The sequence below is a fragment of the Molothrus ater genome, chromosome 4, assembly GCF_012460135.2.
Source record: "Molothrus ater isolate BHLD 08-10-18 breed brown headed cowbird chromosome 4, BPBGC_Mater_1.1, whole genome shotgun sequence".
Taxonomy (NCBI): domain Eukaryota; kingdom Metazoa; phylum Chordata; class Aves; order Passeriformes; family Icteridae; genus Molothrus; species Molothrus ater.
Genome location: NC_050481.2, coordinates 43087055 through 43207763, shown reverse-complemented (window position 1 = coordinate 43207763; position 120709 = coordinate 43087055). Strand labels below are relative to the sequence as shown.

Below are 120709 nucleotides of genomic sequence, written 5' to 3'. Positions count from 1 at the left end.
TGGTCCCAATGGTTTGAGTGCAGGAGTTGGAAGATGTGCCATGAGCCATCTCCCCTCTCTCCCCCTCTGCAAGCTCACAGTTTAACTGATTGGCATAACTGGAACAGACCCAGCACTTCCTGACAGTCATCACTTTATGAAGTCACTTTTCCTTTTTTTTTAATCTGAAAATAGAATAATTCTTAGTTCACTTAAGAAAGAGCTCCTGTTATAAAGGCAAAAATAGACAACACACACACTGTTACAGCCTGAACAACAGGAACTGACTTCCAGTTACTTTCTCCATCACATCAAGAGATTTAACTGGCCAGTATTTCAAATAGATACAATAGTAAAAATCAGGAGCTTCATCATAGATACTACAGCTACTCCCCAGAGCATGCAGAGGGACAAGAATGAAGGAAACAGGGAGCTTGCCAAGGTCAGTTATATGATGAGAAGAAAGGGTATTGCCAATGCCACCCCAGCTCTGCTTCACTGTCCTACAAAAAATGAAGCACATTTTCTGTAACGCAGCTTAGAAAGTTCATCTGCTCCCAACTTCTACCTGGTACACAGAGAAGGGAAAAGGCTTCCCTTCCCTTTTCTCCAGTTCTCCCTCACATTATCCAACACAGTTAACTGAGGCAAGTGTCTTAGGAGCATGGGACAGAGCACTCTTGGGCAAGACAACTGTCCAACAGAGGCAGGAACTAGTACCTCATCTCTGCTGGCAGCAGAAGGACAACACCAGCCCCTGCAGAAATCAGATCTTCACAGCTGGCATGAATGTGCAGATTTATTCCCAATCCAAGACTAATAAAATAATTCAGGAGAATCATCTCATTTCACTACCTGTGTGAGGTGGTGCAAGAGGGAAATAGACATCAAATAAGCAGCCTCATGGATGAGGGAAATAAAATAATCTCCCATGAACCAATCAAGGTGCAGTAAACCAGGTGCACTAAATAAGATATACCAGGAAAATAACTTCATGGTATAAATAGAAAAGTACACAGAGAGAGATAACTGATTTTACTCTATGTAAAAATTGGGATTTATTCTTTGTGAGATTTTTTCAAACTTAACAATTAAAAGTAGTTAGACAAATACCCACAATTCTACTGGAAGCTTTTGGCTTTTTTTGCCATCACTGACGTGGTGGTGTAAAATTAAAATTTTGGGAAGTCTGTTTTATTTAAAATTGCACTTAATTATTTTACAGGTTACTAAACTGCAATGAACCCACACCACCCTAAATCCATTAACATGTGATTATTAAACTTCCAGTGAAGGCCTAAAAACTGCTTCAGTATAATAGGAGTGTTTTCTTTCAGTGCATGTTGGTTTAAGTGAGTTATTAATTAATTCAAGGTTGAAAAACCAATTGGGAGTTTAAAACAGAACTTCTTTGTGTCCAGTTTGTTCTTACATTCCTAATCTCATCTTCCTCCACCAAGGATAAATCTTCCTTATTCCAGACAATGTCACATGTCCTGCTTCCACCTTTCTGTGTTTTGAGCTGAAGCAGAAGCACCTTGTTCATGAATGAAGGCTTCCTGCTACTTTTCCTGGATTTTCAGAGTTAGGGAATGAAGCATTTTTGAGCATGGAGTAACCAGTCAGATAAGGTAGAGAAATTTCTTGGATGTCAAGAGTTTATAGGTCATCAGCAAATTCATGTGGGAAAAAGCCTTAAATACTGTGTCCCAGACCTATTTTCCTCCACTTCAAGGATGGTTCTTGCTTAGTTTCAATGAGCAAAGGAACTAAATGCTTAAAATAAAAATTATATATATTTAAAAAAAATTAGTGGCAGAGAACATAAGGTTCCAGGAACACTCATCTGACTCCAGAAGCCAAAAATACAAGTGGATTAAAAATAGAAAGATCAAATATAACAGGTTTTGATACTGCATTTCTTCTGACAAACCTACTCAACAACAGCGTATTTCAAATGGATTGGGAAAAGCAGAGGCCTATAAAGAGAATTCTTGTCTCTGAACAAAAAGGTGCATGTCTAGACAGCTGGAACTGTGCCTGCACATTAATTTTTGCAAAAGCAATTAAGGCTGGCCACTTTGGAAATAGAGTTCATGCTCTGAAGTTTACATGTAATGGTGCTACACATAAGAAATTACTTTTTTCATAATCTCTACAACTCACAATTTAAATCACTCCTTAATGGAAACTAAATCTAATTTTGCCAAGGAAATGAATGATGCACAGATGTCTCCCTGGCTGCAATCAACTCTCAACAGACAAAGCGATCAGACCAAGCGTTCTCTCACAGAATAAAGCATAATCTGTTTCATGCTGACCAGTGGCTTTTGAGAAATACTTTTGTTACTGAAAAAAAAGTCAGGAGTAGAATTCAGTGAAGTCACACACTGGTCTAGTGGAAGGTGTCTCTCTCCATGGCAGGGGGGTTAGAACTAGATTGTCTTTAAGATTCCTTTCAACCCAAACCATTCCCTGATTCTACAACAGGAAGCAAAGAAAAGCACAGCACAGCTTATGGGATGCTCAGCAGTTACTTCAAAAGCAAATCCCCATCGGCACTAGAACTGTTACTGTAGGCACACATTCAGAAGGCTCTAAAAACTTCCTTTGATCCTCGATTAAAAACCAACTTCAAAACAAAAACCCATTAAAGTCCTTCGAAGAGTCATTCTGCTGAAGTTAACCAGATAGCTGTATCCATATGCTTTAGGCAAAGCTACTACTTTAAAGCACAGGCATCAAACTTCAGGGGCTCTTCATTCCATGTCTATGCAAACCCTGGAGGCCACAGTAAGAATTCATCCTGCTTTCACGATCACAACCTTAACGCCAAAGACAAGTGAAGTTAAAACAAGCCACCATCATCTAATGCACAATGGTAAAAGCACTAATGGGATTAGGATGCCTCAGAAATAAACTGCAATCACCCCTCTTCCAACTCAGGACAGTAGGAATTAAATGACTGGAAACCCATGAACGCAATTCTGCTCTGAATGTGAAATCAGTCAGGGAGCAGTGAGTTAGATTTCTCTATGTCAGCATGTAGAAAAGAACTATCATGCCTAACAAAACAGAGCTGAACTGACCAAATAATCACATTGCAGGAAAAATTTTGCAACAAAACCACCAGTCTGTTGTTATGTAAGAAAACATTTCTTAGGCCTTTATTTACAAAAGCTTTAAAAACAAATACCCTCTGTTATGCAAATTACTTGTTTAAAAAGGACCGCCCAGTTACATCATCATAATTCAATGAGAAAAAGGTGTTTGATTTTTTGCTTTTAAGTACAAGATAAAACAGAGTAATTGGCGAACATGTGGAGATTTTTCTGCCATTGATTTCCGTGTCAAGCACACGTACGCGCGCACACGCACAGACACACAATGTCACGCATTCCGTCATTCCAGGCTAGTAGTTAGCTATTCAATACCAAAAATCCTTCCTGCACAACTGCTCTGTATACATGCTATGCAGAGTTAAGAACATACTTTAGGGTCCTTGAAAACAATATATCTAAAATATATTGTAAGATATACTCAAAAATAAACTAGCATTACACTCCTCAGGTAACTTTATTAGCTGGAAGTTATTTATATTTTGTTGTCTTACAACAAATATCTTTAACATCTGTCTTTGTAACAACTACAAAAAGGCATGATTTAATTGTCCTTCTAATTCAATAATTCAATTAAATAGAATTTTTCAGATCTTTGGGGTTCATCTTCAACTAAACTGACTTACAAAAATCATGAAATCAAGTACATAATAAATATGACTTCATAAAAAATATCTGAGGTGTACATTACTAGGATAAAAGCCACAAGGTTAATCAAGGGAAATGTGCCATTACAAGACTCCTACTTTTCCATTATCCTTCAATTCTCAGCTTAATGGCAAAAAGGCTAAAGTCATAGCTGTTCTTCTCCTGAAGGGTGTAAAGCTGTTTTTTCAAGCCTCTTTCCCCCATCACAGAGCAGTTTTAAAGCAGCAGGCCAACCAGCAGTCGACATGTGCAGTATGTGTTGAGAGATGACCAAACACTAGTAAAGTAAGAGCAATTACTATGATTCAGTAGTTTGTTTTGCTTGAACACACAGAGATTATGCAGCAAATAAGTCCCGTTGTGTGGGTTGAGATACCAAGAAAATACAGCTTGAAGCTGCTGAACTTGGTAGATGATTGTTTTCTAGCTGAGGGCAAAAGAAAAAAACAAAACAAACTTTAAATAAAACAGAGGATCTGAGTCAGAGTCGCTCTCTAAAGTGCAAATCTGATGGTCCACAATCTTGAATAGCTAAAACGCCTGCATACTGGAAAGAACAGACATGAAGGGGGAAGTTAATTATAATCAGAGCCAATTAATTTAGAGAAGGGAGGGGAAAGACAAAAAACTGGAAGAACGATGTAGGCAAGTTTACCAGAATATTCATTATGATTCAACTTTCCCCTTCTCTCTGCCACACTGATTCTATATATGCTTCTTTACAAATGGGCTTGTTAAGAGGCCAAAATGTAACCCAGAAAATTTTACGTATCAATATTAAGATCAAAATCTGTGATAGGAACAGTCAAGTTTAGTACATAGAAAGGCAGAAAAGAAAGTGTGCTGAGAAAGGGGGGAAAAAAGCCTTAATTGTCCAAGGGGTTCAACCAGAGATAAAACCTATATACAAGCATGTGGAAGTCAAAAAGACGGCCTTTCATTTCATGTCATGACTGTTTGTTGGCTTCTTCTTCATAAGCGTTTCCTGTGCCATTCTGTACATAAGATGACCCCGAACCAAGACCATATAAGTGGCCACAATATTTGGCATCGTCAATGTGATCTTCAAAGAACATCTAAAAAGTGAAGAGACATGAATTACTGCAAAAGAAAAGGTTCCGTTTCAAAAGAACTGTAGAAAGGCTTTAAAATTACTTTCTTTTTAAATATCAAATCCCAAGGTGCGAAAGATGATATAATTAGTATAATAAGACACTTAATCTCAACACATTATCACAATGTGCTATATGACACAATTATTTAAATCTGTCAAGAAATACAATCAATCTTCCTGTGCACCTCTCCCAATTAAATGGCCAAATGCAATGTTTTCACAATTTTGTATTATTAGTCATCACTCATCTATCTGCAAGAGCAACAAAGACATTTCTCCATCTGATTTCTGTGGTGCTTCTTACAACAAGCATATGCTTAGCATCCATCATCAGTGCCCATTCCCTTACCTCCCCTCAGTGTGGAGTTTTCATCATACTCTGTCTTGGAATAGAGATGTGCTGATTTGTATTATATAGGTTTGAGGGTGGGGAAGATAAGCACAAAACCAGAGTTTAGAGAAATGCAGAAAGATGCATTTTCAGCTCCTCACAGAGGAAGACTTAATTTAATGAGGAAGAGCAAAATGTTGTAATATGTAAATGCAGTCTTGGTACAAGTCTAAATTACAAATGGAACCTTTCAGTGGAAGACAAAATAAAGCCCATGATATTCTGATACTCTGTTATCTTATCAAAATAATAAGACACACATACACGAACATTTTTCACCCTAAAACCTTCCCAGCAATCCTGGACACTCCAGTGGTTCCCATTCTGAGTCATCATCAATACCAGAAATCTAAGACAGGCAGAAATATGCAGGGACAGAATGGATGCAATACACAATCTAAACATGCAGACCTGTATATACCACATAGGTCAAAACTTCTCCCTTCAAGCTTTGCTTTTAGCAGCACAGTCAGGATTGAAAATTCTGTACTGTAGGAATCAGAGACTGTAATTAAGTTTTGCAGCCCCAGCAGTTCCTAATGAAATAAAACAGGTAGGAAGAGCCTAAAGTAACAACTCTACTCTTGTAGTACCATTATTTAAGTATTCCTGATGGAAAGAAAAGGATCAGTAATTTTTTTGGCTGGCATTCCAAGACCCAGCAAGCAAGCTGTATCTCTGTCACAGCAATTAGTGACAAAATTCTGTGCCTCAAAAAGCACTATAAAGTGAAGTCTTTTTACTCAGAAACACTGAACTCTGATAAAAAGCTTTAAAAATCTACATTAAATTTATTTCTCTATGCTTAGTACTGTGTTCTTATTCAGAAATGCTTTATTTGCAAAGAGTATTTAAGTACTGAATTCATTATCAGTCCATGTCTGTTGGCTTAATTAAGCAAGTGTGTTGCACTAAAAAACCCTCAGAGATTTCTACTTCTGGTAAAAGCTTATAGTAAATAAATTCAACCACCTAGTTTGCCATTAACACAAACTGCATCTCATTAAAGAAACTATCATGGGTTTGGACCTTTACTCTAGAAAACTATCTTGAAAGGCTGTATCTTAAGCATGATTATTATATGCTTCCCTTCATTTGCTTTGGATCTTCAAGAGTGAGGTTTCACAATATTAGGCAGACAGCAGGTAGCTGCACTGGCCTGGATCATACCAGAAACATATTCCTTTTTATTGCATCTGCAGCCCATGACCTGCCTGACAACTGCAACAGTTCCAGCAGAAGCAGAACAGAGTGCTAGGATGAGCAAACCAGCCCAAACCATCATTCTTTATTATTCAGCTGCTGTGTCACTAATATTTGTCACAATCTCGTGGTCATTTTCTCCTTCATACAGAAGGTTGGATTCCAGAAGGTAGACTTCAGCATATAGTACTTAACATGATTAAATGATGAGGTTTGATATTGCCATCTGTTTTGACATGGTAAATGACACTGAATTGCTGGAAGAATGCCACGTTCTGATGCACTGGCATTTGTTCAGTGCAACTGCTTTCCAGAAGAGGCCTGTTCAACATTTCATTGTTCTGCTAATGCAAAACATCCTAATGTTTTCCTGTTCTATGCAGACAAGTAGCAAGGAAATGTGAAGCCTGTAAGACCTGACTGTCTTTGCTGTAACCTTGAATTAACTACTGACCTTTAGAACCTTAGTTAAACTGAGCTTCACTCAATGGCAGGGAAAAGGAAATCCATGGAAATTCTCCAAAGCAGACTGGAAGTCATTATTTAATATACCTCTAGGCTGAAAGTTTAGCTAGAAGTGGTTCATCAACACTCCTTCCCCACCTCTCAGCCTGCCACAAGCAGCAGTACACACCAGCTGGATGTTACACTGAGCAAAAGCTCTAAAAAAAAAAATTTGACTTGAGTACAGTCACCCAAAAAGGAGTCTGGCTTCAGCAGTTCATAAATCCCTACAGCAGTCACCTAAAAAACGGCACCCTGCAAAACAGGTGAGGAAAAAATACCCCAAAACAAAACTTCAGAAAAAATCCAGAAGTCAGGCCTAGGCTGGAATTGGGAAGAAATATTCACTCACAGCAGCAAAGCAAAGAGTCAGTAAGGCTGGTTCACACTTACTCAGGGCAAAATACAGGTGGTCTCATTTTTGTCAAGAAAGGATTGACCCCTGAAGACCTTCAGAGACCTCCTTAAAATACCACAGACTTATTAGAATCAGCAATGCTGTGTGACTATCACAACACATTACTATCATGGAAATAAAAACAGTATGTCCACCTACTTCTCTCATTTTGAAAAAGGCCATTCCTGTGAGTAAAGAATCGGATCCTGCCTGATGCTGTGGTCCTATCCTTTCCAGCTCTAACTGCTCAGCCACTTCTTGTAACCCACCCTGGAAAACAAAACATTTTTGTTAAATGCTGAAAAGTTAAATTAGAACACGGAACAGCTATATTTGGGAAAATCTGTTACACAGGCCATACAACCTCAGGCATATTTTAATATCTGCACAGTAGCTGAGACAGACATTATACTAGATAAATGCATACAAGAAGAATCAAAGTTTCCCTATCAAACAGTATTAATATTCTCTGCCAGTATTGACTAAATGAAGTAGTATTTGCAACCAACAAAACTAGTACTCCTTATGTTCCAGCTTCTCCAGTAACCAGATGTCATTACTTAACAATTCCTTTAAGGTGACTGTTGATACAATGCTTTAAAAGGACAGACTACAAGCCTGTAGAGAACACACCAAAACTGCAAATCTATCTTCTCTAAAAGGTAAAACTTCTCCAGTTTTGAAGTAAATTTTCTTTTCAATAAGCTTATGTGAAAAATTATCCCCTTAACTGCAAAGTGACTAAATAATCATTTTAGTGTCCTCTCCAAAACAGTAATAGCTTCTACGTGTGAGAGCAAAGCTGTCAAAATTTGGTTTAGTTTTACATAGATAACACTGATCAGCTGAAGGACAGACATGTAATACTGTAACTGCAATCTTTTAATGCTGTGAGCACTTGTACAAAGACTTTTGATTGTACAAAGACTTTTTTTAATTCAGTAAGCTATAAAGCTACTGGCAAGACTTAGGCCCATGCACATTCTTAAAGATCTAGAAAGACTAAAAAGAAAAAAAAAAAAAAGAACCTTTAGTGGTGCCATAAGCATAGAAAGGCAAAAATGTTGCACAGAGACAATGCTTTTATATATAGAATGCCTGGAGTTCACCTTCCCGTGCACTCTTAACCTGTTTCACATGCAGGAAGCGAAGCAATAAGAGGCAGTCAAAATTAAAACTCATGAAGCTACAAAGGAGTCCAAATTGAAAATCAGATCAAACATTATGAAAATTCCTGTGAATTTTATGGCAACGTGTTTGGGTCCTGTTTTTTGTTTATAAAGATGAAAGCTTCAATAATAACATTCCCAAATAATACCTACAAACTAATAAGAAAACCTAGTACTGCTATTGCTAGTTTTTGTCTGTCTTAGCAGCAGAAAAATACCTAACAATACCTGATCACTGCCTCTACCACACTACCCTGACCCAGAAGTGAGCCCTTCCCCCATGCCCAGAAAATTATGTGAGATGTCAAAGAATAACCTCCATGTTAACAACCTCCATAACCCATCCTGGCTACTGCAAAAATTCACCCTGTCCTGGCTGGAACCAGGACATTATCCATTTCTTATTCTATGTCATGTCCAAATCTTGTAACATCCAACAACATACATATATTCACACACACAAGTACAGTTCCCTCTGAGAGGTCTGTTAATTTAGTCCATTACTGTAGGTTTTATTTATCCTAGATGCCTTCCAGGGAAGGAGGGCTGGTGTGCTGCCAGCTCATTGCAAGCTGCATCAGGAGCTCATGAGTGGTATTACATGGACCAGTCCATACTTGCTGGCCACAGTAGTTATGGCATCCAGAGGCAGTGGCATTCAGCAACCAGTATTATACAATTCAACATTACAAACTGTTCTTACCAAAAAATCAAATCCCCTTGAAGTACACATTACCATTTCCCCACCCCTTTGTGGCGAATGTGTACCCAGGTCCTTGAGTAAAAACAATCTCACAAATGGGTTTGCCTTTGCTTGAGGCAGGACTAATCCAAACTGTCTTCCCTAACATGTTGCTCATATGCACAATGGGGATTTATTCCCTTCTGTATGTGGAGGCTTTGATTGGGCAAGGCCAACTCAGTTGGTGGAACTTCTAACGGAGGTGTTAACTGGCATTAACAGTAAGGAGATGGCCTCTGCTTAATGTAGAGCCCACTGTTAGAAAGTTCTCCACTGATTCCTTTCAATGTTTTTAACAGTCCATTGTACCATCTAATTTTCCCAGAGGCTGGTGCATGACAGGGAGTATGATACACGCACTTCATACCATGCTCTCTGGCCCAGGTGTCCATGAGGCTATTTTTAAAATCAGCACATCCACTTACTCCATGTGACAACAGTGGCATGAAGTGTGGAAGGGACTTTCCTTCAAACACCCAGACCAGCACTGGTAGTTGGAGTGCCAAAAGGAGCTGTGCTTGGGTGCCAATCGCTTCTGAGGCAGCTCAAATCCCTCCATAAATACCAGAATCACCTTCAATACCTTCAACTGGGGCATAGCAGGCCCCATATCCTTTGCACCCCCAACTCCAGAACCCAGAGGTCAGCCTCAAGTCTCTCCAGGAAGCCTCTGAGAGAGGCTCCAGGAAGGCCATTCTCCCCAGCAGCCATGAAGAGCACATATTTCACATCTTGCCACCAGACTGGCCCAAGGGCTACTGGATGAACAATCTCCCATCTGATTTGTCCAAAAGCTTGTTGTTGTTCAGGACCCCACTTTAAATCATTCTTTTCCTGGGTCACTTGATATATAGGACCAATAATTTGATTGTAATCTGAGATATGCATCCTCCAAAAACAAAAACCCACAACACCTAGGAAAGCCTGTGTTCCTTTCTTGCTGGTTGGTGGGGATCTAGCTGCTATGTTGTTGACCACATCAACTGGAATGTAACAACATCCATCTTGCCATTTTCCTCCTAAAATCTGAATATCCTGGGTAGATCCCTTGACCTGAATTTGCTTTATGGCAAAACCAGCCTTCAGGACGATCTGGATTATTCTCTCCCCTTTCTCAAAAACCTCCTCTGCCATGTTCCCCCATACAATAATGTCATCTATGTACTGCAAGTCTTCTGGAGCCTCGCCCTTTTCCACTGCAGTCTGGATCGGTCCATGGCAAATGATGGGGGCTTTGTTCCCACTCCTGGGGCAGTTGGTCCCAGGTGTACTGGATGTTCCTCCAGGTGAAGGTAAACTGTGGCCTGCACTCTGCTGCCAAAGGAATGGGAAAAAATGCATTAGCAATATCAGTGGTGGTACCACTTTGCTGCCTGGGACTCCAGTTCATACTGAAGTTCTAGCATATCCAGTATAGTGACACATAGTGGTGGTGTGACTTCATTCAGGCCATGACAGTCCACTGTCAATAGGCCATATAGGATTTTTAAAGGGTGAACACATCTTGCTGACCACTCCCTGGCTCTCCAGTTCACGAATCATCTCATGGATGGAGGTCATGGAGTACCTGGTCAGTGCAGTTTTGTTGACAGTGCATTTCTGTGGTAGAGATTGGTACCTGCTGTTCTTTGACCCTCAGCAGTCCCAAAGCACAAGGGTCCTCTGAGAAAGGAGACAAGTTATTCAGCTGTCTAATTTCCTCTGTCTCCACTGTAGTTATCCCAAAAGCCCAACAATGCCCTTCTGGGTCCTGCAGTAATCTATGTCAAGGATACACAGAGTCTCTGTATATCTCAATAGCGGAGACTCTGGTCCATAATGGTGGGGCATGGGACATCTCTCCAGTTTTCTCAAGTCTTTTGAATCTGTCTGGACAGTCTTTCCACACCAAGGAGCAGGTTGGTAAGGAGGAAAAGAGATGATCCTCCTATTACTGGAGTCTGTCACCCGAAGGACTGTTTTTTCTCATCCTTTCATTGACATCAATGCCAAGGAGCTGGTGAATGACAATGGTGTGCTCCATTCAAACTTCTGCCACATGGACTGTGTACAATGGACCTTATCTGGATCTACAGGAGACTTCCCGTTATTTGAATCCTTACATATCATCTCCAGTACAACTAATTATCTCAGGTATCTTTTTCCATGCGTTGCATCTGCTTGGGCACACCAATAGGTCATCCATGAGAGAATACCCTTCTCTCACACTTGACAGGAGTCAGCTCCAGAGGGTGAGAGTTTCTGTCCTCTTCCCAAATCCCCATGAGGATGCCAGTTTCATATTGTAGGCCATGATATTTCAGCATTTCAGCCAGCTCATCCAGGGCTTTCATGACTGGTGGCTGAAATCTTTTAACTTAGCTCACCCAGAGATATGAATTGAGTGATTATCTCTGGTCCTGGCTCTTCCTCCTTTTGTGAGAGCTCTACTTCCTCCTTATCCCTCACTATGCAAACTGATTCAGTCCTGGATTTCTTCTTCTGTGTAGGTGTGACTGTTACTGGCATGAGTTATTCTTCCAGTTCGGCTGCAGTTTGAGTGGTCACACCACCTGTTGATCTGCTTTCTTCCTCTTCCCCTAAGAGTTCTGTCTAGCACTGGATTGTGTCCAAAGAGTAGCCAGGGCCCAGCACATTTCAGTAAGTTGATTCTTCATGGAGTTGCCACAGCATTCTTCTGCAAATATTCTGACACTTTATCAAGGTCCTGTAGTGATACTCTCAAAACATTGGAGGAGAGAATTTTCCCCAACAATGGTCCATTTTATTCCACATTCCATGCTACTCATGACTATCCTCCCTCAGACAGATCTGATTAACCTTCCTAAAAATCTTTGTCCTGATTCTAGACACAGTGTTGACTGTACTGACTCAAAACATGGTGTAGACCATGTAGACTGAGACAAAGCTGACACAGGAGCAAGAACATGTTTTCCTTAACATCAAAAGGAAATTAAAAATTCTCAAAAGCTATTCTAACAGGCCTGAAGGAGAAAAGGGTAGTGAAAAGCTGGGGAAAGCTATCCTCCCCTGCTCTCCCCACAGACTAGGTATGATTAGGAATAGCCTCCCAGAGGTAGTGTCCAAGGTAAGGGTAGGAGAGTAGCGCTGAACATCCCAAATGATCCTCATTGCCCTTGATGTTATCATGTCATAAACATGACTCTGGTTCATTCAATCAACATACATCAACAAAGCAATCCTGATGTGAAAAAGAGCACCCTCATGGGCACATAGTACATCTATAGAAACATATACAGGCTTAAGTAACACACTCACACAAACAGAGCAAACAACATTGTGACCATTGGCACACTTACACAAATAGACACAAACAACATTGAGACCATTTGGCTCTGAATCTAATAGGACAAATGCTTAGATGAAATTTATTTCCAATCCACTCTGATCACACTGGGTGCCAAGTAAGGCTGTCATGGTTGGATTACTGCAGTTTAGGAATGGTATTCTCCAAGTAAGCATTTCCACTAAAACCATCCAAACTACACTCACTCACTCACCCCTCTCCCTGCCCTTTCCTGTGGCAGACTGAAGAGGAGAATTGGAGGCACAAAAAGTGAAGATCACAGGTTGAGACATGAGCCATTTACTGGAAAACCGCAGCGAGATAAGAAATGAAACAAACAGCAACAATACTACAGTGTGCAAGAAGAGAAACCTTGCTCACCAACAGAAACACCTGATTGCTCCCTCCACCACACTTCCCTGACCTGGAAGCAAGCCCTTCCTCCATGCCCAGAAAATGATGTGAGGTGTCACAGAATAACCTCCATGTCCTAGCTATGCCCCATCCGGGGGCAGAAATCCACCCTGTCCTGAATGGAACCGGAACAGAAAATTAATTATTAGACTATTGAGATTCTCTTTCAGGTAAGAATTTTGCATTCCAGGTAGGTATGCTTCACTCTTGGAGAAGGACAAATTCTTCCCAAATTTTCAGTGTCAACCTTCCAAGAAAAAGGCTACAGAAAAATTTACATAATCACACCACCATGGTCAACAGCAAATCTACATCAAATTCTCATTTCACGACACAGTCACAGATCTTATTGTTCTGTACAAAACCCTGAATTGAAAGCAAGTTTCCAACAAGGTCTACCATTAAATTACTTAGGATTGCCACTACTATCAAAAGGTTTGTAATTGTCTACATAAAAAGCCTTTTAGACTGTAAGCAAGAGTTGAACCTATAATACATTAATATCTCAAGTCAACTCTCAATCTGCATGCCAAGTCATAATAACAGACTGTAAATTCACAGAGTACTTAATTCCACAAAAAAAACATCAAACAGATTTCCAGTTCTGAAGCCTGTTTCTCTTTCCAATGCCAAGAATCTTTTTTGAGTGTGTGGGGGCAGAGAGTGGGGGACCTACAGCAGATCAGTGACATACAAAAAAATAACTTAGACAAGTCAATAAAAGACAACTGCACAGCTGTTCAATTCACTGCAATTTAATAACGATCAAAGGTGACACACATTAGGAGACAGCACATGCATTTTTAGAGTTACAACACTAAATGTTTAGTAATTTGTTTCAGGTAACTTCTCTCAATACGGTTCAAGTCCACCATCATTTCATCACTGGTAAATTTGGAGAGGTAAGATAGTCATTTCCCTTCCCCTGCTGTCACTATCAGTCTGCAGATTAGGTGAGTGGATCAAAATTTACTGCAGGAAACCTGACCTACATATTCAGCTCTGAAAAAAAAAATCACCCTTGTTCTTATGGTTTGCCAAAATAAGACCTGTGAAGGTTTTTCTTGTCTTCCAAAAAAATCTTAGTGTCTCTAAACAATGCAGGTTACACACAATTATGCCTTAATTATGCCAGAAACTACAATACCCTCTTTCCCAAGCCCACTGGGAATGTCACCTCTGAATGGTGACATGGAACATCAATTTGTCACCTTTTACATGTCACTAAATTTGGAATATACATTCTGTTCTTGCAAAGTGTGTCACCAGATAGGCACCAGATGCTCTGCTTTGCTTCACTGGGAGTGTGAAAGTGAGGACTTTTTAGGGCGGGTTCCCCCCCACCCCTCATTTAAGACTCCTGAAATTTAGGAGCATTTAAATTTTAGTCCTGGCCTCTTTGGAGAAGAAGTGTTTCTAAGATGGTCCCTAATACACTGCCATTTGCCTAGATGATTATACCAGTAACATTTGTATTTGAACACAGGTAAGTATACTTTTCTTACTAACTGGAAGGGTGATCTACATTTTCAACATTAATTTGATTAACAAAGGATTCACACAATTTAATTTCCACAAAACTAGGCTACAACTCAAAGTGACACACTGCTAGTTCATCTCAGAAAGAAACAGAAGACTATAAACAGCACACAGATCAGCAGTTCAGCACAATGAACTGGCAAGCCATTCCTTAGTTAGGATTTGATGTGATGTGTTCTCTTCTTACTGCAGGTTTTCATTAAGAAATCCTAGAGAATGAAATTACTTTCCATAAAAGCAACAAATCATCAATTACCTCAGATGAGTGATGCAGCTCACTCCAGCAGCAGTCCAGACTCTTAACAGCTCTTTGGCAAGGAAAGCTGTTAACAGTGTCTTTAGTATCTTTCTTTCACTTACTGTCTTCCCCTTCACACACTTAGCTCCAGTTCCCACTTATTCTCCAGTCCAATAAGGTATCCAAATTTTATGCCTGATAGAGTAAGCCAATTAGCCCTGCTGGCCTGACATGATAGACTAGTTTCTAGTTCATTTTTTTTTCCTAGAAGTCACATCTTGTCCCTGAACATATGTTGTTGTTTATCTTTGCTTATTGGGCCATCTGAAACATTCTTCACTTCATTTCTCTTCCCAAGACACTTCCACATCATCTTCTTGAAATTACCTCAGCCTAGATGACTGCAGTTCTTTAGTGGACTGCACAACGAGGAAATAAGAGTATATGAGACCCATCAATTCTTATGGCTAAGGAAATGAAGAATTAATTCCAACATGGGTTTATCATCTATCAACAAAGTACTGTAAATACAGTTTCAACATGGTATTTTTAACTGGTAAGCAGTTACAAAAATTAATTTGTGCTCTTGCCGGCTTCTCACAACACCTTTAATATTAAATATATAAAGCTTGAGACAACAATGCTTAATATGCACCATAAAAGCAAAAGCAGAGAATAAAAATAGAGAAAGTATTTTTAAGCATGACATACTCTGTCTCCAAATGCAAAATTTGTTCCAAACCATTAGCAGATTACTTACCTTCAGATTTTTGCAACTCTTCATAAGATATTTTACATCATAGATGACAGGGAAAAACAATCGCAGTATCTCAAAGAAGTCCAGCTCTTCCTCAGGTAAATTGGAGTTTGTCAGGATTTTGATTAGATAGCCAAAGTCATATCCACTGCAAATTAATAACAAAAACAATATAAGTAAGTGACTTAGAAGCATCTTTCTCACTTCAAGATTTCACTGCACTTTGACAGGAAAAAAAAACAACCTTCAGGACTTCACTGCACATTGACAGGATATTCTGCTTAAATCCAATGCAATAAAGACTAACTTCTATGAAAAAAAACTAAACTTCAATATAAACAGCCCTATTGCAGATTCCAGAGAAAACATTTTAATTTAGTCTGAAAGAGGCCAAGTGAAGATGCAAAAAGATCTGCCTACAGTAGCTTTTCTAAATCCCAAAATGAGGTAGGGCTGCTGGGTCTTCATCTGATAACAAGGACTTCTACCATAAAGACTCCTAAGCTGATTTCTTTCACATAGACTGGAGTTTCTCACTACAAATTGAGACAGACAGACACTTCTACAGTTCTTGAAATCCAAAAGATTAATGAGTTTCCAGAGCCAGTGCATGTTTATGCCTGGAGGCAAGTCAAACCCTCAGCAACAAAGAAGAGGAATTGTCTTTCAACTTTTCCAATTAAATCAGCACACAGACAACTACAAAGTTTAATAGCTTGTAGACTATTACTCTTTCTGGAGGCAATGATAGAGTAAGCTGGAAAAATTTTTGTGTGTACATGTAAGTCTGCAGGAGGCAGAAAGGTAACTAAGCAGTGCTTATTTGTTAGAAGAAACGGTGGCATTGTAGTGAGTACATGGTAGAGAGAAGAGTTTGGGAAGGCTTCCTCCTCCATAGCGTGACTGAATGAAGAGGACATAGGAATGAGGTGTGGCAGTAATGGGGAAACCTTGTACTTTTACAAATAGTTATGAGAGGAAATAAGAGGGTTAAGTACAGGAAAGACAGATATCAGGTATTAAAGCAAGCCTGAACTCCATAACAAAAAGCAGTGATGACAAGTTATGCTTTTTTTAGGAGGGCAGCAATTACAAACCAGATTATTGATGACCTGACCATGAAACTCACCTGTTCTGATCTCTTATACTTGCAGGACTGCTATGCACGAAACTAAATGGAAGAGTGATTTCTTTCTCTTCCATGTTTGCATTGAACCAGATCAGTTCCTAGATTTTACTGATATAGAATTTAAAATATGCCTGTACTAACAAAGAAGATGAAAACACACCACAGGGCTGCCTCTACTGAAGGCTTTATCAGTTTTGCTATTTAAGGAACTTTAGTGTAGGGTGAGGGACTATTCAAGTGATCAGGTGGCCACCACAGACTCCAAATTTCCATTTTAAGACTTTGTGTTCATTCCTGATTACACGAGGGTCATACTCAAAACCAAGAATTTTTCGAATTGGTAAATACTGGCCAGGATCTTTAACTGTGAGATAAGCAATAGAGAAGACAAATCAGTTAAGAGCACTATACCACTGATCCTGCAGATGTTTAGGATCCACAAAAAGCAGTGACATCTGTAGGCTCAAAGCTTCAGCTTGCACACTCAATGTAAATAAGTTTACTTTTTGAACCATTTTTATATAATAAGATTATCTCTGACATCGTTATACTATGAGTTTCTAGACAGAGGGTAGAAAAACCTTCAACATACTGGGGGTAAATGTATTGTTTGCTACAAGTCCATTAATACAAGATATAAAATACCTACAGACTATTGCAGCTCTCCCATGGGAGTTTCCAGTGCTCTAAGCAGAAATTTTATGTTGAACAAATCCTGCACTGCATCTGGTACTTTGAAGCTGTGCTGGCCACCCTCCAGTCTCCACAGCAACAGCCACTGGCCAGGGAGCAAAGGAGCCAAAGATAAAGAAGGATTTCAGTTGACTCTTACAAAGTAAAAACTGTAGTAAACTTGGTAAAACAGTAGCTTGGAAGTCTAATTTTATTAGATCATTTGAAGAGGGAGGGAGGGAAGTGGTGGGAAAGCCCATATGAGCATAGAGCCCTCTAAAGAAGAAAAGAAAAAGTCACATTAACAAAAAAGGCTGATCAAAAAGATGCAAAAAACACTGTTCAGGATTACGGAGACTTACTCCTTCAGAGTCTACAGTTTATTAACTCAATGAATTTCTGACACTGATCATCCTCAAGGGTCAAATGTAACAAGTCATATTAAAGTGAAAGAAACCATATTTGTGCTACTCCTCTTCAAAAAAATGTTTATCTTCAAAAAAAAAAAAGTGTATTAATAAAATAATAGAAAACAGATGCCCTCAAACACTTCTAATTTCTTTAAAGTAAGAAGTACTTAAAGAAAAGTCAACATTCCTTTACTATTCATATTGAGAGGGAGCAGGCTATTAAAAATAGTAATTTTGATTGAGAATTACACATTTTTTTCACTTAGAGATTGTAGCAGATCCAAGCTTACAGACATAAAAACTGCCACTCCAATTTAAGACTAAGATAGATCCACTAAAACAAATTTTGAGTGGCCACTGCTGAACGCTAAGAGAAGGCTAAGTAAGTCCATAAGCAATTATGCAATTACCTGCTCATTAAAGAAGTTTTCTTCTAATCCTGTAACAGTGATTAGTGGTTGGTTTATACCCTGAAGCACACAGACTTCCTTGCTGAAAAACCTTGCACCATTTCTAATATAATCACCTGAAATTGCTTAGCACAGCAAGCCACAATCTGTGGAGCAGATACAACACAAGCACTCACTCTTACAGACATTTGTTTTGTTTTTTTCACTGAACATGGACAGCTCTAGGCAAAAAGACAAGAGTAGACATCAAACATGCCTCTATTTCTTTCCCTTACTATCAAGATAGAATTCAGATAGCCAATTAACAACGAATTCTACTCAATCACCAAACCTCTGAAATAAATCAAAATGTGCAAGAGCTGAGAAAGCTTTAGTTCACTTTATGATGCTAACAGAAATGAGCCAACAGATTAAATTTTACTAAAATCAGTTAGACACAAATGATGATTGAAACGCATTAGCTTGGAACTTTGCAGTATCCCAAGAACACCTGGTTCTTCTGTTTTCCAAAAAGCATGTTTTCACAGACCCTCCAAAGGTAGACAAAGGAGGCTGCACAGAAGTGGACACTCAAAGCTTCAGCAGCACAGACAGTTGAACATCCACAAAATCAGCATTTGAGCTGCTCCTTCCTAACTTGCTAGACTGTCAAGCACTCACAGCTCTCTTGACTGTGATAAAAAAAATCACAAATTCAGGGCTTCCTCCTTCTCTCTCATTAACTCAAATACATTTTAACACACACACACACACAAGATTTGATGAAGTTGTCTATGAAGTTGCAATACACGAGAATTGGTGACAGTGCAAATATTTCTTCACTCATATCTGACAGAACTTCATATCCAGAGATTTGCCAACGTGTCAGGATGCCAAGGCAGCTACATCAAATGTGGAGATAAAAAGCACACAAAGAGAACTATTTGAGAAGCGAAGAGCTTGCGAATAAACTGCATAAAAGTTCAAGGAAATCAAATACTAGAAAATAAAAACCATATCTTCATACTCTGAGAAAGGAGTAATTAAATTCTCCCACTTACTATGGGACTCAAATTTTAAGAGCTAGTAGTACTTTAAGCATTTTAAGGTAACAGAGGCAATAGAAGAATCAGCAACTACCAAGCACAGCTTTATCAGTTATCAAAGAACTACTGCATGGAGAGCCTAAATGGAACAAATTTTCAACTGAGCATCCTGCTGTGTAAGTTTCTACTGATAGAACATAATCACAATCAAAGATGTATTTAGAAACAACTGTTCACTATTCTTGGTGGCATGTTTTATATGACCCATGCTCATTTACAGCTTTGCATAATTTTGGTTTCCTCAGAACTTACTCCAAGGTTTTGTGCTCAAAATAGTATCAAGGTCTAAAAAAGCACAAAAGCTTTAAACACTCTAATAATCAGTGTCTGACAAACATATGCTGAACAACTGTCTTAAGAGGATTTCTAAAGACACTTTCAGTGAAATCCACAACAGAAATTCATTTTAGCACAGATGAAACTGGACTTCTATTAATAAAGCCATTTCAAATACCCTTCATAAGCTGCACCAGTAAAAAATGGCATTATTGCACATGGCTTGCACTACACTTTGACCAGCCCATTAGTCAGGAATTACACACACTAAATACAATTATGCTCTAGAAAGAATCCCTGAAGTAGAAATTGCTCAGGTATACTTTATACCAGGTCCTTAGTCACCAGGCAGTATTGGAAAAACACCAGTCTGAGGCTGAAGCTGCTTCTGTGTGGCATCCTCTGCTGAGTTACATGCATAACCTGCCCCCCCCTTCTCTTGAACCATCCCAGTCATATTACTGTAGTCAAGTGTAAATCATAAATATATACATTAGAGCCCATAATACTGTGCCTAGGAAGTTGAAAAAAACTCTAATTTGGCTTTTGTAGTTATTTTGACCCAATTTAAAGCATTCTTGTTACAGTATTCTTCCCCAAGCTGCTACTCTAGAAACAAGATAGCAAGAGTAAGATTATTTTAGAGTCCTATTGTGAGTTGAAACAGCTGTTAAGTGAAAGATGGAAGTGACAACTGTGCTCAGAGGATCCTTCTTTGTCTTTTTTTTTAAACCTTTCTGCTTTGGAAACTCAGCCTAGCACTTCTTTGTACAAAACAAATCAAAACCACGACTTCTGCAAAAATGTTACATGCACCCTTCTACTACTGTTACACATTTCTTGCCAAAACAATTCTTATTTTCGACTTTGTTTATTGTATAAATACTTCTCCAATTCCATGTGACTTCTTCTTTTCCAACTATTAATACTTATGGACAAAGAATTTTTTATTCTAATTTCATCATTTACATACCACCCATCAACACAACATGAGAGAGACATATTTTAGCTGAGACTGGTTTGCTTACAGTCTTGTTCATTTGCTTTACCTTGCTGACTTCCTCAGAAGCCAGAATTTAAGACACCAACTCAAGGGCATTACATAGCAATAAGCCTTTAAAGACACTGTTGCTTGCAAAAATTCCAAAATGCAGTTAGCTAAACAACTACTGTGTATGTTTTTAAAGTGTTAAATCCTATTAACACTCAAAATTCTTTTGTATTATGACAGACTCATGGAGATTTCGCATTCAGATTTCTAGTTCTACTTGAGAGATGATGGAAAAAGTAGCAAAATATATGTGTAAAACTGATGAAGGATCTCCTTCCAAGCTGAGTAATTTCATCTGCTCAGATTAGCAGGAGATTTGCAACAAATTTAAGAGTGCTTTATAGACCTCTTTACTGATAATTCTCTCCTATAAACAGACAATATTTCCTCAAGGATTGCTCAGAAATAGTTTGCTCTTAGTAACGTTTCTGTTATTACTTACACGTGTACAGCTCCACCTGCTGGTTTAGCAGTTTCGTGTTTTTCAGCTTCACGGTTTTCTGGTTACTGCACAAACACCCAAGCTAAAAACACCAGTACAACCCCTGTATTCTTCAACACCAATACCCCTCTATTCTTCCTATACAAAATGGTGTTACAGGTATTACAGCAGAAATATTTCCTCAGTCTTACCGACCAAGATATGGCCTACATACACAGCATTTAAACTCAAGGGATGTGAAATCCAAGTTCTAGAACTCAAACACCCATCAGATGTTGGAACCTCAAACACTTAACATGCAGAATTTACCTATGAAAGGAAAGCCACTTGACTCCTTCGCACAGTACAACTCCTGATGTCATGAGCAGTTCTGCAAAGTACTGTGTCTCAATTCCTTCTTCTTCGTGCTTTTTAAACTGGATACCAGATGTCGTCAACAGCTCGATAGAGTCCTGAGCATACATATCTTCTCTAAAAACAGAGAGGAAAAGTAAATTTCCAAAACCTACGAGCCTCAATGAGGTAACATTTCTTTTGTGCTATTCATTCCACAGACTAGGAACAATTCAACTTTCTTCTAGGTTAATTACAAAACCAACCATTTTTCAAAGTTTTTTTTTAAACTTTCATTGTCACTTTTTTTTAACCTTCATTATCATTGTACCATTCCCAGCACCTCCATTCTTACCATCTTCATAAAAAAATTAGTTCCTGCTCCTTTTCCTTTTATAGGTGGTTACCTATAACAACCCTTTTGCAAGTCTATAGATGAAAGTGCATCTGTAGAACTTATCTGGTAAAATATCAGTATAAATCACTTGAATTGTGACAAATTAAATGTAACAGTTGAAGCAGTAACACATTACATTGCAGAAATATGAGAAATACAATCCAGATCCCAGTACTGAATTAGTTCTGTAGAAAATATTTCTCAGAAGTTTTTTGTGATTTAAGCTTATGTAAATGTTTAGACATCTGTTCATAAGAACTTTTCTTTCAGTAAAACTGGAAATGGAGTACTTACTCAATTTAGCAAAACCTTAGAATTCAGAGATCCTAACTTTTTCTGTCTAAACTCTTTCTTTCTAAACAATCTGTTTTAACTTTAAAAGCCTATTTTGGACCTAAAATTTAAGAGGATGAAATAAAAATTCCTCTACTTTTTTTTGACCCCCTCCTACCTCTGTGTTTATTCTCTCTTACACCACCTTTTTTTTTTTTGCAATATGTTAAGAATTTCATGCTGAAATTCATGTTTTGGAGCTTATTTCTCCCTTAAGTTTTATCTGTATCATCATTACAAAAACATGGAATGGTTAAATGAAGAAAAAAAAAAAGTAAGCATGTAAGTACCTAGAGAATAAAATTCATTTTACTGTCCACAACATACTATTCCACAAAGTTCCTTCAGGGTACAGTTTCAAATTTTAATAAAAAACAATCAAAACAAAAACACAAGAAAACCTAGACAAGACAACCAATATATCAAACTTGACTATTAGATTCAGTCATAGACTTGTATTCATTATTCCTAAGAGCAAGTCATCATTCTTTAGAACATAGACACACAACCTCAAGATGTGATACAACTTTGTTCCTCACTCCCACACAGCTGCTCTTTGGTTCTCCAGCTTTGAGGCATCAGCTTCTCAACACCTGTCTGTCTCCATAGCACATAAAAGAACCCATCCAAAACAAATGCACCATTTAACAAAAAGGGGGTTTCATTCTAGTTGCTGCACTGTACTAATCAGGTGCATAGTATGATTAGAGAAATATTTATGCTCTTTAAAAGCACACTAAAACAAGACCTGGCTGGAACCACACACACAAAAAAATTACCTTCTAGTAATAACAAACAGCTGTTTTGCTTTAGGAGGAGAACACTTGGCACAGTGCCACTTCCCAAAAGGATGTTTAGAAACAGACAAATAAGTAAGATGTCCTCCATGTAAAAAACAATATATATGAATATATATATATATGAATTTCTCATGCAGTACTTACCAAGTTTATATTTTTCTATAACCCTCACCATCAACTAGTAACAAGGTAATTTGGTGACTACCTTTATTTTGCCTTACTAAGCTGTCTTATCTCTGCAGCATCTGGCACTTATAGATGGAAAGCTACTTTTGGTTTCAGTTGTTTGATATTAAGTAGACCTCTGAAGCTCAGAAAATAAATGAAGTGTAGCACAGGCCCTTCTTCATAGATCACAGTCTGGAAGTTATTAATTCCTTTTTCTCCCATAATTAGTAGGATTAGTATAGTCTCCTATTTAAGAAAATGGGTAACTTTCATCCCACATTCATATGGCCAGGTAAGTTCAGAGATACCAAAACATTAAATCTGTGCTTACTTTTCCTTCAGGAGACAATTCACACAAGACTAAATAGAGCATGTCATTGCTCAGATCAAGCTGATGTGTGACAATCCACACCACTGCTTGTTTAAAAGAGCACAGAGATCAAGAGAGGCAGCAGAGGTTTTCCTCCTGCGAACCCCAACTACTTTGAAAACAAGTCTTTTCATCTGCAGAAAAAATAAAGGTCTGATCTCTAGACCTTCTTTGTGGGCTGTGAATTTAACTCATGTATATAAAGTTGTCCAGTTCTCAACTTGTAACACAACTGCCAAAAACCCCAAGGCTTAAATGTGTGAAAAGCGTTTGTACTGATAGTCAATTCAGTAGATAATAAACATGTGAAAATCTATCAGACCAATTAACCAATTACATTTACTTCAGAAAAATCAAAATTAAGATACTAGTAATTTCGTCCACCACCAGCTAGAAATATAATTGGAGCACCAGATAAGCTTTTGATCCCCCTGAAAAAGTGAGGTTTATGCTTAAAAAATTTTATCACTGATAAAAATCCCATTTTGAAATAAAGTTCATGGTATTACTCCAATATAGTAAAAGTCAGCTTGCTTTTTAACCAACAAAATAGACAAAATAAATCAGAATTACAGTGTTTGACATACCTTTTTAGTCACTTTACTTTTTTTTTCAAGTGTTGGTATTTTCCATTTAAAGTATGTAAAGAAACAATATGTGATTTCTATAACAAGTAGTAGGAGTTAAACTAAGTTAAGGAAGAAACACTCTGAAATGCTAAACATGAAAACACAGAGCTAACTCTTATGCCAAGTATAAAATGCCTTCCATAATTTTTTTTTAAACTGCTTAGCATTTTTGACCAAATTACCAACAGTAAGACAGACTACATAGAAATGAGGGAAGAAAGCATGTTTGGCTGACAAAAGTTTTCCTTACATGAGTATTTATGGTATTCCATTATTACAATCAGATAGATAATGAAGTTACTACAGTATTTATACATTTTCAGTAAGTCACAAACATACGTTTAGCAGCACAGATCGAATACTTACGTTAAGTTAAATTTAAAATTAAATTGCCAAGTTGAAGTTCCTGGAGGGTATTCTCCTTGCTCATTCATAAACGTCAGTCCTAGCTGAATTATTTTTAGCAAGTCGACATTGCAGCGTAAGAGTTGGTACTGATAGTCTGCGTTGCTTCTGAATTCTCCAATAGGCCTTGCAACTACTCCTGGAAATTCTGTGTCCTGCAAGAGCAGAATTTAAACTTGAACACACACCCACCACATAGATCTAACTACATCATAGCTGAAGAGTACTGTGCGTAAAACTAACTTTTTAAAAGATAAAAGATTAGGATCCAGATGTTCATGCAGCTCTAATTCAACATTAAGACTTCCTTATGCTTTCAATTTAAAAGGATGAGCAAGTTTACTGACCTCAGCTGAAGTCACGATTTTTACAGTAACTTGCTAGACACACATCGAGCACCCACTTACCATAGCTACATAGTTATACTTCCGTATAACTTGACGAATTTTCTTCATCTCCTCATCCAAGTTACAAGCCCAAACTTCACAGATTCTTTGGCTATGATCTACGGTAGCTGCTGGCATAGTGGGGGGCTTTAGAGACCATACATCAAAAGTTACACTTGACCGAGGATTGGTTTCATAAAGAGGACCTCAACTGTTTATTTTTTTAGCCTAAAAGAGAAAGAAAGCAAAGCAAGAAAGTGTAAGTTTTTACTCTCAGTTTATCTGAAGAAAAAAAAAAAGGCTTTAGCACGACATCCACGCTTTATCCTCGTAGTTTCACAAAAGCAGGACAACATAGCCACCAAAAGCACAGGAATTTCGGCTCCGCGAACTCAGATTACCATCAGAAACTAAACCCCTGCAGTTTCGTTAGCGACTGTTTCCCGCACAAGGGCGGCAAGGCACACTAGTGACACGGATACCGGAGACACCCGGCTCCCCGGGCGCTCCTGCCCCGCGGCTCGGCAGGGCGCGTTCCTGCGGATCCCTGGGCTGCGTGCAGCAGGGAACGGAGCGGCAGAACAGAGTCACGCCCAACGCGGGGTGCCGCGGGCGGCTTCCCGAGGCGGAAGCAGCTCCCCCGGCTCCCAAGGGCCGCGCTAACCCAGCGAGCGGCGCGCGGAGACCGACACACGGCCGGCCGGGTTCCCGCGCGCGTGAAAGGCCCCGGGAGCGCCCGGAGGGGCTGCAGAGCCCGGGGGTCCCGCAGGGCTCCGCTCCGGTGCCGGTGTCCCCGCCCGGTGCCCGCGGCGCCGCCCCCGCTCACCGCTCGCGCTCCGGCCGGGCCGCGGCGGGTCTGGGAGGCCCCGCGCGGCCCCCGCGAGCCGCAGGAAGCGCTGCTGCCCCCGGCGCCGCCGCCGCGCGCACAAAGCCATTACATCATCGCCGCGCGCCGCGGCCTTTCCCCCCTTCCCTCTGGCCAATCGCCGGCCGCGCCGCCGCTCCCCCCCCTCCGCCCCGCCCTTCCGCCGCTCGGGTCGCGGCGCTCGGCGCTGACGCGGCCCCGCCGCCGGCGGCTCCGGGGCGGGGCAGGGGCGGTGGGGCCGCCGTCGCGCGCAGGCGCGCGCGGGCGCTCGGTGAGGTGCGCGCGGTGCCGCGGGTGCGCTCGCGCCCCTCCGGTGCCGCCGCGCGCGCGATGAACTGGCTGTTCCCGCTCGCCAAGGGCGGCGCCGCCCCCGCCTCCGCCGCGCCGCCCGCGCGCACCGGCCTCCAGCAGCAGCGGCAGCGCCAGGTCGAGTCCCTGCGCGCCGCGCACGCCTCGTGAGTGGCCGCGGCGGGCGCGGGGGCGGGAGGGCCGCGCTGTGCCGCCCGTCCCGGGGCCGCAGTGGGGCCGCGCTGCGTCGGTAGCGTGTCGGTAGCGTGTCGTGTCTCTCTATGTCTCCCGGCTGCGCCCCGTCCCCCCGTCCCCCCGTGAGGCCTGGCTGGGTCCTCGCGGCCGTGTGGGTAAACAGGGCTCCCGAGCCGGCGGCGCCGCAGCCCGGGCCGGCCCAGCCCCGCGCTGTCCCGGGGCCGAAGGGTCCCGCCGGGCGGGACTGCGGTGCCGCGGGGTCCCCGCCGGAGGACAGTGCGATGTGGGACCCCGGCGGGCTGGGAGGAAGAATTCGGAAACTGAAAGTCCCACCGGCTGTCGGGGAGGAGTCCCCGGTGGCTTCGGTGGGGCCTGGCCGGGTGATCGGGCGCAGGTCGCCGTGCCCGGTTTCACTTGCCATTGACCGGAAAGCCTGCTAATGGGGTGTAATGTCCTCGGAGTGACGCGACGACGTCTTGGGATAAAACCTCTCTGGGAGCTGCGTGTCATAGCGTAGTTGATTAAAAGTTGAGACTAAAACGTAGAGCACCAAGGAGTTGTGTGGCGCAGTGGCCTGCCAGCAGTGGCACAGTGGCATAGCAGCCCTACTGGCTTTACAAACTGTTTTTCCTGGTGTGCAGTGCTACCTGCTGAAAACTGGCTGCTCCTTAAAAAGTAGTTTTGTTTAGATGGTGAGAAGAGGCCAGTTGTGTTTACTCCTGTTCAAGATACACAGTTTTAAAGCAAAAGTTTATTCTTATTTATACTCCTTCTTGGCAGTATGCTGCCCTGTTTTGTCTAGTCGTTTAAAACTCCTCACATTTTAAAAGGAGATCCACATTTCATACATTTGAAGTTATAGTCACAGTGAAGTAAGCATTCTACTGACATAGAACTTCCTAGGATTTCTGTAGAACTGAAATGGTAGCTGCCTCCAAAACAATTCAGAAAAAGGACAGAGAATGCTTCCTGTCACATCAGACTGACACTAGGAGTGGAAGAGATACTAGATGCATTTCCAAGTTTAATAACTGCAGGTAGTTTGCTTTCCTAATATTTAGAATTATCACACAGCAAACATAAATATGATGGTATTCTAAGTATTGTTGCTTGAAGCATAAGTCTGTTCAGAGCTAATTTCAGAGATATTTTGGAGACAGTTCAGTTTTCTAAGGAGCTGTTCTGTGGGCATATAGGAGCTTAGTTAACATAAAAGTTTTTGTTAGCCTGGCCTTACTTGGCCTTTTGTTTATATCCACTCTTTAAAAATCTGGCAGTGAGATGAGCTCATCCTGAATTAAGTCCCCAAAAAAGGGATCAGTTTTTGTCAGTCAGCTTGCTGAACTGGTTTGCTACTGTTTGTGCAGGCACCAGCTCAAGCATAGGCAGTGAGGGAATGGATGCTGTAGCCAGGAATTGAGGTGAGGGGTAGGGACATGGTAGCTGCCCAAATGTCATTCCGTTATGAGTACTGTTGTTGCTCTTCACCAAAATGCTCAAAGTTCTTGGTATGCTGTAGTTAACTTAGTCAAGTTTGGTTTGTGTCATCTTAGGTCATAAAAGCTCAGGTATGTGTGATCTTAATTTCAGTACAGCAGCTAGCTTTCCTGTACACAATCCTTCTCAGGTTAAGAGCTTGACATAAAACCTTTGCATTTAAAAAAGAGGTTTTTGTTGTTCTAGACAAAGTTAAGAATGTATCATTTTTTTCAGTGTACTCATTCCCACTTGGGAAAGCAACAACTAAGGTTATTAGTTCAAGGTTTTTCCTAAGCAGGGTTATAATTGTTTGAACATTCAAGGAGATTCTGGCTTTCTTGTTCTTCAGTCTCTGTCCTCATCTTCCTCCCCAGTTTCCACGTGAGTGGAGTGTAGTTATATACCCTCCTCAAAAGGATTTTGTAGCAGGTTAATGAGAAGTGTGGCAGATGATTACAGGGCAGGAATGTGAGTGAGAGATTCAGGGGAGAATCCTTCAGTTAAGAATGAGAAGGTGCAGATAGTGGTGTGTGGTGTAACACAGCAGAACCCTTGATTTGAATTGTCCTGTGCTGAAGATATTTGATATTTTCTTCAAACAGCATGTGATTTCACAGGGAAGGAGCAAATACTGAGTTGTCTATGAGAGGAATAAGATCAGGCTGCCCAAAGCAGGATTCATAGTCGAGTTAGTGTCTTACTCCCATTTGTTCCCCAAGCTCTTAAAGACTTTGTTTTGAAGCCTTAAATTCTATGCCCCAGTAGTGCTTTGGAAGGACACAAAGCACTCCCAATACCACTCTTAGCACACATTTGCAGGTAATGTGTTCTGAGTTTCTTGAAAAAGGACTTGTATGGAGTGTACCTGGCAATGGATGGAGGAGCATTTCTGAAGTTGGATCAAAAGATGTTTTCTGGGAGCACCCGTCTGCCATTATTTGCCATTTGAGCTGTGTTCCCTCCCCTCTATAAGGGGAGGTTACAAAGAGTGTTATTAACCAGGTGCAAGCAGGAAAAATACATGGAAGAGCAATCAGTCTGCTTTTACAGTTTGTTTTGATTCATTATAAGAGGAAGCTTGTTTTCTGCCCCTCTGTCTTTTACTCTCAGCTTAGATATGTTCGTATTGTCTAGAAATTCTGCTTCTGAGCTTCACCTCCTCCACATTCTCTGGGATGCTCTCTTTCAAAATAATCTTGCTGTGCATGGAAATTGTAGAATGCTTTGAGTATTGAAATCAACTTCCTAATAATGTAGCTCATTTCAAGATTTTTCCCTCTGTAATTTACTTGTTGCAGGAAAAACAAATTTGAATTTGACCTTACTAGATTTTGTAAGGTTCATCAGTGCTTTCAGGAGGGCCTGGATCTTGAGTCTCACTGTTGAATGAACTCTACTCCAGATAATTCTTGAAAGCTTGTGCAAGTGAGCTTGGTGCACTACTGTTAAATATTAGGCTAATCTATTAAGGAAGAATGCCTAGTCTAATAAACATTCTCCATATTGATCGGAAGGGAGTGTTGCAGAGCAATGTGAACCTGATATAATGCCTTGGTGAAGTAAATGTTTAATCAGATAAAATTCAGTATATTAAAATAACACTGATGTGTTGTCTTAAATTAAGCTAGTAATGGGAGAAAGATAAGTTGAGATTGTTGTCAGAAGCATGACTAGTGTGATATCTCCTACTATAGTTCCTTTGCTTGTGACCATGTATGAGGTTTAAATGTTAAATCCACTTTTTTTTTTTTTGCTTTAATCTTAATATTCAATATAGAATGCTGAAGACTATTTGCATATTCCAGCATTTTCAATTTTGTTCTTACAGGGCTTTTCAAAACTAAACTGAATACAAATGTCTGAGGTCATGCTTGTTTCTTTTAGATTTTAGCTGTTATATTGACCATGTAATGGATGCTAACAATTTTTTCTTTGACAGCATTGCAGAAATACAGAAAGATGTGGAATATCGACTGCCATTCACTGTAAACAACTTGACAATTAACATTAACATGTAAGTAGAGTGGGCTGCATCTATGCACATCTTGAAAATTAAAATTGTTCCAAAAAAAAAAAAAACCAAAAAACCAAACTGGTAATAGAATATAAGCTGCTCCCAGCTCATAATTAATTTCAGGAACCATAACCCGGATTTGTATTAGTGGCTATAGTGATCTGGGTGGAATTGGCTCCGTACAAGATACAGATGTTCAGCTGAGAGCAAAATCATATTTTACTGTTCTCAGTTCCTAACATAGCTGTGTGATTTTAGTTGAAGGTAACTAGGGCAAAATGCTTGAGGATTTCTGGTAACTTTGATTCTCTGCCACTGAAAATAAACTTGATTGGTAATTTCTTAGTCTGCTGTAACTCCATACTCTTACCCTGCTGAAGCTTCTGGATCGTAACTCAAGTGATTTATTGTAACATTAGCTGTAAATTTACTTTGGGGGGTCACTCTGTTCTGGCAAATGTTGATAGTATTCTGTTCACAAGTTTTATATTACTTTGTCCTGCAGAGTTGGCCTCGTATTCTTACAGGCTACGCTGCATTGTATTTGTAGTAATAGCATTTGTATTTGAAAATGTTCTTGTTATGCTACAGCTTCTTTGTTGTCTATTAGTTTGTCAGACCATGTGCTAATAACACCAAGGCTGCAGGTTCAGTGCCTGTATAGGCCATGCACTTAGGAGCTGGACTCAGTGATCCTTGTGGGTCCTTTCCAACTCAGAATATTCTGTGATAATTGCTCCTTTGTTATACTACAATTTTGCCCAGTAAATGCTCTCTTCAGTTTTGTGGAAGTCTGGTACTCCAATCTGTTGGACTTTGAATTTTGTAACTGAATAATCCTTTTGTATGCTTCATTCATTGTGTACTTGTCCGTAGCAGTTCTCATAGAAAAGTATGTTTATGTAATGAATAGTACTTTTTCTTTGCATTAGAAGCCTTCTTATGCAAACTGTATCATGGGGTGTCGCTGTAGTAATAATTATTCTTGTATTTGCAGTTTGCTTCCACCTCAGTTTCCTCAGGAAAAACCAGTCATCAGTGTTTTCCCACCTGTGAGACATCATTTAATGGACAAGCAGGGAGTATATGTGACCGGTCCATTAATAAGTAATGTATGTATCATTTGTAGCTTCACACAGATCTACTGTTAATAGCAGTTTTAATACGTCTCACACTAGATTATTGTTAATACTCCTGGTAAAAAACATTAGTATAGATCCTAATCTTTTTCAAACTGTATTTCAGGGCCTGAAAACAAATTCAGAAGTGTTCAGTAGTTATTCTAGTTATTCTTTTACTGATACCATTTCTGACTTGAGTATTCCATGTATCTAAAACTATTTTAAGTTATGAAGGCTGAGAAAATTACTATCACATTTTTTTTGGTTATTGTTAATTGCACAGCTCTTCCAATTACATTCCAGTGTATTCCAAATAAAGGAGAGGGATGCTTTAAGACAGTTTTGTAACATAGCTCTTTCTAGCCTAATCCTATTAGAATGGCGTCAAGGTTTTAGCTCGAATATTCGGGATTTTAATATGCTGGTCTTTTTGTCAACAAGATTGTCCTATTTTTTCTTGAGTGGATGGAGGTTCTGACTCTTAGAATGTAGTTAGTGCCTTTGTCCTCAGATTTTTTTTTCCTCTTCTGTTGTTTGCACAAATGTAACTGGGTAACTAAAGTGGGGATTTTTGCTTGTTCAATAGCAATGTGGTACTTCATTGACTCTCCACTGATAATGGAATATACAAAAGACTTTTAGTTTCTGTTCAGCTCTGGGTTGCTTTATCACTTTATTTGGAGTTTATGTATATATAGTTTGGATTAGCTAGTATGTCTGAAATAGCTTTTCAGCACTGTCATGTGGGTATAAGAAACAATCAAGTTCAGCACATTTTGGAACGCTTGGATTCCAGACATAATTTTTCTTCTTCTTTGGATTTTGTTTTGTGTTTTTCCCAGTTTACAATGCATTCAGATCTTGGAAAAATTATTCAGAGTTTACTGGATGAGTTTTGGAAGAATCCTCCAGTTCTAGCTCCTAGCTCAACATCATTTCCATAGTAAGTTATCAAAACATAATAAATGTCTATTAGTTTTTCAAAAAGCGACTAAACCAATTATAAGGAGGGCAGAGACAGGAATAATGTAATGGATATACCGGAAGAATTAGATTCCCTGTCCTTGCACAATTTCATGTGCTTGGTAGATGACCTGATTGTTTTTAGAAGAGACACTAGATTTCATTGGAGTTACTGAATCAACATGCCTGATGTAACTTTATATCCATTTTCTTGAAAAATAAATTTTTGCATTACCAGATGAAATCTGGAATTTGCTGTATCTCATTATCTGAGTAGTTGTGTTTTTTCATATTCTGTTCATAATCTCCCAGGCTTAGGGCAGTTCCTTTTGCACCATGTGCAGCAGAAATTGGGTGATTTAAAGAATTTTGTTAAATTCAGATTGTGTCAGTTCAACTGTGGTTCTCATGGCTGATGGTGATACTGAGTTTAGATGTGGCTGCAGTTGTGAATTTTTAAAAAAATCATTCCTGCTGTTGAGAAGTAATTACTTGTGTGTTGCCCAAGCTATTAAATGCTATACCGTACATAAGAACTAATGTATGACACAGATGTTTTTCTCACAACTTTAGGATGGAAATGATTTAAAATTATGCTGTCATAAATTCTTGAGAAGTAGTTTCCTCATAATTAAGAGTGTAAGTGTGTATTTGGCTGTTCTACAAGAATGTAGATTAATGGAGTTCTAGACTATATTGCAGTATTAGACAGAAAGGGTTATTACTTCAGAAGCAACTGAGAACAGAAAATACAAAGTTTATGGTCACTTGAAAATTCATTCTTATGTCTTATGTGTGGTCTCGTAATTATAATTCAAAAGACAAGAGATGTGCTGTAAGCAGTTGGTTGCTCATGACTGTGGTTTTGTTTGTTTTTAGCCTTTACAACAAACCAGCTGGAATGCCTCCTTTTGCTCCTCAGGGGTTTCCATTTCTCCCTCCATATCCACCTCAAGAAACAAACAGAACAATGGCACCCATGCCCATTTCTGAAACAGTTTCTTCAAGCTACACTACAGACAAGCCTGCTGCTCCCTCCTATGGCTTGATTGCTGATCTGCCGCTGCCTGTTCCCACAGCAGAAGCGGTGCTGCAGGTCAGTGTGCTGAGTTTTGCTCTTTAAGCTGGCAGACACTGGGTATAAGTTCCCTTAGAGGCACACAGGGCATTGCTTAAAACTCAAGGAAGCACTTGAGTCAGTGAACTTCATTGTTTTGCTGGTGCTAGGGAAGCAAAACTGTCATTCTGGCTTTGATGAAGAATTTTTTAGAACTTGAAGTCAGAGCAACAAGTTTGTCTTTGTTTCAATGAAACTAGTGTTATGTTAATGGTCTTTGATTATAGGGGTTTTGTTTTGGAGCTGCACTCCCCCATAGGGCAGCTGTAGCTGTATCTCCAACCACAGAAGATATTTTTTTCTTGCTTGCTTTCCTGCTCAGAACCTCTTAGGTGAGGGCAATGTGCGATCTCAAGTCTTTATGTGAGGCATTTTATCTTGTATGTTTATACTTGTTGCTGATGAACTCTGGAAGGAATTTTATTGTTAATAAAACTTTGTATCTAAATGTTTAGTCTTGAATCAAATCATGTCTATAGAAACAAGTTTTCTTAGGCTTGGAAGGCACTTTTGTAACTTTATGCAATTTAAATTTTCTACAACTGTTTTTTCCTTGTCTAAAACATTTCTTTTCTGAGAGATTATAGCTCTAAAAACCACATGAAAGAGATCAAAATGTCAATCTCCTTCTCTGTTCTCACTTCTGTGAGTTTTACTATTCCTGTGTATTTCCTCAGTCATTCAGCTGCTTTCAAATGAAGGACATGGCAAAACAGAATTATTTTCCTCCAAAATTTTCCTCATCTTGTATGACATGTCACCCCAAACATCTTCAAGCATTTTGTTGCATTGGTTGAGTTGTTTTCTGTTCAGATACTAGTGCCACTGCTTCTTACTGCTTTTCGTGCTTCTCTTGTTGCTCGAAAATATTCATCTTCAGTTCTCAATTAATCATGTTAAATATCAAGAAACTGCACTTGAGAAATCTACTAAGCATTTCTAAATTTTGACTCAGGTTGGCCAGAATGGATTTACATACAAGATGCCTGATGTTCCTGATACCTTTCCAGAACTCTCAGAACTAAGGTAAATTTTCAGAGGGTAGCTGAACTTTCCATAGTTACTGAAAGGCACTGTACTGTACTACAGGCCTGTATCTGATTTTTGTCAGAAGTCTGTACACATCACTGAAAGGGTTTTGTAGAAATTATAATAGGGGAACTGCCACATACCAAAGTATTGTAGTCAGAAAATAACCCTGCTTTATATTCAAATGTGCTGCTTTTTTAGGGTTTGGTCAGCAGGAACAGTACTTGATTCAACACCAGGAAAAGAAGTATTTATTTTTACTTTTTCTTACTATCAGTGTTTTGCTTTTTTCTGAGGCCTTACAAGGGACTTAATTTCTAGTAATTCAATAAGCATAACTTTTGAAGGAGGAAATGTGATAGCTTGAGGCTGGTTCAAAAATTACATTCTCCTAAATGCCAAAGGACTGTAGTGCAAGGTAAAGGGGGAACTGCTTTGTGAGCAGCTCAGCATGTTCAGGGGAGGCTGGCTTAGACAGGAGGTAAATGTGTCTGCTGTCCCAGTGCAAATCACTGCTACATCTAAATACTTTATACACATACTACACAAATATTTTCATCTGTTTGTCATTATTCAAAGAAACTGTATTAGTTATAGCTCCCAGCAGCTTGCTCAGATCTAATGAGACAGTTTCCTAGATCAGTTATGTGGGATGGAATAGGTTACAAATTCACTATAAACTCCTTCAGATCTCACATCTTTCTGGTGGTGTCATAGTTAAGCAATTGAAAACTCTGTCCTTTCAACTGGGGTCGCTTTTTCTTTTCCTTTGACACTTTCCAAAGAACCTGTTTAGTTTAGCTGACTTAGCTCTTAAGTTCTGGCAGCATCCTTATTACATAACAGCAAATAAAGATTTTTGCAGGGAAGTGTAATTTGTTAAAACATTCTAATCAAGCCTGGTCCTTTCAAGAAGACTGGATTAAAATTCCATGATTCTTCTGTTGGTTTTTTAATTGAGTGACAGTGGTATTGCGGCTGTTCTGAACAGTTCTGTTCTGTGTAGGTGGCATGGTTTTGGTAAAGGGGGCTTTTTGAGCGGCCTTTGTGAGAAAGGGTTAGGAGCTGCCCCTGTGCCAGGCGCAGCCAGTTTGGCAGCAGACCCACTGCAGGACTCCTGAGTCCATTAGTGAAGCAGGCACTGCCTCTGAAAACATTTTAGAAAGAGCAGAGGCAGTGAGGATTGAGGGGAGGAATGGAAAAATGTGATAATCCTGCAAACACCAAGGTCAGGGAAGAAGGCTGAGAAGGAGATGCTCCATGTACCAGAGCAGTTACTTTTCCACAGCCTGTGGAAGTTTTGGAAAAGATTGCGGTAGTATGGGTATTTTTAAAATGTACCCTGTAGCTGAGAGGACTATGCTGGAGCAGTTACCCACACTGCAGTCCAGGAAGGACCCAATGTTGGATATGCCCTCGAGGAAGCTGCAGCCAGGTATTACCCAGACTGGATACTCATGCCAGGAACTGATTGCAGTCTGTGGAGCAGGGGTGAAGTGTGAGAAGGAAGGAGAAGCAGAGATTAACTGTTAGGGACTGACTGCAACACTTGCAGTTCCCCCTTTGCCCCAAGGAGAGGGAGACAGGGAGAGGTAGTGTTGGGCATGAAGGAATGAGGTTGAGCCTGAGGAAAAATGGAGCAAAATGTTTTAGTCTTTCTTGCTTACCATCCAACTCTTACTATAATTGACAATAAATTCAGTTAAATTTTTCTGAGTGTGTTTTTGTGTGTGATTGTAACTGGTAAGTGACTTCACTGTTTTTATCTCAACCCCTGAGATTTTCCTCCGTAGCCTGTTGGGGAGGGGAACTGAGAGAGCAGCTGAGTGGGCATCTGGTAGCTCGACACAGTCAACCCACTATAGTAGCTTTATGGGAAGTAAGGCTTGAAATGGGAGATATTTTTTAACATGCTGCTTTTTAAATTCACTGCTGCATATAGTAGAACCCACAATCCAGGAGAAAGGGGAAAAATAAGTTGTGCTCAAGTGTCATGTATTTGTAAAGTCTCAAAAAATGCCTCAAATTCTGGAAGAAATGAACTACTTTACATGTGATGTTTTCAGATTTAAATGTACTTTCTTTCTGTTTGAGTACAGTATATCACAGCTGACCAGTATGAATGAGCAAGAAGAGGTGTTACTGGAACAGTTTGTGACTCTTCCACAGCTGAAGCAAGTCATTACTGATAGAGATGAGTTAGTGAAAAGCATTGAAGAGCTGGCAAGTAAGCTGTCAAAATGTTAACATGTGTGGCTTTGTTCTGTGAACTAAATCCTTTAAAAAAAGTAGTAATGGTGATTTTATTTTTCAGAAAAAAACCTGTTGCTGGAGCCTAGTCTTGAAGCAAAAAGACAGACAGTGTTGGATAAAGTAAGTTAACAATAAAATAATCTTCAGAAATATGAGTGGTAGGTAATATCTGGAATTTTTTCAAGGTGATAATGTTCCTTTTCTTCTTCCTTGCAGTATGAGCAACTCACGCAAATGAAAGCAGCCTTTGAAAAAAAGATGCAAAGACAGCATGAACTTAGTGAGGTATAATTCCTACATGACATCCTTTAAGAATACTTCGATAAATCTGAAGTTTTGATTTGTATCTTTATCCATTAGGAATATTCTTTTGGTTAAACTCTCATTTAATATGAAGTAGATTAAGTATTTGGTCAAATATGAAAAGAATTGAATGATGTACCAAAAAGTTAAAAGCAAAATAATGGGTTTTCTCATTGGGTTTTTATTTTTTACTGCTTCAATAGGAGCAAAGTTGGAAGAAAAGAATGATGTACATCTAGAACTGTTTAGTACAATCCCAGTCCAAACCAGTTTTAACAATAGAATAATTTTTAAAGAAGGCTTGTTCAATTAATGGTACTCATTTAACATAATGAGCTTGTAAAACTGTGCCAGATGAAAGTGCTCAATAACTTCAGGAACTTAAATTCTGCAGTTCACTCGGCATGCTTACTTCAGGCAATATGCTCTATGTGCTGTCAAACCTTGCATGTTTTACAGTGTAAACAGGGCAGAAATTACTAATTCAGAAAGTATTGGAGAAGGAAAATAATTTCTTGGTATGTTTACCAGGGTATTCATTAGAGGATATAACTTCTGATAAACCCCTTTCTGCACTAAAATCTTCATAATTTGCAAGACTTGTCACCTGAGAATGCAACAGTCCATCAGTTTAGCATGCATAGTACCTGAATTTCTGAATGCCCCCAAAAAAAGAAAAGAAAAGAAAACAAAAAAAACAAAACAAAAAAAAAAAAAAAAAAGCCACCACACAACCAAAATTTGCATGATGGCAAACCAAATTATTTCATAGGTGGTCTAAATATTAGAGGTTTCCTCGCTTGAAAATCAGAAGAGTCTGACTCCTAATGCCTCCTTTGACCTTAAAGTGGGCAGAGGTAGTTGACGTGGATAAACCACTTATTTTTGCAAGAAACCACTTAAGAACAGGACATAATATTGCACTGCTGTAGTCCCTTTTCTTTTTTCTAAATTAGATTTGCTGATTCGATTTAATGATGGATAGGAAGCTGAGAGTTGAGGAGTAGCAGTTGAATTTTTCTGCTTTTTTTCCCTATATCTTCATGTAGTGATGTTTGCTGTGCACAGGTATCTCCTGCTCTCTTTCCTTCAAATTTCCAAACAAGTATTTTTATTTGTATTGAGTGAATTTTAGTTCTCTTTTATTAGAGCAAACTCTCTGTATTTTGTACAAGATCAATTTAACAGGAAATTTTTGATTACATTAAGATTTTAAAGTACATAAGTAAAAGATTTTTCATAGGGTAGATGAAGGTTAGGCCAAGCATCTAAAATTTATAAATGCCTTAATTTTGCCATTCTGGCTCTCTTCAGACTCCTACTGGATGTGAATCATGTCCTGTTTACCTGCCCAGATATATTCAAGAAAAAATAATGAGATTGTATGCAATAAACAGAAGTAAGGTTTTAGGTTTATAAGAACAGAAAAATGAGTATACTGGTTTAGATTAGCAGTCTATCTACTTCTTGAGTAGGTGCTTTTTGCTTTCCTGTCTTCTCCACAATCATTTCAAGGGTATTTAAAAACTGAACAGTAAGTTCTTTTTTACCTTTTTACCTTTTTATACTTCTCAGGTTCACAACTGATTTTCAAAAGTAGACCCTATTTATTGAAGACACTTGAAATGTTAGTTCTACTCAGAAATCATGCACTTGAGAACTTGTCAGATTTCCAAGCTGGATGCTTTCTACACTGTAGGGTAAAAGTTGAAAAACTTTATTCATTTGTGTGAATGATTGTGTATCAAGACCTAAATTAGCAACACTTTTCTCACATTGAAACCTTTCTAGTTTAACAAGCTAGAGTTCCATCTCTGTAACTTGGAGATGGAACTTCATCTGGTTACTTAGGCTTTTATGTAATAATAGTGCTCTGTCCACATATTCCATATTTGTATAGTCATTTATCTTCTTGGAAATGTGAGTTTTCACAGACAGGTTAGTATTACATGGGACTTTTTATTTTCTTAGAGTTGCAGTCCAAGTGCTCTGCAGGCCAGACTTAAAGTAGCTGCTCATGAAGCTGAAGAGGAGTCTGATACTATTGCAGAAGACTTTTTGGAAGGCAAAACAGAGATAGATGACTTTCTTAGTAGTTTCATGGAAAAGAGAACGGTATGTAATATACAAGTACTTCTAACCCAAGACATGTACAACACCCACTGAATAAATTTAGGACTTCTTTTTTTAAGGGTTTGAGCAGTCCTGTGATACAGAACAGTGCTTTAGTGAGCTTTGACAGAAGGGAAAAAAATCCTTAAATGGCTTCAGTTTATTTAGACTATAATCTGCATTCCAAAGGCACATACTTCTAAGATGGGAGTGCAAAGATCTTCTGCATTAGACCATATTCATGTAGTGTTGCAGATATTTTTGTGCCAATTTCTTCTGTATCTTGTATAGATATTGGGGAAGATAGCCACATGGTCAATTTCATATTTGGAAGGTTGACATAAACTGACATGTTGCATTAAACAACCTTAATGTTTAGTTTATTAAACTTCTTAAACAAATTTTGTTGATGGCTATCATCAAATAAGTAACTGGGGTTCAAAAATCACCATTCTTGTCGTGCTGTGACAAAAGTAACTTACCAAGTAGTGTACCTTTCTTTAAAGGTGCCCAATAAATGCATTTTGTAACATTGGAAACAATCCTCTTACAAACAATTTTGGATAGAATAATGTTATCTGTATAGACCTTTGTTCAGCCCCAAGCTTGGAAGGGAGGTAGGTTAGGCAGGGTTTTCTTTCTTTAAAGAGCCTGTAAAATAGCTAAATCATTAAGGAGAAACTGCAGTATGCATTATAAAAAACTGCTTTTAGAATTCAGTCTTGTATGTCTTGTTTCATAGCTCTGCCACTGCAGACGAGCCAAAGAGGAAAAACTTCAACAGGCAATAGCAATGCACAGCCAGTTTCATGCTCCACTATAGGTAAACTTGGTTTGTTAAACAATTTACCTTATTGTTACACACCTGGTAACTGCTAATGGATTTGTTACGGTGTTTATTGTTCTAATAACACTTCCTGTGGAAATCAAGTATGTTCTGCATCTGTTGTTACTTGTATTTAAAATATAACTTCTGGCGAAATTAAAATATCTAATTTTGGAAATTTGTCTTTACAGACTTCCTGCAAACTACACCTGCCAAGAGAACGAGTGAAAACCCCAATAAAGCACACTTTTTAATAACTATTATTTGCAAATAAGCATTTCATCTTATCTGGTTGTATTTATAGAAGAGATTGTATACAGAGTTGGGATGGTTTTTGTACAAATTAGAATGTCTCTTTATATTCTCATTGTACTCAAGAATCCTTCTATTGCAATCTTTGCATTAATTTCTTGTATTTATTGTTGATAGTTATAATATTTAAGTTCCCTGCTGCTATACTCCATTGTTCAGAGATTAAATATCTAAACATGTAATTTTGACTAGCTTTTTACATTTTTATAAAAACATAATTCATATCTTTTGTATTTTCAATTTTAACCATAGATTTGGCTTAATCTGTGGAAGACTTTAAGTGATAGGACTCTGGAAACTAAAAAAATTCTTGATGGAGATTGCCACTGGATTCACAAGCTGTCTTTTCTTGAAGCCAAAATATTAAAGTTTTTTTACTTCTAAGTAATAATAGAAAACTAGGTATAGGTTGTATTGTGTTTTGGATGAGTAGATTGGGGATTAAGCAAAGGATGTGTTGGAAAAAAATTATACTGGAATCAAAATAGAATAAATGATATCTGCATAGATTTGGTATGTTGCTTAGTAGCACTGATGCACTGATTTCAAGAGTGGTTTGGTACCTACCACTAATTAAACACAATTTTCATCTAACAAGTTCATTTTCTTTTTTTTTTGTTCATAAGTAATAATAAGCAGGTCACCTTCCTGTTTCTGTTTTATGCAATATAAATAAGTTCATCACGTGAGGAATTCAGAAACGCTTTGCAAAAACTAGTTCTGAAGTTCTTTGGAAAACAGTTATTTTTTTTTCTAATGTTAAGAAACAAAGAAGCTAATTTGGTTGTAGTTCTCATATGGTAAGGCAAGTGATTGGATTCGGAAGTGAAACTCAATTCTGTGCTTTAATCAATGAATCTTTCCTCTGGTAAGCTGACAGTCTGGGGATGGGGTACATCTGGTGAGAATGGGTAGGACCGAATGCAGTGCTCTGTAGGAGAAAAATACAGCTCCTAAATATGCATGTATTATCTCTCTTGCAATTGCAAGAAGACACATTCTTTTTCTTAACCTTCTCAATGCATCAGGTTTTCATGGAGACAGTCAAGGAGGAGGAGTAGAAGGAATGCTACAGTTTTGAGAGTTGTAAGTAGGATAAAGTGCGATTAAGTAATGTATCAGAAATCCTGCTTCTTTCTTGTCAGGAAGCAGTCTGGAGATAAACCTCTTAGCCAAGACTCTACCTGTGTGTTACCTAGATAGGATCACAGAACATGGCAGGTTCAAATCTGAGACCACAGTCCAAGCATGTGCTTTTCTATATCACTGATCTTCAGTCCTAAACTTGATATTCTGCCAGCAAACTGTGATATTTCTTCTGAATGAAGGAAAATCATATAAGTGCAAAAAGTCTGTTCCACAGGCTAGTGGGTCTTCAGTCTCAGCTCTGCTGTTTGTTACACTTTTGTGATTGTCCTAAGCTGTTCCTTCTCAGGGTGAGTAAACTATTCACTGGTATTTTATAGGACATATTTTAAAGCTGATCCAAATTCTGAGATTAGATGTCCCAAGAAAATAGATCTGTGGTCCAAATCAAACATACTTCAGTGTCTGAAAAAAAATCAGCACTTTATAAATGGAATGCTTAAGCAATAATTTTAGAGGTTCTTATTAAAAAAAATGTGCTGCCTGTACATTGACATAGCACTCCTGCTAATGTGCTAACTAAAGCCTTAGATGATGTAAACATCTAAGTGGTTCTGAACTTGTGTCTATGAGTAGTGTGATTTCTGCAGCTCTGAAGAGTTATGTGTAAGTCATCACTGTAACCTTCTTGGCAAAATCCCAAAATCCCATCTAATTTTCTGCTGAGTTGTTTCTGATCTGTTTCTGACAATCTAGTTAACTCTCAAGACTACACACAATCCTTTGCAGAGCTGGTTTTTTTTTGTTGTTTCTTGTGAACAGAGAATGGCATGGATGACCAGACATCTGGTGTTCTTGCTGTATTGGGCTAGTATCTTCTTTATACGTTTCATAACAGGATTTGCTAGTACAAGTTCTGAAATCTTCAGCTTTTCCTCTTATGTTACTTTAGTGAGCAAATTTTCAACTTGGGAACTTCTCCATGGAGTCTTTCTGATGGTAGTGGAGTAGAATCTACAAGAAAATGTCACTCTGTAATGCAAGTTCAGTGTTTGTTGTTCAGGGATTTCAAAGTTAAGTTCTTTTTTCTCCATTTCTATTCTCTGATGTCATTGTTACTAGTCTTTGGATATTTTTCCTTTTGTTAGCCCCTTCTGCAGTCACAAACCCATCCTCTAGAAAAGAGGCACAGAAGTCTCTGTATTCAATGATGATGTATACTGGATTAGCTGCAGGAATGCTGTCACATCCAAGAATGTCCAGCCTGTTTATGGTCTTTAAGGGCCTACCTGACGCTGGTTGGGGTGGTTTTTGAGGATTTTTTTGTTATTGTTGTTTTGTTTTTCTTTTGTTTTAGTCCTACATTGGTTGTGCCTTCCCTGGTCTACTTTCACCAGAAGACGAGGTAGAACACTGATAATAACAGTCTGTCAGAGTTAGGGATGGTAGCTGGTAGCATGCTGGTAGCCCACTGTTAAACACATTCTTTACCTCAATTTTTGCCAAAATATGAACTGTAGGTGTAAGTCCAGTTTCCCATAAAGTGTAAGAGAATGGCAGGTGCTGTTAGATACATATTCTAATGGTTTTTGAAATATGTCAAGAGAGCTTTTAAGCAATCTGGAATAAAAGGCTATGTACAATGACTTGTTTCTTGAGAGCCTTGCACAATGTCATGCTCAGATGTTCTCCCAGTGGGAAAGCCAACTCAACGAACAAGAAATTCAAGAGTAAGAAGATGGCTCAGCTCTGATGTTGCAGTTGTTTGCAGGGGGGAGTGTACATTCTTTGTTGTAACTGCTGATTGAGTCTGGGGTTTGCCTAATTTTAATACCTGATCTTACTACTAAATCATAGTATGGGTCAGGTTGGAAAGGTCCACACTGAGTCATTTGGTCAAACCACCCTGCTGAAGCAGAGTCATCCTAGAGTACATGGGACAGGATTGTGCCCCGACAGTTCTTGAATATCTCCAGTGCAGGTGACTCCATGGTCTCTCTGGACAACTGTTCCAGTGCTCAGTCACCCACACAGTAAAAAACTTCCTCATAATTGGGTGGAACTTCCTGGGTATCAGTTTCTGCCCTTTGCCTCTTGTGGTATTGTTCAGCACCACAAAGAAAAGCCTGGCTCCACCCTCTTGACACCCTTCCTTCAGATACTTACAGGCATTGATGGGGTCCAGTCTCAGTCTTCACCAGCCTAAACAGGCCCAGTTCCGTCAGCCTTTTAAGTGATGTGATCCACTTATCTTTGTTGCCCTCTGCTGGAATGGCTCCAGGAGCTCCATGCCTTCCTTGTTCTGAGGAACCCAGAACTTCCTCAGGTGCAGGGCCCTGCATTTGCTTTTGTTGAATTTCAGAAGGTTCCTCTCTTCCTAACCCTCCACTCCAATGAGATCCTTCTGAAGGGCTGTCAGCACTCTGGGGTATTGGCTGCTCCTCCCAGCTTGGTGTCATCTGAACTTGCTGAGGCACTATGCCAGCCACCACTGCAAACAAGAGACTGGTAAGTCAGTTCTAAGCAGTATGAACTATAATTCTGTTTGTTCTCTGTTTGTTCTTTACATACTCCAGCAGCTTTGCCACTTAGGAGCTGGACCAAATGTGGAAGTTAGAAATTTTATACATGTCCAAGTTCTAACTACTCCCTTCAAATACTAGAATAAATATTTATAAAATAGAGATTTAATAGACCTGCAGGTAAAACTCTGGCAACAAAGTCGAGTATCACAGCCTTAACTATTCTGAACAGTAAATACTGCAATGTGCTAAACTTACAAATAAAGGCTTTAGGATTTTAATATGTCTTGTAGGCGTATAACTTACAGATACAGTTGGGCATTGCAGGACTTTTTTGAGTGGATATAGAATTGTGTTGGAAGTGGATGCAGTACAATACTCAAGGACAAACTTTTCGTGTGCAGTGGTTTGAGCTTTTCCTGTTCAGCCATTTAAACAGCAGTAATTCTTGGAGCTACCTTCACTAAAATGGGCTTTAAAAACCTGTATTGCATCTCTGGGTTTTGAAAATGCCTTGTTTTGGTCAGATACCTGTAGATATCACATTTCTATGCAGTAATAAGCTATAAAGAGAGCCTATATTTCAATTACAAGGGAATACCTCAATATAAAGAACTGTGTTCTTTAGTCTTCAGAAACAGAATAAATTTATCTGAATAACCTTAGCAACAGACTTAGTCCTTGCTTGAATTCAGTTGTTTTTCTGGTGGACCTGTAAGGCTTCATTAGCTTCTTTACAGAATGATTTATATTAAAAGACTAGTACATTTTATTTTAACATTTAACATTATTGGTTTTGCTGTTTCAGTTGCTCTACCGGCAATTTAAATAATATAAGTAAATTTGAATGTTTATTTTATCTTCTTATGCCCACACTCTGGCACCTCTCTGAATTCAGGGTTTGCAGCACACTTGGCTCTAGATCTTTGGCATATTTTTTGTGTGTCTTAGTATTGTCATAAGCTGACCTACTTCAAACTCATCCAGTACATGTTCCTCCCTTCCCAAATGAATTGTCAGCAACTTACCTGTTCTTGGAGGATTTTTCAGTCACTGTGGTGTTCACCTGTCTCTGCACCCAGAAGCAGCCCCTGGCCTTGGCTGTGTTTGTGATCTACTTGAGAACTCTTGTACGCAGTTCAGGGCAGTGTCCACAGAAAAGCATTAACTTAGCTGGTCAACAGTGATGGCATTCTTACCTTCATTGCAAAGGCTATCCCATTTTATTGCTGTGGTTTTATTGTTGGTTTGTGTCATTAAATATCTTTCTTGCTGTGAACCCATGCCCTGGCTTGCCTCTGTCTTCAAAGAACGTGGTTGCCTGCCTTGCTGATTTTACAAAGAGCTTTCCTTCCCTGCCTTCCTCCTTTTACTTTCTGTTTCTCCCTTTTTATTTTTATTGATGCCGTGTTGTTGTGCCCTCCAACTAATTAATTTGTCAGCTTTTTAGAATCCATTACCAGTTAACCACATTTGTTTCTTGTATAGAGTTACCAATAAAAGCAGCTGGCAAATAGTTTTCCTTCTGTAAAGGAGGCTTCAGCTGTTTGATCCCATTGCCTTCAGTGTCCCTTAGAGGCACATTTTGATGCTAAAGAGCAGCCTGAACCTTGTGAGGACTTCAGCAGTTTAGTTCATCTGTGTCCTATTTCACAGTATGGTGGACTTACTGCAAATGGGCCAAATTTGCAAAGATTTGCAGCAAGGCTACAAGAAAACAATGTAGTTAATAGAGAAGTCTTTTATCTTTTTTTTTTCTCATTTCCTAAAAAAATAGAAATACAGGAGTATAACACGTTCCCATATAATTAACACAATTTATGAGAGTCTCAGTTTGTTTAGTTATCAGTTGTAGATTCCTCCAAAACTGCACCTACTGGATTCAAGTATCAGAGTAGGGGAGATACAAGAATCCCTTGATGTCAATGACAAAGTGACTCTTGAGTAAATGAAGAACTCTATTACAAAAATCAGGAAAGCAATCCTTTGTTTCAGTCTCTGGTGTGAAATAACATTTCATAACACCTAAGTGTTTATTTGAAGGTGTTTCTCATTAGCCTGATAATGCCACAAATACATACAGTACAATGTAAGCAGTAATAGTTAATGCAAAACTCTAAGGACTAAAACACACATCACAGAGGGCTGCTAAGTGAAGGCTTAATAAAGAAAATATTAGTATGTTAATATTTTAGTTGTAAAGCTAGTTACAAGGCGTTGCATAAGCAACACAAAGACAGTGCTTTGAATTTGCATGTCTTCCTCTTCTGCATTTATTTCTGTACATGTCTAGTTGAACACGTCTTCATATACCATTTTACATTTTAAATATGTACAATAACATTGCCAATTTTCAGACTGATTTTTTGGCAGAATATTTGTGTGTTTTGTTTTCATTGCTGACTTTGCAGCATGTTTCTTTAGTTTGAGAAAACCCATTCAAAGTTTCCTTTAATGCCATTAAGTTTACAGGCTATGTTCAAAATACAAAACACTTTTAAAAGTGCAGTTAAAATCAGGGCTTTAATTTATTAAAAATTCATAAAGATTAAAAACCAGAAAGCTAGATTCTCAACAGAATATCATTTATTGTTGTTTTTATTTGAATTGAGCCATTGTGATTTATCAAATTGAGGATCTCACCTTTCCAATATAAAGATAAACCTTGCTGTTAAGAATTATTTGTTCAAAGACAGCAGGTCCCTTTAGAGGATAGTAATAATACTGAAGTTTACCTATTCACTTTTAATAACATGTTCACAGAACAGAATGAAAAGCCATTCCAGAAAAGCAGACTGAATAATTAAAATCTAATTATTCTAAATTGAGGTATATTTATATAATACTATTCTTTCTGTAGGTCTGTACTTGAAGGAGTGTGTGAAATGCAATCTAAGTAAACTTACATTACTACCACTTTGCTCTACTAGAGTTCAATTCTGCACTGTCTTCAAGCATGTAAAAGCAGCCATATGAATGATATTTTTAACTGCTGGCTTTAAATAAAATTTTAAAAAACAACAAACTTGAAATCAAGTTGCAGCCTAATATGGCCGGCCACCTTTTTAGTGAGTTTCAAGACATTCCAAATTTTGAAGATTTTTCAGTTGTTTACTTCTGAACTGTTGATTATGAAAAATATTACTCCTATTCTTAAAAATATCTGAATTCTTAAATGAGATTAAACTTTCGGATAAATAGTGAATCAGTCCTTTTCTTAAATTAGTATTGCCATGCTCTGTTCAGGTTGGCAAATACTAAAGGGAAATTTTGTGTGAGGATAAGAAACACCAGCTGGTTATGGTTAGTTTATTTTGAATAACAAAATTTGGAAGAAATATTCTCTGTAACAGTTCAATTTTTGGGCATAGCTTTCATTTACTTACTGATTCAGAATGATGTTTTCATAAGTGATTTCTGTAAGTGATTTGATATTCCCTATTCTGTCTACTCTGTGTATGTACCTCACTTCCACTCAAAACATTTTCAAGTAGGAAAACAGGCTGAAGAATCAGGGATTTTATCACCTTTAAAATTTTACCTTTATATCTTGTGTAGGTGGTTTGGAACACGGGTAAGATATAAACAAACTTGATAACAAAACATAAAGAGGCAAGAGCAAACTGCCTGGTGCAGCTTTTTTTACAAAGGGGTGTTTTAGCACAAAGGCTGTGTGAGCCTTGATGTTGTGGTCACAGAATCTACTGAACTTTCAACAGTGGTTGAGAATTGAGTAGAAATTGGATGCATTCAGATGCAGCAGCAGCAACTGCTTATTAATGGATTTTTTTTTAAGAATCAAAGAAATCCTTGTCCCCTGAGCCAGGGTGTCCATTTGTTAGTTTTACTTTGCTGTAAAGGATATTAGTAGGAGAATATGCAAAATAATTGTTCTAACTTCTTGTGAAGAAAAAAGCAGAGAAAATACATATGTCTGAAGGTAAATGAGCTCTACAAAAATAAGTTTTAACTGCTTCACCAGTGAGGCTAACAGTAATGCATCTTCAGCCTTCTGTAAGAGTACTTTGGAATTTCACATCTTAGGAAAAGAACTATTATCCTGTCCAATAAATAACTGGAAATGTACAAAGTAAGGAATAATTATGTACAGCATTGATAAAACAACCACCATATTAGCTTAATGAAATATAACAGCATTACCTTTCTTTAGTATAATGTCTTAAAATTAGTAATAACTTGTTCTGCTCAGATCTTAACTTACACAATTGCACAGTTCCCTTTCTTTGGATTATTTCTTTAGGCCACAGACCACTTCCATTCTTCATCTGATGAAAAGATGTCATTCCAGACTGTGTAAGACTCTACATTATCTGGATCCTTGCTGCCATGCAGGTATTTCAGCCTGCCAGAAATACAGCTTCATCAGAGTCCTTGCCACTGTCTTCACTAGGCACGCAGCCACCCCCACTTGGGGACCTGCAGCTTAAGTCCTCCACACCAGACTCCTGGTCACTGTTGGCTGAGAGGTCAGGATCAGAGCTTTTCAGGTTATCCTGTGTCAAAATCAGGGCGGAATCTTCATCCCCTTGAGAAGGGCTCCGGGATGGGAATGATTTCAGATCACTGCTATACTCCTGGGGAGTGTTAGCTAAGCTGTTGTTGGAGGTATACAGTCCAAACTGTTTGCTTCGGTCTTGTTGCTTACTCTTGACTTTATTATTACCTGATTGTGATTTCTGAAGATTTGCCAATCTCTGAAATAAAGGAAATAGGATTTACCATGAGGACACATTTAGGGTCCAGAAATCCTCTTATATGTCCTTGCTTTTTTCTGTTTAAATAAACTTCCAAAGCCCAACCCACCCTTTAAAACTGACTATTTGCATTTATGGAGTATAAGAATTGCACAATTTGTCACATACCAATGCTGAATTACAGCATTCTTCTGAGCTACAATTCCCTCTGAGTTACAGAAGGATTAAACTTACTTTCAGTAGTACTTGTGCATCAACACAGGTAAAATTTCATCCTTAAAGAAAAAATCCACTTTTGTGTCTTAAATGCAAAACAATCACAATAGTTTATCTGAGAACAAAGAGGATGGTTGAACATCCTCCTTCCAGAAAAGGATGTCATGTGTAGCGGACTCTGCAGCATATGGAGCTGGGTTTAATTTATCATCAGTTACCAAGTCTGGGGTATCAAGCTCAGCTGTTTATTACCTCTTGCAAGACTTCCAGCTCTTCCTCCAGCTGCTGAGTTTCTTCCTTCACTGCCATCAGATAATCAGTAACTGACTGTCGAGGATGCAGCCCCTTTTCAAAGCGGTTGTACATACCACTCCAGAACCTGGAATTGATGGCAAGGTCAGCAATTTTCCTATTTAGTGAAGTAGCCTCATGAGACTTCAATGCACACGTTTTGTTTTGTTTTGTTTTTTTCCCCAGACACATATTGTCCTAAATTATCTATCCATGCTTATTCATTATTAGAGTGCACATAAGTTCGTAGACTATTTAGCAAAGTTCATTGTTCATTTGCATTTCCTCTATCCTGAAGGTGCAACTCATAGGCAGCTGGACATAAGCAGCTCAAATTAATTCTGATAGACAATAGAAAGAAAGATGAATGTAGTTTAGACCACAACTGAGAAAGGTTTGCTGAATGCAAAACTTCGCAAGCTTCTTTTTGGTATTACTGTTCTACGCTATGGGCTTTAGAGCAATGGTACCTATAAAATAGCCAATGTTAGTAAAGACAGTTTTTCATATTTGTAGTTCTCAATTGTTGTTCAATTTCCCGTGACCTCAGCTTTGGAATTCTGTGTTACTCTGGAGCTCTCCTGCCTTGCTGGCATAGGGCCACAGGCAGGCCCTGGGTGTGTAACCAGTTCACCAGACAGGTTAAGTAGCAGAGCCCTGCTGTCAGCTGCAGCTGTCTGGCCAAGGAGCTGACAGATATTTTTGGAGCCCGTGCATGCTGCTTGGTGGCTTATTATTCCTATCCCAATAATATACTATTTAAATCACATCCCCCCTTAAGTTTATCATCTGATAGCTCATGCTTGGAAATCTTTACGCACCCAAGTAATTAGATTAAAATCAACAGGATTACTTATCCATTGGAGGATCTGCTGTATCAGTACTTCTTTTATAAATCCCACTATCCCAAAGAATACGATTAATGACTATTTTTAAATTGTTTTAAAGTGGATGTGACCTGGTATATAGACATGAAAGAATTCAATTTTTGTCATTTAGGATTTTATTGACTTTTTAACAGGTGCTATTACTCGCAACTGGAAAACAAACTGATCAGTTTTACTTAAATGATAGTTTTAATGAATTTCTATTCAAGTTCTCCCAAAGTGTGTTAAGAGTAATGGCACAATTAATTAACTCAGAATGTCAATGGTAACATTTCTGAAGAGATGGTATTTTGTTATATTTTGATGAAATATCAGAAAAAACTTAACTTCGTTTTACCTGATGTAACATCATGGGCAAAGTCTGGGGTTTTTTTACAAAATACTTGTTTTAGCAATGAAATAATATGATTTCTTGAAAAGATCCTTTTTACTTTTGACACCAATTGATCCAAACTAACATCACATAATCTTGGAATGGAAGAAGTTAAAGTGACTGTAAATTTAGAAACAGCAGATGACAACAGGACTGAAAGAAGCATTTCTCAGTGGAAGAAGTGAGTAACCTTGAAATTAGGACACACAACTATCAATATAGCTTTAATCTTAATCTTCTTTTCAGACTAATACTCTGTTGTGGAATGGTGCAGAGGTGTTGGCTCACTATGAGCACCCAAGGAACAAACATCCTGCATCTGATACTGAATTTACTCTCTATCAATGGCCTTATAGAACAGGAAATACTTATATACAGAGGCATTCTGTTCTGTACTAACCCATGCTACAATTCCCAGCAGCAAGTGGTAGTACCTACTTGTACAAGAAGTTGCATGGAGCTATCTGTGGGTGCAGGGTCCCTTGGGTTTGACTGTGGTCTGACCTGTATAAAGGATTCAGGTAATCGGCACGATTTTTCCACAAGTGAGCCCACAATGAATACGTTCTTTCTTTGATTCTGAAAAACAGTACATTAAATAAAAATATATTAAAGCCTGTATTACAATTCAGGGATAGCTAAAGCTTAGCTGCAGCATTCTTGTCCTCCATACTTCCAGTTTACAATCAGCTTCCTTGACAGAATTAGACTTAAGTTACAAGCATAGAGAAACAGAGACCCAAATTCCCTTGCAGCTCACTAAAAGCAAAATCTGATGCATTTCCCATAAAGCAAAAACAGCTAGAATGAGTAGGTGGAGAGACTGGTTCCTTTGTGAGGTGGAGAGGATAATTTCCATAAAGTGAGTTTTCAGACAGATCTCCGCACCAAAGAGATCCCCACATTTAAAAGCACTCCTATCCCACTGAGCTGCAATTTCTTACACAGTTGGGTCTTGGGATGTGGTGATCTGTGAAGGTTTTGATTTTAAATGGACATTCACTGTGGCTGCTCTGCATTTGAGCAGTGAAAGGGAGCAAATGGCAGCAGCCAGCAGTAAGCAGCACCTCCTCTCATTACTACTGCTGACATCATCAGGCTGCTTGAGAAAAGCAATGGATGTCATCATGTATCAAAGACCCAGGGCCCTGGGAAGCAGATGCAAACATGAGCACTGCCAGGAATCATGATGCTGTCTTTGTTTGGGCCTCAGGGCAGGTAGATTAATTCATAATTGCTTTGGGGCCAGAAGGACAGCAGAAGGACAGTCTGCTGACTCAGTCCTAGGGAGGGCTACCAGACAAAAAGGATGTTCATAAGGAAGTACCTAAGAGAGCGGGACTAAAATGTCCTGACATGAGATCCAAAGACAGGTTAAAACACAGAGGAGCAGTAACTCTTAAACTGAGAACTTAACTAGAGTTACCATAATTTCATACTGGAGTTACAGGGCCAGCTTGCCTTGTATTTAGTCAGGGCTGCAGTAAAGGCAGGCCCACATGGCTGAAGGCATAATGCTCTCGTCAGTTTTCACTAATCCCTGTCACGCACACCATGGATTATGCTCCCAGCACAGCTACACTGCAGAGGATCAACTTTTTTTGGTATTAATCTGTGTTGCCAGAAGACACACACCCTGTGCCTTATGGAACACATGCATGCAAACTGGAGAATGTCTGACTGCTCAATACACCACCAGCCACAGAACCCCATGCATAAATATGCTACTAAAGGAAGCATTTTCATACTTCAGCTCTCTTCTCTCCTTCTGGCTGTTACACAGGAAATTTCCAAACTGGCAAGAATAGATATGATGCTGTATGTGGATGAGGAATCTTTCATTGAATTCAAAGGCACAAGGAAACTGTTCCATTAGCTGCCAAACACATTCGATGAACTGGTCAATAACAGGTGATATCTCCTTTGGATCTCCATCCAAATTGCCATACCTGAAACAAGACAAGATACATCCAATTATAACCTGAATTCCTGTAAGAAAACTGAATTAACTAACCCCCACTTTAGTGTGCAAGGTACATCCTAGGCATTCATTTCTAAAATCTCAAGTATTACTATATTTTTACTTTAAAAAATGATGCAAGAATCATGAAGTAGAATGGAGGCAGAATTGCAAACAAAAAAGCCTCTTTAATTGGTTGTCTTGTTATATTACAGCTACAAAAAGCTGGCTGCTGCATAGCCATGTTTTAATGCTATCAGTATATATTGTACCCTGGTAACATAAGTTATCAGAAGAATGGCTGAAATGACTTAATGACAAAAGTGTGCCTAAAGACAGTTTCTTAATAGTAGATTATTCCCCAAACGAGAAAACTGAGCAGGAGAGCTATCTGCTCTCATTATAACATCAGCAGAAAACAGGTTAAAGCTGCCCTCTCTTGGTGAAATTTCTAGGAAGTGGGAAATGTTTACATGCTGCTGTGACTGTCAAGTGAACATGAAACTTTCTGTGTATAAAAATGCCTCTTGGAACCACTTGCAATGAAGAAAAGGAGACTGAAAATAAAATACACATAGAAATAAAAGGTATTTTGTTAGTCTATATAATAGGAAGAAGCATTTTCAATCAATTATTCTCGGGGGAGGGAGGTTGGGGGGTGTATGTGCATTTATATTTACATATGCCAACAGAGAAGAATTTTATAAATATCTAAAATTGAAACTTCTATTACCATCAAAGAAAATACAGCAATAGTGAACAGCCAACCAAAGCTATCAGTGGTTATTGCATTTCATAATACCTTGTGCCACTGATAATCAAAACCAACTGACAGTATCATATGAACTGTATTAATTCCTATGGAATTTCACAGGTGCTGTGAAGATGCTCAGATTTTCTGAACTTTGTTGGTTTTTTAAACTATAACAAATTTATATTCAAATCAAGCAATATAATGTAATTGATCCCCAATATAAAAATTGCATTTTTAATTTTTAAAGAAAATAGAAGTAAAGTCATGAAAGAAAGAAAAGGTGAAAATGTACCCATGTTTAAATATATTAAGTCTTCAAACATTTTTCATTACATTATAGCATTTACATTGGATTGATGTTCAAAATAACTTGTTCAAATAAATTACCCACTTTGCCTGACATTTCTGAGCAGATCTTGCTGGTTTTTTAGAACAGACTATAACAGGAAGAGTATATATTATGTAATAGGTAAGTCACAGACATGCCTAAGATTAAGTACTGCCTTGGAAGATGTAGAAGCCCCTTTGATGAACAGGGACTTATGTGAGGGGCCTTGGCACTCAGAGGAGATCTGCTGGAGTCCAAAGGGGTTTTGCAAGCAAAATACACACACAAATACTCACATGGACCTCTTAGTGCTCACAGCAGGACTCCCCTTAGCAGTGCATATATAGAAATATTTCACTCTGACTTTTCCAGGCAGCTAAATCTCATAGTTGGAGAAAAGAGTATGACAATTTCCTGGGGCATTCTGTTGCTGTGTTTTATAAGGCAGCAACAAAGAAGAACTGGAATGGCAGCAGATACAGACTACATAAACATATACATACATAGAGAGGAAAACCTTAGCACTGCCTTACCTGTGGTTAAATTTGTGGCCAAAGGAAACCCAGTCTTTCTCAATTAACACCTGAAATGAGAATATTGCATTCAATGTTGTGGAGTGGAGCTGACATGTTGAAGCAGGCAGCAGGGTGGTGCAAACAAGTGTTGGAATCCCAGTTAATTCTTAGAATTATCAGAAAAGTGGCAAGCAAGAACAATGTAAGCAAGCAATATTAGAATACTAAGTAATTTTCAGAACTGGCAGAAAAATAATGAGCACTGCTTGCCAGCTCAGGGAAACTCTTCATGGATGCAGAGAGAGTGCCAGTATTTCAGCACAACTTCAAACATCTTGTTTCATTGCTTTCTAAAATGGAACTTATAAATGTCTCAAACATCTTTTTAACATGTGACCAGTAACTTGATAACCACTTCTAGATGCTTTACTACTGCTGATTGACCTGCAAAAGGAGCAGATTTTCCAATATAGCTGCTCATTGCAATCTAATGTCTAGAAAAGGCTTACTTCTGACACTCAAAATTAAAATGTTCATTTCAAATGAGTACAAATTCTTGCTTTCACAAATGCTCTCTGGGCTATGAGAAAGTTTCTCTGTCAAGATTAGGAAAAAAAAACCAAAACAACAAACATAGGTGACCAACTGATCCCCACCTTGAATAACGTTTCATAGAGAAATTGGGAGACTATAACATGAACATATAGAAGCCTTCCCTCTTACTTAAGAGAAACAAAACAAAACAAAAGGGTATATTTATGGACAGTTTGTTTCCTATTTAAAACAAAGACATTCATCTGAAGTGATGCCATACTATTTCATTTACTCTGTGAGAACCCGCTTACCATGAATCCCTTCATAGTTCTGTAATATGGATCCAATAGAAGGCTTGCTACAGAGCAAACCTGGGCTGTCCTATCCCAGCCATCAGAGCAGTGAACAAGCACACTCACACCTTCCTCAGCCACAGCCTAAGGATACAGAAAAAGTCAGAAAGTTCACAAGCAGGGAGGAAGACAATGGCTAGAGAGAAAAAGTGAGACAAGAGCCATAGAGAAAGTATTAATTTGGAAACTTGGAAAGCTCATTCATTTTTTACTCTACCACAGAGTTCTTAAATAAAGTTATTTGTCTCATTTGAAAATCAAATGAAACGTTATAAATTTGAAACATTATAAATTTGAAACGTTCTAATTCACCCCAGGCCATGCAATATGGTGGTTGAGAATTACCTGTTTATGCTCCACTACAGGAAGATGTGGGATTTGTTTCAGTTAAAATACACCAATCTGTCAGAGCAGACAACTACCTACAACAGATTCAGATGCTCCAACATATCTCATGCCACTTACATGCCACTAAAAGCATAGCCATACTTGCAATATGGCTCCTTATTTTTCATCTTGATGGTAATGTCATTAAAGGCAATGTCTGCTTCCAATGCCATCACTAGCCTGGACATCATTGCAGCACACTGCATTGCACTGGTGACATGCTGTAAAGGCTTCTGGGGAAGTCTGTGGTAGTAGGAAAATTCCACATCTAATAACCAAGATTTTATCAGTATCTTTAATGTAATAATTGGGGAGAGAAGATTCCATTTTATACATAAACACAGAAAGAAGAAATTGTACTGAGTTCTCCAGAGTCTGGTGTTGTATTATTTTTAGAATTTGAGGGTTGGTGGTTGTTTTTTTTAATTCTAAGGGTTTTGGCTTTTATCATTTCTAAAGAGAACTGCATTTAGGAAGTAGAAAATAAAGTAGGTTAGGAAAAATACTGTAGAGGAAGAAAAAAAAACCATTTATGTTAATTTTGGGCTTAATAGGGAAAGAGAAATAATAATAAATTATCTATGTTTATCTCAAGAGACAAAAATAGTACCCCTGTGGGCAGAAGACCAAGAACAGAGAACTGAGAACCGTACAAATAAGAATGGGTAAAAATGCATGTCAGAAGGCACTAGGCTAGCAAGCATATGCACAAAGGATAATAAGACTAACCACTGGGGAAAAACTGCAAAGCTAATGTAAATAACCTTATTCCTATGAAATAATGAAAAGGAGTAGGTCTGGGAGTAATAATATGTGTATTTATTGCACAGTTGCTGTTCAGGTAAGAAACTACAGTTGCCTACCGAGAAGGAAAAAGCAATGCAAGAGAATCAAGCAGTTAGTGAGGAGAGAAACCCATGAATTTTTATCTGCAGAGTTGTGGGCAGTAGGTCATGTGAATAAAATGGCCAATAAGAAATTGTAATCTCAAAAATAAGAATTATAGCAGTAAAAGGCAGAGCACAAGTTTGGGGGCAACAAAATTAAAGCTACTGCTGGAAGATGACAAATGTCTACATTACTTTGGGGGAGAGTAGGGGAAATTATTTCTTATTAAAACCAAAACTGTTTTCTGGAAGAATTTTCAAGTAAATAAAAGTAGAAGCTGCTAAAGTTTGGCCATGGTAATACACAGGAGCTGGTTCAAGAGGTGAATTTGGTTGGTTGCCTGATAACTCAGAGGAGATAACACAGTAGCTATATATTGTGTATAATATAACTTATTGTACATTATATATAGCTATATGTATATATTACAACTACCACTTCCACAAAGAAAATGCCCAGAAACCAGTGGAGGAGGCAGGGCAAATAGGGAAAGAAACAGTAACAATCACTCTTGGGGAGTAAAGTAAGGACATTCAAATGTCTGCCACAACAAGACACAGGCTAGTAGAGGCTTCAGCACAAAAGAACTCAAGATTTTGTTTACTATTTTAGAAAAGCATCAACACAACAGCACCTAAGAATCATCTCTCCTCATACACAAAGCACTGCAAGATGGGCTTTTTTCAGGTATAACATCACTGAAGAGATAACAGAAGTTACCCATAAGCAGAGAACTTGGTCCTCGTTTTCTGTATCTGCTTACTCCAAGTTTTGTTCTCATTTTACACACTTTACCTTTGCAATAAAAATGCCAGCGTCCATAATGGCTTTGATATGCTTCAGCCAGCCAGAATTTTCTAGGCCCCACAGAAAGTCACTCATTGAAGGTGATTTCAGCTCACAAACTGCAAAATAAGATACATTTTAAATGCATAGTAGTTAGAGTCCCTTAAGCTTCATTGACTGTTCAGCCTCGGAGTTACCTCTTCTTCAGATATCCACTGTATAAAACATGCATCTTTTGAAAAGAATGCTCATGTTTTGAACATCTCTGCCAAATTTAACCTTTGAGAAACACATGTATTTGAGAAATGGGGCTGGGTCAAATTTCACCCAATATATTGATTTAATTTGAAAAGAGAAGTTGTCATAAAGCCTATTGCAAACAAATCCAAATCCATTCTTCCCTGAAGCATGTATTTTCCAAGATTGTGTTGGGAGTGAAGTTTTCAAACCCCTGGGAGGATTTCATGTGTTTGATGATGAGGGCTTGGAAACAGAAAGCATTTGATTTCTGCTGTTGGACAGGCAGACAGACACCTAAGTGGTTCCCCTGCCTCCTACTCCCAGCACCACCACAGATGAAGGTGCTTGAGTTAAAGTGGTTCACTCTACAATTCTCCATCCCTGAATTTAAGCTTATTAAAGCTTCACTTGGAGTCAAAAAGTATTCTGATGGTGAAGACAAGACATAATCCATCAAGGAAAATATTTTCCTGAAAATCTTCCAAACTCTATGCCACATTTGAAGGAAAAAAAATTGCCCAGTTTTTACTCTAAGTTCCTATTCTGCTGAATCCAAGTATCTATTTTTTTAATAATGGAGTTTGTGGTATCAGAAGAAAAAAACCAATCAGAATTTAAATAAGGTACCTCAATCCAGCAGAACACATACTGAATGAAATTTGGTGCAATCTATTTTCAATACTAAGATGCTAAAATCACCCCATAAAAAGACTACATCTTTATTTTGATCCATGTAGAGTTATACTGTCTTTTAAAGAAAAAATATATTAGCCAGTGAAATTAATTTTCAGAGTACAGTGAAAAATACCATGGCTTTTACTGAGTTAATGTATGCTCTGTCAATTACTAATGTCTTAGTAAGTCTCTTGTGGTCTGGAAATCTTAAAAGACTCCGTTATTTATGGCCATTATGGCCCCTGGCCAATAGCTTTATTTTCCTTCAGTGTAATTGAAATTTAATTTTACAAGCCAAAGACAGAGTATATACCATATCTGAACTATCTGATTGTCCTAACTCCATTTAGTTCAGAGGCAAAATGGCCTAATGTGTCCATACAAAGTCTTGCAATGTTTATATGTAAGGCCCCTTCCAGATGGTTATTTTAAAAGTAATTTTTGGAGGATATTTTTAAAGATGCAGAGATAGCAGCACTGAAAGCAAACAGCTTTTCACATGATTAATGTTTCTGTGCAGATGGAAGCATGACCAATTAGTGGCTGAATACTGGCTGAAGCTGCTGTCTCTATTTACAAAAGCCCAAGGTAAGGCTGAAACAGTGCTTTGCTCATTCCCACTCCGAAATAGGGGTCAATATTTGCTGACCACTTCACTGTGCAAAGTTCATACTGTCCTAAATGCATACACTGTATATTTCACATGACTTTGGCAACTGATCTGGACCCTAATACTGAGTTCAATTATGAATTCAGTTATCCTAAAGGGAAAGGGCATTTCCATCTCATCAGAAAAGGTACTAAAATCTTTGAGAAATATGGCCTGCTTCATGCACAGGAAAATCAAGAGCCAAGAGGCAGAGCTCTGGGAATTCCAGCAATGCACCCAAGTCTCAGAATGGGAGGAAGATAAAGGGCACATGTTGGAAACTGCCTCTTCCACCAGCAGAAGCACCAGAGGGGTGTGCTGGGCTAGTCCCCCATTCCTGGCAGGACAGCCACAAGCAGAGGAAGGGTTACTGTGGGCCAAACCCACTGGGTTTCTCACTGCCTGATCTGTCCCAGAAGTCCAAGGACCAGGGGGCTGCTCCTACATCAGCAAGTGCTGCTCCTGGTCTGAGGGGAGGAGAAGCTCATATTTGCTGTTTAAATACAGACAGGGAGCACGTGGGGCCATCACCTCAGTGCACAACACACGGGAGTCAGGTCTCAGCTGGCCCTGGGTGTGCAGCACAGCCCACCCCATCCCAAGTGCCAACAGCAGCCTCAGGCAGACCTGGGATCTTTAGCAGGAAAAGTCCCTGTGTAATGTCATTCTAATGTTAAAAATTGTTTCAAGGAAGTTTGCATACAGGATCAAAATATTTCAAGGTTCTTCACATAGACCCATCTGTAAATGGAGAAAAATAAAAATCCGTACTATACTTTTTTTGAAAGGAAATTCCATCATGTTGAAATGCATTTCACTTCCATAGGACCATCAAATCTCAAAATTTTTTGCATATTCTGAGAAAAAACTTATTCTAAAAATTTGATAATTTTATAATGCTGGTATAATTAGCCAAAAATCAACATTTTACTAGGGTAAATATATGTTAAAATAAGATAAATTGGCTTGAAATAAAGTTAGTAAAATCACAAAGCTGAAGAATTTTTCAGCTACTAAAATAAAATATTGATATTTTTATAAGTATAAATGTATTTCCTCACCTTTGCCCCCCGCCCCCCAAAATAATGAATAATTAAGTGAATACATTCCTAATATAAGTGCATTTTCTAATGGAAAACTGAATACTAATTTTTTTTTCAAATTTTCTTAGCATTGGAAGTTATTTAAAATTGTATATTGCAAATAATCTGCAGTCTGGCATGTGAAGATCCTCTTGTTCTTCACTTCTGCTTAGCACCAGTAAATTGAATGAAACTGGCCTTGTATTTCAGCAACACATCTGGCCAAGTATATCTTGATGTCCTCTTTCATGCTGTATACTTCTAAGCAACAATACAGCTCACATTAAACTAAAATCAGTTTTCATCAGTCCCATTTGTCTTTTCAAAGGTTTTATGCACCTTATAAAGTCTTACCACAGATCATGAGCAGCAGACCCATTCTGTAAAGAGTAGTATGATGCTTTACTTGAGATTCACACAGGTACAGTGATATTGCTATTTTATTTATGTATTCTTTTAATTATTTACATCTTTTTTTATTGATATTGATAATACATCACTAATTGATAATTATTGATATATTATTGAGGTATTAATTGATAAAAATTTAAAGCCATATTAAATGTGTTTTATCATCCTCGACAGCCTTTTTGGTTCTAGGTCTCTTTGTATGCTCAAGTCAGATAAAAGATCACCAGAAAAACAGATTAAGAGACACATGCAAATGGAAAAAGATAAAAAACTACCTAGCATCTTCCATGAGGAAAGCCCTAGTACACTAAAAGTCATAAGATTTTTCTTTTAAAAAGTCCTTAACTTCTCTGATTTCTAATCTTATCAGTCAAGTTGCTACATGAGAGATTTCAACACAGCAAATATAAAACCCAGTAAAAAAGCAGATGTTTTAACCATATAGCTTATTTGAAAATAGATGCTAAGAATTTGTGCCCTCCAAGCAGCCTGAAGTGTTAAATGCATTTCAGGTTACCTTGTTACATGCAAGTTTGGGCTATGGACCAGTCTCATGAACTTCTGGCTCAAAAATTATACACAGTACTGCCCGTGCAGCCAGACTGGTTGTTTACTATTTTAACATTGATAGTTCTGAGTTGAACAAATAAAGGGACCTGTTTACTCACCCAGCCTATCTCCTAGCCAAACAAGACTTCCTAGTGAACAAAAAATCTGTTTTCCCCACCACTGTTTTCCTTAGACCAAGAAAACTCTCATGAATAGATGTTCTACCTGCATCCCACTTAATGCTGGTTTCCATAAAATGCTCTAATGTGAAAATAGAGCACGGCTTCCCTATAATGGAAAATTTAAGCCCTTCTTAGATTTCAAATTTACATTTGCATGCACCCAGTGGGAGACAGATGAAGAGTAAAAGAGCATGGGCAGAGCATCAAGTCAAGAGTAAGATAAATGAAGCTGATCTGGGAGCTGATGGAAGTTGTTGTTGATGTACATGAAGTAAATATGGACACATGGTGGAGTGAGCACTATTTCCTATTTGTTTGTTAAAAATCAAGGATGGCTTATTTATCCCTGCTCTTTTCCCAGATGACCTCTAAACAGTTATGTACTGCAAATAAGAAATGGCAGAACAGCTTTGCTGGTTTAAATACTGCTAACTATTTATAAAGCAAATGGTAGTAATTTCCATGGGATATTGAAGATGATGAATGGTTACATTCATTGTCTGTAAATTTCATTACAAGACCTGATGGGATATGTTCTATGCAGGGCATGAATAAGTTTCTGTTAAAATTCACAGTCTAAAATGCTCAACTACCTTATATGAAAATCCCACCATAGTTTTTCTGAGCTTTAAAAAAATCAGCTGGTATTTTCCACTAGCCTCGAAGTCAGCAATAAGGAATTTTTTTATTTCACCATCAAAATGTAAATTTCAAAAAAAGACAGACTAGCAGTAAGGTGTACAGAATTAAAATTAATTTTGTCATTAAAATATCTGGATTTCAGCCAGGAAACAAGGTCTTTTCACAATTAAGAAATCACCAACCAGTATTTGCCATGATGCTCCATTGCACAAGCCCCATTAGCCAGCAGGCAGCTGCATGCAGCTGCAATAAAGATTGCTTTCCATACTATTTTTCACTGCTGCTGATTACAGAGCAATTATTCTGACTTCTTCGACAGAAGGATCAATTCTTTTCCTCTAGTTCCCAATGAAGTTCCCAATGAATATTACCTTCAAGCATCTTCTGCAGACTATTTCTCATAACATGGATGTTCTCAATGCCTATGAATTGAAACTTGATGTTGGAGTAGTTGTCTTCATTTTCATATCCCTTCCCTGCTGCTCTGTTTGCCATTGCATTGAGCTGAAAAACATAGGGAAAATTGGGTGAAAACCAGTAGCAGAATCTTTTCAAAACAAACCTTGCGGTCAACAGCAATAAATCAGAGCAGTTTAAGCCAGTCACAAATAGGAAGCATTTGCCACAATCTCAACACAAGGGGCTCTGAATCGGGGATCTGTTCACAGCCTATTGCAGGGCGCCGGGCTGCTGAGTCTCTGATGTCCCTACTTCATTCATACCCTTTGAGTGAAACTTCATTAGTGAGATTAAAAACAAAACCCTCACGGCTTAGGCAGGATTCCCCTGCAGGAGCATAAAGGTTTTGATTTAAAGGGCAGTTTTGGTTTTATGTTGGATCAGCATCATGTTTGCCAGCAGAACCCAGGAGGTGGCAGTGTCTCATCTGCCATGCCACTGGCTCAGAGCCTGTGCGCACTCTAGTGTCGCCCAATTTACTGTAAATTACTGCTCAAACCATCCAGAAGCTGATACAGCTTACTTCTTTGAAGCTTGCAATAATGAACAGGGGGCTGGAGTCGTTTTTCCTTATTTTATAGTAATTTGGTAAGACTACAGAATATTTGAATTGACAACATTACCACAAAAATTTCCACCTGCAATGCACAGCTATCAAAGGAGTTGCTGTGCTTTGGCAAAAATACTTTCAGCTGGAAGTTGAAGTTTTGTCTCCAAATCTGTTACTTGCTTCCTGGCATGGGAAAGTGACTAAATACTTCTTTAGTTCAGTTTTCTCAAGCACAAAATTAAGGCTGTGGTTAATGTTTATTTTCCATCCTGTTAGAACCCTTGAGTGGGAAGGAAAACTATCTGCCAAGCTCCTTATGCCAAATTTTGATATTTGGGCTGAAAACTAAAGCTGATAAAAATGAATTATGTACTCCTACTTTTTTATATAAGTCTTTTAAACTAAATTATTATTTTATTAAGTATCTATCTACTTTTTTCTAAATTTCCTTTAGCAAAATCTCACTGTGCAATGGAAAAAAAATATCTTTTTGCATAAAGTCTATGCTTTTCTGTGAAATTCATGCTGTAGTGCTGGGGGTCTTACAGGTTCCCAAGAAATATGAAGGCTCTGAGAGTGACAAAGCAGCTCAAGTGGCAGAACCTCCATGCCTCCAAGCACAACTAACAGCTTCTGCTCAGAAAAGATTTAAGGAATAAATAATAAAGGATTTAGACTTCATTGGGCATCAATTGGACAAAAAGTGACTCATTTCCATTTCAGTGAGAGCCAATGCTCATGAAAGAGTAAAAAAAGTCTCTCTTAGGCATTGCCTAGGGGACAAGAGGCTGTGCAGATAACTCTGTCTCCAGTTTATTTCCCAATAGTGCAGGCAGTACTATTGATTCACTGCTTCTGTGGTCACATCTGAAAGTCACAATAATATATTTCAGTGCTTAGCTAATGGCATCATGGGATATACAAGAATGTCTCCTTTTCTGACCTCTTCCACCCCAAAAACACATACTCCCAATATTCAATTTTAATTTGGAGCCAACACACACAATTGAGGATTGATTGTCTGATGCTGTCTTTCCTCAAACCAAGACGAACGAGCCCAGCTTTTTGACATTATATGTCAAAAGAGGTTTCCAAGGACCAAACCTGATATCTTAACTTTCAAAGGAAAGAGCTAAAAAGCTACATTTGTGGACCACCATTAGGAATTGAAGCATTGCATGAATTTCATGACACAACAGAAGGAACTACACTCTGGATAGGAACCTGGGCAAAAATCCAACATTTTTGATTTACAAAAATCTTGGGCAAAATTTATTTTAACTTGTAGTATGCAATTCAGGAAAGAGCAGGAACAAAGAAACTCCATTCTTGTCTATCACCAGCAGTCTGCTGATGTTTTGCCTATCAATGGACAATAAAAAAAACATACAGCCTGTGAACAGCATGTCAGCTAAGGACAGAGTCCTCTGCGTGACTTGCTACAAAGATATAAATTATCTGCTGAATCCTAATCTTTCTCTTTTGAAGTTGACATCAGTGTTCTTGTATAAACAAAATGAGGCAATCTCTCTCTGCAGCAGCCTATAGCTTCAGGAAGAAAGATCTGTACAGATGAGTCTCAGCCACAACAAACCCCTGAAACCTAAATGAAAAACATCTATGCTCTAACTTAACCCAGTACTCAGCACATAAATACCATTAACTGTTCCTGCAGCAGAGCAATCTTATCACAAATATCCTTTCTTAAAGGGCAATCTGAAATGGCACTCTTTGAAAGTAAATAAATATAAGGTTAAATTTGCAAGGCTTTCTAACACTCATTTATTTTAAATACTGTCAGTTGCCAAACTTTGCAGCTGCCACAATATTTACTAACAAGTTTTCCACATCATCTACCAAAATTCCATCTGCTGCTCTTAAAGTAGTGGTTGTGAAGCTATCTAAATTGTGCATGTCCTTGATTAATCTCAGTGAATATGAGGATACAGCCTGTAAAGGTAGAAACCCTCACTTGCAAGATTTCCTGGCATTTTCTGTAATCTGGAGGATAACCAAATCCAGTCTTGTTATAATGTGTTTTGTCATAAACACTAAGTCTACATTAGCTTCTTCTGTGATTACATAGAGAAATGACAGTGGCTTAAGTAAATTTGTATTTGGTGATCCTGATGTACTCAAATGAAGTGGAAGCAAAGCTTTCTTCCACAGACAAATCTTTTGTTTTGAAAATTATCAATTGCAATGAAGGAAGAGCACTTGGGAATACTGAATTGAAGGATCCATCAACGTTCATGATATTTATAAGAGGCTGGTTCTTATGAGAAGTGAGGCAAACAGCTTTTTAACTGCCTACAGTTAAAATGGAATGGAATGGAAAGCCTTCCACCAGACTGGATATCTTATCTTTACATTTGTTAAAGGTTCCCTGAGGAATGCCAGGAAGCACTTCCACTGATACCTATCCAATGCTATATGCTCTACATTTATAAATGCATTTTCAGGTGCAAAATTGTAACAAGGCTGTCTTTGGCATCTGGCATCACAGGAGCTTTGTAGATCTGTCTATTTTTGCTGCACAGAGAGTGGTAGGAATCTGGTATACATATTTCTTTAGATAAAAACCTTTTTTTTTAACAAAACAGTTAAGTGAAAACAGTCTTCATCTCCTGACTAGCTCCTGAAGAAGCCAGCATTGCTGGAAATATGCTGGCATTCATGGCTAAGTGAGCCTAATTCAGTCTCTCCACACCCTCCACAAGGTTTGGGCTTTTTTCACTGCACACAGAAGGTGTCTCAAAGTAATTTACCAGAAAAAAAAAAAAATAAAGGATGGCTCCTTCCTGGCACTACCTGGTAAAACATTATTAATAATCAAGTCAGTAAGTCATTAGCAATAAACCAACTGCCTTAAATAGGGAAGAGTAGCAATACCATCAGACAGGAAACAAGCTATAACTATTATTACACATAAAAAACTGTAAAACAATCATTATTTAGGCAGCTAGGTCTGTACTTCATGTCTAATGCCCTTTCTGAACACAATGGTACCAATCCTTTCCTAGTGCTCATCCCAGTTCACTTGCTTCAGGACCACAAGTAAGCTGGTAGCATCCTTGTCTTCCCAACAAAACAGGGGGAACCGAAGGTAAAAGTAGTTACCAGATTACACAGCCCTCGGTGTGACTTGGGTTATGAGACATGCCAAGGCCCTCATTGCCTCCCATTAGAGCTGTGAGCACTCACAGCACCTTCCCACCAATGCTCATGCCTTCAGTCACCAGCCATGCAGGTTCCTTGTACCTGCTCCAGCTCTGCCAGGTTTGCCCTTCCTCACTCCATTTCTCATGGTTCTCAGTTTTACTCACCTTGCCCTTGCCCCTCTGTCTTCTGATATCAGGATAATGAAATAGCATCCTTGTTCCTTTTCCTCAAACATTTATTTTCCTTTTTTTTTTTTCTGTTTCCCATGCTATAGATAATCCTATACCTACAAGGGATTCTGTGGAGGTTTGCCTCTTTAGTTTCTGTTCTTCAGAGACTTTGGTAACTTCAAGAGGAAAGTTGCTGATAGTATTAGAAAGAACATATCCCTACTCTCACCTCCAGATACTGAAGCCTAACTAGTCTTTATCACCTTGAGCTGTTTGCTAGCATGACAATTTTGACACACAGATTTCTTAGCTTCCAACCTCTTCTACATTATTATTGAGTTTCTATATTTCTCCATACCATAATTTTTTCTAGAGCTTTTTTCTTGTCCAGAGGTTTTTATTCAATTATAGATATGGTATCTGATGTCACTTTTTATCATATTTCAGATTATCTCTCAAAACCACCAAAGTGCTGGAGATATTTAAAGGTCTTTTCCATTCCTGTGATCTCAGTGACTTGTCTTTCTTTAGCCTTATTACAGGGGTCATTGGAATTTTCTCACTTCCAGGAGAAATCATTCATGGAGAATTATAGTATAAGCAGTCAGAGGTTTGCAAAATTACAAACAATTCCTCATCAGAAATATACTTACTTGATAGCTCCTTTGTGTGTGTAAACAGTCACAACTACACGTTATTTACTTTCCTGTGTCTTGACATTTTGCTAAGAAAAGGGAAAGGTTCAGTGTAAAGGAGAAAATTCTCCCAGAGGTAATAATGTGTTCAAGTTCCTAATTAAGATTCCCCTGATAAATCCTCATGTATCTGTGGAGTTAGACAGGTGCAACTAAGATCAGAAGTGACTTGGTCAGCCCCTCAGGTTGTGTTCAGGTCAGGTTCCCTAATGGATCCAGCCCAGACTCAGTCTTGCCATGTGCAAGAAATGTAATGTACTTACTTTGGGCCGAGTGTCAACAACATAGATGAAATCACTGCCTGGATTGGCTTTTCTGATGGCCTGGAGCATCTGCTCATCTTCAAGGCATCGAGCACTAAAGCCAGATAAAGGCTGGCTGCTTCTACATATGGAGGCCTGCAGAAATGAAGACAAACAAAAAAACCTTACAGAATTATAAAGTAGATATTATTTAGCATCCAGAAGCATTTACAAAACCAGATCATTAAATGTCTGCATAAATGTACAATTACATGAGAAAGGCAGAATGGTAAAATTAATAAATGCATTATTTTTAATTACATGTTAATAAATACATTATTTTTTTTAAAGGCAAAGAAGCATTAAAACAATACAACCTCATTGGCCCAAGTCTAATCTTGAATCTGAATTTTAAGCTATTTTAAGTATTGTATTTCCCTAATGTGGAATAACTCCAGAAAGGGGATATCTTGAGGATGAGTACAGCCTTGAAATCATGAGAACATTGATATAACATAAAGAATAGGTCCTTTTGTACTCACACAGGTACCAGACTGATTACAGCCAACCTACACCGGTGCCTGCTTTACTAAACAGCCTGACAGCATGAGTCCAGGAAACAAAAATGTATGACATGCAACCAGATCACCAATGATGGGGTATTTTTAGCACTGCCTTAGGACAAAGACCTCACTGCATAAGAAGTGGGTCAGGCAGCCTCACTCCTGGAGCACTTGTATTAAGCTGGGCTACTGAAGGAGGCAAGAGAGTTTCTCCACAGATCCATCAAGATCACCTTCATTCCAGATGAAACCAGGAAAGAAGAAACAAAATGGGAAATAGGTGGGCAGGGAGATTTTTATTTTTGCTAGGCAGAGGACAGCTAGATTTATAGAAGGCAAGGGGATAATATGCACACTTTCTAAGCACTGAACACAAGCATGAAGAGATTCTGCCTGCTGAAGGTCACAACCTCTGCTGGCTATCCTGCAGATTATTTATTACTGTGAGAAAGGACATGCTTTTTTAAGTCACATCTTTGAACTATCAGTAGTTACTCAGAAAGTGTGGGTCTTTAAGAGGGAAACCCAGAATTGTGAGACCCTGTTCATACTTTATTAATGGTTTTTCAAATGGGATCTTGTTATTTAGAGTTTAGTCTTCTGATCAGCACATATTCCAGTGATTTATTACATGCTACTGCATAACTGAACAGATAGTTCCAGACTTTGATCTTATCATATTCACACAGACTGTGTACGATGCAGAGGTGTCACATCACCACTGAATTTGTCAGGATGAAGGAGCTGTGTGAAAGTTCTGTCTATGAAGGACTGAATGTGTGGTACTTGTCTCCTCTGCACGCAGCAGGCTCTTCCCAACTGCTGATAAATCTTACCCCTTTCCTGCCCATTACTCTATTTACTGGCAACCTCCAAACTCACAAGGAGGTATTTCCTCCAAAATTGCATTTCCTAGCTCTTTAAACTATAAAGGTTCCAGGAGTAAACACAATACTTCAGATCCTGGTACTTTGAACATTAACCCGAACTTCAACCACAGCAGGGAAACCATTCAGGCTGAAACATGGAACTCTTCCAAGATGAATTACTATATATTAATGGTAATCTACCTGACCCTGAAATCTTTTCTTTCACTGAGGTTTGGAAATGTCCAAGTGTTTTGAATCTTAGATATCTATATTTGGACATAGTTGATCATGCAAAGTGATTAACTCTGAAAAATTTAACGTGAAAAAAATGTTTTTAAAGTATTTAATTTATGCAGAGATTGTATTTACTATTTAAATCTTCCTATTCTCCACTTCATTGTAAAATTCACTGATCTTTATGGAAGCAATGCTCTGATGAAATACAGGGTAAAGGAGTAAAAATAATGTCTCATTCCTTTTTTCTGAAGCTTAAAACTATTATAAGGGCTGCTGTAAAGGCAAGACTTCCATGCAAATTGTAGCTTATGATTTCTGCTTGTGACATTCTGCAGAAATATGTCCCAGCATGTGTGGCAAATGCTACAGAAACCCTGTAAGCCCAGACTAGCTCTGTCTCTTGGAAGGTCTTGACCACTCCCCAACTCTAGGGAAGACCTCTCAGTGCCACTCTGGATTGAAGTCACACAGATCCTTTGAGAGTACAAAGGGGACACCATTCTCCAAACTGGTGATGACAGCTGAGCTAAGGCAGTCCCTAAGGGGCTGGAACACAAATGGAAAAACACCCAGTTTGGGGATTCTTCAGTCCAAGGATCTCCTTTCTCACCTCAGCTGCCAGAAACAGAAATACAAGTAGTCTAGGTACAGGTTTTTTTCCCAAATGGTTATAGACAAGTGAAGCAGTTCCTTGCCCCTTTGCTATGGAGAGGGGAAGGTGGAACTCCTCACTTGCAGACAAGGAGAATCTCTTCAGCAAAACCACAACACACTGCTCAGCCAAAATTTAGTAGCTGTTATATCCATCCTTTCTGTGTCTTTTCACAGATCTTTTCTTGAAAAGCTGCTCCTGATTCTCTAACTGATGCAAGCATAATTTCTGACTTTCTTGACTTCCTCAACTTGCTCTCAGGCTACCAGATGCAAAATTGCTCTCTTCTCCTCCCAATCAGCTACTAAGCTGCCTGCTACTGGCCTTTGCTGCTTTGCCACCCGTCTCTCAGGGCCTCTTGTACTATTCCACTTCCTTGTGATACAGGGATCACCTATTTTTTGTGTTAGCTGGATGATGAAACTGGGTTTAAATGTCTGCATTAACTGTCTATTAATGAACTAATCACACTAACCAGCCTACACTAATATTTTTTTTAATTAAATAAGCACCGATTTTGTCTTGCAAAACCTTACTAGAAGAATTATGAGGCCAAGGCCAAAATAAGCATACACTTTGAGGTTAGAAATTCACACTTACATTGTTCCCCTTGCAGTAGTAGGAAAGAGCTGGGAAACGCCTTCGGCTGCGAAATTTGGAACTCCCCACTATGATGTGTGCAGTTGCAGACTTTGGTACATAGACTTCTGTAGGATAGGAGTCACAGACCTGTGAAAGGAAACTCTGTTTGTTTGGTCTGCAAAGTACAAGTAGCATTAGCCATTTCCACCGCAAAAACAAAATACCAAGGAACTCAAACCTCAGGGAATAGTCTGTTATTATTGTATACATATCACTGCTGTTCCTCAAAACACTATTTTGAAGCTGGAAAGTGTTAATCCTAACTTACAGATGGAAAAACTGAAGCAAAAGGGTTGAAGGGATGTATTTCCAAGTGTTAATTCATGTCTTGTTGAGAACAGACAGGTTTAACACACATTCGTCCCAGAAAGGATTTATTGTTACATTTACCAAGGTTGCATTTATATCTGCAGTATCCTCTGTAGCAGAATTTGGGAGTAAGGATGGGAGTGGGTGAAGTTCTCAAATACTCTGCTAGGAGGGGACAATAATGGGAGGGCTATAATAATATAGCCAAATAATAATAGAGCCAATTTGGCTCTATAATAATAGAGCCCAATTTTTCAGAAAATTTTATAATAAAAAAAGGACAAAAATAGGGACATGTTGACAAGAAATTAAGCTACATGAAATAAGGCTACCAAAAGCCCTGACAATGCCTACCACTTCTGAGAGGAACCTGATAAGCCTGCAAAAAAAGCCCTAAATTACCTCTGAAGACAAGTGAGACCACAGATGGAATCCTGTTTTTACCCCCTTTTCCTGATATTGTCTGTAGCATTCTGACTGGGGTCAGAAGGATATTCAGTATCTCCCTTTGACTTTCTGAGATGACTAAAGCACTAAGGATGGTAAGGAAAAAATTATTTTCTGAGTCAAGAGATATGTAATGAAAAAGAAAGGAAAGGAAGGGCTTGTGGTTACAGTTGTTGCTGTGGTGAACTGGATTTTATTCATCATGACATTTTTTCTACACTTTATCTTAAAAGAGATTGTACTTTTTTTCCACTCATTTTAACAAAAAGAAAACAAACCCCGATAGCACATTCAGTCTTCTCTGAGAATATCACAGTCCTTCCTTAACATGGATATGTTCCAGCAACAGAACTATTGGAGTGCATGGACAAACTTCCTTCAAAAATGTCTTGGTTATTATTTTTCACAATTAATTAACATTAAAAGGTCTTCAATCATACAAGACTGAATGAGGAAGGACAGCAGGCAGCTAGGAAGATTTATGACCACAAGATCACTGTGAAAATCACTGACAGCCAATCACAGATGCTTCAAAAGGAGTGTGGGAACAGCCAGAGAGGAAAAAATATTGCCAAGCTCACTATCTGGAACATTTTTTTAATTTTTTTTTTCTTAAAATGACTACGTAGTAATTTTACATAGCCCTACATATCAAGGAAACTCTTATTCACACACATAACCTTAGGTATGACTTAAACTTCTTCCCAGGCAGCTGAACTCTAACATTTAAAACACAGTGGACTTACTTTCTGCTCTTCATTTCCACATCTGTTAAATGAAGAGCCGTCCTTTCTCTCACTTTCTGTGTGCCATGTTATGCAAAGTAGTAGAGTAACTGCACTTTACTACATGTGTGTACAGCACTGAGCACAAAGAGATACTGCCATTAAGCACTATGGTGGTCCTCAGTCAGGCCGCTGATTGGTTGTACAGACTGCCTCTGTGACAGAAAAATCACAACAACTTACTCCATAGTCTCTGTTTACATCACTAATCTGCCAATAGCTGTTTGGAACACCCATCCTGTTATATTCTTCATTGAGGTCCACAAGCTTCCACCCTTGCTCTCGTTCTTCTTTATCTAATTTTGGATTGAAGGAGAAGCAGTACAGCTCTTCATATTTCACTGGGAAAAGAAATAAGCAAAGAAACAGAAAGGGTAAATGACTTCAGATTTCTCACCCTGAAATCACACTTCAAAACCAGAACTTGGCATGGACGTTGATGCAGTTTCCTTTCAAAGAACACACTTTGCTTTACAAAAGCACATATCCTGCTTTATATCTACTGTCAAGTAAACTTTGAAAGTACATGCTCCTTTGTTATTTGTATATGTTCCAATGTATGTGCCTTAAGAGAAGTGCTACTCAAAATGTACTGTTCTGCTAGTCTTCAGTAGATTTGTAAAAACTTTCCCCAGCACAAAGACAAAATGTCAGCAATATGCTTTCATCCAAAGAAAACTAAAGCCAGTGCCAGAGTAAGCACTTGTTCTTCAAAGGAATTTGCTATCTAGAGGTAGTTTAGAAGTCCATTTATTAATGTAACATCTATCCCGTGGCAAAGAAAAAAGATATGAACAATGGTCTTTGCAGCACATTCTTTCAAAAATAATAATAATAAAAAAACCTCAGTAGTCATTTCCCTAATTAGGAAGGTTTCCAATAGATCCAATGAAATCGTAGTTTTGTGGTTTGCAAAATTCAGTCCTTGAATTAATAGCAAATACATTCGAGATGCACATGATGTAATAGCATAAAAGAAGCATGTGCTACATGAAATATTTAATCATCACCAGGAAGCAGCTATGCCACCTGTCCCCCTCGATCAGGTGTCATATATGAAAGTTTGGTGGTGCTGGAGTTTTTAAACTTTTTTTAGGAGTATGTCTGCATTTAATTAATCCTAATCCTAGTGACCAGTGGCAGCCAGACACCACTGCCATTGAATCCCAGCTGCTACAGGGATGTTCATGTTAACTCTGTCAGGAACATACTGAAAATCAACAAAGTCTTGAGTAGGGAGAAAAAAAGAGAATGATTTCCACATTTTCCAGCAGTTTAAACTCCTTCTGTATTCTCTAATTTCAAACTTCTGGCATGGCACACATTAGGAAGACAGTCTGGTTTATTTCTCACACGTTAACCTAAAGTTTTAGCACAATCCATAAATCCAAGCTGAGCTTTTGGTAGCAATTTGAGCTCCTGTTTTCACTGCTTTGTTGTCAGAAGCATCTGGATTTTCTTTCCAATGGACCTGTTGTTCACAGGCACAAGGAAAAAATCTACCTATGTATGCAGGTTACTTATGGCTGAAGTCTGCCTCAACATTATAAGTATTATCACATGATGGTATCTGCACATAGTAACAAAAATGTTCAAGTATTAGTAGTCAGTGCTTAACCACATATTTGCCAGTATTTATAGGACCTTTCCCAATCTTTCAGTAATTTTGCCATAAACATCTGCAATCCTGCTATTAAACATGGAGTATCTGATGGTAAGCTTGTTTTACAAAATGGCTTAATTAAGCAAAAAGGCCAAATTCAGCTGACAGCTTGACTTTATTAAAATTCTAGCAAAAATAAAATTAAGCATAATCTTCACCTTTACTGTAACTAGAATATCAGATAGCATGGAACATGTTAAACTGGTATGCAACGTGAGCTTCTCTCAGAACTGAATGAAAAGAACAGAGCAGAGAATGTCAAATAGAGCCTGAATAGGTCAAATTATCTGCTCATGGAGTAAAAAGCACCTTCTAATGCTGAGTAACCATATTATCCAAAGGAAGAACAGCTTCATGCCCTGACAAAATGACAGGGAAGAGCACAGTCAGGTACAAATGACTCAGCTTGAATCAGAGCCTTCTAATTTTGAGTAGGTAGGCAAGATCTTATCCTGTCTCAAATCATGATCAGATAGTTTGCTGGAGAAGGAAAACTGCTGTGCAGCTAAACCATGCAAAGAGCTAATTCTACAGGGCTGTTACTGCATCTTCTTTACTCAGACCTTCTTGTCCACTGCAGTCAGTCACTGAACTTGTATTCAGGGTCCTCAGCTACTCTTCCTTTCATCATTCTGGTGCATAGCAGCACACACACCTCCTCCTACCTCCAAGAAAAAGGATTACAGTATCACATGTCTTCCAGCATATATGAACATGTACTTGCAGCTGAGGTGCATGGAATGAGTCCAGATTTTCATCAGCAGAACCACTGATGGAATTTTTCTAATTGTTTTAAATTTCTCTGATTACTTTCACCCTGCATCACCTAGCTTACCAAGTTACTTCTGCTACACTTAGGAGGTACTACTGCTACTATTAGTACTTTCTAAGGCTCAGTAGCTGTGCTGGTCGACTGTGCACTTTTTGAGCCCTCTATACAGTAGATAAAATTGGTATTCTCCTAACAAGAAAAAAATTAAATCCAGTTGTTGTCAGCTCTGTAAATACTGTAACAGATAATTTCTTTGCATGCTGTTAAAATAATAATAAAGGACCAAAGCTGGTGTTATATTTATAAAGTCATAGTTTAAAATAAACAATCCAGAAGCTTTGTCAGTTTGGTCTTAGGAGAGCATAGTGCAGAGAGGCGTTATAATGTAGGCAACAAATGTTGGGCTTTGATGCAACATTTGGTTTTTCATTGAAAAGGGGAAAGGTTTCAAAAAGATCTTGAACTGAATTCAGAAACACACAGGGCAAATTCAAAATGTAGGTAATAATAGGCCAAAACACAGGCAGCCCAGTGAAATAAAATAACTATTTGCTGCTAAACCTTTCACTGATTTTAAGGAATTTCTGCACAGCACAAAACTTCAAAATGGAAACCTTGACAGGACCACTATATGTATTGTAAAGTTTTTGTTATAACAGGGAGATGAAAGTTACCTGAATTTAGAATATTCTCCTACATTTACATTTACACAAGTCATCCAGCAAATGAGTTGCACACAATATATCTTTATAATATATTTCATGGCCCATGATGCTCTAGAGTATTATTTTAAATAGAAGTTCATGTCATACTTTATGGAGTAAACTACTTGTTTTAATGAGCTTTCTTCATTGATCTACAAATGATGATATCAATATTTCTCTCACAACACATCTCTATTGAAACTTTTTTCTTAACCTGCAAAGGACAAAGATGCACAGATACATTTCTTCCATTAAATTCTCCCTCCTCAGGATGAAGGCTGATTTTTGTGCTGTTTTCTTCCCATACCTGGCCGAGCCAGACGTATCAGGGATATGTAAACGTCATGGCAGTCTCGTTCCTGAGGGATCACCAGATGGATCACCTGGAAGTTCTTGCAGCGGATCAGTAAGGGGCAACCAGTGGCAGTGGTGGCTTGCTTCTCAATAGAGGAAATTTGGCTGTGGAGAACCTGAGGGGAATTGAAAAGAGTTATGCTAGTCAAATCTTTAAGAAGAAAAGCAATTATTTATAATGGTGTGCCAGAGCAGGCACAGTAGCTTCCACTACTCTTTCAGAAAACCCTCATGCTCCTCCTCTTGTAGTTCGGTTGTATCTCCAGCTTCGGGCTCAAGCAGCTTGATACACCACCTGCAGACAAAGAGGCATTTCTGGAGTGTTTCAGCTGCTCAAACATCAGCCTGCTCACATGCTTTTTTTGTTTGCTTTAGTGTAAACTAGTGGTTGTCAAAGCTCTTTTCATCTATTTGCATGGGGAAAAGATGAACCAGCATCAGTTACATAAGGCTAAAATATTGTGCCTCCTCATGGGTAGAACAGTAATGTTGATTTAATTTAAAATACTGCATCAAATGAGATGAAGCATTACAATGAAAATCTGGTCAGGAATAGTGGGATCAAAGGAAGATGGAGTTAATTAGTACAAAAATGGACAAGGGGTGCATAATTAAGTTACATAAAAGACTCTCCAGTGTATGACCCCAAGCAACAGCTGTACCTATATGTGTACAGGTGTGCTGGTTTTGGCTGGGGCAGAGTTAATTTCCTTCACAGTGGCTGCCATGGGGCTGTGTTCTGGATTTGCACTGAACACAGGGTTGATCATATAGAGATGGCTTTGTTATTGCTTACACAGAGCCAAGGCCAACTGCAATGCAGGCCAGGAAACTGAGAGTGACGGGGGCTGGGAGGAAGCACAGCCAGGACAGGTGACCCCAACTGACCAAAGGGATATTCCAGACCCTGTGACACCATGCTCAGTGTGTGAAGTGGAAGGAGGCAGGAAGCAGGGCACATTTGGAGTGATGACATTCACCTTTCCAAGTCACTATTCTATGTGATGGGCTCTGTTCTCCTGGAGATGGCTCAGAACCTGCCTACCCATGGGAAGCAGTGAATTTGCTCCTTGGTTTGGTTTGCCTGTCTGTGTGGCTTTTGCTTTCCTAATTAAACTCTCTTTATCTTAACCCATTTTCTAACTTTTACTCTTTAGCTTCTCTCCCTGATTCTGCTGGTTGGCAGCAGAGTGGCTGCATGGGGCTTGGTCAATGGTTGGGGTTAAAAAACAAGAAAAGGCAATATATCTTGTCAATCAATCAAAACAGCTATTTCAAATTACTACTTTATTAAAAAAGATAAAGTATTAAACAAAAAAAATCACTGATTCAACACTACCAGTAAAGGAGAAGGCCAAGAATTGACAGAAGCAAGGAAATAGTTCATATTCAAGGCATTTCTCCTCAGTTCTTCCTGGATGATAGGAGCAACAGTGCAGTTTACAGCAGCTGTTCCTCAGTCACTCACATCTGGTATTCATACAGTGAAGGCCCTTCTCTTCCTCTTACTATACTGTAATATCTAGAATCCACTGAAAATGTTTGAAAATTGCTAGGCTAGAACTTAGCATGGCCTCATAAAAGCATCCATATGAAGTAATTAACTATTTTTAAAGTGTTTTGGAAGTAATTTTCAAATTACCATCAGTGAAGTGCCATGCACTTAGAGCTAACTGAAATAATAAAAATTCATACCCAGGTTTCTTTGCGGGTTTCAGAACCATTCTCCACAAATATGACATGGGTAGCTGTTAAATACAAGGTTCCCACCACAGCTCTTCTTGAAGATAAACGATCAAGTAACCTAACATTTTCCACCTATACAAAAAAGTGACAGAGGAAAAAGAAAGAAATAATTAGGCTATGACAGAAAGCTCAATAGTGAGAGCTCAATGTTCACATTTTGTCTATTACAAAGTTCTTTTCAGCACAACATTAAATATCACAGAAGTATAACTATATGAGAAAATGTGATTATGTGATTTATTTCCAGATCTTCCTTAATTTTCCTTTTCTCCCTTCTCTAGTGGTACCTCTGTATCCAAAAACCAGTTACTTAACACTTCAAAAGACAATTTCTCAGTTGAGTTCTTCCTTGTGATCTCATCTCACCAAAACCCTGTGACAGCAAGGCAAGGCCTGTCTTTCAGTTAGACTCTTGCTCCATTCAAGCCATTCCAGCTAAATTAAAATAAAATAATAATAAGTAGGAGATAATACTGGTAGAGTGTCTTTCTTCAATGGGTCTCAATAAGGCAAATTTTCTCCCATGCAAATCTCTGTTGAGATTTAAAACAATGTTAAAAGAGTTTAAAAGAGTTAAAAAGAAACATTTTGATGTTGCTCTCTACATTCCTGCTCGAGCTGACAGCAAAGGTCACACTGCAAGTTTTGCCTTCAGTAACTTTTCAATGGGACTCAAGAGTTTCACTTCCACTGCTCCCCACCTTGGGCACAAAATGGGCATTCTCCCTTTTCTGCACTCCTGACAACAGGAGAGTCTAAAACACATTATTAACTCTCAGATCACCAGCTTGTGACTCATACATCATTAGTATTTTGCATATGGCATGGGCTATATACATATAATTACGCATATTTTAGGGGTAGGAACTAGATGATCTTTAAGGTCCCTTTGAACACAAATTGTTCTAGGCTTCCATGATTTCTGACTGAGAAACTAGAATAATTTAAAAAATCAACAAGCTTGATATTCAGTAGGATAAAACCTGTCCAAAACAGTTACCAGTTTATTACTATAGGTTTGATGGATCTCCTACCACAACAATTTTAAAACTATTATTAGTTGATTTTCCTGAGAAACAGAATGACAGCATCTGAGAATTACATGTTTGCAATGTGTATTCCAAATACAATGCACTATTTTAAAAATAGGAATAAAGAAAACCTTAAAATAAGAATAAGCCAGTTTAGTAGCAAAATGCTTAAACCAAACCATTATTAAAGCAGAGTCATCTCCCTCAAGGCCAGTTATAATATGTTTTAAACAAAAATGAAACTATTTCTTTAAACAAAAAAGGCTGCTAGAAAGCATGGATGAAGTCTTTTCCCAGGGCCATCGACTTCAGAGGTCATGCATTGGCTTGAGAAGGAATGGAAAAAATACAATATTAACCAAGCATGCATTCAGCAGCAAGCAAAAGAGGAGGGATGATACAAAGAAAAATGTAGGCAGTGCCCTTCTGAAAGGAACCCACAAAACCAATAAAAATCAGCATTTTCTGGATGAAGAAAGGTCCCTACACTGCAGTCCAGCCCAAAAGGGCTCTGCTGCACAGGCACTGATCTTGCACAAGGCACTCATCACCCACCCCAGCCTACAAAGTGAGCTAGCATGGGCCATAAAACACAACCTAGCAGGCATCCACACAGCAGGACAGGGCTGAGGGATCAATTTCTAGACCTCCTGGGTCACATCCTTCCCCACTCATCAATCACAGCCCCATGGCTGAAAAATGCTAACCAACAAAGCTCCTCTTTGGTTGTGGTTGGTTTGTTTGTTTTTTTTTTAATACAGAGCTACAAATAAATTAAAGGTTGAATCTGAATGAACAGGAACAGTTGCAGTAAGAGCTGTGTGGTAAGTCTGATTTCATCAAAGCAAATGCAGTGGCTGCACTGGGAGATCAGAATTCACCTCTCCCGGCAGTTTGTCTCTCAAGAACAGACAGTTGCAGCAGCTGAGGGAAGCATGAGAGGCAGGCATGAACTCATGCTCCCTCAGGATCTCAGCCCAGCTCTGGGGCCTTCCTAAGATGAGGTCACACTTTTTAATAGCCATAACTGTGTTTACATTCCATTCATTTTATTAAATAACATTTTGTATATCTGTAAATTATTGGCATCCACAACATACTGTGAGAGTGAACTTCACATTTCAGCTATAAATTGTACAATAAATTCCATCCTCCTGCTCTTTTTGAACTTGTCACCAGTTATGTGCCACACGTGCTGTTACAGATCCTTCCCTCCATCCTCGTGTTCCAAGAGTGAAGAGCCCAACTTTACATAGCTGTGACCTTTATGGAAGCTATTCCAGACAAGCTCTTCCACACTTTTGATTAGTCTGCACGAGGTCTACTTCCTGAGAAAAGTCCAAAAGTGCAAACAGAATTCAAAGATTGGATGTACAACAGGTTTCTGTAGTTTGTGTAGTGCAATAGTGATGTTTGCTGTTTTGCTTTTTATTGGATTTTTAAAAGTTCTCAAACATTGCTTGCTTTTTTGTCCTCTGCTGAGCACAATGGGGTTTGGGTTAGTTTTGGGGGTTTTTTTAGTTTTGTTTTTTTAGAACTAGCAATTGTAACTCTTAGTCATGCCTGCATATATAAGTTAAGATCTAACCCCCATGTGTATTATATTTATTAATGATAAATTTAGTCCATCAGTGTAATGAGGCATTGCTCAATCTTAGATCTCACTCTGCTGATCAAAGGATCCAGAGAATGAGCCTTCTTTCTTCTCCTGCACTCTCCCAGCCAGGAAAAGAAAGACATGTCCAGTGGTTTCTTTAAACCTAGAGAGTTTGGGAATAGAGGGAATGGGAATATGTTCATTTCCACAAGAGGGAAGCACACATATTAATAAGGCTTTGGAAGAAGAGATTTTTTTCTATCTTAGAAGTCACAGCATGCTGAGAAATCAGCATTAATTGCCAAAATTTATATCAGAAAGAGGTAATAATTATTTTTCTAGGTTTTTCCTACAAACAATGCTCCACTTTTTCACCAAAACAACTGTAGACTTTATTGGAGAATGTAGGAAATTATGTATGTACTGTCGTGTCAGGAAAAAGGATAGCACATGCACACGTGCTACACTTAAAATGAAGAGCTGGTGTGAGAGACCAGATCAGAAAACACAAGTCTGTAAAGCTGAGAGCTGGACGACCACAAGGAATTAGAAAGAAAACATTAGCCAAGGCAGTCTAGAGAGGGGCATCTAAGTAAAACTTCCATAATTTAAATAATTTATTCAAAGCTCTTGCCTCTTTATTTTTTCTCCTTTTTTATTTTTCTTTCCTGATGACTATGGTTGTCTAGGCCTAAAAAAAAGACCACCAGGAGATTAATTTCAATAACTAAAACTGCTTACATGGAGATAAATAAAGTTGCCCAGAAAGTCTATTTCCAATGCAACACAGATGACAGAAAAAAGGAGGCAAAAATAGAAGTTAAAGGGAGCGCAGATTAAGAACAGATGGAAGGCACTTTTTACTCAGAGAATAAACATGACAAATGACTTATGAACAAGGTTGCCAGGAGGTCATTCAAGAAAAAATGTCATATTAGGAAAAATCATGGGCCAAAGTTTTATTCAGGCACAACTCCCACCAGTTTAAATGGGACTCCCACCTAAAGAAGAACAGCACGCATATGACCCTGAAAGCATTTGGAAAAGTTCGCCTGCCAAAATGTTATTCCTAAAAATATTCAAGTACCCTAATTTGTTTTCATTTTTAGTTTAAACAACTTTTTTTATAAGCTTTGACTGCATTTCCTAATTTTGAATGCTTTTTGAATATGCTACCTTCATCCTCACTTCTTTAAGCTGTTTCAGTGTCTCCAAACATGTCAGCATCTCAAAACAGTGCAGAAGTTACTGCTACTATTTCAGGCTGTTCACAGCTCCACATGGGAAAGCTTTTTCAGATAAATACAGGATCAGTTCTGACTGTGGGCTCAGACTGAGTAGGGAAAGGAGAAGCAAAACTGTTTGGCAGATTGGCAAGAACTGGAGCTTCCTGTCACAGCAAAGCTCATGTGGAGCAGGAAGATGCTATCTGACACAAGATGGTCTCTACTGTAGGATTTTCCAATAAAATTAAATTTGAATTATGAAATAAAAATCTCAAAGAGCTTTTTTCTCACTGCATAGGTTTTAAGTCTGTCGCAGACATCTTTCATGAAAAATCCTTTCTTAGGATTTTTCCTTGTGACAAGCTGCAGTTCAGCAACCAAAGTAAACAATGGTTATCTGCTGCTGTGGAATGCAACAGGTAGAGCCGTGATTGGTCTCCTGTGGGTGTTTGGATTTCTTGACCACTCATGGCAGAGCTGGCTCTTGCTCTGTCTGAGACACAGATCTTTGTTATTCATTCTTTTCTATTCTTAGCTTAGCTAGCATCTCAAGAAACCTTTTCCTTTCTATTGCTTTTTAGTATAGTCTTAATGTAACCTATATCATAAAATAATAAATCAAGCCTTCTGATCATGGAGTCAACATTCTCGTCTCTTCTTCATCCTGAAAACCCTTGTGACCACAGTCACAATTGGTGACCCCCGACTGAGGAGGACAATCATCACTTGGTGAGACCACCAGAGGAGCATTGCTGCACTGGGTAAATCTCAAATGTGTGGCATTGATGGTTGCTTCACAAGTGACCACAGAAGTGGATTCTAGCCAGGAGCTGAAGAACTGAAGATCCGAATTTGGACAGAGTTCACAGCAAGGCTGACCACAAAGGGAACCTTCTGAAAAGCCTCCAGGAAGATGTTCGGAAAGCTCAGCAGCACCGTGCAGATAGCCAGAGAGTCCTGGACACTGTCACAAGGTACTGTTGGTTTTTCCCCTCCTGAAGATGAGGTCAGTCGCAGTTTGTGGCTGCTCATCTGGAGGACTCCTCCCCTAGAGGATGAGGTTCCATTCTCCCCTTCAGAGGAGAAACTTATTGCCCTCTGGCAAAAATGGGGTGAAGAGGACAGAATTCTCCTGTTGGAGGCAGATCTCTGTGATTTTTTTCGATGGGCAAAGCTCTTTGGGTTTTTTACGAATGTGCTATATGCCCTCGATATGTTTGTCTGGGAGTGTATGGGCTCCATTTTCCAATTCTTTTTATACCGGGGGTTCGGATGCCCCTCGATTTATCCAACCTTTTTGAAGCTCTTTCTAGTCTTGAAACGGAGAGCAGCTGTTTTTCCCTGGATTGCTAACTGCAAGGGCAAAGCCCCGTTCCCCCCGATTCCGGGGGAAGACCCTTTGGAGGGGGACGCTCTGCTGCTTTCCAGCCCCCCTGAACCACAGTGGGGGGGCGAAGTTTCGCCCGCAGCCGAAGTTTTTTTTACCACGTCTTCGGAGCATGCTCAGACGGAGCCGTTTGTTCCCCCCTCCCGTTGCTCTCAGGGGGGATGGGAGTGGGCGGCACCGCCCCGGCCAGCGCCACGGGCACCGCCCCAACCCGCCCCGCGGGTGCGGGCGGTTCCCCCCGCGGCCCGTCCCGCGGCCGCCCCTCCGGGGGAGCCTGTGGGCGTTCCAGCCGTGGTTCCACCGGCTTCCCTGCCTGCATCTATCTCAGAGACACCGCTTCCCGCGGCTGCGCCGATGTTGCTGGGCAACAGCGATCCACCGCTCCCCCCGGCCGTCCCGCCGCCTTCTGCGACTGCGGTTCCGCGGCCGATGTCAGAGTCCGGCGCAGAAGAAGCTGCCGACCCCGTGCCGCCCCCGCCGCCCCCGCCGCCTCCCCAGGCGGCCCCGCTGCCTGCCCCTGCGGGGACTCCGTTCTCCATGTCTGCGTCAGAGGCTGCCTTGGAGCCGGCGGCAGAAGCAGAGGCGCCTCCTGCATCCAGCGTGACTTCCTCCCCGAGTTTTTCGGGTTGTCCCGGGGCTGCCCCTACGGGGGGAGCTGGGACAGGGGAAGAGGGCGTCAGCCTGTCCTTCCGTGGAGGAGGCATGGCCCGACAGCTGGCTGTGGGCGCAGCGCGGCTGCCTGTTTTCAAGATCAGCATTCTTGGCGGGTTGGGGGGTGTTTGGTCCGGGGTTTCCCCCTGGGGGATGCGAATCTCTCTGCCGCCCCTCGCGCGCCCCAGCGGCGAGGGGAAGGTGGGTCCCGAAAGTTCTGCCCCTGGTCCCCAGCCCAGAGCGGGTGGCGGTGGTGCCGTGAGGCAGATGGGAGGAACACCTGGTGCATTTGCATTGCAGAGGCAGAGGGCACAGCAGGAAGCGAGCATCGCTTGTCTGCTGTGGGGAAAGGACATCCCCAGACCCGAGACGAAGTTTCTCGGGACAGCTTCTGTCTTCCCACTGCCGGCATGCCTCGGTGATTTTGGGGAAAGGAAGCGTTTGGTCACCCCTTCTGCCATTGTACTGGCAGCAGGGTGCGGGTCTGTGCCAATGCAGAGCCTGCCTCGGGGGCTGGGCCTGGGCTGTCTGGTTTGGTTGCTTGGGCCAGGGCCACCTCCCGGCCTCCTGTTGGGTTTGGGGGCTTTGCTTCCCCCTTCTGGTCCTGGGCCACCTTTCTGTGGGCCAGGTCTGGGGTTCCTGATCCTTCCACATGGGCCAGGGCCCCCAAGGGCCTCTCTCTGGCTCCTCTGCTGCTGCTGCTGCTCTTTCCGACAAGACAAAAAAAAAAAAAAAAAAAAAAAAAAAAAAAAAAAAAAAAAAAAAAAAAAAAAAAATTAAAAAAAAAATTATTAAATTGAATAAAAAAGGGTGAAAGAGCTGGCAGCAGCTCAGAGGCATTGAGGAGCCAGGGATTGGCTTCAGCCCAAGTTGTTCAATGAAGGGCTGTGGCAAGACATTTCAGAAATTTTCTAATTTTCTAAAAATTGTTTGAAGACTGTCAATGGACTTTTGATAAATATTGATGGACCTTTCTGTAGCAAGCCTGTTTCAGGACCAAAAGAAACTTTCAGATATGGCAAAGAGGAACATCTTCGAGCCATGGACTTTTCCTGAAACTCAGCTGCTTGGACTTGAATTTTCTTTGCATTGTTTTTGCATTTTCTTATATTATAGAATTGTTTTAGTAATATGATAGAATTTTATGTTCTACAGGTGAAGAAATTCCCAGTGCATTCCACAGGAGCACTTGAGTGGAGTTTGACTGGCAACAGATAACCTGTCAAGTGTTTGTCTTTTTCTTCGGCATGAGTACAGCAGAGAAAATTACAAACACTTTTTCCTTTTAATTTAACTAAATAAAAAAAGGTGACATGTCGCAGACATCTTTCATGAAAAATCCTTTCTTAGGATTTTTCCTTGTGACAAGCTGCAGTTCAGCAACCAAAGTAAACAATGGTTATCTGCTGCTGTGGAATGCAACAGGTAGAGCCGTGATTGGTCTCCTGTGGGTGTTTGGATTTCTTGACCACTCATGGCAGAGCTGGCTCTTGCTCTGTCTGAGACACAGATCTTTGTTATTCATTCTTTTCTATTCTTAGCTTAGCTAGCATCTCAAGAAACCTTTTCCTTTCTATTGCTTTTTAGTATAGTCTTAATGTAACCTATATCATAAAATAATAAATCAAGCCTTCTGATCATGGAGTCAACATTCTCGTCTCTTCTTCATCCTGAAAACCCTTGTGACCACAGTCACATAAGTCTATGTATTTGCTTCCTACACATAACTTGAAGAGGAAGACACTTGAACAGCTAATTCTGCCATGGTCATCACTGACCTGCTCTTTATCACTGAGCATCTTGAAGAAGCTGAAAAGCCTATTTGTCAGCCAAGAACAAAAGAGATCAGCTCCTATGTCACCAAGTGTTCCCTGTTCCTTTAGGAGGAGCCCTGGCTGATTCATCTCTTCTAATTCCTTATCCCAAGGAGAAAGGCCAGAAAACCCTCCCAGCCAGGAGAAAGCTGCCAATTAAAGGTAAGCAGGGAATGTCCTCACTCAGGCCCCATCCTCAGGAGCTTCTCTATTGTTCAGACACTTGAAATTCATTGCTCTACCACAACCCATAAAAGCAAGTTTCATGTATAAGCTGATAAAGTACCTTGAAATTTGGCTGCACAAATGAGTTTCAGTGATTCTCCAAGGTTAAAGAAAGGCCACTTCCACAAACTTCTCTGCTGCTGAAAAAGTTGACCCAAAGCCAAGGCTGGGCCCTAGGGGCACACACTTAGCCCTACAGAGACTTCTTCTTGTCCATCCCCTTGGCCTCCTAGGCTGACCAGGGATTTCTGCTGCCTTCCCTACTCTCCTCATGAGGTTACCCACAGGAGTAAAAGCAAGAAGAAACTGCATCCTGGGAATTCGTGACAGGACTCTCACTGGCCGTAGCACTGCCGGCAGACAAAAGCTAAGGGAAGAGCTTGTGAAAGCCAAAAGCCTGAGCCTAATGAGAAAAAGGAGCACAGCTGGTATGGTTGGAGGCCAAGTGGAATATTTGAGCTTTCTTCACCCTGGTTGACCCCAGCTGTCCATGTGTTTAGCATAATTCCTGAGAGGGAAAAAAGACTACATGTAAAAGACCAAATGCTATTACTTTTTTTTTCCAACACAAAGATAGTAGTGTTGTACTTGTTAAACAAAATATATAATAAGTGATCTTTTTTGCATGTTCTTGGAGTAAGAATAAAAGAAAACTGAATTGCCAATTGATGCTGCCTTTTAATGTGGTTTCCATTCTATTTCATAAGAATCATAAAAACTGTACTTGATCCATGTTACATTTTTATATTTCCCTCTCTGAAAAGATCTCCCAAGTGCAGTAAAATAATGCACAGTCTGTGAAGTTAGATGGCTGCATATGTCAAAAGACTCAAACAAAGCCAAAAGTAAATAATTAAATTTAAGCAATGATACCTTAAGAGATGCATTGTAAAAAGTTTCCTCAGGGCAAATCTGGCAGGATGGGGGAAAATATTCAAGAAAAATCTAAACAAGTTTAATTTTCTAAAGAACTAAAGTGAAATGGAGGAAAAGAGCTGAAAAAAATTAATGAATGATTCATAATAGCAAGACAGACAACAAACTACCTAATAATTTGGCTTTAAAAAGAAACTGTTGTCTGCTAAGATCTGTAAAGAGTGAGGTCAGCACCACATTAGCAGATACACCTGAGTAGCAGCTGCGTGATGTGAGCAACAACCAAGACCCTATTACAAGAGTTTAGAGCATTACAATATGGTGCCAACACTAACACAAGGCTCATACATAACATTTTCTCTTTCAGTCTGTATTAGATCTCATTTATCTGGAAAAGGAGAAGAGAGCAACTAAGTGTATCCTATTAAAAATCCTATCTAAGAGTTTTAATTTAGGAAAAACAGGCCTTCCTCAAGGCAGTAAATCTTAAATACATTTGCCAAATTTGTTCCAATTTGGCTCTGAAAAGATATATAGGGAAAAAGAATTCTGCATGCAGCCAAATAAGAAATACATCTTTAAACTCATGTATTTGATACAGGCTTTTCTGTTACATGTTTAAAACCATGCCCTGTTCAGCAGCATATTTTAGAGCAGCAGTACCAAGTCATTTCAGCTGTGCAGGCCACGAGAGATTTGCATTAAAAATGGATTTGTAGGACTCCTTTTCTGGTAGTAGGGACCTGTCTTTCTCAGCAGAATACACCTGCACAGCAGGAAATGTCAGTGTGCATTTTCTATTGCAAATAGAACATTCCTTAGGTTTACAGACAGCAATGGCTCAAATACCACTCACTTGGATCCATTAACAGCAGGCCTAGAGATTCCAGCCTTGACCACCCCAAAGCCTAACTTCTCAAATCCTTCATTCCAACTTCAGTCTCCTACTATGCAAAAAAAAAAATTAAAGAGGACCCTGCAGACATGCTGTCTTAATGATTTCCAGTACTATTTTTCAAGTGCAATAAGGTTTGGAGTTAGCAGTTTAGACATAAATACCAAGACAACAAATTAAAACACACGACTACCGATGATTTTTAGAGCTTGTTTTGTGACTTTATCCCGCTACCTCTTTATTGAGTGTCACATTATTGAATGTATGAAAGTCTGTGTGATCTTCTGACCATTTTTGACTAAATATTTTGAGAATAATGACTGTTATAAGACTTTGTTTAAATCGAAACACACTAGGAAGGTAGCTTGATGACTCTAATTCAAAACAAATATTTTATAGCACAATTTCAAACAGATATTTTAAGTCAAATCCCACAATATCTGGACATTTTCTGCAGTTCTTATTTTCATTATATCCATCTTCAGTCTGATGTAACCACAGAACATTTTCTGGGCATAGAATACTACAAAGCTCACTTGTATTAAATTTATCCTTTGGGTCAAACTTTCATAGCACAAAGATGGAATAAATGGAGCCCAAAGAAAATTAAATTTCATTCTAAATAAGGAAGATTTATTAATAAGAAAAAAATCCATAACTCACAAAATCAGAGTTAAGTGAGTCCAGGATTAGTGTATATGTTTTAATGCATCATTTGACTAAAGCAGTGAAGTAGAATGACATATTTGAAGCCATGAAACATTACTGGACCCAGAACAGGTTAACCATGATGTAAAATGAGAAACAGTTATGAAATCAGAAAACACCAGCTGAATTGTAAGACACGCTGCTCTAAGTTGTATACTTAGAGGAAAGTACAGAAACCACCTTCACACAACACTCGAAAAGCAGAAAATCAACTTGGCACTTAAAAGATGTGGCATAACGTGTTTGCTGTAACCTGATGACCCAAAACACCATAAAAAGGCAAAAGGCCATGCCAGCCTCACCTCCTGTACCTTTCCAAAGTAGCAAACTAAACGCAAGTTTAGCCAAACTCTAGTACTATAGTGAAGTGTCTGTGGCACTCCATTCCCCATTCCAGCAGGGGAAAAAACCATTTCACATCCCCAGGTGTTTCCCAATCCCACCTCAGGGCTGCTGCCACCTTTCTGCATAACTGAAATAAATCAAACTTTTCCAAATGTTTGGATAGTAGCTTGGATACAGAGAACATAACTATAATATCATACTTTATCTCAATAGAAGGCACACAGAGAGCAGTGGTAGAATATGCCAACTTACCTCAAAAAAAAACATGGAGATCCAGCAACCCAGAACATGTCGTAGGAAAGTAAAGACTGGGCATGCTGGGTTCAATTTTGCTACTGACCTGGATAGACATCTTGACAAATGTTTTGCCATTTACATTATATCCACTTTATATATATATATATACATACATATATAAAGTGGATATAAATCACATGGGTTTCCGATGGAGACTTTGTGAAAAAGGACATGTTATAAAATTTTATTAGAAAGTAAGAATTATGTAAAATTGATTAAAAACAAAAGCAAACACACAGCTCACTTACACATGCTGGAAATTTTTTCTGTGAAGCAATACATCTGGTAGAGCGATTTGTCACTAACGTGGGAGCAGATCTTAAATTCTGCCTGAGAGAGGCATCATTGAAAGGAAGTACTTCACTGTAACATCACAAAAATGAAAGCACTCGAGCAACTCAAGTCATCCCAAGTATTCTGTTAACACTGAGCCAAAAGAATTACTGGGCTAAGCCCACTGAAGACAGCTAGTACACCAGGGAAAAACTGATGTGTTCTTTATTAGAGGGCCATCAATAGGCCTGCTGACAATGTACAAACACAAATTATATGAACATATCTAGAGAGCTCTGGATCTTTCATCCTGTCCCTGGCCAGACAAATCTCTACACATGCTCCTAAAACATGCTTCTAATCTTCTCAGAAGTATTGCTGATTTCTTTTTTTCTGAATGTTATGAGCTGTTTGTCATATTTCGGGTTTGGAGAGTTATCCTAAACCATCTTGCTGCCCAATCCAAACTCATGTCAGTCACTGGTTTTACTAATTTTTAATTTTTAAAGGGTATGGGAGTTATATATAATTCTATTCAGCAATGAGGGATGGTTTCCAACTTTTAAACTTAAATTATGGCCTTCATAAATAGGATGACATTTACTTTGTGAAAATACAGTGCCTATGTACCCTGTTTTCTACCAAGAGTGTAATGATAGAACAATAGTGGTCAGCACACCAAATAGTGTGTTAGCAGGTGGATATGTACAGTCTGTTGGGAAAGCACCAGAATGGCTTTTGCAGTGGGAAATCCTGCTCCAGAGGAGTCTTGCAAAACTTTGTGTGGGCAAAGGAAACACATAGGAGCTTCAACACAGACAGACATGGTAGAATACCTCCAAGAAAAACAACCTAATACATATCTACAGAACAATGGATTGGACATAGGAAAGAGGTCCTGGGGTCATTGATGACATTTCTCTGAAATTATCAGAATCTGGAGGGCTGTGATCAAGATTCACTGTGAAGGCATGGGTAGGGTGAACATGGAATATTTATTGAACAAATCCTTGAAGCTAGAAGGAAGCAATACTGAAGGAAGCTACTCAAGACTTTTCAATAGTCAGAATTTTTGTGAAGCCGTGATCTTCTGGAGCTTGCTCCCATGCAGGCTGTGGAGCCAGAGAGTGTCATCCTGTCTATAAAGAGCTCTGGCTACTCACACAGAGAGGTCCATAAATGGACACTAATAGGAAGAGCTGGAACCTAATACAACTGTAAATGCTGAGAAGCTGCAGAACGTGGCCAGGTCTAAATGCTCTCTCCTCTCTGTCACTCTGACACAGAGTAGTTATATTAATGAACTACTGACCCACCTGGTATGTAATTACCTTCTGCTTTTTCAATGTCTGTTATGTTTTATCAGATTAATTTTAATATTTATGAACCATAAATCACTACAGTCATATTTCACTTAAAACAATTGCTGAGACCTAATGGGTGTTATGTAATATAGACCTCCCTTTGAAGGAAAAGCTTTTACTTGGGCTAAGAATTTTGTTTTGAGATATTAGTATGTTTATTATCTTGCTAAGTATGGGATTTACCTTGCTTTTCCATGTGGCTGGGTTTGTGAACCAGGAAAGTGTCATTATTCTGAGATTAATACCTTTGCAGAACAGGGCAGTCACTTCTCAAATTTCTCTCAGGACAAGTTTGTATGGAGTCAGGAAATGTGACACCAGAGGCTAACATATGGTACTATGAGATTTCCCTTACCTATTTTTACATTACAGGCATTGGAAAACATTTAATGTTCAGTTACAAATTATCAAAACCAAATTCAGTAAAAATAAAACAAAACAAAAAACCCCAACAAGTACTGGTGACTTATTTTAAGATGAGGGATCAAAAAAAACATCAATGGTATCAATTCTGTCAGGGAGCTTTAGATACACTGTTTTTTCAGTGTATTTAGGAGTAACAGGAGAGTTTAAGTATTTTAGTAGTCAATCAAAACATGTTGATTTTCTACATTTATATTGGAAATTTTAAAGGATTTTTGTACCCCTTGTACTTTTAAATCATTCTTTCTAAACTGCTCTATTATATCAGATACCTTTCAGCATAGCTATAATGTAAGAGACTGCCAGGATGCAGGACTGCAGAATCACCTCACACTGAGTCAAGATTTTCAGTGACCTGAGGCATTGGTACAGTGCCTTCTCACAGTACCAGTTACAGAAATGGGTTTTACATATGCAGAGTAATATTTTCTGGACCAGGACCTGGTTGTAGAAAAGAAAACAGATAAGCTTCATTGCCTGCAACAGGGACTTTCCTGGGTCTCCCACTGGCAGCAAACACAACCATTTTTTTATTTTTATATTTTTCCACCCTTATTAGTTGTTTTTAACATTTTTCTCATTCATGCTTTCAGCATTCTTCAGCAAATGGTCAGGAGCATCTGTACAGACAACTTCCACTAATTGTACCTACCTGCAGGAGGACACAGCCATACTGTTCTGAAATTCTTCCTTCCCAAAAAAGGAGATAACAGGTAATGAAATGAGATTAGAAGAAAGGCAGTTGTTAAAATGCCTATCTTCTTACTAGATTTACAGCTTAACACCTAAAGGCCAAAAAAATAGGCAAATAACAAGGCCCTGATCTCAAATTCATGTCATCATATTAAATATTGATAATAAATACAAATAAATTCTTAATTTCAAGGGGTTGGATTATTAAATAAATAAATAAATAAGAAAATATTTATTTATTATAATAAATCCCAAAATTTTTTATAATATATCCCACCCCATTTCAAATTAACATATTGCTCAGGTTCACTTTTTTTGTGATTACGTTTAATCTAAACCTTTTCTGTGTTAAAACTGTATTTTTATTTTATTTTTTAGAGTAACGAGGCAATTTTGTGAAACAAATACAGGCCTAGTGCTTAGAAAGCTGTAGAAAAAAAACGGATTACGTCGGCTAAAGATCAAACATACGCATAGAAACACTAAATCAATTCATCGCCGAGCCTGACGTTTCGGGGCACACGACGGGCATCCGAGAAGCAGTACCCCAGCTGCCACTCGGGATGCCTGCAGCTGACGGGCAGTGCCTGCGGTAACAGAGGGACGGAGCGAGAGTCCCGACCAGCCCATCCCGCAGGGCAGGAATCACGGCAAACTGGCCGGCAAGCAGTCCGCAGCGCCAGCTGCAGGCCCGTACAGGCCCGCAAGGCTGCAGGGCCAGGCTCCCCCGGGCCGGAGCCGGACTCGGAGCGGGGATGCAGCCGCGGCCGGCGGGACCCACCTTGGGCATCCGGATGTGCTCCATGGCGGCAGCGCCCGGCCGGGCTCCTCACGCACGGCCCCCGCCGCGGAGCCGGCCCTGCGCACCTGGCCTCTCCCCGCCGCGCTCCGCCCCGCTGCTGAAAACAATTGTTATTTTTTTTAATCGTATAATTTCATTTGATGTTTTCCTGGCCTTTTCCGGCGCAGGTGGGAAGGACGAAGGGAGGGTTTATTGCCGGCAGATGATGCGCCCGTGCTGCGATGCCGGCAGGTCAGCGGCTGGCTCCACCTCCCCGGCAGCTGCCATGCCGCCCCGGCCGCAGGGATGCTCCGCGCCCGGCACGGCCCGGCACGGCACGGCACGGCCCGGCACGGCACGGCCCGGCACGGCCCGGCACGGCCCGGCACGGCACGGCACGGCACGGCCCGGCACGGCCCGGCACGGCACGGCACGGCACGGCACGGCCCGGCACGGCACGGCACGGCACGGCCCGGCACGGCCCGGCACGGCCCCGCCGCCCCCGGCCCCGCCGCCCCCGGCCGCAGCCTCCGCCCCGCGGCACCGAGCGCGCAGCCCGCACGGTGTGCTTGCTGTCTTACCGAGCGTTACATCGCTCTGCCCTTTCGTTCAGGGGAGACCAGATCGGAAGCATAAAGCGAGCTCTGTCTGAGATCGCCTCCCCCCCGTTTTGTTTGTTTCCTGGCCCAGCGCGTACAGTAGCTCAAAGACAAAGGCTCCACTTACGGAAACCGAAGCACTGAATTTTGTTTATCTCAAGCTCTGTGTGTCTGTAGTTCACGACTTTGCTGCATCCTCAGATTTGCACAAGGGAATATTTTCAGTGACACACAGTTTTCAGCCTTGTGTCAGAAATTCCTTTTCCCATCTTTTGCCTTACCTATTGCCAGAGATGTGTTTCCTCTCTGTCACTCTGACACAGAGTAGTTATGTTAATGAACTACTGGCCCACCTGGTATGTAATTACCTTCTGCAAGAGCAAAAAGAAATGACACTGAGATGATTTTCCCAGTTTACCAGTGTGAAGATAAAGAGCAAGTATCTCTAGTAGTATCTCTAACCATCTTTCATACTCTCATCAGCTATCATATTCAGAGCAAAAAGAGAAACTTCTCAGTGTTTATACCAATGTGCAAATGACTAGAGGTGCTAGTATATTATTTCAGATACACCATAAATATTAAATGCCCAGGTATTCTATATTGATCAAGGTATTCCAGCAATTCTTCACAAGCAGGGACTAGCCTCATGGAGGCATAGAAATAAATGTGGACAACTGTCAAACAAGCCCCACAAAGGCCACAGCAAGAGGACTCTGCTCCAGAGCTACAGAAGCTCTCAGCATATCCTTTTCTTGCCTGCAGAGAAGAGAGAAAGCTTAATTTGTTTTGTGAAAGATAAAATATGGGTTGAAAATAACATGGGGTTACCAAAAACAGAAATGCATTTTACCCCAAGGGAAAGGGAACAGTGGGTACAGATCTACTGGTTCCTAAGTTTCTCCAATTCTGCCACTTTCTTGCTAGTGAATGGCTAGATTTTCTGCCCCCATTTCTTATCCACAAAACCCAGGGCATCAAGATTTTTTTTTATATCACCTCTTAGGTTAGAGGAGGCAGAAGCTGATGAGTGGAAAATGTCACCCCTGGATTTGACCATTCTGCTTGCCACTCCCATTTTGGCCCCTTTCTGCCCACCTTTCTCTCATAGTTCTGCTGCTGTTTGGATGGCATCCATAAATGTGCATAAAGTGTGGACTTCACAAGACTCTTGATCAGTGGCATATTTTTATTCTGTGTTTTAGGCCAGAGCATCAGAATCAATTAAGAATTAACCAACCATGGAATATGTTTCCTTTGTAGTTATAGCTGATGTGATTCATTGTGTGTATTATCATCTTTTGGCATTACCACCAATGAGTAAAGTTGGAAGAAAATACATTTATCCTTTCAGTCCCCAGAGATGCTTTTACTCTGGTACATCTTGTGATTCATCGCAGCCAAGTTCAAGTCCTACAGCTGATGTCAGGAGAACTTTCAGATGCAAGTGACAATGCACTTTAACTCTGCTTCATATTCATCAGTATCTGCCAAGCTAAAGCATTGCTGTCCAGGTAGCAATCAGTTGCTCAACATCCTGACACAGATTTTGGCCTGTCTTGGACTGATAAAATAGTTGATGGGCAAATGCAGCTGTAAACAGAACTTAGGTTTAGATAAAAGTTCCATCTGATGCAATTGTCATGTAAAGCTTCAGTAAACACAGCTTTCTAAAAATTCTCTGATAGTTTTCATTTGCATTTCAGGCTCATGGAGACTGCTGCCTCAACAGTCCGGAAATTAAATCCTCTGTAAAGGTATAACCAGAAATAATTCTGCAGATTACTGCTCTGACTTGACTAGGATGTAGGGGCAGGAAAATTAAATTGCCATGCCTACACAGGTTTTGACCTATCTACTGAAACTGCAAATAAAGTTCTAAATTTATTTCCCATGAAGAATGCCAGTCACTGAGGACTAGAATCATACCAGCGTAATTACTTTTTATATCCCCAAGTAACAGAGTCAGTTTTCAGCCTCATCCATTAAAACCTGAAAGCACATTTCACTTCCAATATGTAAACATTTCTGTTACAGTCAGTGGAGTTACCCAAAAACTCAAACGTTTTCCATACAAGCTACCTGGCCTGTGTTTGAACCACCATGTTAGATGTGGAAGGCTTTGTGGATTTATTTGTGTTTTCCAATTATATCTTACTTGTTTAAGGGTAGTTTCCTGTGGGCTTCATTTTAATATAATACAAAATCAAAGAATACATTTAGGTACTTTAAATGCTTATTTTAAAGTTTAGTCCACAGATTTGTAGACATAAATTAAATACTGATATGTAGGCAGGAAAATAACTGAAAATTGGTGATATAACAGCTTGGTTGCTAGGACAGCTATAGCCAAGGTGGCAGAATCTTCCAGTTGAAGAGTCTGGTATATGGGATGAAGATGTGGAGATTGGGCTCAACCCATGTTACTGTGGGCTAAAGGCACTGATGGCAAAAAGTGGGTTTTGGGCATCAACTCTTTCTCATGCAATTCACCATACAGGTCTTTGTACATTATTTGTTGAAAATTACACACAAACCAAATAGGACTGTATCAAAGCCAACTGACTTTCTTATCAGTTTTCTTCTAATGAAAATATTCAGTAAGATGCATGGCAAAATCGACTTTTTATAATAGGAAAAGGGAAATAATACCACTTTTTACCATAAAATATGGTATAATAATAAATTTTCAAACATAACATATCTACACCAGTAATACACAAGAGCATCAAGAGTAGTTACAAGCATGTAACTTGTAACTACTTTGTTGTTTCAAAATTGTTTTCTTCCACAATTCCACAGTACTTCTTTGCTGGTTTAACCCCTTCATATGATAAAAACCACCCCTATAATTTATTAGAATTATGGAATCTTTAAGTTTGGAAAAGACCTCTAGGATAATTAAGTCCAGCCATTAACCTGAACATGTTACCATTAAACATCATATCCAATCTAAACCTTTTCTGGCACAGCTTGAGTCCATCTCCTCTCATCCTGTCGCTTGCTGCCTGAGAGAAGAGACCAACCCTCGCCTGGCTACAACTTCCTTTCAGGTGGTTGTAGAGAGTTGCAAGGTCTCCCCTGCCTCCATTTCTCCAGAATAAACAACCCAGCTCCCTCAGCTGCTCTGCTCCTCATAAGATTTGTTCTTGTTATTCCTTTTGTCAGGGTTTTTCATGCCACTTGTCAAATGATAAAGATTCATTCTATTGGAATATGTTTACGCCCTAGGTAATAAGTACCACAGATTCAGAAACAGTGTATCTGTTTATATTTGTTTCATAACTTTTGAACCTTTTTCAGGGAACATGCAACTTTCTCCTGGTAAATGAACTTGGACACACAGACTTCACCCCCCAGTTAATATAGCAAGAACTGCATGTACAAGGTAAAGGATGCGAGGAGCAGCTTCTACTTTATTGTTTAACTTGAGTGTTACTAGGTTTGACCTTTTAACTTTTCTTCAAGAATGGCTCAAAGTCTTTGATTTGGCCTTGTTATAAAACATTGTTACATTCTTATAAAAGCAAATTTTTTGCAGGAAAAATACCAGCCAACCTCTGGAAATTGGAATGGTTCTGATGCTATTCTGCAGATAAACAAACTGACATTTATATCATATAACATATACCATATAACATTGTGATACATGATATATGGTACATCACACATGATATCTGGCCAGGTTTGTGATAACTGGCCAGAAGTGCATAGTACAGAAATAAAATAGACAAAACTCTTCAATTACTCAGGATATATGTACAGTTATTTACATGATGATTTCACATATTGAAGAAACAGGTAGGATTATGCCAAATTGGTCACTGTTGATCAAATAAGAGCATTGCAACAAGATTAGAACGCTCAAACCTGTTGCTCTGAAATGCTGCATTTTACATAAGAAAGCATGTTGGCACAACCACCTGGAGAGATAGTGGGGGAAGGTGTGTCAGGATGCCCTGGAGCTGGTATTTGTCACACCACACACAGCAGTTACAGAAAATCTTAGCACTTACGGGAAGGGGTCAGTCAGTTACTACAATATGGATTGTAGGGGCAAAAAGGAGAGAAGTGCTTCTCAATGCAGCCAGCAGAGACACAGACTCTTCCACAAGATAATTTATAACTCCTAAACTCCTGAAGTGATGAAATACTGCTTAGAGATTTGCCTCTGAACTGTAGCATCTGCCGTATGCTGACTACCTTTACACTAGCTTTTCCCAAATCTTAGACAGGAAATACTCCCCTAAGTGATATTAGAAAATAAAAATAACTTTAAAAAGAAGGTATATATTGTTAAAAACACCTTATCTTAACTATTTCCATTGAAACATTCAGTCAGAGGCTCAGCAACAACTCAGGAGAAAAAAACAAAGACGTAGAGTTAAAAGCAGACTGCAGCTCTGTGTAGTCTGAAGTAGTATTGCTCAATGAAAAATAACATCATGATAGGAAGGCAGCTTCCAACACTTTCACAAAGAAAATTTTCTTAACTTATGGGACCATACTAGTGGTGTGCCTAGAGCATTTTTCCCAACATGAAGAAAAAGATATGGACATGGTGTATTTGGGTTTAGGGAAAGAAGACTAGAGAAGAAAGAAAAAGTGGATAACAAAGGAAATTTATTCCCTGGCCTTTGTATAAGAATTAGTTAAAGCTATGTTTAAAATACTGAAGAGTTTATCCTGAAGCTTCCCATTGACCTATGGTGATCAGAATTCAGTGAAGTAATTGTGTCTTTTATAGTCATGCCTATGCATGAGGGTGTGATAGTTATAAATTAATTTTGATTACTCTCCAAATTTTACAGAAACTACAATGCTGTATCAAGTGAAATTTAAAATAAGGACAGTTGTTTCCCAAAAATATATAATAAAACCCTCAATGAAATTCTGTTTTATACTTCAAATTCACACAATATGAAAGTACATTTTTGAGATAATATGTTTCTTTCTGCCTCTAAAAAAACCCCTTAAGATTAGCCTTTCTTTTTCTTTTTCTTTTTTTTTTTTTAATAAGGTGCTGAAGCCAAACACAGTTCTTCAAATCTCTGTGCAGAACAACTGAAACTGATGTGATTCCTACCACCTGACTGACAAACAGCCATCAAAATAAGTGGCCAGAATCAGTTTTGGCTGCCTTGCACTTCTTGAAATCCTTCTGAATTTCAGGTGATTGTCCTGGCCCCTTATCTACCATAGGATTATGGAAATAAGCTGACACTGTGGAAGCTGCCAGTGAAGTATCACTAAACCTCTGTGGTAAAGGGGCTCAGAATATGCGGTAATCTTTAAGCTACTGACAAGCAATTTAGTTTTTGAGAAATAGCTGATTAAGCAAGGGTCATAGAAACCTCAGTGTTCAGACTGAAAATGTGTTATGAATAAATTCACATGTGCTTTGACAAAACTTGCCCATTTTATACTTGAATTCACTTTGTTTCACCTGGTCAGTACTTTTCAGGGTCCATTACTGCTGCTTGGGCTTAGGGAAAAAGTTAAATTTTGAGTGGGTTCTGAAGAAAGTTCTGGCATTTCTGGGCTGAAAGCTCTGAAGCTCAGGAAATTTCTTTTCTCTAACTCTTGACATTTTTTCACCCTGTGTAGTATTACATTTTTGTTCTTTATCTCTGTCAATTATTTTCACAAGAAGACAGCATTTGATGTAATCTGTTCCCAGAGAGGAATGTCCAGAGTATTGCTAAAAAATACTTTTGCTCATTGGTAACAGGGTGTGTGAATTATTATGGTTGAATGGTCCTCATCTGAGTGGAAAGGATGCAATGTCTAGCAAAAAATATCTGTGAGATGAGATGTACTATTAACTTCAGATGGTTCTGGACATGGTTGTACAAAACTGCCCACTTTGAGTCAACAGTTATAAAAGCCAAAGAGTTAACAGTTAACAGTTATCTGACTTAATGGCTATGGTCAACTCCCCCAGCACATGTCTACACCGTGTTTTTTGCTGCGTGACACAACAGGAGCCACTGAACTGGGTTGTTATTGCCAGCCTACATCTCTAATGCTGCTGATCTACATCTGTACTAGTATCAGGGGGACCATTCACATCCTAATGTCTCAAGCTATTCCATGTCTTGGTGCCCACACAGGGCACACAGGGCTCTCACCTCTGTGCTCACCAGCCACCTGCCTCATGCACCTTATACATCACTGGATTAGGTAACATCAATGCTTCTCACTCTTGGCCTTTCTAGTCCCACAGAAGAGCCTGGGCTTTGGTTGGAATCCCCTGTGGTGTCCTCAGAGGCAGAAAATATTCTGTCTCTATAAAGCCAGAAATGAGACCTTCTGTGTTCCAAAGGCATCTCCTTTCTTGCTGAGATGAACAGGACAGTGAAGATTAGGGCCAAATCCTGAAGTGGCTGCTCTCTGGCATGTAGAACTTAGGTTTATTAGCACATTGTTTGGTGGTTCTTATAAGGATTGAGGGCATCTCAGGGCATCTTGGAAAATTTTGGATTTTTTCAGAGGGAGAGAGAATTGCACTTGGCAATTCCTGTTTCTACACTGTCAAGGAGTGCTCAACTACAAAATTTTCCTCCCAGCAGTTCCAAGTAAGTCCGGGGTGGATGTAGCTTCACTGTCTCTGACTATATCTGTGGGCAAAATAGGAGAGAGGAAGAAAGAGAAAAAAAAATTGCCAGATTGACAAAGTAGAAGTACTTGTGGACTGGTATTGGAGGAACAGATTCCCTGCCTTTTATGGTTTGCAAAAGTTGCACTCCAGAAGTGTCTGTCTGTAGTATTTATTGCATATTGGTAGCTGGAAAATAAATTTCAGAGAACAAATTCTCTAAATTTCCAAGTGTCTAAGCCTAGCTTCTGTACTATTAACTCTATTATCTTAGAATATGTTTATCTTAATTGAATTATTTGAAGTCTTAATCTTTCTGCTGTGTTTTGCAAGAGGGAAATTTCATCATTTGTAGAATCATTCCATAAAATACTGGAATTCAAGATAATTTTATTTCTTTCAGATGCTTTGGCTTTTGGTGTTATTTTTCCTTGTCAAGGTTCCTACTGTTTGTTGGACAAGCCCTTTATTGGAATATTTCCAAAATCAAAGGAGTCAATTCATTTGTTTCATATTTCAGTGAATTTTTAAATGCTTGTCTTTAAATCAGCATTTGTTGAAAAATAGAGTTATTTTATTTATTTGGCTTTTGTTTATATTCTCATTATAATGCAGAAATGGGCAAAAGAAATATGGCCTACATGAGAGAAACAGAGACAGTTAGATATATTTCTGGTACATGGAAATTATAAGAGACACAAACCTCAAAAATTTACTTCTAAATAATAAACCCAGATATCCTATGGTTAAACATTTATTTGAAGTGAACCTTTAAAAATACCAAAGGTCTGTCTTCACAAGTGAACATTTTTAGCATGACTAAAAAATTTGTAAAGCAAGAAAGATAAGGTTTGTCTGAGACTTGAGTTGATTAAACAGTGCAGAAATGCACTTTTTTGGGGGAAGACATGATGTTTTTACTAGTCTATCACTTATTAACACCCAAGTACATTTTTATCTTGAAGTATAATATGCCACTGTGATTTTTTTGTTCTATGTGATCATCAAAACATAATTTTTGGTACTTGACAGGGAAGATAAATGGAGGATATGAAAAGCAGATGACAAAATGAAACTACATAGTCTTAATTTTTATTGCCTGAATCTCTTTCTGTATTTGATATTGGTAAATATATTACACTGGTATGTTTTCCAGTTAAATAAACAATCAGTCAAACAAAGCCCTTGAGGGCTTATTTAAATAGAAATATGTGATGTGGATTTAGTAGAGTAGAAATCCAAGGTCTGTGTAATTTAGAACCTTGTGTAATTTTCCCATCGGTAAATCACACGTGGTTTCCCTCACAGCAGTGACCTTAGTTAGATTTTGATATGGCAGTAACTGTAGGCATAAATCATAATAAACTCCATGCTACATCAGTTCAAGGAAATCAAATTTCACAGTCTACACTAACTCCATCATAAGCTCATTTTTCCAGCATTCATTACATTAACGATTCATCAATTGAGTCTATTAGCCATACAATGCAATACATTACTTTTAATATGAGAAAGTAAATTGCAATATGAATTACAAGCTAGAAGGGCTGGTTTTTTTCACATTTTTGAGAAATCCTTTTGTGGATGCTTCTCTTTGTTATACTCTTTGTTGGTACATATTGAAGGGATTAGGAATTCTGGCTGGCATCTGGACACCTTAATGGGTACTCAGAAGTTGTACAGTCAGATTCTTCATTTCCTGAATGATTTTTGTATTATTAACTAAAAACAAATCACAGAATTAACTGGTTTCTTAGCCAGCAACCCTTTGCACTTAAAAAGTATGACAGCTCCCTCCTCACCAGGTGAATAGAGGAGCCAAGTTACAACAACTGATAGGCAGCAAATGCACGAGCACCAGAAGTCTTCAGGAAAAGATAGACTGATGTATCATTGCCAGCAATAAAATGTCCACATAGATATATGCAAATCATGCTGCCCAGTGCCAAGCCTTGCTCCAAAAATTACTGCACAAAAGCCAACCTACCAAACTGCATTATTCCACAGGTTAGAGCAAAACTAAGCAAGGAGAAAAACAGCTCTTCTACTCCAGGTTGTGACATAGCAGATAGTGCTTCTCATTATTTCATCCATAGTTGTCTTCTTAAAAGGACACTAAGGTTTTGCATCACCTTGGTAACTGTAGATCTTGCAGCAGATATTTTAAATACCATAAAGACAATGGCAGTGTGTCCTCTTGCTATGAAACTCCCAGCAAGTTGACCCAGTCCAGGATTCCATTCCAGAAGATGATTTCACAACATTGAATTAAATCAGGATTTCTACTCACAGGTTTTTCAACAGATTTCAATGTTAGGTATTTGTTGGAGCCTGGTACATATTTTGATATTTTCCCTGAAAATTTAGAGCTGTCATATTACTCAAAGGATGGAAAATGCAGCAGTCAGACAGAACCAATTAGTATCAAAAGAAATACAAAACTGTGTAATATTTCATAATTTTGTATATTTTGTATATAATACTCTGAGGTTTTTCTTTTGGTTTTCTTGTTGGTTTTTTGTTGTTGTTGTTTTTATTTTTAATTTGCATTTAACAAGGCTCATTAAGTCAAAGAAATAGTCATGTGCTTGTTCTTACTGGCAGTAGAGTGTTAGGTAGCTACTTTTTCTATGTATGATTTTTCTGATCTGTAGAAATTGAGACATTCCTAGTTATTAAAATGAAAACTGGTAAAAAAATAGCTATTTTCCAGAGTTTTTTCTGGCACTTTCTTTTCTCTTGAATGTAACCTTTGACAGAAGTAAATAGTGGCAAGTTTGCAGCAACTTTTTAAAAGCATCTTGCTAAAATTAGCCTTATTTGGAGGGTGTAAATGACAACAATGTGAAAGTTCCTGTTCAGCAGAAGGAGTCATAACAAATGTATCAGATTATTGTTGGGAGGAAGTAGACCAAAGTCTTTTTCAAGCTGAATTACAAAAAAAAAAACCCAAAAACCCACAACAAACAAAAAACCCCCAACAAAACCTAAAAACAACAACAAAAAAACCCCAAACAACAAAAAAACCCACATAAGTAGCAGTTAAGAACAGAAAATATGTTTCTGTTATTGCTGGTGGATGACACATTGTGTAAGACAGCTGCAAGTCTTCATTTCTCTGAACAATCCCCATCCTCCTTCCCCCTGAACTGCTCTTTCCTTTTTAATGGAGGATTTTGTTTCTTCATTAGGAATCTAATTCTGCAATACACTGAACTCACCCAAACTCCAGGGGCTTTAATTGCGAGGATTAAAATCATTAGAGAATCACAGAATCATAGAATATGTTGAGTTGGAAGGGACCCAAAAGGCTCACCAAATCCTATTCCTGACCCTGCACAGGACATCCCAAAAATCTTCACAGGGGCTGTGAAACACCTTGCAAAATTAAAAACCAAATAAAAGGCATTTCTTCTTTTGCCTTTGAACAGGCTTCCAGTTAGTACATCTGTTCAATGAATGAGAATTTCTGGGTTGGCACCTTCAGTACTGCAATACATACAGTCTTTGTCACCTTTTTACTATCAGGTTTAACATACATGCCAGCAAGTGCTCAGTGTCTGAACCTCATTCTTTAGTCTGCATGACTTGAGTTGGAATGACTCATTGTATCCTTATTATGTAAGGGGGCGAAGGGGTCAGCAAAACACTTTTGTTCCTGTTGTCACTACAATGCTCTGTCTTTTTTGAAAAGGAGAGGAAAAACAACTAACTTGCAGCAAATCCATCCATGACACAGTTCACATAAACCCACTTTAGGCACAGAACTTCAGGAGCTGATTTGGAAAACTCCACAGGTACTCAGTGCAGGCTGGAGGGAAACATTCAGTGCATCTACACTACACTGCTGCTCTGAAAGAGACGAGAGAGGAAAACTAGCTAGGTTAGGATTGTGTAGCTCTAAAGCATGAATGTTATGTGTAATGTAAGAGGAGTAACATCAATCCATCTCTCTGACATTGCTGAATCAGTCCTGTATTCCTGATAACAAGCTGGGCAAGAGAGCATCAAATTCAGTGGGAAGCTGCTCATGCAAGCTGAAGTGACAACGATACTCTGAGCCACTTTTGGATGACCTTCACCACTTTGATTTCTCTGAGGGGAGCTGGCTCCCACATTGCACTGCCAGATCCACCCCCATTCCCATATGTGATCAGTCCCTGTGGACAAGAACACTGACACAGCTTCTAGAGGCTAACTATTAATGTGCAGTAACACTTCTGGCTTCCATACTGGGCATGGGAAAGTCCACACTGCATAGACTGATGTGTTGGAAATGTGCCTAGCAATACAGAAAGCCTGATTTTTTTGTTAGGATTTTTTTTATACTATTCCGTTTTTCAGCATTCTTGATTTTCTGGCAAATTTCTATGTACTCTGATGGCTTATTTTTCCCACAAAACTGGAGAGTTTATAAAAAGTGTAATAGTCAGGAACTGTACCTTCTCTGACTTTTAAAGGCAGTCAATTTTCCTTACTAACATCTCAAGGCAGTGAATATGGCCATGGGATTAATGATTAATGGCAGGGGATGGAGTGAAAAGAGAGAGAGAGAGAGAGAGAGAGAGAGAGAGAAAATTTCTGGAAGTTTTTGGCTGCTGTGAAAAGAAAGTGAGAGTCTCACCTAAACAACATGCTGCAATGTCAGCACAACCTCTACTAGAGACCAGGGAATCTGACACAAGAGGGTGTGGGAGAAATCCAAGATCCCTCTTCTTGAATTTAGTAAACCAAGCAATATGCATTTTCTTTTTTTCTACTGCGGCTAGCTTCCCTTTCACTTGTGTGGTGGCAGACTTAAAACTTAATGGCTTCGCTATGAAATCCTGTTTCTTTTTCACTTTCCTCTACTTGGGCTTTCTGTAACGTTTTCTTACTAAATGCCTGAAGTTCTGTCATATTGAAGTTTCAGTACTAGCAGTTTGACTCTGATTATTCTAGCATGGACTCCCAATTTCTCTTTTTAAGCAATCTTGTCTGAATTATCCCCTTGTCTTAAGGTTCTCCTACTTGAATAAAAGACTTAATCACCTTCCATTTTTCATACTTCCATGAGCCAGATGTTTAAAATACATGAAACATTTTCTACAAATCTGAAATTGCATGTAAAAAGAATAAATCAATTTCTTGAAGCTGTAGTTCAGACACAATAAAAGCCAACACAATCCTGGTTTGAATGCTGTATAGAAATACAGGAAGTATTAGTGTCCTGTAGCCAGTGTAGAGGACCTGGTAAGCTCCTATATGAAAGAGTCTACAATTTTTTCCATCCATATTCAAGAAATAGGAACTAACTTTGAATGGGTGTAAGAAAAGGCAATTAGCTTGACCAGGGATATGAAGAATCTACTGCACAAGAGAAAACTGAAAGATTTTTGCTTATTGAGCCTGGCAAAATAAAATCAGAGAGAGAATAGGGTAACTTCCTGAAAACATATCTGAGAAGAAAAGGGTGAGGGAAGGTTATTCCAACTAGAGGATATTACTGTTACTCTAGAAAAGAATAAAAATATAAATTGTCTATGGATTCACCTGAGGATGAAACAGGAATATCTCCTAACAACAGAGCAGTGAGGCTCTGAAATTCCTTTTTAGAGAGACAACTTGGAGCTTTTGTACTTCAGTGACCAAAAAACTGCTTATATGATTCTGGTTATGATGAGTCATTCTGTTTCAGTGCGTAGCCTGAAGCATCCATCTTGAACACAGATTCTCAGTTTTGTGAAATTTGCATAATAGAGGATTTCTTAGGAAAAGACCAAGTCATAAGTTACAGACAGAGAGCTGCACCTTTTCTGACCTTTATATTCACAGACATTTACGATGTAAACTGTAATAGTTGCAAGATTAGAGACTGCACCATAGCTGTTACCATTAGCTTTAGCATGAGAAATCTGCTATTTTTAAGCAAAATGGATACCACAAAACTTGGGGCTGGAAGGTCTTCAATACCAGGATTAATAGGTCATGCTCTATATTACTTCTGGCAGTGATGCAAAAATTACCCTGCAAAGAACTGCTTTTAAACCAGTACAGTCTGTGTCCAACAGGCACTTCCAGCGTGTTACTTTCTATGTCTTATAAAGCATTTAGAGCCAGCCTGTTAATCCTCAGTGTTGTTGTAACAAGTTGAGTTCAGCTCTGTTTTGAATATCTTGCTTCTTTGGGTCATACTAACACACTCTTTTTCCTGGACTCTTTTTAATTGGGAAATAAATCAAACCCATGAGTGCTCATTCTTATAAAAAGTATACATCAAAAATAAAAAAACAAGTTGTCTCTAAATCATTGTGCTTAGGCCTAATCTTTCCTGGGCAACGTAACTAACATAGACAGTGCTCCCCAAAACTACTTTTGTAATTAAAATACTTCCACCCTTTCAGAAAGACAAAGGACTGAAGGGGATCTTCTGGAAATGATGAAGCTATTGTGAACTACTCCCCTATATGATCTTCTTCATAAATCAGACAGCTCCATTTTGCGACCAGTTACTTTCTTTCCCCTCTCCACATATACCACTACTACAAAAATTTAGATATTGACTCATGCATCTCAGCCAAATATATTCATGGGCTTCTTGTGCCAATATCTTCTTTTGCCAACATCTTCTTTTGCCAACGTCTTTTGCCAACCTAAACAATTCCTCTCTCTTCCCAAAACTTAGCCTTTAAAATATATGCTGCAACCATATCTCCTACCAGTCTTCTATTTTCTGTGATAAAAACCTTCTTTTTGGAAGGTTTGCACTGCAGATTTCAGTATAATATATATACATCTTGAAGCAGGATTTGATGAGGCCAATTGTCTTGTGACAGCTGGCAGTTATTTGACAAGATTTTTCTTTGCAGTTTCTATGTATTTAGTAAGCTTACTATATGGTGTCTTGTGCATCAGCATTTTAACAAATGTAAAGATCAGCCAAAGAATAAGAAATGATAATGCAAACAGATATATACAAATGTCTTATGCCAATATTAATTCACATTTAAAGTTGTGATTCACTGCTTTCTATGCAGTAGATTGTTTACTCCTCCTGCATGAGTGTCTACAGGCAGGACTCAAGTACATATGTGGGTGGCTAGAAGGGAAAAAATATCATTATTGATGACATGAGAAAAATGAAGTCTTCTATCACTTGTTGCTCAGTTAAGCTCAGAACAATTCAAGTATCAAAAGAAGAAAACAATAATATTGCATGACTCATACTTTTTATTCAAGAAAACAAATAGCAGTGTACAAAAAGGTGGTGAGTACAAATCCATCATATGAATAATACCCTAGATTTAATACCTTAGAATCCTCTGGTGGGTTCATAAAATTTTGCAGGACACATTTTCAATGATGATTTCATCTCTTCCTGATGAATAGTAACTGCAGGAGTGGAACAATACCACCATTTTGTGGGTGCCAGTGGCAGTTGTAGGAAGTTATCTATGTGATATTTTTCTTTGAAGAAAAAGCTTGAAGAGCAAATGTTCTAAATCATGAAGAATTCTGTGCAATATCCAAAATTTTGCATTCTTCCTTATTTAGCTTCATCTCATCAAAAAGCTGCAAACATATCATTTTAATCAGCTTCAGAGCACATATATGCATAATGTATACTTAGTTATAAAGTATACACATTGGAACACTGATGAGCAAAGACATATGCAATGTACCTAGTCATAGAATCTGTGACATCGCTGTAGTCAATTACAAGCCCCAGCTGTAAACATTATTTTCCTTGGGGAATATTTATACTCTTTCTTTTGCAAGGGCAGAAGGGCTGTTTAAGTCTTTCACATCTGGCTGCTCTCTCCCACCCTTTTACTGTGGGAAGTTCTCTCACATCTTCAGCCACAGAGAAGGGGAAGAATAGCTGTTTGAGGGACTGCACAGCAACCCAAAGGTCAGTGAAATCTTCCTGGGAAAGCTGATTAAAAGCATTACTTTATTCTCAAAAGTGATTTTTTAAAAATTTTGGTCAGTTTTCTGAGCAGCAGAGACATGCTGAACCACAGAAACTGATTTAGGAGAGCTGGAGGTTGTGATAAGAAGGATTTCAAGGATACAGTGTAAAACTGCTGAACTGAAACTAAAATGTATGGTGAACATCAAAGTAATAGACTGTTAATTAATTAAAGACCAGTGCCATTGATGTAGAATTGCCTTTGGAATTAAAATTAACTGTCTGACTGAAATGTGTAGAGCAGCTCATGTTTCTCATCATTTGTCTACAGTACACAATTGGCATGGAGTGTTAAAGTGCCTCCAGACTTACGGAGAAACAAGTTCACATGTCAGGAAAAATGTAATAGCAGAGACACAAAGCTCTATATAAATAGTTACCAGAATCCAGAATCAAAAACTTGTTAAAAGATAACTTTGGCATCCTTTGCAGAGAAACATACAAACCTTTACACAGAACAGTTTGTTCTCAAGTGTGAACTTTTTCCCAGGAATCCCAGAAGCCCAATGAGCCAAATAACCATTTGTATCTGGTTATTCAAGCTTTCTTTATAAATCTCAGGCAAGGTACTTTCTTCCCTCTAAACTGAAAATTTGGACTCTTCAAGAGTGTCTGAGGACATTAAGTCCTACAGTCTATGGGTTCTGTTGATGCTGGGAAAGAAGAAAAGTTAATGGTTCAGAAGCTATTCTGAGCTTGCAGAATTGATGACAGTAACAGTACACGACAGCACCACTTTTACAGGACCGTGTTTAAGCTTTTGCATTTAAATTCTGCTGCAACACATTGTAGCTCTCTTTCGGCTGCTCCCCTTACCAGACAAGCCTGCATCGGCAGATGCTAATTTTGTGCAGAACTCCACTTAGTAATGCATGTGATGCATAAATGCATAAGTAGTGCATTCAATTTCTGAATTTAGCTAACAGCTCCACATAGATGAGATTGAAAAACTTGCAGCTATTTCATGTCTTAGAAAAAGTAGAAAACCAAAATCAGTACCCCAACTTAATTTAAGAGATTACCTCCTTAACTTCTCTCAGACAAATTAAGGTGTCAATTCGATGCACAGGTCATGTGGAAAAGTAGAAGAGATGAAAAGAAGCCAACCCTCACAATCCCATAAGGTACATTTTTTCCCTAAATGGGCCAAAACTCATGCTGCTGGTTCAGCCTCAGCAGTTCACCTAATACTATCTTACTGAGGCCATTCATGTGATTCATTATGGCTAATCAAACCCTAAGGACTTAAGTAAATTCTGATCCCAGAAGAGACTGTGTTAAGCCTATGAACACAGACTGCTAAGCAGTGGTAAATACATGAGCAACCTGCTGAAAACTGAAACAAAAAGTATTTCTTTGCTGACTCGTCTGGCCAAGTTTCTTGGCATGCTCCTTCCCCTTTTAAAAGTTTCATTGACATGGCCTTAGTTGCTCAATGCCTGAGACTTGCCATAGGTTGCTGGAGGTAGTTATTAGTTACCTCAGTGCTGTTCTCTGGAAAACAGGCGATGATTGCAGCTCTCCTGCCACTCCCCCTTACACTCCCCTTGGTACACCCCCTGGAAGTCTCAAATGGCAAGCCTGCTTTTGGCAGCTGAGGATCAAGTCCTGCTAGAACTTTTTTTCCTACTGGGGAAAAGCAATAATTTTTGGCTCAACACGGACAAGTTTTCGAAAGAAAATCAATCCCCAACTGTTAAAAATTGTCATTCAGTATTCATATAAATATTTTAAATCCTCATACTTCTTTTTTCCCCACAAATGGGTAATTAATTACTTACAGAGATTAAAAATACTTTTTGGCTTTTTTTTTTTCCTTTACAAACCTTTTTCCCCTCTGTGTTTGTATTTTAGAAGTTTAAAGGACAATCTATCCTGCATAATAAAAGTTCTTAGTTATCTAATGAGTAAATGTAGTCCAGGCAGCCAAAACATGAAACTTCTGCTCTGCTACATAAGTCCATCATGGCCATATCAGCGTTAACCTGTTTGCAAGGAAGATTGCCTTCATTTTTACAGCATTTACGTTCCTCAAAGGACCACTGTCTATGAATAACTTTGTCATAAGCTAGGTGGTGAAGAGGGAGGAGGCTAGAGCTTAGCCTACTCCCCCAGGTCACCAGCCAGCACAGCTCACAAGTTTAAACTTCAAGAGATTAAGTTTACTATATGTTCATTGAGTATATTAGTACTATCTCTTCAACATTTCCTCCTGTCAACAGGACACACAGGATAATAAATACTCAGAACAGAAACAATTACATACAAAACCACAGTGAAAACAGGAAAGTGAAAGGAACACATCAAAAGAGGATAATACTGGAATTTTCAAAATGAGAACACAGTCTTAGGTTTCAATTGCTTCACTCAGGTAAATGAAGAATGAGGGAAAGAAAGAGGATGAGTAGTTTTTTCATTTTGTTTTGTACACGATAAAAATTTCCTTGCATTTATCAGCTAAAGAATGCAGTGGAGAATGATCATTTAATATTCATGCAATAAAAGCACATACAGTACAGCAAGAATATGCTGGGTAACTGGAAATTTCACAAAAATAATTTTGTATCACAGATTTGGTGAGACTAATTTATTCTGTTTTGCTTAATTATTTTCACATCTGACTTCTCACATGTAATGTAATATATAAGGCATTTAGTGAAACATTTGTGTTTACAAATCCAATTACTTGAAAATTACCCTTCAGTAGTATTCAGAAGATTTTATGTATCACATACATAATTTCTTGATATGGATTGGAATGTTTAGTCAAAACTGTTGTTCTGCACACATGGGAGGGCAAAGACAAATAACTTTCTGATTGCTAACGTTTGGTTAAATAGGCTGCCCCTTAGTCACATGATTTCTCCCAATAACTGATGTCTATTCTGACAAAATTCTTCACTGTATGGCTTACTTTACTGATGTAGCTATTTCTTAGTAGACTGATGACACTGTCCCTGAAATGTTCAGAAACCGAAAGATAGAAAATTATAATGAGAATTTAAATGTAAAAGGAGTCCAACCACAAGGGAACACAACATGAATGTTTAACAGAATGGTTCATGATTATTTTTCTGCAAACAGAGAATAATTTAATTTATAGCCATAAATTCACTTATGAAGTGCTAAGTCACTAAAAAGTCACCCCCTCAAATATGTTTCTCCTCTTCTTATCTTGTCAGATTGGCCCTCTATATGATCTTCTTCTGCAAGAAGAAAGAGACTCATGGAATGAGAACTCAACCAGAGTTATAGATGTCTGACTTCTTTCAGATTTACAGTTCTGAAAGAGTTTCCCCTGTAGAAGGAGAAAGGCAAAACCTAGCCAGGTTAAAGATGGAATTTTTTGAAAGGCAGTTCCTGACAGTAGGGATGCATGTGTGTGGGTATATGAATATGTAATGTACATATTTACATATATACGTACACAAACCCATCCCATATCTAGTGACAGAATATAATAAAAAGGAGATGAGCAGATCCATAGCCAAAATTTGTAAAGGATTTTATGCATTCATAGAATCATACAGAGTACTCTGAGTTGGAAGGGACCCACTAGGATCATCACAGTCCAGTTCTGCACAAGACAGTCCTAAGAGTCACACCATGTGCCTGAGAGCGTTTTCCAAATGCATCTTGAGCTCAGACAGCTTGGTGCTGTGACCACTTCTCTGGGGAGCCTGTTCCAGTGCCCAACCACCTTCTGGGTGAAATTTTTTTCCAAATATCTGACCTAAACCTTCCTTGACACAACTTCAGGCCATTCTATCAGGTCCTGTTGGGTCACCAGAAAGAATAGGTCAGTACCTGCACCTCCACTATCCCTCATAAGGATACTGAATATTGCTATGACATCTCCTCAGTCTCCTCCAGGCTGAAAAGACCAAGTGACCTCAGCCTCTCCTCATATGCCTTCCCCTCTTGACCCTTCACCATCTTTGTAGGCCTCCTTTGAACACTCTCTAATAGCTTCATATTCTTCTTGTATTCTGGTGCTGAAGATTGCACACGATATTCTATGTGAGGTTGCAGCAGCACAGAGCGGAGTGGGATAATCACCACCCTGAACCAGCTGGGCGATTCAGATTATGGAATCTGTGTTAAAAGGAAAGGACCTATGTAAGTGGAATATATGCAGAGAGAAAAAGATGATGACTTCTGGATATTCTCAACATTAATCTTAGCAGTAGCTATTCTTAGCCTTAAAATGAGTTTTTAAAGATATCTGGCTGAGAGAAATTATTTGAATTATTTAGGTTGAAGAAGAGGGAGGTACTAACACTCTCCAATCTGTGGATAGATAGAGCTGCCAAGTTCCAGGTATCTCAAACAAATATGACAAGGCTTGTAGGAAAAGGCAGTGCTTGACAACACTAGAATGAAAAGAAGCTGCATTGTACTTGTACCCATCCTATGGCACTTTCTGCTGCTCTCAGGCAAATGTTGCCTATGATGTCTCCCAAAAAAAGCATGGAAAGCGTTATCTGCTAGGACTGTCAGGGCGGCACTTCTACCTCCATTCTCATCACTGCCTGGAGCTTCCTTACAAAATCCCATCACCGGCTTCTGAAAGGTGCCTCGGAAAATAGATCCAGCAAGCGGCAAAGGGCGCTTGGGAGGCGGCCGGCCCTGGAGCAGCCTCTTCTCCTGCCTCCCGCACAAAGCCCGGGCAGGCACCCCCCACCCGCAGGCTCCCCCCTATGATGCTGCGGGGAAATCGTTTCTGAGGGCGTATCACTCACGAACCCCCCGCCAGGGCTATTCACGTGCGGAACATCCAACACTCGGGGCAAAGCAAGGCTAGAGAAGCCCGTGGTTGCTGGGAATGAGGACTGGGAGAGCGTCGCGGGTGGGACCCCAATGGTCGCTCCCGCGGAGGTGCAGTGAGGACGGGCGCAGCGGGGATGTCTGCACAGGCTCCGAGACCGCGGTGCCGGGGCGGGCCGGCCCCCCTCCCCCGGGCTACACGGCGGGGAACGCGGTCTGACCCTTCAGGGAATTCTCCCATCCCCGCTGCGCCCCCGCGCCGCTCAGCAGAGCGCACTGCCCGGGCCACGGAAGGGAGGAGGAGAGGGAAGGGCGGGCAGGGGGTCGGCAGGGTGGGGTTTGCCCGCCGCACGTGTGGGAAGGCCGGGCATGGGGGCTCCCTGAGGGGAGGAGCGCCCCGGCTTTGGCCGCCGAGAGAGCCCCGCCGCTGGCAGCGCCGCTCCGCCGCCGCCGCAGGGAGCCGTGCCCGGGCCGCGTAAGTGGCTCCCCTCTCCGCCTTCCTTCCTCGGGACCGGGTGGGCGAGGGGCTGGGGGAAACGCCGCCGTCCCGGCCTCTCGGCGGCTTGGACGCGGTGGGGAGGGATCCTCAGTCCCAGCTCCAGCCAGGCTTGTGCGGCCGGAGGGGCGCTGGTTCCCGCCTCGCTCCAGGAATAACTTGATAACTTGAGCAGGGCGGCTTGCGCGGGGAGAGAAGCACAGGAGTTCCCTGCTGCCTTTTAAAGTCCGCGGTCGGAAGAAGGGCGCTGGCCCTGGGGGCCGCCGCTCCAGCGCTGGGCTGCGGCAGCCGGGGGGCGCGGGGCTGGATGTGGCACAAGGGAAAGGCTCCTGAGGGCTCCTGGGCACGTGTGGCACCTTGCTTGCTGGTCCTGGGTTGGCACTTGCTCCTACTGTAAAGGGTTGGGGGCGTCGATGGGTGAAACGCCCCGCCTTGGGTTTCTGAGAAGCTCGCTGAAGACGCTGGCTTTAGCTGGAGGTGTGGTCCGTGCCGGTGTTACTCACCCAAAGCGCACAGTGCAACCCCAGCTCTGCAGCCCCAGCTCTTCACTGCGTTTTGGGAAGTTGGGGATGTCACACTTCAGTGAAGAGCCTGAAGTAGGCGCAGATCCCTAACTGTGGTAAAACATGTTTAGGAAATGTTCCTTTCTGCCAACTTTGCATGTTTAAATCTAGAAATGTGTTTGAAGTATATATATGACCCTACATATAATGCTACGGACAGCTGGAAAAAACGAGTCCAGTAAAATAAGTTTAAAATCTAAGGTATCAGAAGCTGCAGAACATAATCCTTCCACTTTAAAATGTTTGGTATCAGTTGAGATTTGTGATATTTGGATACAGGGTCTGGGTGAACTCCATTAATTTGGCTGAATTACATTAATTTGGCTGAATTAGTTTTGGGGAAGGGGGGGTGTCTCACACCACTTCAGTTCTGACAGCACATGTAGTTTCTGCTGATTTTTATGCTAGTGCTTAACACATCATTCCAGCAACTTACCTGGGAAAGGAACAGAAGTTTCCTGAAGTTTGGCCTAAGGTGTGAAAGGACTTACTTCAAGGCTGCCCTTGCTTCAAGTATATTAATACCCAACGTTATTTTACAAGCTTTCAAACTTTTTTCTTTATATTCTTCCAGTTAAAATAAAAACAAATCTATTGTGAGGCATCTGGATGTTTCAGAGATGGAGGAGGTAAAACAAGGGATCACGGTGTATAGAACTTGTATATATTGAAACAAGCTGATGGTGGTTTGTTTATGCTAGAAAGACAAAACACATTCTATAAAAGTTCCTGTAGACACTGAGCAGACAGTACACAATGGGTCTTGGAACACTGTGGAAAATGTTTTCAGTTCTGGTTTGTGTTACCTAGTGGCATTAAAACATCAACAGTAAAAACAGGCATCATGCCTATACAAAAACTAAGTTTGTTTTCTTTGACATCTATGATGTACTATATGCCCTGACAGAAAAAGAAATGGTGCCTGCCTGCCCTGTTCCTGTAAGATCTCCATGGCTGCAATTGATTTCATTCGACTCTGCCTCTGACCACACAATTCTTCTAAACCCCAGTTCTGATACAAATTGGCACAGAAATAAAACAGCCCCACAAAGACATAAGTAGCCATATTGGTATCTTATGAAAAGTGCAGTGATGTTTTGTATGAATGACATGCATTTTTACTCTTTTGCCACATATTGTGATAAAGATTATTCATGCATGGAGGACTAAAATGCAATTTGATTCTTCAGATGTGGATGAAACCTGGCACTTTCTCAAGTTTAAATGCAATGAAGTTTTGATCCTGAAGCTCAGTATGTTGGCTACTGTGTACATGCATAAATGGTCTGACCAAGGTTCCTGATCTCAGTAAAAGTGTACTTGCTAAGATAAATGACAAAGTAGCTGTTTCTAGTTTTGTACACACAGATTAAATCAAAATGAGTTTCAATTTTCTTAATAATCATAGAATCACAGAATATCCTGGGTTGGGAGGAACCCATAAGGATCATTGAAGTCCAATACCTAGCCTGCACAGAACAGCCTGAAAAGTCACATCATGTGCCTGAGAGCATTGTGTTAATAAATTAATGCACTTAGCATATTTTAGTTAGGGATCTATTAATGCCATATAGCCAAAGGTGTAGAAAGCTAGCAAGGCCATTTCAATGCATATTTGTGGCTTTAAAGCAGAACTTCATGCATTCATATTAGCTTTTTCCATACTAAGATATTAGAAATCATTTTTTATGTTGCTGAAATTATTAAAAAGTTTACAGTGTGGTAAAGTACTTGGAGCCATGTTTCTGTGTCTGTAAATTTTCATGTGTCTGAAAGTGTCCATCTTCACAATGCCACTTAGCACATGGCCCTTGATTCTTCAGCATCATGATACAATTCTGCTCCTCAGGCTTCTCAATTCTTTATCCTTTTGTTCATTCTGCACTTGGGGAGAACTTCATCCCACTGGTTTAGTAGCTGAGAAATTTAGTATTGGTAACTCAACTAACAGGGCTCTTGGAAACAAACAGTTGAGCTTTCAGAAAAAGACAAATGTGTCCTCCTTTCTGCTGGGAAAAGCATTTGTATAAGTGATCTGCCATTAAAACTCCAGTGAGAGTTTTAAAGGTCACTAGTAAAGCGGCTTCTGGGACTCCTAAGCTTAGTCATGCTGAAAATCATCCAAGATCACAGTATTATCTTGCCTGATCTCAAAATTATTATTTATCCAAGTGGACATACTCCAAGGAAAAGATCATTTAGATTGTCCTTGTCTTCATGAGTTCCTGCATGTGTGTGGAATGAGAGATTTCTGAATGGATGTACGACACTGATGGGAAATGTGACTGACCACAGGATGATTTCAGGACATCTTGTTCTACACACAACTGGAGAAGAAATTACCTCAAATAAAGCATTCCAGTTGCAAGATGATTGTTCCAGGTCTCTTAATGACAAACACGATCTACAGCAGTTGCATACGTGAATGTCCCTCTTTCTCACTTGACTATGAACTGAACCCCTGTAGCAATTAGGGTTGGCAGGTTGTGACAGTCTAAAAAATTGATAGTTTAATCAACAGTTAAACATAGGCTGGTGTTGAGCCTGTGTTTATTGAGGGTGGAGAGGTGCTACTGGCATAGCATACATAGACAATTGTCATATATGTCCTTTCTTTACTGTGGCTGTAAAGATTCTGTCCTAGACTACATGGACTCCAAGTATATGTGTGATGGTTGTGAATATATATAAGCAGCCCCCCAACATCTGTTATGAAGAACTAAGCCACAAACTGGAGTAGAACATTTTATGGTTCAACTTAATAACAGAGGTCCTCACAAATAAAATATATCTCCATTCAGATATTGTAAAGTTTATAGAATCTCTAAGACAGATGGAGCCTCTCTAAATATTGCTGAGACAGCAATGAACTTTTGAATAGTATGGAATAGTAACACCAGAGCTCTGATGACAACTGTCTGCTCTAGTTTGGGTTTGGGTTATGGCTTCTAGAAACACTATCTAAAGCTTATTTACATAATAATTCAGGCTATAGGATGACTTCCACAACACTTACTTTGGAAGAGTATAGTCTCTCATTATTAGTGTCTGAATGGTTGCATGTGTCTGACAAGTAGTAGTAAACCAGCCACACAGGAGGAAGCAATCATACATAAACCATCACATTATCATCATGATTGCTCACTGGCTCTGGTTCTTCCCTTTCACTTTTGGAGTTAACTTTTCCTTCCACAGCCAGTAGTTAATGAAGGTGACCCAAAAGACCTCCATGCAGTTGCTGGGGAGAGGTGGGTTTTTGCTCTCTGTTCCCTGTGCAGTGGAGTGCACATATCTGCTGTTTCTGATAAGTAATCAAAACAGGAAGAGTCAGTGTTGGTGGTTCAGTGTTGTGATGCAGTTCCCTCTATTGCTAATAGCAGGGTAGTTTTGCCTCTTTGTGATGGTAACATCAGTTTTCAGAGTTTTCTTGCATTGCTGTTCTCACTAAATGACCTCCTTTCTGAAAATTATGTTGCCAGATGTACTACTAGAAAGGGATGATTGCATTAATCCAGTTAACTGGTTACTGTAATTTTTGTGAATTTGTCTGTTGTAGCAAGGTAACAAAACATGGAAAGGTGTCAACTGGCAAAATGCAAAATAATTTTTTGCAGGGAGCTAGCTTAACTAGGGAACATTTGCCAGTTGGGACTGGAATGAAGGAAAAGATGAACTGTACCAAGTGAGTTTGCCAGACTTTTCTTCCATCGTCTGTATTAATATACAAATTTACTCCACCTGTGCTTTTTCTTTCCAGAATATTTTTCTTTGAGAAATGCATGGAATAAACTTATTGTTGCTTTAAAGAACATTATGCTTTAAGTGACTTTTTTAGGGGGAGGGAGTTGGATTCAGTGCAATATGATCTTCATTTCCTTTATTGTAGTAACAGTGAATGGTGTGGATTAGCTGTTCTATAGCTCTGTGAATTCATGTAGCTGATCTCTGCTCCTTGCTCACTTTGTCGGAGGTTAGTTGTTCTTTGCCTGGAGTTGTATTGCAGGCTTGACAACATGGGAAAGCAATTGTGCTTATTTTATTTTGTTTGTGCAGTACCATGCACATTGTAGTTATGGAATAAATAATCATTGAAACAGAATTTGGAAGGGATTATTATTGTTTCAGTCTCCTTAGACTAAGAAACATCTCCATATTATTTAAGGAAATTGAAACCTTTGGATACTGTGCAGGTATCTGATTACTCCTGTGAGGGCCTAAATTAATTCCTCTGAGTACACTGTTTATGAATTATTTGGTCTGATATTGATTTTTTTTTGCCCTCAAATGTTTTTGGACTATCATGTAGTTGAGAGAAAATGATGGGATGTGACTTGCCAGGAAATAATTTTCAGCACTGTGAATTAGATGAAAGTCTTGTGGATATATAGAATTAGCATGCATGTGTGATTCTTTTCAAAGGTACAGTGCTTCAGTATGCTTTTTGGAGCCATTAGCTTAGATGAGTAGGCAGGATTTTTGATCCCTGTAATGACAGTCTAACTTTAAAGTATTGGTAAGTCTTTGAGTACAATCAGTTTCAGAATTTAGTTGCCCTGTTCTTTCTGCAAGGATTTGAAGACAAGGAGAACTTTTTAGGGTAGTACTGAAGAAGTATCCTGAAACATCAGGTTTTTTATGTGCAATAATATGTACATAGTAATTTACATGTTCTGTGGTTGTTGTTTTTCCTCAGCAATATGTTCTTAGAAAATCTTGATGCCTTATCTCTCTACACTGTTTACCAACCTGTGCTCACCCTCCTTCTTTATGAAGACTCAAGGAGAGGCCCTGGGCACTTTTTGATAAAGAGGGGCTATTCTACAGGCATGACAAGGTCTCATCCTGAGTGAAGAGGGAAGTCCTGAGCTGGAGGCTTTCTTCAGGCCTATTTGTAGAAGGTACCTTCTAGATCTATGAATTTGGCTTTTTTAAAAAAGAATATTTTTCAAGGAGACATGAATATGCACTAGGCAAATTGCTATGCCAGCAAACTAGCAGAAAAAAATTGCACTTATCTCAAACTAAATTAGTAAAAAAGATTCAATATTAAAAATTCAGATATATGAATTACCAAGAAGTACATGGTGCTTGGTTAGAAACACTACGAAATTTGCGATTTTAGTATTCACTGTCAGATGGAGAAGTCCAGAGCAATAGAAATCAGTGTTTCTTAAAACACCATCTATGGGGAGACTTCCTATTGTATATAATAGACCTGCTTTGAGGTTTTCATTGTTTTAAGGTAGCCTGTGTACCTGTCCTTGCCATCCTTTGACAAATATCTTACCATTTCTCTTAGTTTTATTCAGTGCCCCAAACCCAAATTGGTCAGAATAGTTGCTACTAAAAAGATTAAAATATTTCCCAAGGAAGCCTCAAATGTGAGTTGCTGTTCCTCATAGTCTCAGAGTGCTGTTTTTGCTGTTTCCCAGCTCCTTTTTTCAGTGCAGTAAAGACTCCTATACTTCATGTTTACATCACTTCGTACAGAATAACTTCATGGATTTCTGATCAGGGAAGTACATGGTTGGTGCAACACAACGTCTAGGAAAATAATGAGAGACCATTGTGTTTGAAAGACCTCTTGGAGTGTGTGGTGGTGGAGCAGTGGCAAACTTGTGTTATGCCAGCAACACGAGAAAAAAGAATACTGTGAGGTTGCCTGTGGTAGTTTGTAGCTGAAGAAGAGATGCTGCATAGAGAAGCAATGGTGATTCCCATGGTGTGTGCTCCTGAGAGTTTGAACAGGTTTGTTCAAGACCTATGATAGATCCAGATCACCTGAGAGCTCTAGGTTTTCAGTCACATTCTGCATAAATTCTTGTGCTGCCTAGAATGTTATGACCATATCTGGTCTCTGGAAAATGTCAGGGAAATTGAATGTATTATAAGTAGAATATTCAGTGCTGACTTGCTTACAGAACATTAGGAGGAAGATCTTACTTTGTGGACTTTGGTTTTACTCTTGCTCACTTGACAATAAAATAAATAGGTTAAAACACTCCCACAATGGACACCAAAATTATTTAACTGCATATTTGGACACCAAAAGTATTTAAATACATCTGCAGGAATGACATGTTCATAAGTATGTTTTATATGGAAAGTGTTGTGACTTCACAAGTGATGTGTTCTCTGTTTCTTTCTTTATTAAGTATATTTTATTATCTAAAAACAATACAGAATTAAAAATTGCTTGCCTAATTAGGAACAATAACTATTTTATTTTGCTGAAGTGCTTGACAGACACACCAGAACTTGAGTTCATGGAGGCTTTAGGCCAAGATCATCATGCAGACTAATCAGTGATCTTCCACTGCCTCCCCAAACACACATACTCCCAAAAATCATACATTCAGATTTTACAGCTTATTTTTATTGTAGGTTTGCCAATTACAATATGATATTAATATATGACTTTCCTACCAGTCTTGCTTTTTGTTTGTTTCTTCACATTTGCTTAGTTTTTCCTGCTCTCTTTTGAATGCCCATCCTCTGAAACTGAATAACTTTTTCTGGGGATTATTTCAACCAGCTATTGATGAGACACCTTTAGATTTTTGAGGCAATTACTATAAGTTTTCAGGAGTTAAAAAGTAGATGTTGGTGTATCATTTGGAGAAATCCCATTTGTCCCATGAAAATGCAACTTTCATCATCATGGTGGAGCCTGATGCTGAAAAATACCATGTGGTAGTAATTTATCATTTGCCATGAAGTGTTCTGCTAGAATGAATGTCTTAGAGCAATGAGGGGTTCATTGTGTGGATTTTGCATGGTAGAGAGAGAAGAAACTGAGAGGGAAAAATCAGCCCTGTAATGTACTTTCTCTAAGTGAAGGAAATCTGTTCTAATTGTCTCAACATTTATTCCCTAGTGGAATAGTGCTTCTGAGTTTCTGGTCCAGAATGTTTTGCATTCTCCCATGCAAGGTACAGCTCTTAGAAATAATTTATTAGACTGTTTCAATTTATTTTTTAATTTATGCATGTGGCTTATTTTGAAATAATTAGTTTCAACATCAGACTTAATAACCCCATTTTGTATTTCTGATTGTCTCACTTACAAACATTTATAAACCTTTATTCAATTTTACAGTGCTCTGTGAAGTCTTCTGTGGAGTTTAATTGCCTATATACTCCACTTCATTAGCTGTCTAAGCAAATAATTTTAGAGTTGTATTAAATAAGAGGGGTTTTTTTCCTATTTGACAGCTTTTCTGTCCTATATGGTAACAGATGGGTTGCACTTAGTTCAATGAACCAGATGCAAAATGAGCAGAATTTGCAGTTAAATGCTGTTTATGTTGCATTTTTATTCGCACACAATAAATTAAGTCAGCTTCCTGATTATGTAAAGGGAATGTTTACACTCTTTCATCGAAATTAATTAAAATGTATCCACTATGCTCTGTGAAACAAGCAGTTTTCCGGGCCTGCATGGGCTCATAGGTACAATTTGTGCATTTCTTACTGAAGCAGTGTCAGCATAAGGAACACTTATGTTGTGCTCCAGGCTGCTATCTCTTGTTCCTGCTCCTGTAACCATCCCTGTGTGCCTGCACAGCTGCTTGTGGTTCTGTGCAATGAACTGGATTAGGAAAAATTAATCTCTTTTCTTGGGATGCTTTTGATTGAGGATCAGTTCCCTATTCCAATTGGAATGGCCGCACACATGGCTATGCAGCTGCAGCTCAGGAACAGACACAGAGGAGAGAACGGACTGAGTTGTGTGAGCTGCTTCAATTGTACACCCATTGGAAAACTATTTATCGTGCTCCACATAAAACATAACGTAATTTCTCTTACACCCTCTGATTTCTGTCTTCACTTCCTTTAGAACATCTTTGTCACTGAAGTGACAAAGTTTTCATTAGTTGAAAAACTTTGACCGTGACAGTGGTATCCCTCAAACTTTAGAAGTTTTGGCATTTAGAATCATTCTTTTCCTGCAACAAGGGAAGTCTTGTAGAATTCAGTTCCATAGTTTTGTTCCTTTGGACTGGAAATAAAGGAACTGTAACTTTTCAAACAAGAAGATAGTACTTACCAAGTGCATTTTTGGTGATACTCTTCTAGACTGTCTTGGTGAATGACTTGTATGTGAAATGGTTCTGAAGGAAGAATTTTGGATAGTTCTTACTTTTATTCTGTCACATGTAACTGTAGCTCCTGTAGTGCATATTTGATGTGTTTCTTATCTCTGTTTGTCTGAAAATATAGAGAATATTTTCATAGGAACCAACAAAATTAGCAAAGCGGCAAATATCTTTCCTCTTCCCTCCCCATCCCAAACACTATCTCAACTCTCATTTGCATTTATTAGTAGACTATAATTTTCTAGACTATTATTTTTCTTCAAAATTGTTTTCTTGTGCTTTTTCATGAGCACAGGCATATTTGTCCAAACAGCTATGTGATGACCGGTACAAATGACTCCTGTAGAGGATGATGAGTTTGATAAGTATCTTCCTTTAATCTTCATAAAAGAACAGTGAAATACAGTATTTTAGCTTGGCTGGAACCTAGCTAATAGAAGTGTGGGTTTCAATGTTCCATATGCTTTCTAAGGATTTGATAACAAGCATTGCTGATAGCACAGAGACAGTGAGTTGGCTAATCACAGCTGTTAGCAAATAGCAGAAAGGCAGCAAAGGAACAGAATGATGTGAATGTTGCTCATAGTGTTCCCTGGAGGGGTGGCTGTAAAGAAACCTGGAACTGTAAGGGAGTAAGCTCTGCTGATACTTTGATTCCTTCTGTGTTGAGGGAAACAGGACTCTGGAAACACACAGCAGGGCATGTGAAATATGTGACTTTGGGTTTCATCACCTCACTGGAGGAGACTACAAACTCTGGAAAACATCATCTGAGTTGAAAGGGAAAGTCCGAGCAGTTGGAGACACTTCCATGTGCTATATGTAGAATCTTCTTTGATAGTAAACACCCCCTTGGAAAACATCCAGAGGCTGAAGGAAGACCTGAAATGGTGGTATGAAGCAACTTTATTCCCAGTGCTACTTCTGTCATGTTCTCCTGAACAGCTAGCATGGCTGCTGGCTTGAGTGTGGAATACTTCTGCATTTCTCTTAGCAAACTTAGAAAGCAGGGTTTCAGGAACCACAACAAATAAGTCTCCCCAAAACTAACCTGGGAAATAAATCTATGAATTGGATAGGCTATAGAAGTTGTTTCCCTCAATATGAAACTTAGTCAGACAGGGAACTTGCATAAGGCAGAATATTTAACATGGACTTCTACTCTGGAGGCCCAGGAAGGGAAAGTTTGGATTGCCCCATCAGAAATACTGCAGTCCTTGACATTACTATTTTTTGTGACTGATACAGTTCTACTGAAATGTATTTGGCTTGGTTTAGTTTTGCTGATAAATTGGGTAATTCACTGGGCAG

At 39.3% G+C, this 120709-nt stretch overlaps 3 protein-coding genes and 1 long non-coding RNA gene across 5 annotated transcripts; 2 read left to right on the top strand and 2 right to left on the bottom strand.

Annotated features, from left to right (window-relative positions):
* Nucleotides 1–3114: 3114 nt before the first annotated feature.
* On the bottom strand, nucleotides 3115–25728 carry CNOT7 (CCR4-NOT transcription complex subunit 7). Its single transcript, XM_036382242.2, has 7 exons — nucleotides 25644–25728; nucleotides 24839–25045; nucleotides 24393–24586; nucleotides 21306–21467; nucleotides 15525–15669; nucleotides 7515–7625; nucleotides 3115–4822 (listed from the first exon to the last, which is right to left on the bottom strand). The coding sequence occupies exons 2-7, from the start codon at nucleotides 24953–24955 to the stop codon at nucleotides 4694–4696; spliced, it is 858 nt and encodes a 285-aa protein (XP_036238135.1). The 5' UTR covers nucleotides 24956–25045; nucleotides 25644–25728; the 3' UTR covers nucleotides 3115–4693.
* A 253-nt stretch (nucleotides 25729–25981) lies between these two features.
* On the top strand, nucleotides 25982–40291 carry VPS37A (VPS37A subunit of ESCRT-I). 2 transcript variants are annotated; one of them, XM_036382904.2, is made up of 12 exons: nucleotides 25982–26137; nucleotides 29584–29658; nucleotides 30656–30770; nucleotides 31622–31722; nucleotides 32622–32838; nucleotides 33815–33885; nucleotides 35988–36115; nucleotides 36203–36261; nucleotides 36358–36426; nucleotides 38416–38559; nucleotides 39299–39379; nucleotides 39574–40291. In XM_036382904.2, the coding sequence occupies exons 1-11, from the start codon at nucleotides 26013–26015 to the stop codon at nucleotides 39377–39379; spliced, it is 1185 nt and encodes a 394-aa protein (XP_036238797.1). In that variant the 5' UTR covers nucleotides 25982–26012; the 3' UTR covers nucleotides 39574–40291. The 2 variants fall into 2 exon arrangements, with proteins under 2 accessions (XP_036238797.1, XP_036238798.1); XM_036382905.2 differs by having other exon boundaries at nucleotides 26048–26108.
* Nucleotides 40292–45806: 5515 nt separating this feature from the next.
* MTMR7 (myotubularin related protein 7) lies at nucleotides 45807–90541 on the bottom strand. The gene is made up of 14 exons (XM_036382903.2): nucleotides 90327–90541; nucleotides 75690–75812; nucleotides 73948–74110; nucleotides 70685–70842; nucleotides 68919–69047; nucleotides 66019–66153; nucleotides 61091–61223; nucleotides 56299–56408; nucleotides 54187–54312; nucleotides 53360–53409; nucleotides 51533–51733; nucleotides 50223–50363; nucleotides 48486–48612; nucleotides 45807–48017 (listed from the first exon to the last, which is right to left on the bottom strand). Exons 1-14 carry the CDS (start codon nucleotides 90348–90350, stop codon nucleotides 47661–47663), a joined length of 1977 nt encoding a protein of 658 aa, XP_036238796.1. The 5' UTR covers nucleotides 90351–90541; the 3' UTR covers nucleotides 45807–47660.
* Nucleotides 90542–90918: 377 nt separating this feature from the next.
* On the top strand, nucleotides 90919–96538 carry LOC118686611 (uncharacterized). Its single transcript, XR_004980196.1, has 3 exons — nucleotides 90919–92682; nucleotides 94229–94313; nucleotides 95946–96538. It is a non-coding gene; the product is annotated as an uncharacterized LOC118686611 (long non-coding RNA).
* The last annotated feature ends 24171 nt before the right edge of the window (nucleotides 96539–120709 follow it).

Excerpts from the sequence above, each read along its gene's own strand:
- MTMR7 (XM_036382903.2), bottom strand. The coding sequence starts at position 90,350 with ATGGAGCACATCCGGATGCCCAAG. Across the intron at positions 56,409-61,090 it reads TCTGCAGAAGATGCTTGAAG|TTTGTGAGCTGAAATCACCT; the intron begins GTAATATTCATT and ends CTTATTTTGCAG. Across the intron at positions 48,018-48,485 it reads AGCTGGAAGTCTTGCAAGAG|AGATTGGCAAATCTTCAGAA; the intron begins GTAATAAACAGC and ends CCTTTATTTCAG.
- VPS37A (XM_036382904.2), top strand. The coding sequence starts at position 26,013 with ATGAACTGGCTGTTCCCGCTCGCCAAGGGCGGCGCCGCCCCCGCCTCC. Across the intron at positions 26,138-29,583 it reads CTGCGCGCCGCGCACGCCTC|CATTGCAGAAATACAGAAAG; the intron begins GTGAGTGGCCGC and ends TTTCTTTGACAG. Across the intron at positions 33,886-35,987 it reads CCAGAACTCTCAGAACTAAG|TATATCACAGCTGACCAGTA; the intron begins GTAAATTTTCAG and ends GTTTGAGTACAG.
- CNOT7 (XM_036382242.2), bottom strand. The coding sequence starts at position 24,955 with ATGCCAGCAGCTACCGTAGATCATAGCCAAAGAATCTGTGAAGTTTGG. Across the intron at positions 24,587-24,838 it reads AGTATAACTATGTAGCTATG|GACACAGAATTTCCAGGAGT; the intron begins GTAAGTGGGTGC and ends CTGCTCTTGCAG. Across the intron at positions 21,468-24,392 it reads AATTTTAAATTTAACTTAAC|AGAAGATATGTATGCTCAGG; the intron begins GTAAGTATTCGA and ends CTCTGTTTTTAG.